Raw genomic sequence first — 122,511 nt, 5'->3', positions numbered from 1 at the left:
AAATGCTACTTGCCATGGAGATATGATTTATTTTCTAGGACCCCTCTAATCCTATTATCCAATAGCTTTGAGAAAATTTTATAAAGAACGTTGTAGAGGATAATAGGCCTAAAGTGGCCCACAGTTTATGCGAATTTCACCTTAGAGATTAAGACAGTGTTAGCATGGTTGACCTCTGGGTCTAATCCTTTCCCATAAAATGAAGAATGAATAAAATAGACTACATCATTACCAATAATTGACCAAACTTTATGGAAGAAAAAGACAAACGTACAGTCCGAGCCTAGGGCTTTAAGGGCCCCAATCTGGAAGGCAACACCACATATTCTAGTTGGAGAAGGTTGTGTAACAACATCTCATTGTCCTAAGCCGTAATGAGGTTGAGAATCGAATTTTGGATATTGGGATTCATCTTAGGATCAGAAGAAGCAAAAAGATCTATATAGAAATTAACAAACATATTTTTGATTTCCAAATCATCCTATCCAACATCCTCCATCTAATTTTAACCTATCGATCAACAACTTTTTCTTGCTTAAAAGGGATGATAAATGGAAGAACTTTGTGTTACGATCCCCATCCCGTAACCAAGATTCATGTGATCTTTGTTGCCAAAACAATTCCTCCCTTCTCAAGATTTTCCTCGACCTGGTGCATTAACTTCTTTTCTCTCTAAATTGCATCCTTAGTTTGAGGGCCTCTCTACAATGCCCCAATCTCGCCCCTTAAGCACCTGAGCATTTGAAACAAGGTTTTAAAAAACCGACCCAAAAACAAAACCGCTCTAGCCACCGTCTGGGTCAGCATTTCGACCATCTAGGTCGAACGGTTGAAGCGGTCAGATTATATTAGAAAATTAGGGCTTTATATCCTTTGTCTTTTATAAGAAAAAACTCAAAAAGAGATGTGGTTGTCGGCTGAGAAAGAAATAAAGAAAAAAAGAAAGGAGAGAAAGGAAAAAAAAAAGAAGGAATGAAGGAGGTAAGAAGAAGGAGGAAGGGGAGAAGGAGCACCTGACGTTCACTAGTGACGACCGTGATGGTGATGGCGGCGGAAATGGTGGCAACAGAAAACGTAGTGATGCCAACAAGTTCAGAACTTTATGAGATATCAAATGTGAAATCTGAGAATTGAGATCTCAAATCTCAGATCTCATATATGAGTCTCAAATCTACAATATTTATTTTCTCTTCTCTTCTCCTCTCTCTCACTCTCTCTCTAGGATCTAATCTCAAATACGAGTCTTAGTCTCTCACCGTCTCTCGATCTCTTTCATCCTATAAAAATGCGAACCGTTACCCGGGTCAAATGGGTCAATGGTTCGATCGCCCGGGCAAGCGATTCTCTGACCAAATCAACGTTTTTTGACCCAAGAACGGGCTAAGGGTGAAACAGAACCGATTGCATGGGCGGTTTCTGTGTTGAATGGTCCAACCGTCTGGATCAACAACGATTCAAAAACACTGGTTTGAAAAATATTGCCAAATTTTTGCTCATTCCACTTACTAAGAGCCTATCCAAGACGTTTAATCTTAATGCAAAAAATGGGAGCTAGCAACATCCTCGAGCACACCTACCTCTCCCCTCCAATTTTCTTTCACAACTCCTTCAAAATCTGCATGTCTTATCCACATAGATTCATATCTAAACCTTCTTGCCCAGGGGTAAGGCTCCCCCACTAAGTTCAACAATAGCAAGTTATGATATGATGAGGCAGTGATCAAGTGAGAAACTTTAGCGCGAGCAAACATACTTCTCCAATCTCTATTTGCCATGGCCCTGCCCAAGTTGTTCTTGAACGTTTGCGAGACCCGACTGTTTACTCAACCAAGTAAATTTATTACCCTTAAACCCGAGGTCGACAAACCCACAAGTGTTAACAATTCTTCTAAAAGCTCTGACACTGCTAGACCCCTTCCTCCTACCTCCACCCTTCTTTGATTCATCCATGATGGCCTTGAAATCTCCGTAGCACAACCAAGGACCCCCATGATTTTCAGTCACCCCTTTCAAACAGCTCCCATAGCTTGTGCTTCTTTTTGTGAGTTGAGCTACCATAAACTCCCGTCGGTAACCATTATTGATTAGAATGATAATTTTTTACCATCACAACAATCATGTGTTTATCCGCATGCATGTAGTATCTTCAATATCAATCTAGTCCCTCCAAGCAAGAAAAACCGAAAAAGACCTCCACTACGTTCCACCACATCCACCAAAATAAATTTTTGAAAACCAAGCCTTCTTGCCACTTTGCTACATCTTTTCTTTCCCACCTTTGTTTCTGTCAAAAATATGATATCAGCTTGACACTTCCTGGAGAGCTGTTGTAGCTCTCGAACTGTAAGGAAGCCCCCCAAACCCCTATAGTTCCAAATTAAGTGTTTCATGGCTCATTGTGGGGTTGATTTGGGTCAATACCCACCAAACCCAACAATGAAGCATTCCTAAAGACTATCCCTCCTTCAGAACTTTGCACTGCTAATTTCCTTTTTATGAATTTTTCTATCTCTGTGAAGTTTTGAATATGGGGCCCAGGTTTAACCCAATCACCCTGCTTTACTTCACTAGTTTCTGCTTCATGCTTTGAATTTTTTTTAGTCATTGGATATTCTAACAGTCCCATCCTTTATACCCTACAACCTAAGGCCAGCATTAAGCTTTGGGAACAACAACCCTTGGCCCGCTTCCATCTCTCCAATTCCAATGGCTACTTTAATTAAAGATTCCCTACAAATTCTCTTCTTAGGCTTACCAATGTGTACCATATTTGTGTTGCCTTGGGAATCGTGTAGTTTCCTTTTCTTTCCCTTCATTATCAGTGGGTCTTCAAGTTTCATATCAATCTCATTTATCGCCTCTAGGATTATTGGCTCTCGTAGAGCAATTCCGAATCCATATCCATTATGAAATTCGACACTTTCATAATTGCCCCTTTAATCAAACCTACTATTTCCATCCTCTCTTTCTCCAGCTGGATTATGGCCACCTCCTTTCTCCCGTTTGCTTGTGAGCTATGAACATTGCTATTCTCTAGACCTGGCAATTGGGTTGGGTGGGTCAGTTTTGGGTTGGGTTAAGGTACTTTGGGTTGATTCGGGTTGGGTTAAATTTTAGTTCGGGTTGTCAAATACTGGACCCTAATCTTAAATGCTCGGGTTAGGGTTGACCCATGGGTCAATTCGGGTCATCCCAAAAAATAATTGAAATTAAAAAAATAAAGAAAAATCACATGAAAAATTATCAAAATTAAAAGAATTAACCTTAAAATTCCAAATATAAAATAAAAATTTTGAACATTTAACAATTTAAAGAGAAAACAATAAAAAGTAAAGTCTAAATAGAAAAAAATTAGAATGAAAACTTCTAATAATGCATAAATAATCTCAATTAGACTTGATAATCGGGTCAACAGGTTGACCCATGACCCAACTTTTTTTTATTCGGGTCATTCTCACATTCGATTAATTAAATATGAGACCCTAACCCTATTTTTTCGGATTGGGTTGGGTCGGGTTCACGGGTTAAGTCAACTTTTTGCTAGGTCTACTATTCTCTCATGTTTGTTTCCCAACACTTTCACTCGCTCTCTCATGGTCATGACCAAACTGATCCTTATCCTTTTGTGACTTGCTTTCCTTCCCCTTCTTTATTCCTCCTGTTCAACCCTGTTGGAGCTCGAAGCCAAGCACCCCACTCAAAATCCAACTCCTACACCTGTCCTCTGTGTTTTTTGATCCACCAAATTTGCATAATGTTTATAATCGTAGCCAATACAACCACAGTAATAACAGAAAATGGGTAACCTCTCATATCTTATCTCAGCCCACATCCTCGCACCATCCCTTCCAAATACCAATACCCTTCTTTTCAATGGCTTTTTTTAGGTCAATCTCCACTCTATAAGAGAGAAAGTTCACCCAAAATTTTGTGTTGTCAACAATAGTCTTTGACTAGCAGTCCCACCTTCTTTGCTACCTTTTTGCCTATCGGATCAATTCAAACTCCATTGGAAGTTTGTGGAATTGGATTGTGAATAAAGACTTTGGAAAGTTCATCGAATCCATAGGCGTATTTGCTTCCCAACCTTTGAGAACCAAAATGAAGCCGACCACAGTCTAGGGGCCCCTTGAGAGCACTGTTCTAATATCAACTTCATGTTCAAAGAACATAAACACAAAAATTGAACATAAACAAGAATTGGATTGTTAATTTCATGTTCTTTGAAATGGTCAAAGAACCGCTAACCCGGATAATTTAATCGTTAAAATGTTCGACCGGATTAACGATTCTTGGGTTGCTTTTAAACTAATTCCAAATTTTATATTTATTTTAAAAAAGAAATTAGAAAATAAAAAATTGAAAAAAAAATTCATCTCATAATCTTGTTCGATTATTCCCAATGTCCAAAATTAGTTAGGGTTAGTTTTTTCATTTTGGTTTTGATTTTTCTCATTTATGTTATTCTTTATAATCTGTAACACAAAAAATACAACTCCAATTAAGAAATCTAAAAATCAATGCAAGAGATGAGAGATTAAACACCGATCTTATATTAAAATTCGAGGTACACCAATGAAGCAAACGATCTAGGATTTGAGAGAGATTTAAAGAGATGAGATATATGTAAGAAGATGGCAAATGGTATTGTAGCAGCGGTCATGAAGAACATAGAGATAACCGCCGCCACCAATTCCTTCTTCTTTTCAGGGCAAAACGATTTTGCAGTGATCGGTGAACATGGTGACAACAACCTTCGCCGATGCTTCCTTCTCATCATCATCTTCTTCTTCTTCTTCTTCTCTTTTCTCCCCTCACTTCTCAACTTTAACCATCCACCTCCTTCTCAAAGTCTTCACACTTCCCTCTCATAATAATGTATATATACGGTAGATTTTAACCTGATCATAATCTAATGATAAAAACAAGAAAGTTATATTATATTTTACATCTTATTGGTTTAACTCGCTCAAACTGGACAGTTGAACCGCTAACTCAAAAACCAAAAGCCAAAGTGGTTCCGTTTTTGGATAAGTTTTTAAAACCTTGATTTTAGTCAAAAGAAAGTTCCACAATCGTATTCATATTTTTAATAATAGTATAAATATAGAATTATAAATGTGTTCAGTTTTCCTATAATTTTTGTGTTTTTGTGTGTAAAAATAATTTTAATATGTCACACTTACTTTTTGTTTATATGATATTATACATGTGCCTAAATGTTTTTTTTTTTTTGCAAAATTTATGTTTTTTTTTTATTTTTATTATTTATATATAACATTAAAGATTAACACATTTAACCCAAAAGTTGATTTTATTATTAATTTTTATATTTCATTTTTGATCATTTCTAAGTTATGTATTTCATTTTCATTATCAATAAAAATAATTCTTGTTTATTACACTTATGTTTTTAATTTGATTAATAAAAATATCATAAATGTGTATATTTTTTCTACTTTTATTGTAAATTTTTATATTTATTTCTATTTTAAAAATTTTATTACCTAACTATGACTTCATAGGTTGATCAATTTGATTCAAATGGTTGATTTGCTTAGCCACCACTTGAATAAAGAATAGTTTTGTTTTTGAAATAGTTTTAAAATATATGGGTTTATATTGCTAAAAATATTGATATGGATCTAATTAATAGCACTTATTAGTGACAAATAACTTAAAAATATATGATTTAATAAGAGAAAATGAGATTTAATACCTTATGCATAAAACTTAATGAGAAGGGGATTAACTAAGGTGGAAAGTAGTAAGTGATATTACATTTTCAATCCTTTCAATTAGAGATGGATTAAATAAACAAATATGACCATTATAGTAGCCATTAAAGATAACACTAAAACTATAATGAAATGATTTTTATACCCTTTCTGAAACAAAGAAATAGAAGGCAATTTTAGTCCAAAAAACGCTTCACACTGAATTCACACTTTTATATATAGTATAGATTATCATACACATTAACCTTTTATTAGAGAGTATAGAAGCAGTGTCTTGACTTTGGATTGGACCTAAAAGAGGCGAAAAAAGGGAAAAGCAAATCCACCACTAAACTCAAACACAACCTAAGTACCTAACTATTATAATAGTCCATGACTGTTTTACCAATTATCTGAGTATGTACACATGGCCTTCCAATTACAAATTGAGTTCTTCATTCACTTTGCATTAAACAATATTCTAAGGATGGAGTTGACTGGTCTAACAAAACTGAACCCAATCCTTGGTCAAATCATCAAGATGTATATTGGGCAATGGGCACTTCATCCACTCTCGCCATGAACAATTAGACTCTGTTTTTATCAGAAAATGAAAAAAAAATCCCTTACTAGTAAACTTAAAGCAGTCTGATTGAATGATAGACACACGGGTCTGAGTGAAGTTGGGGTGAAATAACATAAACCAAAATGTTTTTATTCATAGCAATTTCACCTTAAAGAAAGAGGCATATAAATGGCTTAATATTTTGTTGAATAAGAATCTTATCTCAATACAATACCCCATTTAGTGATTTTAATTCCTTGGTACAGACAGAAATACAACCTATCTGAGATGATGTGAAGCAACGGGGCAATTTTGGAGCCAATCCCTTCAAGGATTATCCTCTAAGAAGAGATAGAAGGCAAGCATTTACAAACTCCCACCCGAACACTAAACTGTCATATACTTGACAACAGCTGAGCGGACCTTCTCCATGAATGCTGCTGCTTCTTTCTGGAGAGACAAAGGGGAAGGAGAGATCTAAATTAAACAACTAGTAGTAGCCCAAGGACCTAACAAAAACAATTCAATGGACAGAACGAAGGCATCAGCAACTTCTATCACCTGGTTGCTTTTTTGTGCGCCTGCTATATTTTCATCAAGAAGTGTCAATAAGGATCTATTCAGTTTGTTACGCTCAACCATCTCCAACAACTGTTTAACGCAACAGATGATTTTGGCTTGATTCATGAAAAATCATATTTTAAGAATTGAAGACCATAATCTGCTATCATACCGTTGCTTTTATATTCTTTGATGTCAATATTTTGGTAAGGCTTTCCCTTGCTGTGATGAGGTCAACTTGCATCTTATCATAAGCTTCTGCAGCAAAGATCAAGAAGAGATTGGATTGAATCTTAAAAGTGATGGGAGAGTAGAAATTCTTCAGCACCAACACTTTGGGCAATAACAACCTGTTGCTTCAAGCAGAACCTTTTGCATTGTTTCCAGCTCAACTAATCTGTCTTCCATAGCCTGCCAAGATATTGTGATAATTAAAAAGAACTTTCTTCTGTTTATTCCGAGTTTAATTTTCAAATTTTCAGGTGGGAAAGAACCTCTGTTCTCGTAACAGCAAATCTTAGTTGTCCCACTTCTGATTGCAGATGTGAGAAAAATTCCTCATTTAATCTGCAAAATTCTGCATATTATTCCATCTTTTAACCAGCAATAACATTTTATTATATTCAAGATAAAACCTATTTCATTGTCATCATCAATTAGAAACTAAAATCAAACTATCAAAACTAAAAATGATAAATTCTCATTTAGCCCAAAGAAGAATAGTTTAATACACAGGTCAACACATCTTTAAAACCATTTCATGCAATAGAATTAATTGAAGTTTGGACCACAGGAACAGTTCAGTCATCAGAGACATCTAAACTAATCACTAAATGGAACTAATACATTGAATGAAAGGTATTAAGTTATCAGAAAAATGATCAGTTCAGTCACTTGAGACACTGTTGCAGAGCCAGACAATGGAAGTGAGTATCTTTAAATGGTGAGTTTTACAAACACTAATGCAGGATTTCAGCAAGCAATGCTGTGTTTGATCGAACTCAACTCACCTTCTCAACCGACCATACCTTCTAACTTGAAGCAGGGTGGGTGACTTTCAAAAATTGGTTGCATTAATTTCATGGAAACCCACTTAAGAGAAAAGCGAAAAAAAAAATGACAAATATATCTTACAACACACACAAAAAAATGTAAGACAAGTATGTCCTAAGAAACAACATCTAATAGGAAAGTCGGATACCCCTTGTGATATTTGATTCAGGGCTGCAAACGGATTGAACCAGATCAGAAATGGGTAGGTCCAAATTGATTCGTTTATATTCAATTTTAAATTGGACCTCATCCATCAGATTATGCCAGATTTGAATGGGATTTGAATTGTAATTAGATATTGAATAGTTTAAATAAATCAAACAAAAAAGAATCAAAATATTATACAGTATTAATAAAATGAACTAAGACGACATATATTATATTTTATCAACAAAATTAACTGAAAATTACTTATATGAAACTTGAACCTGTGAAATTTTAGTAAAAACACATCATTCAAATCAACTTTACTAATAGATACAAACATACAATATAAATACTTATGTGTGTGTATATAATCAAAGTCGAGTTCTGACAATTGGATACCGTTTGCAACCCTAATTGTTATTGTTTGCAACACAGAAAGTTCAACCTACATGCATCACCATTAGCTAAATTCCCCATTGAACTATCACAAAAAAACTAATTTAATTTATGAGCTATCTAATAAAAGCTAGCAGTTGCAAGAACTAATACCAAACTTCATGACTACCGAGTACTGAATTGAATTATCGGCCTACTATCTTCTTAACCCACACACCGACACCAGCGGTATAATCAGTGGAGGGACTTGAAAGTGAGAAGAATCAACAGAAAGTGTGATGAAGGCACAATTGAAAATAAGAAAACCCAATTTCCATTTATAATTCTAGGAAGCATGGATCACGTCTGTAAAACAAAATATGGTCACAAATTGATTTATTGCATTATCGATCTACTAGAGTGGAAGAAACCCATTGACTAATATATCTGGTTCAAGAGACAAATATAGAACGGAGTTGGTTTTTGATCGAGCAGAAAACAACACTAATGACAGGTCAAAATGGGTATTCCAGAGAAGTGGAACAAAGAACTCACTGATGCCTCAACCTTGCAACCTCGAACTCAAGCTCCTGAGCTTCAGTATCGAGAAAGTACTCGATCAGCTCCGCAGACGTCTCCGGCGGGACTCGAGACTAAGAAAAGAACAAAATCAAACAAGTACAGAAAACGAATTAGTACAAAGTCTATATATCCCAATTGACCGAAATTAGGAACAAAAGCCAACAAAATTAGGATGAAGTAAAATAACCTGCCGAAGAGCTCGGCGACGCTCTTGTTCTTCGCGGATTTGAAGTTGAAAGGCTTCCCGGGCTTCGGCATCCCGCTCGAGACGTCTCTGGAACTCTCTTCGAGCGATGTGGCCGGTCTGTGGAGGTCCAAGTAAACCTTCCGGGTCCTTCCTTCGCAGAACAAAAAGGAAAACAAGAAAAGAAAGAGGGATGTTAATTGAACGTTCACTAAATTCGACTTTCGATTTGAGTAATCGAAGTAGGAGTAAGAAGAGTTAAGAAGAGATACCCATCCAATACAGAAAATTCTGGGTCGCGAAGTGCTTCTGCTGGTGCTGGATATAGTACGGCCAAATAAGTTCGCGGTTGAAATGCTGAGAGCGGCCATTAGTGGCCCTTACAAGCACAAGCTCTTTGCCTGTGTTTGCTCTCACTGATAAAATTATTATCCGTAAGGCAATGGTGCGGCACTGCGGCTATCCGCTTCTTGAGTCTTGACCATATCATCATGCCATGATTCTACTATGTTGTCGTGAAATTACCATTTGCTCCTCATACATCCGATATTAGAGCTGTCCATGGCTCATGGGCCCGATTTTGCACAGTTTCGTGCTCGGGCTTCGGGTCGGATCCATCCAAATTTTGGCAGAAGTAAAAAAAAAACATTTATCTTATATTGCCCCGATATTAGAAATTTAGAATATTAATTTCAACTAAGAGTTTAGATTTTATAATTAAAAAAAGTTTGAATTTTTTAGCTAAAAAATAAAAAAGGTAAGGATATCTTTCCGTACATTTTCTCTTTCAAACCAATCACATCGTAAAGGATCAATTATCTTGGGCAGCGCCAACCTTATCCAATCCAACCCGAGTTTTTGCATGGGTCGGGGTTGAATTTTCGGGCCAGAGTTTGATTTGGATTAGAAAACTTAAACTTGACCTAAACTTGAATTGGGCTTGGGTTTAAGCCTCAGATAGCCCAAGCTTGACCCAAGTCTAGTTTAATCCAATTCTAGTCCATCCAAATAAATACATGTATATATATGTAGCACACTTAAATGAAATTTATATTTATGGTGTATGTATTTATATATAACACATTTAAATAAAATTTATAATCAATTCTACTTTTAAATTGGGACATATAGCCAAATAAAAGATAATCATATTAAAATATAACAGGCCAATTGCTGAAGCCTTCTTTGGAGTTTCTTAATGTTGCCAAAACCTTCCCTAAAGTTTGCTAATTGCAATCATCTCTCTTGAACTTTTTCAAACAATTGTAAAAGACCCTCTCTATTATAATCTTCTAACAAGAGACACAAAAATGTCTAAAATATCCATATAGCTACTTTTGACTAAAATGTTTATTTTCTAAATTTTCTCTTCATTTTAATCGCTACCCCAAATACTTTCAATCCCTTTTCCAAAAGTAATTTATTTTTCAAATTTTTCCTTCATATCAATCACTTAAAGGTAAACTGCAACTTTAAACTCTCATTTTTACTGTTGTTCATAAAGTTTTTATTTTTTTTATAGAAACCAATAGTAACTACATGTGTATTTTGAACGTTTTTGTGCCTCTTGTTAGAGGATTCTAACAAAGGATGCCCACTTGCAACTGTATCAAAGAGTTATAGGAAGGTATTTGCAATTTAGGGGAGGTTTCAACAATAATAAAACACTTTAGGAGATGTTTCAGCAATGTATACAGATATATATAATAAATTCTGTCAAACCCAACAAACCCACGTAAGCCAGACAAACCCAGCCCAAACTTGAGTCCGACTAGAGTTATGTTGGGTTAAGCTCAAATAAAGCTTAGGTTGTTTGAACCAACCCTTTACATTGTATCATTAAAATATTTGCATATATTTGGCATTGTTGAGTATGGATCTACTATATGGGACTAGTTTGATCCAGTTCGTACCCCCATATTCAATTGGTCGGGTTGGGGTTGGCATACCTATCGTTCTCAAGCCCTCTTCATATGAATCTGAAACCAAAAAACAATAAAAAAGAAAAAATGGAGAATTACAAATATCCTACCTGGGTTTCTAATAATAACAAATAGCTGCCCCAGACTTCTCAAATTATTCTGTACTTGTCTCATACTGCTCGATGATCATAGATTAGATACTTCACAGTTACCATATATATATATATATATATGTATGTATTACATTGTTTTTGGACACTTGGATTGATAATCCAAGTAAGATAGACCAACTAGTTGTGGCCCAATTCAAGTAAAATAAGCCAACTAGGGCATCCAATTCAAGTAAAATAGGCCAACCAGTTGCGGCCCAATTGGTATGTTCACTGCTTTGTTGCAATATAGACTTAGGATCTATTCCGGTTGCCATCCTCATATCCTCGTATTGCATGGAATAAGAAAAAACTAAAGTAAAATGACATTAAGGACCCGCTTGGTTTATAGGTCATTTCAATTCCAATTGTTTGGTTGGGTGGAATTGAAATTCTATTTCCATTTCTGGTGGAATGACATTCTCTTATACGAGGGAATGGCTTTTCCCTTTCCCCTCAAATTATAAATGAAATTCCATTCCACCTTATTCCAACCCCTATTCTGATTCCTTTCTGAACCAAACATATTATGGGAACATATCATTCAGATTTAGATTTGGATTTGGATCCAAAAATGAGAGTTCTTTTGCTGTTTGTTTTTTTTTCGCGATCATATGCTAAACATGAGATGTATATGGTATTAAACAAAAACAAAATGGCAAAATAGAATTCATGTAATCAGCTCCATACAATTGGGATAAGGCTTGGATGATGATGATGTGTCAAACATGAAAGAGTTCACCAACTAATGGTGAGCTGGTTGCTTAGTTGGTAGGGTCTCTAGCTTGTTGCAGTAGAGACTTTAGATTTAATCCCATTGCCAATAGGGTTGGGGGATTATGGGCATTAAGAATGGCAACGGGGTGGGGCACACCATCCCCATCCCCATCCCCGCTTTGTAATTAAAATCCCCTAATCTGAACTCACCTCAACATTGGTGGGGCATGCACCCTCAAACCAATGGGCACGGGGAATCCCTAAATTTTCCCTGCCCCAAGGCAACTACCTAAACAAGCATAAAATTTTAAGGCTATTTTAGAAAAAATATTATGGGAATATGGGAGTATTTTATAAATGGGATTATGAGATCATAAGGTTTAGAAATTTGAGAGAAAATTCAATGGTATTTTAAAAATTAGCATTAAGGGTTATTTTAATAATTTACATTGGGTTTGAGGAATTATATGCAAACCCTGTCCCTGTCCCGTCCTCTATTCAGAGTAAAATTATTTTTCCTGTCCTTGTTTAAGGTTGGGGAAAACCTGCTACGAATGGGAGCGGGGCCTGGTTTTATAGGAAAAACTGCCATTCCTAATGAGTATGGTATGGGGGATGGGCTATCCCCATTCTATAGCCCATTGAAATTAAAGAAGAAGAAGGAAAAGAAGAAGAAGAAGAAAAAACATGTTTTGGTATTGGATAAAAGGGGCATGGTGTGTACATATATAAAATGTTAGATGTTAAAGGTACTTACAACATTGTACATTTATCAATGAGATTGCTTCCTCCTCTCATTTCTCATACATGTGCATATTTAGTTGTAAGTTAAATCATTAAAAATTTTACAAGTCAAAATTAAAACCCATATGGTTGTTCATTGTTTCTCAAAAAATCCATATTTATTCTCCAATAGTACAAGACTATTCTTAAACCTCTCCAATAAATACATTTTTTTTTTTTGCTTTGTAAGGCTACACAACAAAGGTAGCCCATCCCCCAACATTGGTGGTAGTAGGATCTAGGTCTCGGTTACAAATCGTCAAAGAACTTACCAATTGAGTTAAGCAGTCGATTTTTGTACAACTAACAATAGGATTTGGTTCTCATGCTAAGCAGTCGATTTTTGCACTTCTCATAATATATAAGCTAAATAAAAAGGAATAAATTTAAAGATCTATAACTAAAAAATAAAAGGAAATTATTTCTTCTACTATTTTATATGTAAAAAACTAGATAATATATATAAAAATTTTGGTAAATCATTATTACTTCATTTTTTTTTCTTGAACCTTGCAAACAATATATAGGTAGAGATAGAAATACAAATACTTGGTTGAATTGATGGTATTTGTAAGCAAATATATTTTTCTATCCTTTTTTTTTCATATATGAAGATGAAGTGTATACGGAAGATGGCTTGTTAGTTCAAATTCTATTTTTTACTTTACATAAACAGGGTAATATTGTATTTACCTGTTAGCATGTTAGTTCCCCTAATTGTAGTTGTTCACCCCTTTTCTATGGAGTCTGATCTGCTGACCGCGACACAGTGATGGCCGCATACATCCAGCTTTTTAAAGTACAACCGATGTTCCTGATGTGCGGCAAGATGCACATGGCCAGCAATGTATTGTGGTTAGAAGATCCAAACTCTTTTCTATGCATTACGTCAATTATGTAAGAGTTTTACTTGGTTGAGTCGATGGTCAGCCCAGGCTCATGCATCCCTAATATTCAAACTGGCCCAATCCATGCAAAAGCTCAAATTAGGCTGGCCGAAGTTTTCTGCCCTAGTAAAAGTTGTTATTTTTTAATTAAAAATAATACAAATTCATTATCATATTAGCAATTTGATAGTCTACTAGGTTAAATTATCAAATGAATGGTTCTATTAAGCAGGTTCATTGTCAAATTACAATTTACCAAGCTAAATTTGAGATGGCAATTTTCGGCTTGATTAATAATTTTCATGCTTTTTGGGTCTAGGTTGGGATTAGATTGCATATTTTCTTATCAGTTATTCAGTTGTAGTTGGGTCTACCATGCTCTAGACATAATCTGACCCATTGGGATTAACATCCAAAGAGTTTATATCTTGTGAGTACAAACTGATATTGAGCTCAATTTGATTATCTTAAATAGGACCGATGATCTATTTTAGGCTATGTTTGGTTTGAAGGAAAAGGTAGGGAAACTTATATAAGGTTTGTAAAGGTTTCATTTTGTTTCCCTACTTTTTCCTTCAAACCAAACACAACCTAAATATTTTTATGATATTAAATAAATATTTTTAGGGGGGAGGACCCACCACAGTTGCTTGCTACTGGGGTCCTCGCGCGTCTCCCTTGCGTTGCACTACTTCACGGGCCGGGCGCACCCCACCAAAACAATGTCGAAGATTTGTTATCGTTTGTTGTTCTAAGTGTTTCGAAATTTAAAATTTCTCGAGTGATTTAATTGTTTTGATAATCCCAGATAGCCAAACAGGTAAGAATTTCGTGCCAGATGACAGTCGTAGTTTGCTGTATATGGTGTTCCATTGATGTCCTGGGAGCCTTGGCTATGTTTTACCTGGATCTCCATTGTTTAAGGCGTTCTTCTTCTTTGCTTATAGGCTGTTAAACTTCAAGCTTTCGGATACATGAATCGAAACAGACTGACTCACTTTCTTGTGAGAGTCGAGCTTGTTTTGAGGTTGGGGGGAATTCTTTTTGTTGTTTGTGTTGAACTTTGTATGTTAGTTCTTAATCTATAAATTCATCTATAACCAAAACTAAAAGCCAAAAAGAAAAGCTAGGAAAAAGCATGACGCAAGGAATTAAATAACCAGCTGATAGGTTCTAATAGAACTTCGCCATAGGCAGACTGCAAAGCGGCCTTTGCATGGTTAAACAGTCTGAGTTAATATAGTGTCCCACATCGGCTAAAAAAGTTAACAGCGGAGGAAACAAAGCAGTATATATAAAGTGAAAGAGGGAAGTTAAAACATACTTACCTGGACGGGGCCAATGGGTGATCAAGAATGCCCATGGCCTAGGTTGGTGACCTCCATTGCACAGAGGAGGGGTGCCCGCTTAACATCTCCCCAAATGGGAGAGTGTACGTCATAATTTGTGATAGCGGGGGTACGCGTTCGCGCGGCCCCTACCCAATTCTTCAATAAAAATGTTTGTGCTTTCTTTGTCAAATTACTTTATTCTGTAGTTCTGTGGTGGTGGTGTGTGAATAACTTTGACAAAAAAACTCTTTGTTTTCTCTCATTCTCCCTCTCTTGATTAACATTTGGATTTGGCCTTTCATGGTTTGTGATAAGTGATAATGTGAAGGGCAAAAGAAAGTCGTGATTTGCTATGATCTCTCTTCACTATGGGCTTTGATGGGTGATTAGCCTGTTTAGGCCTGTATTACAGATGACGTATATTTATATAATGCCCATAGAAATCTTAGCAAAAGTATAACAGAATTTAGCTATAGTAATATTGTCCTGGTTCATAATCTGGACGAGAGAGAAACTTTGTGGCCAATTATTAAGTTAGATCTCTCTCTCACTCTACCATTCAGGAACTAAAGATGCTTCATTTTATGGTTTTACAACATTATCACCTAAGGCTCAGTTCGGAATGAGTATAATAAATACAAATGTGTATAACACAAATACATATAAAATAATACAAAATACAAGGTTTTGAGGCTAAGTTTTGAAGAAGAAAAAGTACAAATATAGAGTGCAAATACATATAAAATAATACAAAATACAAAGTTTTGCATTCTAAATATTTGTATTTGTACTCCTTCCAAACTTAGCCTAATGTTCTTCTGCATACCAAACTACAATTGCTTATACTAACTTTAATTATTTTTACTAGTTGGTGGTTTGAACTTGTATAAAATTTATACCTAGTGGATCATTTTGCTTATTGAAAACAAAGGGTAGAAAAGAAAAGGAAAAGAGATTATGCAAGTCTTGACTCTCGTGGTATCATAAATTAAAAAATAATTTGCAGTGCTATTCAGGAGTATAGATTCTGATTTGTTTTTCTTTTTGGTTTCACTTTGTCAAATTGGCTTGCAGTGCAAATATATGAAATAAAAATAAATTTTTAAGCAAGGTAAAGTGAAATATGAAGCAAAAAACCATTGACGGACTTAAAAACCTAGTGACTCGGTTAGTTAAACCTTTGAACCATTCGTCCTAGTTTGTATAAACCTAAGTTAAAAACTTACCTGAGAATTTACTTTGAAACAGCAATGCTGTGTGGATAGGTCAGACATGTCCTTCCACTGATATGATTTTGCTCTCCAGCAATTGATTAGGCTGTAACAAAAAACTTCTCATGAATTTTTGCATTTCTTTGGTCCCAAATGAGTCCAATGAAATATCATAAACAACATGAACAACACAGTTTTTTGTTTTTTGTTTTTACCTTGTTAAGTTGTTTTAATTTTGTTGTTGCCAACTTGCCATATTTGTAAAATCTCATACATCTCCTTCCCTTGTGTCTGCTCAGGGTTGATGCCTATCTGTGCACTGAGCCAAACAACTCTTGCATAAGAGCATGTAAAACACAAGCCGGAAATAGTTTGTCTTCTGCTGATTACACAAAACACAGATCTTTTCTTATAGTCAAGAAAGGGAGCTTGTCCTTTGTTTTTATCACCTCCTCCAGAGCAACTTCCATAGAAAAAGTTGGATTCTAAAGGGGATCTTTGCCTTTCAATTAAACAAATTTCCTATCAACCTTTTGTGTTGATGTGTCCGAAATTGTAGAATAGAGGTGAATGTTGAGTAGGCTGACTTAACAGTACTGTATTTACAATTTGTTATTCTGTTCCATAGAATCGCATCTGATTCAAGTAGTTTACTTGGGATTCTTTGAGTAATTATATGTGTTGTATCTGGGGTAAATAGTTGCACTGTATATTAGACTAACATTCCATACTCCTGATTGTGTCAGAAAGTCACTACTCTTCCTTGTGATAACTTTGTCTATGGTAATAAGAACTTTGGTTGGAGTTTATAATTAATCAATAGAAAAAAGTTGGTTAAATTTAGATCAGGGTAAGCCAGACTTGTATCATGAAACTCAGTCATGTCTCATGTGGGTTAGTTTTTGATCAAAGCCAATAAATTGATCGATCCATTTGCAATATAAACATGCAGGGCCTGGTTTAGTGCAGACCCGTCCTAATATTTAATGCTTGCTTTTATGCATATACAGAAAGCAGATCTGTCCCGTTTCTCTATTTCAGAAATACAAACAATGGTCCACTCTGTGGACCTCCTATTTCATGAAATTGAAGGTTCCAACTTCCAACAAGTTAAGAGACTTCAGACTCAGTGGACTTAATTTCTCATGTTTGCAGTTGAATTATTATGATCACTAATCACTATGGTTCATCCTTGAGCTAGCAAAATATCCAAAAGATCTAAACCGCATGCGTGAACATGGGTTGTTTAAAGCATAACCATGGAAGCTGAATTGGCCGCGCCGAACAGTGAATACTCGGGAGTCGGGACAGATCCCCTGGAAAGATCAGGCCAAGTCTTTTCAACAGGCAAGAGAGAGTGCCGACTGCCTAGCTACCCAGAAAAAAAAAACACAAGAGGAAAGAGGGTGGTCGATCAGGCCTCAGGGCGATTTATTCACAAATTAGTTAAGTGTTGATTGATCAAGCTCAGGCCATATTGTCTCGGCTTTAGTCCCACATTGGCTAGTGGAAAGAGTCGAAGAGGTAGCATGGACTATAAAAAGTGATCGAAGAACCAGAGCAAATCATACCTTTCTCGGCCTTTTGGCTAAGATCAAGTGTAGTATCTGTTCTTATCAGTTTAATATCTGATACGTGGGCCATCGGCTCACATGATATTAAATTAATTTTTTTAGGGGGAGAACCCACCACAGTAGCTTGCTACTGGGGTCCTCGCGCGTCGCCCATGCGTTGCACTACTGCACGGGCCTGGCGCACCCCACCAAATCAATGTAGAAGATTTGTTTCTGTGTCCTGTTCTTTATAGGTTTTTTTTTCCAAGTTGATTGGTATTCCACCGTCAGTACGAATAATAGTGTCAAGTATAAAGACTGTCTAGTGATTCAATTGATTCGATAATTCCTGTGCTTCTTGGCTTATAGTGGGTTAAGCTTCAAGCTTTCGGATACATCATACATGAATCGAAACAGACTGTGTTAAACTCAAGTCGAGCTTGTTCTGAGGTTAGGGGGGAATGGTTTTCTGTTGTCTGTGTTATGTTAGTTCTTAATCTATAAATTTATCTTTACCAAAAAACAAAAGCTAGAAAAGAAACTTAGGTAAAAAGCATGACGCAAGGGATTAAATAACCAGCTGAGAGGCTCTAAATAGAACTTTGCCATCTGCAGACTGCAAAAGCGGCCTTTACATGCTTAAACAAATAAACAGTCTAATTGGAGTTAATATAATGTCCCATATCGGCTAAAGAAGTTAACAGCGGAGGAAGCAAAGCATTATAAATAGAGTGGAAGATGGGGAAAGAAACATACTTACCTTGACGGGGTGAATGGGTGATCAAGAAGGCCCATAGCCTAGGTTGGTGACTTCCATTGCACAAAGGAGGGGTTTTCCGCCTATCATATCCCCAAGTGGGAGACTGTACGTCATAATTTGTTGCAGCGGGGGTACGCGTTCGCGCGGCCCCTACTCAGTTTGCTTATTCAAAATCTTCATTTTCTATATTTGATAACCATTCTTTCTTTTTACACTCTAATTTGGCCAGATTGTGGGATTTACTTTTACCAAAAACTTGATAAAAAATTGCCTGGTCTCTCAAGAGGTTTCTCCATCCTGTTACACTAATTCTCAATAGACGACTGAGCATCAGAATAGATGAAAATAGTCTTCACATATTGATGTCCTGTTGTTTTTAAGACATGATCATTGATCACCGTTCTGCTTTTGTCGGCGGCATTGATGTCCTGCTGCATGTATGATGTTACTCAATTCATTGAAGATTATAATTGCTGCTGCTGCTGCATTTCCAGTGTCCGGATCACTTTGGTTCATCCTTGAGCAACCAAATTTAGTGGACTTTCATTTCCTATGTTTCACTTTTATAGATGATATACAGAGCTTCCAGCAGGAATTCTGAGCTGCAGTAGAACCCAGGACACTCTCTGGTTCTTTCATATGTGGTTCTAAGTTCTAACCCTGTTGCTGCTCTTTCTCATGCTTCCCAGGAGGGCCTACAAGGAAATGGAGATTCTCTGGAGACCTTGGGGTCCAACTAATTAATGCTCTGACGTCAGATCTTTGGCACTGTCAGTGACTCAACATTGGTTTCCTTAAAATTCATACTAATGATCCATCCCTTCATACATAATCAGTATGCTGGATATGGTGTTTTTGTAGAGGATAGTAATGGTGTTTTTTTTTGGGAGCCTTAACAATCTCCCCTGTTTTCAGAGGTGGGTCTTGGTTTGCTGCTGGCTGTTATGCTTCAACAAGTGATACGTGCATCCGAACGGATTCTAGTGTTGTGGTGGATCAAGGGATTAGTAAAAATTTCCTCATGCTATCTGGTTTCTTGACTATTGTTTCGATGATACTAGAGCAGAGCTGCTTTAAGTTTAAAATAGAGTCAAGTGGCTCACTTTCTTGCGTTTCGAACTTGTTCTGAAGTTGGGGAAGGCAGGGAACGGTGTTTCTCTCCCCCCCCCCCCAATTTACGTACCATCTGCTGTCTGTGTTAAACTCTATGTATGTTTCTTCATCATCTTTACCGGAAAAAAAAAAGCTGTAGCAAAAACTAGCTAAGATCATGACTCAAGGGATCAAAAAACCAGCTGCTGAGAAGCTCTAAGCCTCTATCACATCATCGCCATCTGCAGGCTGTAATATACAGCCTTGGTGATTTACATGCTGTCATATACAGACTCTGAGTTGCTACGGAATCAATAATCCCACATCGCTTAAATAAGAAAAAGAGAAGCAAGTAGAGAAATATAAATGGAGTGAAAGAGGAAGGACAAAACATACTTACCTGGGCGGGGTCGATGGGTGTCAAGAAGGCCTATGGCCTAGGTTGACGACCTCCAGTGCACAAGGGAGGGGTGCCCGCCTAACGTCTCCCCAAGTGGGAGAGTGTACGTCATAATTTGTGGCAGCGTGGTACGCGTTCGCGCGGCCCCCACCCAAGTCTCGTTTCCAAGTGTTTTACGTGGGTGCCGGCTTGCGATTAATATATCAATGTTACGCGGCAAATTAAATTCAATGTGTAACAAATAATATGCGTGGGTGGCACGTGTCTTCTGTTAGTTTTGGCGTACTCTGCATCTGCACACCCCAGTCTGCTTGTAGATAAGAGAATCAAACAACGGGTCCGAGTTTTACTCTTAACCAACCCTTTCTTTTCGCGCCCTCTCTTGTCTTCAAATCCATTTATGCCCCAAGGAGCGTTTCTTTCCTCCTCCCTGCTTCCTTCTCTCTATCTGCATTCGCTCTGTTTTGAGCGTGTTGCGAAGAGGGAAGAGCAGAAGCGAGAGTTGGGGTTGGCACATAGGCCTCCATGGGTCTCGATAATGGAGGCCATGTGCCCGCCCAGCCTTCACCGGAGTCTCTCTCTCGCTTGTCTGAGGGGATATCCTTGCTTCTTTCCCGTTGGACTGCACTTCAAATGGCCATCGAGAACGAATGGGGCGGTAAGGATTCTCGCCAGAAATCCGAGCAACTTGCTGCTGACATCTTCTCTTGGTTCTCCCAATCGAGAGGTATAATTCGGATTTCCTGGTTAAAAAATAACCAGCATTTGGAGTCTCAAATCTAGCGACTCTAGATTTATCGCTTTAACAACAATTGCCAATGCTTTTTATTCCACTATCATCTTATTTTCCTTTTTAACTTCAGGCGAGATATCACTGAAGATAAACATATACAGATTAATGTTCTTGTCCTGAAATCTGGAATTGTTATTTGTTCGCCTTTTTACTCGGTTTTCTATTTGTTTTGTTATGTTTGGTGAGCAAGCGCATTAGTGTTTGATTAGAAGGTTATTTTGATTGTAAATAAGAAATTTGCTTCAAGGTTTTGTTCCATTGTGAACTTTGATTTGTATCAACATGCTTCTTCATTCATTTATTCATGTAGTCTCAATTTTGTGTTTTCCAGAACCACATTATATTGATGATTTAGAAAACATGCTTGATGAAAACATGGTGCTTTCTTTCAATACAGACATTGAGGATGGCAGCATTGAGAAGGTATGCTATTCTCTATGTTATTTTTGAGCATAGTTCCTCATTAACTTGGTACTCTTATGATGTCATCCTTCATATATCTTTTAGTTCTGGGATTTATCCTTTGTCATTAGTTAACATAACTTGCTAATTTTGCATTAAGGGGTTGTCGGGGGGTGATTAGTGATTATGTTTTTTTGTGACCTTCTAGGAATTAGGAATGAGGAAGTGTCTCGTCCAGCCTTTTAAGGCGTTTGGCTTGTCCTTGACTTTAAAGTGTGTGCCTGATTTTTGACTTGGTGTCCACTCAAGGTAGAATAAAGTGGCGATTAATAGCTGCTAAAATAGTAGCTAATAGCAGAATGCTGAAAGAATAACTTTAAAATGTATGAATCAACATTTCAGAAACTCAAGACCTACTTATTTTCTGAGTGGTGAAGCATAGGCATTGGGATGATTATTGTACCTCTAAAAATTATATCATATACCAATAGTATCCCTGGATTTCAGCCATTTTTAAATTTGAAATCTTTTCTGCATTCTACTTTCAGGTTTCAGCACCTATCAGCAGTAATCAAATGGTAATAATCCCTAAGAGTTTTTCGTACCTTGTTGGAATAATGGAATTCAATTCTACTTACCCCTAGAAGAAGTTAAGAGTACCTTTTACGCACTATTCTGGGTCATGCTATGGAAGGAGAACTTCCTTTTCTACCAAATAGCATGATTTATGTCTGGGGTCTGGATGCATAGCCAGATATTTTCACATTCTCCAACCGTCAGTACAATGAAGAATGTGTGGCTTTAAGTTTGTATGCATATGGAAGTTGATCTGATTGGCAAAATATTTTTTTGATGGATAATTTTTAAGTAAGATGTCTGTCCAACAACAACAAATTACACAGCCAACCTCGGGGATCTGATACTTATACCATCCCACAAACTAGGAACTTAACCTGTTGAGGAACTCTGTTACTCTTTCTATTTACATGGACAATTAATATATGATCTACTCTTCTATATGAAGCTTTGATAGAGTCCAAAATATGTCAACAATTCCTAGGCACAAAACTGAATAATTCCCATTATCATTGGAAATGACAACACTAACAAAATACATAATAATTCATTTCTTGTTCATTAGCATATGTCCCAAATGTGACCTGATCTTCTTTACAAGGTAATTCTCTAGTTTTACTTTTTTTTTTTCCCTTGTGAACATTAAGCCCAACACTGTCAAAATGAAACAAAATATCCATGTCCAAGGATCATACTGACAAATTATATCAGATAATTGATCGTGAACTAGGAGATTCCAAAAGAGGAAACTAACTAGAAGACAGAGCTTGATCCACCAAGGATGCAAATCAAACTAGAAAGAAAATAATTTAGACAATCGATTTCACAAACTGATTGTGTTAGTGGTGTCGCTGTAGGCAAAGTGATTAGTTCTTGGACACCTCCTCTGAGTTAATTTGAAGATTAACTGCAATATGGTTTTGTAATTAGAAATGACATTGATTCTTATATGCTGCTGAAGGTGGCTGTTTTAGAACTATGCAAGAGCTCTGGAGTCTGAACTAAAGGCAATTTTATTTGCATGGAATTTGCTTGTTCGATGGGTTGGAAGTCTTCAGTGATACAATCTGACTCCATAATAGCCATTCCTGTTGGATAATAAGGAAAGGGGACACACTCAATTCTATTGCTAACTCTCTTGATCACTGATCGAGAAAGGGGAAAAAGATGTCTTGTGGTCCCCTGAGAATTCTTGGTTATAGTAGCCCAATGAGTTCCAAGATTTTATTAGACAACTAGGACGCACAAACACTTATCCTTAATAATCTGAGTATTTCTTTCTTCCCATACATCATGTAGCACTACCATCAAGCTTAACATAAGGTGCACAGTGATGGTCTACTCAATCAAGAAACATATGTATGCTTTTGTTCACACAGATGTTTCACAAGTTGGATATGAAGTTAAGCTTACAATGGTGAAATAATTTAAATTTTCTCCACACATTTATATAAGGTGTTCACTCAAGATGCCATAGTCCTAACCTCTTTATCATAATGTCTCAATAACCATGGACCCTCTGCCTCTAAGCCATCCAATAACCATGTAGCCGCCTGCCACCCTCAGTTTCCATATGCTTAAGCTTTGTAATAGGGCTTTGATTTCTATTTTAAGAGCTCAAGAGTCACTATGGCCTTAGAAGACTAGTAAAATCATGCCTGTTTAATTTCTGAAAACTCCCATTCTGGATGGTCCCAGACTCCCTTAGGAGTGGCAATCAAAGTTAAGCCTTATTACTCCTTGGGGAGAGGAGAAAGATTCTGATTTGCACACTATTTTTAATGTGGATGATATGGCAACTTATAACCATGATATTTTTCTCTTGTTCTCAGATGATAAACAGTTCTTGTATTGATATCAGTCAACAAATGAAGCAGTCTTATCTTGTTGTGAAAGTTTATTTCATTTCTTTTTTCCCATATGGTCCATAATATTTCTACCCTAGCAATCATTGGACATGATTTCCTAATGGAGAGATTTGATCCAATGTACTGGAAAGTGCTGTAAAAGACTAAAAGTAAGGTTGGTCGAATTCACAATCAAAAAATAGGTAGGTTGCTGAATCCTCCACCCTTACACATAGGCAATGGCAGCAAAACACCACATTCTGTAATAGTTTCCCTCTCTAAACAAGCTGGTCGTAGTTAGGCATTTACCAAGTACAGTAGTTCAAACCATGAAAATTACTTTGGATAGTACCTGTGGCTTCTAAATCTACTTCGTTGAGAAGTCTCCTCTTATGGGTTTTTGGAACTTTCTGGAGAATAAATTTGACTGAAAGCACACCACTCAGATCCCAGGACCAGATTCTAGCATCAGTCTCCAAAGGTTCTGCAGAGTTTACATTGGAGCTTTTGTAAAATGCTTGTCAGAGAGAATTTCCTGGTCATTAAGGTTCTACCTTAAGTTTAGGTTGGAAAACAACCCATGTATTCTATTCTCATAAATCTTCGGTGGATGCATCTCTATTTGCAGAAGCATTGAATAAAGTTGGGAATAATTCTATAAATGGCTGATTGTTGCACTAAGCATCCTGCCAGAACTTTACCTGCAGTCAAGGTTCAAAATTTCGATACAATACACCCCGTATCGGGCGTATCATATTGTATCTTTTGGGTCCTGATACACCTGTTTACAGGTGTTTTGGGACCCCACTCTTTTTTAATGAAAAATACATGTATTTAACTCCCCAAAAATTAAATTTTGAAAAAAAAACCATGTTTCCGCGTGTATCAAATTACCGATACGCCTCTGCCGATACACAGAGGCGTGTCGATACTTTGATCCATGCCTGTGATCCACCTCAAGCTTTTTATCCCTTAAACAAAAGATGGATAGGATTTTCTGGTTCCCCTCTCCATGTTCTACATCTATAAAATTGTATACTAGATTTCGGTCAAACTGCAACCACCATTTTCCTAAAATCCTGGACATGAATATGGGTATCGGTGTCCCATGTAATATGCTTATATTATGCATTTATATCTAGTTTTTAAGCCAAACCATTTCCAAGATTCATGTCTTGCCAAGCCAATTAAATTTCTAACATGTCAAGATATTTTTGTAATGTGATTTTTTTGAAACAGCCTTATTAGAAGAATACATGGCCTTCTTTGTATTGTTTTTTTTGGGGGGGTGGGGTAGATAATAGGGGATTCTCTCTTTTACCATAATCATTAAAGTTCATCTGTTACCAATAAAAAAATGAAGGTAACAAATATTTAGGGAGATTCTCTCTTCTTCTTCTTCTTTGCTTCTAGCTAAGAGTCTGTAAGGTTTTTACGTTTGATATTTTGGTGCTTATTCATTTTTTGGATTCTCAATTCAGGTGGCCGAACAGTTAATTGTTATGCATGAAGACTGTCAGCAAGGAAATTATGAGTCAATTGAAAAGCTAAGGAAATCCAACTTTGGAAAAGTAGCTCTTTCTCAAAACAGACAGGTAATTATGGTTAAACATCACCCAGAAAGATTTCATGCTGCATTTATTGGTACGATATGTCTCTTTTCATTCATAGAAACGTCTCATGACTGGCCTCTTTATTTTATATATTTTAATTTAATAACCAATATTACTATCCATTTGGATTTTTTTTGTCTTTTGAAATAACAAAGGAGATAGAACAGTTATTACAATATTACCTTACTATATCGGGGGCTGGTGGTGCAGTTGGCTACCAGATAGGTCTCATGGCTTCTGATTGATTCTGAGTGTTTTGAGTTATAGACTCTCTAACTCCACGTGGAGAATTCTTTTGATGCTGGCATCAAGATAACATGAACATAGACACAGATAGTACACTCATCAACTGTTTGAGCTGTCTTAAGCTTATTAGATAATTTGAAAAATAAAAGTTCACTATTCTGTGTCAACAGAACCACATATGATACGAAAAAATTTTTTTGCTACTTTTGTAGAAATCATGAATCAGATATTATGTGCAGTCGCATCAGTTGGAATTATTCGATTGGTTATTGCACAGGAGACCTAGTGCTTTTTTGCTTGGGGATGAGAATGACTATACCTGGATTTTTTTTGGCTTTATCATTTTCTGGTTGAGAGCTGATGACCTTAAAGGCTGTTGCCTGTTGTCCTTTTCTGTAGTTCATTCAGAGGAGAGTTATGACATGTTTTGTAAATATACATAAATACTATTTCTTTTGATCTTGTACTATCTGGGAAAAGAAGTCTAGTGTTTTTTCTTGGTTTAGAATACAGATTACAATAAGTGTTCTTAGAGATTTCTTTGAGCACTTTTTTAATCAACAATGATCACAGTACTTTATGAATAAAATAGGAGGAATTCCCTCTGATAAGTTCATCAACAGCAGCATTGAATCAAAAATCATAGTCCTGCAAAACTTATAGAGGTAAAATCACATCAAAGCTTGCAAGTCTGCTGCTTCATTTTCCTGAGAGCCTTTGACTCATGGGTATTCCCCCTTCTGTGTCTTGTAAAAGCAACTTCACTATTCTTTATCAGGAACTTGGTTTTAGAAACACTGAAGTATCTCCTCTGGTTACCAAAAATCTGTTGGAACATATATGATTTGAAAAATCATTGTTTTCAGTTTAAAGTGAATTAAGATTGTTAGTTTTAGAAGAGTTAGAGTCGTTAGTTTCATGGAAGACATTTGAAGGGTCTTTAAGTTACAATGTAATGGGTTATGTGTCTTTAGTATGAGTCTTATTAGTAGAAGTTTCTATGACCCCCATGACAGTATAAATAGGCCTGCAGCTTTCTGTTTGATGAAGGAAGTAAGGAGAAAAGATAAGAAGGGAGAAAAGAGAAAGAACTTGTCAAAAAGAAGAGAAGGGGAGCTTTGTGCATACCCAGCATGGCCCATACATCTCCAAATGACTTCAATTTTTTATATAAAAATATGGTTTCTGCCCCATTTCTGTTTTCATCTATTGCATAAATCATTGCATATTTTTACTTTTATCTCTAAACCAATCATAGGCGGTGCAATCTTGCACCTACATATGGTATCAGAGCATATCACTAGTTTTATTGTGTATTTTTTTTGCAATATGTTATTTTGAGTTAAAAAAGGGAAAAAGTCAAAAAAAGGAGGAAATGAAAAAATTGCACTACCATCGTACCCCCATTTTTTGTCCCAAAATCCAATCCTTGAAAATCTTGTTTATGCACAATTTTATATTTTTGGTGGTGAGCATATTTTAAAAAGGGTAACTTGCTAAAACCTCCCCTAAAGTTTCTGGTTGTTGCTGAAACCTCCTCTGAAGTTTGACGATTGCAATCACCTCCCCCGAAGTTTCTGACATAGTTGCATGTGGATCCCCTTTGTTATAATCTTCTAAAAAGAGGCATGGAAATGTCCAAAATGCTTATGAAATTATTTTGGACCAAAATGTTTATTTTCCAATTTCTCTCTTCATATGAATTGCTAGCCCAAACCCATCCTTCCAATCTATTTTATGAAGTCGATTTATTTTTCAAATTTGCCCTTCATATCAATCACTTAAAGGCAAAACTGTAACTTTAAATTCTCTATCTTTTTCTTGTTTATAAAATTTGTATTGTTTTTTTCTGTAGAAATCATCCTCAATAGTAATTGCATGGATATTTTGGATATTTTTGTGCCTCTTTTTAGAAGATTCTAACAAAGGGGTCTACTGAGTTTCATTGATATTGATGGGTAAGATTCCAAATGGAATTCCCATTAAGTAATTACAGATAAAAGTCGATGAAGACGTGGGCAAGACGGAGGATGGAGTTTTCTCTATTTCTTAAGGATTCCATCACCAGAATACAGGACTGAAGACATTGGAAGGATATGTGTGCAGATATTCGTTCACGCTTGAAAGGACAAAATAAGTCACTATTTCACCAAGAAAGAAACTAAGCACATTGTAGCAAGAGAGGCAATTCGAAAAACAAAAAGTCATATAGGGTTTATATTGAAGATGTAAAATTTGTCAATTTCTATATGGACCTTTATCAAGAAAACTCTCAGTCTGTGTTTGGTTGGAGATAGGGTCCAGTGCTCACAAGACTGTTCACATTGTTCTCACAGCCTTTTATAGCCGTGCATTGGGAACATCTCAGTACTTGTATGCTTTATTTTCATGGGGAGCTTATTTCCAATGCAAGGCTACAAGGGACTGTGCAAACAGTGTGAGCATTGTCTTGTGAGGATCAAATCCGATTTTGTTTGATTGCTATGCAAATCTGAGCTAGATACAAATTTTGCACTTATTTTGCACTTGCCTCATTTCTATCCAATACTAATAGGCCTTAGTAGTAAAGAGTTACTTATGACCTACATTTCAGGCATGAAGGTTCACATAAAAAGGGTTTGTTCCCATTATAGAACTATATAACCTGCTAAAAAAATACTCTTAATCCCTAAAACTCTAATATGGAGGCCAAAAGAGTTACTTATGACCTACATTTCAGGCATGAAAGTTTACATAAAAAGGGTTTGTTCCCATTATAGAACTATATAACCTGCTAAAAAAATACTCTTAATCCCTAAAACTCTAATATGGAGGCCAAAAGAGTTACTTATGACCTACATTTCAGGCATGAAGGTTTACATAAAAAGGGTTTGTTCCCATTATAGAACTATATAACCTGCTAAAAAAATACTCTTTTAATCCCTAAAACTCTAATATGGTGGCCAAAATGAGAAACATAAGTAAAAAAAAATGAAAAAAAGGTGATGTTTGGTATCTTTGCTATTTCCTCCAATGAGATTTTTCATAAATCGTTGGTTTCTGAGATAATTGATTTCTTAGAAATCAGAGAAATTGTTTGTTTGGTACCATTGAGCAATTTGTCGATTTTTAAAAAATCGACCAATCAAACGGCAAATTCATCAGCGATTTTTGAATTGCTGATGTGGCTTTGAGCCTTTGACATGGACACAATTTCTGAGAAATTAACAATGTTGCTAAACATCACTTAAGTCGAACTTTGGGTTGTTTAAAGACAAGGGAATATACTTACAGATAATGTGAAAAGCATGATTTCGTTTTTCATGTACATAAAATCTTACATGTCAATAGGATTGACAATTTTATTGCTCATCATTTTGCTTTTTCGGCAAGTAAAGATGGATCTATGTCCTCACATTCCTGGTCATGGAATTCATGTAAATGGTTTTATATCTTTAATGAAAGGTAGATGTTTGTGTTTGTGTGTGTTTTCCTGGAAAAAAGACAATGAAGTACACGAAACCTTTAGAATGAAGAACCAAAAGCAGTCTGGCAACTCCAACCAAATAATGAAATGTCAAATATGGGATGATGTTGGAGTTTTGAAAAATGAGAAATAGAAATTACTTCTATTTCTATTTTATGATTTTATGGATATAAAGATTAATCGTATATAGGAAATGACTGTATCTTTTATTGTTCTTCATTTTATAACATCTATTTAGAGAAAATAAAGCATAAGTTTGCCTTTTACTTATTTACTCTATAATGCCAATATTTGCCTTGGTTGCATGTCCAAGCCATTAAAGTTTAAATCACAATACTTTAACATCATCATATAATGTCAATGCTTGCAAGTTGCAAATGGTAGTTATCCAAATAGTTTATTCTTTAAATCCAATCACTGAGTTAAGGCACTTAGAGACATGCAATAAGAAAATCTTTCAAAACCTAAATGTCTTCCTACCCTTTTAGGTTTTTGTTCATGTGATGCTGTCCGATTCGAAGTGTTTCGAATCAAGGATATAGTTAGATAGTCATGCCAATTATATGAGGCCGAGGTGGAAGGATAAAGCCACACATCGAGATCTGTAATTAGGAGAAATGTCAAAGGTTCGAGGAATTATTCCTCGGATAGGTATTCCGACGCTCAAGTCAGTAGAGTAAAGAAAGATGTAGCTAAGACTAACAAGTTGAAATAGTGTTGTTCCGAACTGAAGAGATAGTGCAAAGAAGTATTCAAAGAGTATAGTTCCAAAAGTCCTTTACTTGAGCAGGGAATACCTATTTATAATTGAGTGCCTATGTCTTAGATGGATAGGACTTTTGAGGTTATTGGGATGAAGACATCTATCGAGATCTTTGGCTTTATATAGTATAGATGCAACTATATGACCTGCATAGAAATCAAGGCCAATATTGGCTTTATATAGTATAGATGCAACTATATGATTTTGTAAGTTATGTCAAACATGTAAATATCTACATGGATCTAAATGGAAAATACATTCTAATATCTAATGATACAAAACTTTTTATAAAAACATTAATTAGGAAAATATTAACTATAAACTATTTTTCTAAAGTTTAATAAATTATAAGAGTTATTTATTTATAAAATATTAATAACAAGGGGGGCCATTGTAGTTTAGATATTTTTCCAAATTTTCTTAGATAAATCAATCACATACTTCAGAAATTAGAAAGATAATCTATCAAATTAAGGTTAAACATAGAAAAAAGTTCCATGAAATGAATTTGTATGAATAAGCATAAGTGCATTGGGCCTGCTTCAGCCACTAGGTGATCATGAATTGAGCTAAATTTAGCATAAGTGTAATTTTGGTATGGGGAAGACATTGGGTTTGGTTTAGCCACCTAGTGATCCCATCTTATTGTATATCTTCTAGTTATGTAGCATTGTACATTCAAGTAAGAAAACAGATCTATCTATACTAGATATGTGAAGCAAGGCTGTCCAAGCCATCCTTCCTCTCCTTTCTCCTTTTCCCCTTTCCCTTTCCCTCTTCCTCCTTAACTCTCTCTCTCTCTCTCTCTCTCTCTCTCTCCATTCACCCTTCCCAGACCTCCCATGTAGCCATGTCCCCTTCACTAGAGTCTCACTCCATCCATCTCCCCTTCTCTCTCTCTCTCTCTCTCACACACACACACACACTCAAACCATCTCCCCTCCTAAAATTTCTCATACTAATAAATATCTCACATTCCCAATAAACTGTCTTATTCTAATGCCTCTTTCCCCTCCTCCTATTTCTATTTCTCTCTCCATATGCATGAATTTAATTTTTCATCAATGCATTAAAATATAATGTTTAAGTCAAAACTTAAATATTGAAATAATACAACTCAAAATATCTAAAAAAGAATAGAAAAAATAAATAATACAATATGACAAATAATAAAAGTAATAAAATTTATTAATTAATTAAAAATCTTGTTATAATTATAAATTACATTTTAATTATAATCTCTCTCTCCCCCATGGGACATTTTAGGGCCCACATATCATTGTTTGTATTTTTTGTATTTACATTGAAATGCTTATGTGCATGCTGAGTAAACATTGTAACAAGAAGATGGGTTAAGAACATGACTCTAATGGATTGGATCATTCAAAAACCCAAAAGTGGTCGCCCAATTTATTTAGTTACCAATTTATATAAATCTTGATTGATCCGGTTTGTTCTACCAAATCTATTATATAAATTTCTAGAAAATATATCTTGGAAATTAATATTAGAAACACTATTAATTAATATGCTTTTCTTAAAATATTAATTAAATTTTCAATAAAATAATTTTCTGGTATATTTTTAGAAAATTTCCATTAAAAATTGACTAAAATTTTTCCTATAAATTATGTAAAAGTTTCACTTCTAATTTTCTAAGAACAATTTATGTGAACATATTGTCTCCTTTGTCTTATAGTTCCATTACTTTGTTAGATCATTTCCTTAGCTTTGTCAATTTCCCAAGAGAAGAAGAAAGCGGAAAAGCAAGGGCCTAAAAATTGCTATGCATCAATTTCTAAAACAAAAGGAGTAGGGTTGGGTAATTTGAATACCCGAAAACTGTCCACCCACTAGTTTCAATTACCATCATTCTGAATTACACCGATATGGTTTGATTGGTTCGACCTGATTATGCAATTTTGAAAACAAAAAAGAGTAAAAAAGGAAAATTTTCACTGAAAATAATATAAAATTTTAACATATTAAAGGGCTCTAGAGAGGGACTAATCGAAAAGGGTCGAAAGGATCATTTTATAGTTTTGTAGGAGGATTCATAGCTCGTGATTCTTTACTGTTCGATTTGCAGCGCTTGGTTATTTTGAGGGATTTAGGGTTTTCATATAATAAGCAACTGCTTTCGTTTTTATAGATTATAATCACAATTTAGATGCTGAATATCAAGATCAAGAATTCATTTGTTGTACTTTTTTCAGCACTTACATTTCCTTGAGAAGATAAAAAAAAATAGTAATTAGTGCTCGTGTAGACTCAATTGGCTTTAAACCATTGAGCTCAAATTGTGCAAGTGGATGACGGGTTTGGCATTAACAATCTAATCTATGATTGTGCAAGCGGATCTTTATAAGCTGATCTGAAACGTTATAATTTGAATCTCATTTGTTTATCTGATAAGTTATAATCTTTGATTGTGCAAGTTGATCTTTACAAGTTTTGTCTGAAACTCACCATGTCACTAACTTAATGTTAAACAGAACTTTTGTAGAAAAATATAAAATATATACATGTATATAATATTTATACATGAAAAAAGAAAAAATTCAAAAAATATTTTCAAATATAAAATACATAAAAACACAAAAATTACAAAAATATAAAAAAATATAGAAATTGCAAACAAAATAAAAAATTATTTTCAAACTCTAGAAACCAAGGTTCAAAATATTGATATGCCCGATACACCGGTAGGGATGTATCGGGCCATATCGGTATTTTTTTACTTGCTTTATTTTTTTTAAACCGGTTCAAGGGGGGCGGTTTAAGGCTCCTCCACCCGCTGAACCAGTCAGAACCCCGATACACCCCCTGTAGGGGCGTATCGGGGAGTTCCCGAAACAATATGTATCGGTTGATACAGGCCAATACGTGTCAATAGTTTGAACCTTGTTAGAAACTTTAGAAATTGAAAAACGAATTCAAAAAATAAAAATTGTAGAAAAAACACTAAAAATTATAGAACATAGAAATTGCAAATAAATAACAAAAAAAATTATAGATTGTAGAAAATAGAAACATATAAAAACAGAAATTATAAAAAACATTGAAAAATATAACAAAACACTAAAAATGCAAAAAGAAAATTGAAAAGTGAAAATGACCCTTTTCCTCTAACTTGCCATTCAAGGGTAATTTGGTTATAAAAATTGTTATTTATGCTGACGTTGACACCTTTGTTAAAAAGCATTAACGGTGCACTAACGGAAGGTGAGTTTTAAAAAATAAAAACTTACTAACATGATGAGTTCTAGACATTTTGAAAAGTTATAGTGAATTTAAGAGAGATACCGAAAACTTATGGTGAGTTTTAAACAATTTCTCAAGATTCATTTGTAGCACACCCAAATTCCAATTTTGCAAAATTCTTCAGATTGAATCTCGCATCATCAAATCTTGCAGCGATTCCAACATATTAGACAGAAATATTAAAAAATAAGGACATCAGCATGGTCTTTTATATATTTTTTCTTGCTTCACTTTGAAAAAGGACAAAAATGGGGTTTAAAAAAAAAAAACATCAAATGTAAGCAAATCTTAAAAGATTACTAATGCAGGGTAGGTCTTTGCCCAACGACATCACCTAGTAGGGGAGGTTTTAGCCCATTTTCTAATGAGAGGGGAGGTTTCAGTATTTATGTGAAAATTCAATGAAAGTTTAAGTCTTTTACCTTATAAAGATTATAACAAATTCAAATTATTAATAAAAAATAACATAATAAAAAGAAAAATGTTAATAAACTTAGAAAAAAACTATTTTATTAGTTAAAATTGATGCAAATTAGTAAAAACATAATTTAATAAAAACTATTTTTTATTCTAACTTAATGAAAAGTAAATCCCTCTTCTTAATCCCTTCTAAGTTTTTGGTTCTTTTTAATTTATTAAACAATATGTAACGCAAGAATATTGTTAAGATGCATAGGGTTCAACTTTGTCCACATACAAATGTCCTAAGACTCTAGTCTAAATGTCACATTTAAGAATATAATAAAACAAATAAAAATTAACATAAATTTATATAATAACACTTAACCAAAAAATAATTGGATTGGAGTTGATAGCACTTGCCACTTGGCACTCCAGCGGTGCGAGACGTAAGAGTTAGTACCAGAATACGGTGAAACAAGAAACCAACAATCGAACCATGACAATTATTTACATTAATCATCTAAGAGGACTATAATATTCGGGCTTTACTGGACTTTAAACCTCTTTAAGGCACCTGGTCGAAGCCTAGTCCGTCTCTGAACGGGCTGGACTGGAAATGTGGAAAGTTTGTGACGGAAAAGCCGAAAAGAAACCGGAAAGCTGGTAGCTACTAGCCGCTACTCTCGCCAGGTGGAATTTTCATGGATGGGGTAGAATGGTTATTTTGAAGAAGGTTGTGTCCAATTATTTACCGTCCAACAGAACGCGCCCCATAATTCACCTCATCCGTGCATTCGGAGCATCTCCTAGTACAATGTGTCAATGCACGCTTAGATGTGCACGTGGGTACACTCGAGTAGGTTTTCTTTCTTTCATTACCACTCTTTTTCTCTCTCATTTTTCTTACAAATGAAGTGCTGAAGAATGAATATTGGTTTGTTTCACTGATTTATTTATTTATTTATTTTTTTGAGTTTTCAGACTTGAGCAGAGATTTACAGAAATCCTGAACTTTCTCCCTCTCATCCGGTTAGGATACAAACGGAGCCATTTTTCCTCCAGGTGAAAAAACTTCCGCTTCCGCTTCGGCTCTGGACGACGCTATTTCTGTCTCAAGTAAGAAAATTTTGATGAATGAACTTTCCTCTTTTTCGTTTTCTTTTGCAAAACAAAATTCATATATCCATTTGATCTTCGGTAATCGGGAGCTTCAACAAAGCTTAGTTCTTTGTTTACATCAATAAAGAAAGAAAGGGAAGAAAAAAAAAGAAAACAGTTCTGTTTGAGAATGTTTTGATAACATGCGCCCGACGAGTAACTCGTTCTCCAGCTAGCTTTTTGTCACCGTCGAAGCGGAAATGCCGGCCGGAGACAAGTACCTCTCCTCTCCGAATGGCCGTAAGCAGAACAGATAATCAACCAGCAAACTAGGCGTAGGTTTGTCCAGATCGCCACCGGCGCACCTTAGTTTACATCACTGTTCTGAAACATTGCTTGCGCGCATGCCAACTTCCTGTTGGGTGCGCCATCATTTTCCTTGTCCTGCGTTAGCGCCCTCCTCGAGAGGTACAGGAGAACGTACTCTTTCGTCTTGAACCGTCGGATGTTCTCCGAGATTCCCACTACAGTATTCCCGACATAAACGCGTCCTCATGAACTCCTGAGTCCTGAAAAATGTCAACATTTCAACATTTTTCCAATTTTCTCACCCCAACCAGGGTGAAGGCGGCAATCGATCCAGTCTTCGCTACAAACCATCTGAGCCAGCTGGAACTTTAATGCCCTCCATCTGTTAAACTTGGCGAAAATCGTGCATACATCCTTCGATTTCCCGAAATGACCGTTATGCCATCACTTATCTTTTTTACGGTGCAATTTTTTCTGCATTCACCGCCTTCGTTTTTTTCTTTTCTTTTTTTTTTTTTTTTCTTTCGAATATAAACCACTCTCGATTTGCCATGATTCTTGAAGGCGGGTAACCGACCTGTAAGTCAAATTATGGTTTCAGCAGCCGGACTTTCACGCAGCAGCTTCTGGTTTTCTGGTTTTATGAGGTGTGACCCACATGGACAGCCTACAATTTGGTGAAAAACAGGAAAGCCTAAATATACTTTCGATGCTTTCCAGTTATGGTGTGAACCTTGTTTTAGTGCCATTTTTTGTAACATTGTTGTCCAAATAACTTCTTTTCACCTCACAACAATGGTAAATGACCGAGGACTATAACCAATGGTTGGACTTGGACCATAAAAATGGAATCAATAGTCAAAACAATTTTTAGGTTGCTAATTATCAAAAAAAAAACAATTATTAGGTTGCTTTGTATTTTTTTTTCTTAAAATTTTAATTCAGTTAGTTGAGCAATTCAACTAGATGGTTGGGCTGCTAGATCCATGATCCAATGACAAAAATTAAGCCTATGTTATAACGTATAATATACAATTTATCGTTTTGAGCTTATTTCTATACAAAAAAACTTTAAAAGATAATCAAAAGTTATTTGTTATTTTTTGTATTTTATTTTTTTTCTTAAATTTTTTATTTTTAATTCAAAAACGATTCAACTAGATGGGTGGACTGCTAGATCTATGACCCAATAACAAAAGTTGGTTTATGTCCAGTTAATTCTCATTTTCATTTTTTTTTGTAGTTTTAGTCAGTTATCACTTATTTTTTGTTTAATATGATGGAAAAATTGGATTGATGCCCTTTGCCACATGCCAGCTTCTCTCTCTCTCTCTCATATATATGTGTGTGTGTGTAACTTGTTATAATTGTGGTGGTAGCAAACTGGTTCTTAAGGATGCCTCTGTTAATCCTAGAAACAGCTTTTGAAACAGTATGGCTGATATATTGGTAAGACAAGAAGTAAGCAGGAATTAATTCTATTGGGGGGGGGGTCTTCCCAAGAGAGAAGTTTGTAAACAGAAAAGCAAAAAAATAGCTGTCAGGGGTTGGGTAGAAAGTCTGGTTATATAAAGCACATTATTGTACATATTTACTATTCCTTAATCAATGACTACTAAAATGTCTTGTTGCTGATAAAAACACCTGTTGAACCTTTTTATGTTGTAAACATTTCTTTTCATACAAAGGGATCCTTTCAGTGTGTGTCCTTTGACTCTTCAATTTTCAACCTATCTGAATGCATGATATCTTCTCTCTTTCTGACCTTTGTCAGGTTTTTTGGCTATCTACTCAAAACAAAGTTATAGAATCAGGGGGGGGGGGCAGTGGAAGATGAAGAATGAAAAGTACTAGGTGAAAAATTACCCACTTCAGGTTCTCCATAAAAGTGTTGTTTTCATAAATTACCCACAACTCTAGGTGCTGGAACTACAACAATGAAAAGAGGAAATTTAATTTAAATGGCTGACCAAGGACATTGAAATTCAATGCACATGGGTAAAGAGAAGTGCAAATTCATTTGCAGATGGCTTAGCTAGGCAAGGGGTGAATAGGAGTTCTGTTTTCTGGGCTCAGTTGTAACTGCTCTTGTATTTTGGGTGTACTTTGACAGTTGTGGGGAGTTAAGTTATTTTAGTTTCCCTCTCTTGTTTTATTTTTCTTAATCAATTAATGAATCTTCTGTTATTAATAAAAAAATAAAAGGGTTACCTTCTAACAAGAAAATCTTGGAAAGTGCAATACAAATTGCATTGCTGATGTGGAAACAGAAGAAATGCTAGAGGAATATTGAAAGAAAAGATAATACATAATAATATGACCTCATATATTTTCAATGTTAATCGAAACAATTAATAAGAAGACTTCTTAGTGATTATGCCTGTGAGGTTTATGCCTTTGAGTGCATCTTGTGCCTCTTGCTTAAAGACACACCACCACCTTGCGGCATTATTGATGATGCTAGAAGATGTGAGGATATGATCTGTGCATTTCCCTTATCCTGTAGAATTATTTTGAAACTATCATAGCCACTCTGCTTTAAGTTGTTCAGAAACTAATGTGAAATAATCTATCCATCTCTGTTATTGATCATATTTCAAGAGATAATGTTGGTTCTGTGGGTAATATCAATCTAAGGTTTGCAAGTAATGTTTCATAGTTGTGAATGATTTTTCTGCTCTCAGTTTTTAATGTTAGAATGACATTCTGTATTGAACATTAGAATCTTCTTGAATGGGTAATCTTATTAAAGTCTTACAATGATAAAAAAAAAATTAGGGTCCATTTGGTTTGTAGTTGGAATGGAATCAGAATGGGAATGGTCTATTCCTCCCGCCTGTTTGGTCCAGATGGGAATCAAAATCCTGGAATGGATTCTCATTTCTAAGGGAGGGGGAGGGAATGATGATCCCCTCAAATGGGGAATGCCATTCCACCAGGAATGGGAATGGTATTCTAATTCTTCCCAACCAAACGGTTGGAACCGGAATGGACCATTCCAATTTCGATTCCAGACCCTTATTACCATAAGGTCTTAAATGATGGGCGCTACCTTTTCTGTTATCTAACACTAGGGGAGAGACTGTAGTGCATGTTCACCATGAACTAATAGTTCAATTCATAATCAGCATGATTTTATCTTGTACTTGTTTTTCTTTTCTTTTTTTATCCTTTCTTGGTAACTTAAAGCTTTATTGAATTGAATAGAAAAGAATTATGGTTACAAAGCAAGTTCAGGTCAGAAGCCAGCCTGACCCATAGACATGATTGGAATAGATACATCAACAAGACCCCACTATCCCCCAAAACAAGTGCCCTATACTAATCCCCTGTTTAGATTGTACTAGTTATTCTTACATTTCCCTCTCAAGGTATTTATCCATCTTATCTCTAGGCATTTTATACACCAGAGGACACAATAAAAGCTCTTGCTTACTTGATATTAGTGATTTAGACATGTATGCATATTTATAATATCCCCTAGAAGGATTGAGTTAAAAGCATGATAAGGTAGAAGCTTAAAAGTATATATTTTCAGAAGTTGAATTTCACAAACTGGAGACCCTACCCATATGCTATGAACATGACCACCAACTGATGAACCCAGACTCTTTTTCTTTGTGTGTTTGCTCTCATGGTTCTTAATTTTGTTTTCCAGCTAAGTCACCTTTTCATTTTCTAAACAATATGCCAGATAATATGTTCATGTTATTAGGGAGATTTAGTTTCAACGAAAATCTAGTAATATCTCTCTGTCATGTGTGTGTAGACCAGCCAATCTATGTGTATCATTTTCTAACAATCTTCCAGATGAAATATTCATGTTATTAGGGAGATTGAATTCCTTTTTAGTGAACTTCTAATAATATCTCTCTGTTCTCCATTGCATATAAAGATGCACCAATATAGTGAATGACTATTTCACTCAATTACCAATTGTTCCCTTTGGTACAGTTTACCAGCCTCAGCCAACTATCAGTAAAAGAGAATCTATGGAGCTCGATATTCCTGGTGAAGATAATGGTTTCACAGCTGGTTCAAAGGAAAATGAGCTACATCTCAGGCCAGTTAAAGCAGGTGAATCAGGTGAGGGTTTGCCGTATGCTCCTGTAGATTGGCCTAATCGTGGTGATAACTGGACTTGGAAGGTGGGGAAGAGGAAAACTTCTTCTGGTTTCTGGATAGATAGGTACCTGTATCCTCCAAGAAGTCTTCGGAAAACTATGACTTTGTGTAGGAAATATCGTTTTGCAAGCAGATACTCAGTTGAACAGTATATCCGGAAGGAATTTCCTAATGCAGATGTGAATGCCTTCTTTGCTTCTTTTAGTTGGAAGGTCCCTTCAGAAGATTCCACATGGACAAAAGGTATGGCTTTGATTTAACGGCCCTATTTTATGTTTTAGTGTAATTATATTGCTTCTTTTTTGTTTCAATAATTCTATATATCAGCTGGTTTTGTGCTCTTTTATTGGGATCTTTTCCTTTTTCTCATTTCATCAGTTCATGAATGATGAAACTCATTGCACTTTTGGTCCCCCAACCCCAAGGTTGTGTTGTCTTTGTATCATTAGGAAGTTACTTTGTCCTGGTAGTTCGTAATTAAATAATTTAGTATTGATAGTCCTGGAAAGTCCAACCACTTCTAATAAATCATCAATTATTGGTTATTTGATGATGAAGACTGATCTTTTGAGCTTGTTGAATTCAGTTTTCTTGTGCAAAGGTGGCTCCGATTCTAGAATATACGGGGTCCTAATTCTGTGGGGGATTTCTCTTGCAAGTCCTTTCGTTCTCTGGTTGCCACCTCTTCTTCCTATTCTTTCCCAGTTAAGTCTGGTGTTCTCCCATTCCCCCTAAAATTAGCGCCTTCTGTGGGAAGTGTTTCATTGAAGCATTAATACCTTTGATTTACTTCAAAGGAAGAGACCAAACTGGTGTGTTCTTTGCAAGTTGAATGGTGAGACTGCGATTCATCTTCTTATCTCTTGCCTGTTTATTATCTTTCTTTGGGATTGGTTTACTTTTGGATGCAGGTGGTCTTCTCCTGATAGGTTGGGGGGTTTGTTTAGCCCTACTAGCATTGGCTGTACAAAAAAGAGGGGTAGGACCTTGTGGAGATGCACTAGAGCAGCGTTAATTTGGACTGTGTGGGGGGAAAGAAATGCAAGAATATTTGAAGAGAAGGAGTGAAGCAAGGAAGCTTTGGTTGAAACTATAACATTGAGGGTAGCTCATTGGGCAAAAAGTTTGAAGCTGTTTTCAGATTTCAAGATTGAAGATTTCTTCAGAGCTTGGGGTACAATCGCTGCATCCTCAACTACAAGACAAAGATCTGTTGAGGTTTAGTCTCCTCCAATGAATGGTTGGAAGAAACTGAATTTTGATGGGAGCTGTTTGGGTAACCCATGGCCCTTAGGTATTGGAGGAGTCATTAGGGATGAAGAGGAGAACATAATTGCTTTATACTCTGGCCCCGTGGAGCAGGGTGATGCGGCAAGATCAGAGTTTTTGGCTGCAGTTTTTGGGGTTGAGAAGGCGGGGTATTAGAAGGCTGATTATTGAGGGAGATTCTAAAACTATGATTCCGTGGCTGGTTAAAGGGGAAGGGGTGGCATGGCATTTGAGGAATGAATTCAGAAAACTCAAATGGCTGTCACAGGACATGTTAATCCAAGTGAAATGGGTGAGGACTGCTAATAGCTTGGCAGGTAGCTTACCCAAACAAGGGTTCCCCTTTTCGATGCAGCCCAATTTGTTTTTTTGAGTTAGGGGGGTCTTGCTTCGCTCACTTGCCTCCGCTTCGATGGGACCCCCCCTTTCAACTAATGTTATGCATCTTTATTCTTCTTAATATATAAGTTTTTTATTAAAAACAAAGAAAAAATGAGATCCCCCCTTCCTCCTCTTAAGGAGGCTTATGCCTTCTTGTGTTCGGGAGACTTACACCTCATGCTTCTAGGTAGTGGAACACCTTGCGTCATGCCTCCGCATTTTAAAACATTGATGTGATTATATGTATACAACATCTCATTGTACAAGACAACTAATATTTTGATACTAACACAATATACTATACTGCTAGTTTTTTATTTTTTAATTTTTATTTTTAGAAAAAGAGTAGCTTTATATTAAAGACAGAGAAGAGTACATGAGATGATGTACAAAGATGAGAATCAGTCCTCTAATATCAGGTTTAAAATCAGTGATTAACAGTACAAATCAGATCTGAATGATAGTGCAAGAGTTGTGTATGTCGAAGAGAAGAGGTAAGAGAAGAAGTCGAATTAGTCTTCCTTCTCCTCTAACCCTATTTTTATTAATTTCTAAAACAAATTGATGATGACAAGTATACCCTTAAGTGGGCGGCCAGCTTGGCAGTTACATAAAGAAAATAAAATAAGAACAAATAACAGGCCCATTAAGTGAGGCCCATCAACATAAAATAAAGGATATCACATAAGAGGTTGTTAGGGCCCATTCGGCCCAGTCTCTTTACATACAAAGAACGCTAGCCTCACACAGGTTACAAGGGCATAATGCTATCACTATAAAGGCTTCCCTTTGAGCACTTGATTTAGCTAAACTATCTGCTACAGAGTTTAAGGCCCCAGGGATCCAGATTAGATTTACATTCAAGGAATACAACAAATCTTTAGCCTCATCCAAGTAGTTCACCAATCTCCAAGGCCTACCTTCCTTCTCCCCAAGCCACTTTACCGTGTTGCCAGAGTCACCCTTGACTGCCATGTTGGTCAAGCCTAGACTTCTTGTGATACAGAGGCCATTTAGCACTACTAAAATTTCAGCCATTGTGGAATCTGCAATCCCAATTGGTCCACTAAAAAACCACAAGGGGCTACCATCCTTCCTCTTGAACAGACCACCAATTCCAGCTAATCCCGGGTTCCCTAGTGCACTTCCATCAAAATACGGAGTCACCTCCTCTTCTCTTAACTGGGGAAGGCTATTAGCTCTTAAAGAACTAGGTGAAGAGAACAACCATTCCACTACATTCTGCTGAAGCATATTCGGAGTGAACCTTTGTACATCTCTGAATTCAGCACCCACAGATTGCACAAGTGAAAAATATGAGAAATATTCCTCTTCCATGAGTCTAGCTTTGTTATTAAAAATGTGATTGTTTTGTTCTTCCCAAATGCCCCACAATACTACTTGAGCCACCATGTTCTAGTAGATTCTTCCCCTTTGACGGTTTGGCCTAACCCCCTCCTTTACCATTGCCTTAGAAAATCTTCAAATACATTCAGGAAACACCCAGTTGTAGCCGACAATGTTTAAAAAATGGCACCAGATCTTCCTTGTTTCCTTTGTTATTAAAAATGGTTTTAAGCAAGAAAATAATGTTCTTAGTCTTGGGAGAACTGACCTCTCCAAATCAATTTGCTTTGTGAAAGGAAGACAAATTGTGGATAGCATTCTAATTACAAATGAATGCGATGTAATTTCAGTTATGTGCCGCAGGGGCATTTTTGTCTTTTTAACCTTTTATTTTTTATTTAGTCGGCCTAACTTATAAATACAAATCCTGGGCACCGCCAGTTTACGTTTTTTGGTCTAAATATTTCGCCTCTTTCTTCTCTCCTCTCATCTCTTGATCGAGATCTTTCTTCTTGCCAAAATCATGGTATCAGAGCAGGTTGGTGCTCTGTAAATTTTTTTGGTCGATGACATCCTCTGTGTTCACTTGACTGAGAATGACGAAACGAAGTCATCTCTGGACCTGAGAACTCATCGGCTGAATCCCCCTCTCCAGTTCTGGGCAGAAACTCAACGGAAGTGATTGCAGAAGATTATTCTGGACCTGAGAACTCATCGGCTGGATCTCCCTCTCCTGTTCTGGGCGGAAATCAACTGAAGTGATTGCAGAAAATTCTTGATGACTGGTTGAGTCCTTCCAAGAGGTTGGTGGCTGCTTTTTTTTCTATTCTCTTTTATTATTCTTGGACTGAAAAATCCAGAAACCACCTGAACTGAACTTGGACAGGTTTTTTTTTAACTTTTTTTCTTTGGTTCTTGGTGCTGGTACCAAGAACAGGTTGAGGGTTGCCTTGACCGAATGGTATAAGGGAGGTTTAACCCTTTCTTTGTGGGTCGGATGATCCAGAAACCTGTGAACTTGTGGAATTAGTTGTAGGTCATGAGTGACCTGGTTTGGTTGACTGTTACAGCAACCGTGTACTGATGCTTGTGGCTTATATTAGCCTTGGAGAGGCCTGTTAGATCAGTGAGAGTGTGTTGCAGCAAGGGCTGTGATTGTGTTCTAACTGTCAGAAAACTTAAAGTAAGGGCTGTGTAGTACATTTGTGTGTATTGACTGAAGTGAAGGGACTGTTGTTGTCTTAGTGAGCGTCAGTCATGAATTCTGAAGATTCAGCAACCTCTGGAGCCTCTTTTAACCAAGGAGGAATGAACAACAGTATTGACTCCATGAGCTTTCCAACGACCATTACTCCCTTAGATGGCAGAAATTATTTGACATGGTCTAAGGAGATGCGGCTGTACATCACAGCCCGGGGTAAAGCATGGTATATCAATGGAAAAGTGAAAGGACCTAGGACTGGTACGGCTGAATATGATAAGTGGGACCAGGAAAACTGCATGATTATGTCATGGCTCTTGACTACTATGCTACCATCAGTGAAGCAGAACTTTATGTCGGCTGAAACAGCCAAGGAAATATGGGAACAAGCAAGGTCAACTTACTCCGAACAGAGGCACTATGCTAGAATCTATCAATTGCAAGTCGAGTCCGCAACGTGTAAACAAGGGGAAAGAAGCTTATCCACCTACTATTCTGCCCTCACATTTATCTGGAAAGAGTTAGATTACTATCAGAAGATTGACTGGGAGATTGAAAATGATGCCAAAGCCTACAAACAGTTAGTGTCACAGCAGCGGGTGTTTGCTTTTCTGTTGGGACTTAATCCCATATATGAACCCATTCGAGTTCAAATTTTGGGCAGCAAGGATCTTCCCTCTGTCCAAGAAGTGTATGCGTTGGTTCAATCCGAGGAAAGTAGGAAATCTTCCATGAATCCTCCCGAGGGGGAGACCATTGCCTTAGCCGCAAGAGGTAATATCAATTCAGCAAAAAAGGGAGGATGGTCAGAAAAGGGTTGATGATAAGGATAAACCGTGGTGCTCTCATTGTCAGAAATCCCAACACACATGGGAGACATGCTGGGAATTGCATGGCAAGCCGAAGTGGGCACAAGACCTAAATAAGAAATCAGCACAAGAACAGAACAAGAAACCAAATCAGAAAAGGTTCACCTCGGCTAACTTGGCCTCTCATGAGTATCAGAGTGGAGGAACTACTATGAACTCTCAAGATTGTCCCCCTAGGTCCGATCTTAAGGAAAATATTATCACTGCCTTTCGTGACCATTTGGAGCAATATGGTAGGGCCCTCACACAAATTGATTATGGACCCACTCCTTCAACCTCTTTTGCCTCTTCCTCAAGTAACTTAGCTTCTGCATTCCATGTGTCTACTGATACCTCTGAATCCCCATGGATTATTTATTCTGGTGCTTCCAATCACATGACAGGTAAGTCAACCTTTTTCCAATCATACACCCTTTTTTTTGGCAAAGATAAAGTGAGGTTAACTAATGGATCCTTCTCCTCTATTGCTGGTCGAGGATCTATATCTTTGCCATTTGGCTTACCCCTATCAGATGTTTTACATGTTCCAAAACTGCCTATTAATTTACTATCTATTAGCAGCATTACACACTCTTTGAACTGCTCAATAACCTTTTTTCCTCAATCTTGTCTCTTTCAGGATTTGGCCTCCGGGAGGACGATTGGTAAAGGGAACATGGTGAGTGGCCTCTATGTGCTAGAGAATAGAGTTGGTCTTGCAGCCTCAGAGTCTTTGAGTCAGTTATATTTAAGTCAGGTTACTTTGTGGCTCAATCGTTTGGGTCATCTATCTTTTGAGTCCTTAAAGTATTTGTTTCCAAAATTGTTTAAGTTTGTGTCTATTAATGATTTTTAGTGTTAAGTGTGCCAGCTAAGCAAGCATTGTAGAACTTCATTTTCTTTACGTAATAAAAAATCAGATGTTTCCTTCTCCATTGTGTATTCTGATGTTTGAGGACTTATAAATATTCCAACAAAGCATGGCTACAGATACTTCATATCTTTCATTGATGACTTCTCTCGATATATGTGGGTGTACCCTATGCACTCTTGAGACGAAGTTCCTAAATTTATGAAAGCCTTCCAACGTATGGTATACACACAATTTCAAATGTAGATTTGAACTTTCCAATCAGACAATGACAAAAAGTACTTTCATGGTGACCTCAGAATTTTTTGAAACTTGTGGCTCTACTCATCGTAGCTCTTGTGCTCAAACCCCTCAACAGAATGGGGTTGCAGAGAGAAAGAATCGTCATCTCTTAGAGGTTGCTTGAGGGTTGTTGATACACATGAATGTTCCAAAAAGGTTCTGGGTGAATGTTGTTATGACTGCGGCTTATCTTATCAATCGAATGTCATATCGTCTCTTGGAATTCAAGTCCCCTCATTAGCTCATCTTTCCTACAGCTCCATTGTTTCCTATCCCTTTGCGTGTCTTTGGGTGTAAGTGTTTTGTCCATGATCTATCACCTACTCGTGGTAAGTTAGATCCCAAAGCCATTGTTTATGTATTCCTTGGCTATCCCCTTTCCCAAAAAGGTTATCGTTGCTTTGACCCTATTTCCAAAAAGTACTTTGTATCTATGGATGTTTCTTTCTTTGAAGATGTGCCTTTCTTTCTTGCTTCTCCTCAAGGGGAGAGTCCAAGTGAGGAGAAACAGAGATAGGTTTTGTTGCCTTCTCCTCCTGACCCCCCTCCATTTCGAGTCTTTCATAGACAACGATACAAAAGTCAAGGCCGTGATCAATGAAGTTTAATAGACACAGAGCATCCTGAAGCTGTGCAACCTGTGCCATCGAACTCTCAGGGGTTAAATCAATCACCGCATCCAGGTACTATTGTTCTAGTTGACATTCCTGAGCCCATTGATATTGATACTTCTAATTGTGATCTGGATCTTCCTATTGCTAAGAGGAAAGGTGTTAGATCATGCACCATACACCACCCGATGGCCCTTTCCTTATCCTATGAGCATGTTTCACCCTCTTTCCGTGCTTTCCTCTCTGCTATTGACAGTATTTCCCTTCCTAAGAGTGTTGCAGAAGCTTTACTTACTCTTGAATGGACAGATGCAATGAAGGGGGAGATTAATGACCTTCACAAAAATGGCACGTGGGAGCTGGTAGATCTTCCTGAAGGAAAGGAACCTGTGGGGTGCAAATGGGTATTCTCTGTGAAACATAAGGCAGATGGCATAGTGGAGAGGTACAAGGCCTGGCTAGTTGGAAAAGGTTTTTCACAGGTGTATGGAGTTGATTATGCGGAAACCTTTGCACCTATAGCAAAAATGAATTCTATTCGAGTCCTCATTTCTTTAGCAGCAAATCTAGATTAGGAACTTCATCAGTTGGACATTAAAAATGCTTTTTTGAATGGTGACTTAGAAGAAGAAGTGTATATGATCTAACCTCCAGGTTTTCGTGCTAAAGGAGATGAGCAGAAAGTATGTAGACTGAAGAAATCTTTGTATGGTTTAAAACAGTCTCCAAGGGCCTGGTTCAGTAGGTTCCACAATGCAGTTCAACAGATGGGTTTCAAGTAGTGCCAGTCTAATCACACACTCTTTGTGAAGAGAGAGCAAGGAAGAATGGTAGCTTTAATTGTGTATGTTGGTGACATTATTATCACCGGTGATTGGAACTCAGAGATACAAAGATTGAAGAGATTCTTGGCCACTCAACTTGAAGTGAAGGATTTGGGGCCTTTACGTTATTTCCTTGGAATTGAAGTGGCCCGCTCTAATCAGGGTATCTTCATCTCCCAAAGGAAATATGTTCTTGATCTCTTGAAAGATACAGAGAAGATTGGAGCAAAACCTGCTGACACTCCTATAGATGTAAACCACAGGCTTGGGGATTGTAGTGATGAGCCCATAGCAGATATGAAGTAATATCAAAGATTTGTGGGCAGACTTCTCTACCTATCTATGACAAGACCTGACATTGCATATGCAGTGGGAGTCCTTAGTTAATTTATGCATGTTCCCAAGGCCACACACTTGGAGGTAGCACACAGAGTTCTTAGATATTTGAAGAAATTCCCTGGGACGGGACTCCTGTTTGGAAAACATGGGCATATGAGAGTTGAGGTTTACACTAATGCAGATTGGACTGGTTATGTGGATGATAGAAAATCTACCAGTGGCTATTGTGCTTTTGTTGGGGGAAACTTGGTTACTTAGAGGAGTAAGAAAGAGTAAGAAACAAAGTGTGGTGGCCAGATCAAGTGCAAAAGCTGAATATAGAGCCATGTCTCATGGTGTGGCAGAACTTCTATGGATAAAGAATCTCTTGGGTGAATTGGGCTTTCCTCTCAGTGATCCTATGTCATTATACTGTGACAATAAGGCTGCTATTAACATTTCAACCAACTCTGTTCTCCATGTAGAACTAAACATATAGAGGTTGACGAACACTTCATCAGGGAAAATTTGGAAAAATGAGAAGTTTGCACTCCCTACATCAGCTCTGAGGAACAACTGGCAGACATCCTTACTAAAGGATTAAATTCCATGCAGCACTATAATCTTTGTGACAAGTTGGGGATGATTGATATCTACGCCCCAACTTGAGGGGGAGTGATGTAATCTCAGTTATGTGGCACCGGGGCGTTTTTGTCTTTTTAACCTTTTACTTTTTATGTAGTCGCCTTAACTTATAAATACAAATCCTGGGTACCGCTAGTTTACGTTTTTGGGTCTAAATATTTCACCTCTTTCTTCTCTCCTCTCTTCTTCTTCTTTCTTCTTCGTTCTTCTTCTTCTCTCCTCCTCCTCTCATCTCTTGATCGAGATCTTTCTTCTTGCAGAAATCAGAATGTTTTGAAGATAGAAGACTAAATGGTGAGCTGGGGGTTTTTGTCAAATTTGACCTTGAAAAAGCTTATGATAAAGTTGATTGGAATTGCATACTACACATCCTAAAGGCAAGAGGCTTTGGTAGTAGATGGGTATGGTGGATCAGAGGCTGCATTAGTTCTTCTTGGTTCTTAGTGTTGATAGATGGAGAACCCAAAGGCTATTTGAAGGCAAGTCAAGAGCTAAGACAGGGTTGCCCCCTCTCCCCCCTTTCTCTTCACCTTGGTGATGGATATCTTTAGCCAACTTTTTGACAAAGCCAAGAGTTTAAGTCAGGTGAAAGGTTTTGAAGTGGGAAGAGATGCTGTATGTATTGCTTATTTATAGTTTGCTGATGACATTAGCTTGTTCTTGGAAGCATCTTTGAAAAACATCTTACATACCAAAAGGGTAATCAACTACTTTGAGATGGTAACTGGAATGAGGGTTAATTGCTTCAAAAGTAGTATTGTGGCCATAAACTCAGTTCTAGAGAGCTTTAAAGCCATTTTGGAGTGTAAAGTGGAGACTCCCTATTTCCTATCTAGGGATGCCTCTTGGTGGGAACCTAAAAACTTTAAGCTTCTTAGGACCAATGGTGGAGAAATGCAAGAAGAAATTAGGCACTTGGAAGATGTGCTATTTATCAAAAGGAGGAAGCCTCACTGACGCAAGAGCTAAAGAGTCAAAATTGGAATTTTATGAAATTTTATGTATTTTTGTATTTTTGGATAGTAGGGGTATTTTTGTCATTTTGCAATTTTCTGTGGGGGTCCAATGATAGGGTTTAATTTGTCTAGTTATAGTTTTTTATGTTTAAAATTTTAGAGTCATTGCATAAATAGGATTAGAGTTATTGAGTCTTCTTTGAATTGAAATAGGGTATGACAGCTTAGTTTGAGTCCTACTAGGATTATTGAGTCTAACATTTTGACTCCTAGGATTATTATGAGTTTAGAGTCTATAAATATGTATGGACATTTTACACAAAGGGAATGAAATATATTGCGTTTTCTTCAGCTTATGCTACTAACTATGGTGAGTGATTCCCATGCCCTAGAGTGATTCTAGGCACTCTGAGTGATTCCAGGTATTTTCTCTCCCTATTTTCTCTCTTATTCCTTTAAGAAGCCATTACAGCCATCAACAACCATAAAATTCTGATCAAGAAAACCATTCAACATTCTCTAAGGACTAGAACTGAGCTGGTCCTACATCACTCACTCTTTTAAAGGCCTCATTAACAAACTTGCCAATTTATTTTCTTTCAATCTTTCAGATCCCGACCAAAGTCAGAAATTTAATTGAGAAACTTCAAAGAAATTTTCTTTGGGAAGGTGGAAGGAGAAAGGAAATCACTTAATGAGCTGGGAACAAATGTGCAAGCCTAAGGAGGTAGGAGGTCTGGGAATTGGACATCTAATAAAAAAGAATGCTTCTCTTTTGGGAAAATGGCTTTGGAGATTCCCCATTGGGTCCAATGCTCTTTGGGCAGCTGTCATCACCAGCAAGTATGGTTCAAGCACAAATGGTTGGGATAGCAATCTCCATTTGAACTGGATTTTTTGATTAGTAAAGTATCAATTCATTAAAAAACCAAACCATGTACAACTAGTGGCTGTACAACGGAGAATACAAAAATCATTCATACCACTATCCCATTGGGAATTACAAAGACTTCCAAAATCAAAAGAGAACTAGCTGACCAAAAATAAATAAAAAAGAGAACTACAGAAGAACTGTCAACATTTAACTGTGCTGAAGACCAAGAATACAGTTTCCCCACAATTTTCTGCCACACTACATCCTCTTGACAGCCTTTGTTTTAAAACATCCTTGAGTTTCTTTCTTGTCATATCAACCAGAAAAAAAAAGGGTAAAGTCAATAAATCCTTGGAAAGGTATCGTTTCTATCCACAGTAACTTCTTTCCTTTCATCAGGTATAAGGTGGACAATGGGATCAGAATTAAGTTTTGGTAGGTAAGACTTTTGGTGGGGTATACTCTAGCTGCCTCCTTCCCTAGACTTTTTATCTATCGTTAAGACCAAGAAGCAACTATTTCCTCCTGCCTTCCTCACCCCTCTTCTGAGAACACCTTGAATTTAAGCCTTAGAAGACCCTTAAGAGACTTAGAGATAATCGATCTAGTTGATTTTCTCCAAACTCTTAAAGAAGTTACATCTCACCCCAAATGGTGAGTTCTCTTCTAAGTCTTTTTCAAGGCTTTGATTGCAGGTGAGCGGATTTCCTCATTCCCTAGCCACATCATACCCAGCACCCTTTGTAGAAGAAGATAGACGATGGCTATTGTCTATAAGCGCAGGCCCCTTTCCCTGATCTAGGCAATCACTTAAAATATCACATGGGTCGGTTTTTCTTTTACCTGTCCCAGAAGCTAAACCGCTCTACCTCCCGGTTGGGTTAAAGACAGCAGTTCACATCAGTTTTGTAGTCGAGCCACACCCTCCCCTAGCCACATCAGCAAAAGATAACCGACCCTCTTCTTTTTCTTTTAATTGAAAAACTTGTGAATTTCTTTCTTTAAATAGATTGCTTGCTGTTTGGTTTTCCTCCACTGACGTTCCAACTTCCCATTTGGACTTCCCCTGCACACCCTTTCTCACCAATGTTCATGTGCCATGTATATAACAGCCTGCCACATCAGGATCATCTTCAACCTTGGCTCTTCGTCCTCAAAGAGATGCTTCCACTTCTGATAGCAGCCAGATATGATACCAGGCACCATAAAAAAACTTCAACTGATCTAGGTAGGAGTTCTGGTTTTACCCCTGCAATTCTAATCTCTGCAGCGTGTAAATCTTGAAAATTAACCTCCTCCAAAACTCCTCTCAATAGCCTTACTATGTTCCCAAGATTCGTTTACTCCAAAGATGGAATCAAAATCCTAACAGATTTATCAGGAAGCTTCCAAATGTGTGCTCCATCTTGTTGTACAGTGGCGTCCAGTTCTGAACCTGGACCAAGCCCTCTTTTGATTCAATCATTGTAAAGCTCCTTTCTTCATCACCAATGTCAAGGACCACCTTTCTGTCTGTTAACAGCATTAACACTGCATCAGCTTCTGTTTCTAATTTTTTCACCACCGTATCCAATATTTTCCTCCTCAATCCTTTACTTTTTCTTCAGCTGTCATTACCATTCTCCATTCCCAGTTACCTCTCCCAGCCTCAAGCAGCATCCTTTGCAAACCTGTCTAACTTGCAGCCACTACTCCACGAGGGGAGGAGCTCTGTTTTCCATTTACCTTTTCCAGATTGGTTTTATCTTATACCAACTGGCTAGGATGATTCTGCACAATACGCTCATCTGTATTCAATACTTTTTCCTTGGCTGTACTCCTGTCAAAAGATAGGAGATACTGTTGTAGTTTGTCCGCAGAGTTTAACCACCTCTGTTCCTCCCCTTACCATTCCTTCTCAACTCAACTTCAAACCTCTTCCCTATTATCTCCATGGAATTTTTCCAGCCTACTATCCTGATAGAGTTGATTACTCCAATACCCCTTTCAACCACAACACAGCTTCCTCAGGCAAGAGAATTGTCGCCCTCCTATCTTCTCTGATTTTCAGCAGGTTCCTACCTCTAACCCTTCCCTATTCAAGCAGTATTTTCTTTGCTTCGATAAACAGTTCAGATATCCACCTGATTGCTGCTTGGAAATCTCCGTCACTTCGAACCCTCTCCATCCTTCTCAACTTCTTGCTCACTCTGAGACCAACCTAAGAAGTTGTCCTCTGTTGTCCCAATTCCAACAACCAATTTCTTCTTCAAATTGGTTGTTAGATCTGATGCCACTGCACAATTGTAACTTCTTAAAATTGTTTTTCATTAATTATCAAAAAAGCAATTGTTAGTCATTTCCTCTATTGCTTGACAAATGGGGCTACAAAAATTATGGTGTCAGCAAACCATATATGGGTGATTGGAGGATCTTTACTTCCCACATGAAATGCATTGATTTTTCCACCACATCATGCTTGTAGTGTTCTTTCATCATGCTATGCTTCTTCCTCTAGAATTGCTAAAACTTAAAAACAATTTATACTGTTGATTTCCTGTATGCACCTCCTGGGTTATGTTTTTTTTTTTTTTCCTTTTTCCTTCTATACATGTGTTAAATTGCTCCTCTGTTGATTCTACATACATTACATCATATTTAAGTTTTAGCATAGAGTTATTGCATAAGAAACTTTTTATTCTGTGGTGAAATGCAGATGAAAGCAATTCACTTGGCATGCTTCCTGATGAAGAGATGGCTGAACATTCTGGATATGACTCAAATCATGAGAGTATGGATTGCAAGGCTAGAAACAGGATCTGCAATCTCCAATTACAAGCAAGGACCTACTCTCTAGCATCTATGGATTGTGATATATGCTGCAGTGAACCTGGTTTTTGTCGTAATTGCTGTTGTATTCTTTGTTGTAAGACTATTAATTGGGCTTACGGGGGTTATAGCTTCGTTAAGTGTGAAGCAAGAGTGGGTGACAATTATATTTGTGGACATGTTGCACACATGGACTGTGCTCTCCGTTCATATATGGCTGGGACTGTTGGAGGAAGCATTGGTTTAGATGTGGAGTACTACTGTAGACGTTGTGATAAGAGGACAAGTCTCATTCCATATGTTACACGGCTTGTAATGACCTGTGAGTCTCTTGATTCCCGAGATGACATTGAGAAGATATTAAACCTGGGTTTGTGCATTGTGTATGGCTCACAACAAACAGATGCAAAGAAGTTGTTGCATCGCATTGGATTAGCAATGACAAAGGTGAGGTTAATCTATGATGGATATAATTTAACTCAATGAAATTCTTCCTTGCAAGAGTCATATTGTCTCATTATACAATTTCTCAACCAGCAGTATGACCATCTGATATGTACATCAGCTTAAATGCGGAGCTGATCTTAAGGACATCTGGAAAGAGGAAAATGCTTCGCCTGTATCAACTGGTTAGTTTGCTTCTAAACTCCATTCCTTATTATTTCCATAATGCTGCATCAATGTTGTGAAGATATGTTAAACCAACATATGACAACATATTAATAATTTAAAAATGACATGGAGAAGCTGAAATTCCCCTTTGCTTCTAAGCAACATGCTATTTAGGAGCTAGGATACATGTAATATAGACAATGTATATATAATAGAAAAAATGTGGTGAAAAAAGGTTTTGCTTAAGGCACATTGTTTACCATGGACTTTCTTGATCATGCACTCATCTACTGCTCAGACATCATCATCTGGTCGGAAAAAGCATTCGTTCAACATATTCAGCAACTTTTTGGTTTTTCTGAACATAATGAATGCAAAGAGAAAGGAATGGAAAAGCACATGAAGTGGCAAATATGTCTAGAATTAGAAAAGGAAATATTTGGTACTGTTTAATACTGTCATAGTGGATAAGTGAGGAATGGACTGAGAGGGTGATCAGTTGTACAATTTCTTTATATTTTTTATATTTTTAAGTATTAAAAATAGAAGCTATTATTTACCTAAAAAATATTACTAATTCTCTACTTTCTACCACTGCACTCTGCTAGTCACCTGACGTTTCACTCTACATTTTTCCCCCTTCTTAAAAACTGCAACTTTGCTAGGGAGTCCAGAAGATGCAAATGATGAAGATATTCCTGATTTCAGAACAGACTTGGAGCTTCCTCTGGATCTTGAACTACAGAAGCAATCTCAGCCACCTATGTTCATTACTTCAGACCATCGTATTGCATCTGTAAAACTACAGGACAAGATCGATCAGGTTCTCCAATCCTTGAAGAGATCACAGGAATTTGAGTATAGAATTGCAGAGGAAAGACTGTATGCTCAGAAAGATTTTCTTCTGGGTTTATATCAACAACTTGACACATCGAGGGCTCATCTGGCGAAATGCACTGGAACAGCAACCAACAGTGACTCTGATGCCCTACTCGGCAATGTCATAAACAGAGTAGGTCAGATAAAGCTTGAACTCGAAAAACTCACAACCATGAAGGAGGTAGCCAAAGGATTTGGAAGGGCTTCTAAAACTATTCTGAGAGAGCACTTTGGCTTAGACATACAAGATTGAAATTTGCTGCCCTACTCGGCAATGTCATAAACAGAGTAGGTCAGATAAAGCTTGAACTCGAAAAACTCACAACCATGAAGGAGGTAGCCAAAGGATTTGGAAGGGCTTCTAAAACTATTCTGAGAGAGCACTTTGGCTTAGACATACAAGATTGAAATTTGCATTATTATGTGGTTGTGATGAGCTTACATTTGTTGGCAATCAGCCAATTATTGTTTCTTGAGTTCTTCAATCTTCATTCCACGCATCATTGCATATGCATTAATATATCGTAGATTATGTACTTTGAATTCTTCATGCATGATGAAAATCTGATGGGAATCGACTTGATGATGTCTGGGAGCAATACATGACCTTATATTATAAAAGGTGGGCAGAGTATTTTGATTTCTGCTACTTCACCACTGCGTAACTTAAAAGAATGTAGCTTAATCTTTCTGGTCAATGGGTATTAAATCATTCTTTCTTCATTCAGTTTTATTACTGACCCAGTCAATTAGTTAATATAATGGCCAAGATTCAAAGCTTCGGTATGACAAAGAGGATTGGGACTTGGAAGAGTTAGTTAACATCTTCTGTGACCGTGGTCACAGGCTCGCAGCACACCCATGCGACCCCCAGTGAAACAAAGGAAGATGAGTGATGGAAATTAAAAGCGGTTCACGGGATAATTTTGGATTTAATTCCATTGCTTTACAAGTGTCTGTAGTTCGCCTTCAAAAAAAGTCTTGTTCATTGGGAAGTAAGAAGTTACAATGAGTGTGCAGGCACTGAATTCGTGTTGGCTCCCCACTGGCCACAGCATATCCCAACAAGCCGTGCATTGGAAACATCTACTTGTTATGGGGAGATGTCCCCTACAGAGGAAATCGATAGATATACCTGAAACTCTGGAATTACTAGGATTACGTAGGTAAACTCAGTAAATCTCACAATTTCAACAATACTAATTTTAAGGCCCAAACGGATTCAGATACAATATTTACGTTGGTGGAAAATTGAAAGATACATATTGCGATGCACTTTTGGATTGGAATGACTAGGATATGCATAAATTCCAAAACTGAATCAATCTTAAAAAGATTGTAAATTAAGTATAAGCATAAAACGAATACGTATTTTAATATTTGTATAGTTTATTTGAGATGTAAACTATACACTTTGGAAAACTAAAAAAATGGTGAAGTAAAATATGTATTTAGATGCTTGGAAAACCAATGTGAAGTTCACTACCATACATAAAATATTGATACTAATGATCTATTTTTCTTTATTTTTTAACTTTTCTGATTGAATATTCATATATTACATTATTTATTTGAATAAATGTGGTATACGGGTTAGATAATGTAAAACCTATATTATTTTAACAAATACTGCACCATGATAAAATGATTTAATGGTGAGTTCTCACATCTTTAATATGAAAGACCAGGTTTAAATCTTACTCGAGGATTAAAATATCAATGCACCCAATGCCCTTGAGTGGGTATCAGTGCATATCGATATGACTGGTGCTCTTTTTTTTTACTTTTTTAATATTAGGTCTCAACCATCAATTTAAAGTTTTAAATATTTACAAAAAGATCTTTATATTGATGTATCCAATGCGGATGCAATATGAACATAATTTAAACCTTAATCTAATGACATAAAATTTTTTGAAATATAATTCACAGGGCCTTTGAGGAATGAATGCATATTGACATAACCTTTACATTTCTTTTTACACAGTGGCTGCTTTCAGATTCAAACTTCACATTCTTATGCTTGTCAGCCCAAGATTTTACCTTTACCCCCCCCCTCCCCCCCAAATCACCATCCAGAATAGTTATTTATACTAATGCTGATATTTTATTAATTAATTGATCTGCTAATATAAGACCTATCAGATCATATATTTTGATATTGAGAAGAATAACCATGTAGGGTGATCATCATATCTTTCATATATTGCTCCTAATCTAAGAAAGACTTCCTAATGTTATGCTTTCTTCTTGGGTTGGAATTCTGGGAACAACATAGATGGTGAACCATTGGCATTCCCACATGCCCATATGCTCAAAAGAAAAAATGAATCGGCCCTTATCAACCGATTGTGATTTTGCGAGATTCTTTCAAGTGTATCTTTTTTTACCCTTTTTTCTGTCTTTTGATAGAAAGGAAGATAAAGGAACTACAAAGGCCGAAATTATTCATAAACTCAGATTCATTACATAGGCCGAAATTAAAACACACAACTCTCTCAATTGACCCGTCCAGCAATCCATTCTGCAGCTTGGTTGAACTTCCCTGTGCACGTGCTGATAGGAGGATACAAACCCCTCATGGCAGCGGTAGGCTGGTAGTAGGATGAAGGCTAATCCAGTGGAAAGTTCGTCGTCAAGTTAGCTAGTTACATGGCTCAATGACGATGCTAGCACTTTATATAAGTGCTAGTGTGCTACAAAAAACCTAAAGGCAATAAAAGCTGAATTGCGTAGAAAGAATATGTCCCCACCACTGGTAGTAGTTGAATTGTGTCGAGACTACGACCATTAGATCCTTGGTTTAGTTTTTCAGTTTTCCTCCAATAGAAACCAAATCAAGACAAAACAAGCCAAATGCCAAAAATATGTCCCCACCACAAGCTTATTTACAAGTTCCAAGCTGAGCTGTGTGATGTTCAGGAAGTTGACATCTGAAGGACTAAAACCTCTAAGAGAAAATATAATTCAACACTGGTGATCTATTCCAAAAGAAGAGACTCAATACTCGTTTGTCACCTCATTGGTGTGTTCTTTGTAAAGCAGATGGGGAGACTGATTTTCACATACTGGTGTCTTGCTATCTTGCAAGGTCAATTTGGGATTGGGCTTTCTCCCTATTTGGATGTAACTGGAATCCTCCATCAGACTTGCAGGGCCTTTTTTCCCCTTCTTTTTTCAGTTAGCGGATAAAAAGGAGAAGGACTATGTGAAGAGGACTAAGGGCTACAGTATGTTGGACACTTTGGAAAGAAAGAAATTCCAGGATATTCTCAGAAGTTGAGAGAGGAACAGCAAATATGAGGGCTATCATACATATTAGGGTTGTGGCTGAAACCTTTGGAGCTATTCACAAATTACACTGTGGATGACATGTTGATGAAGTGGGGTGAAATTGCAAATTGCACACAGACCAAGTCAATAATGAGTGTGTCTTGGACCCCTCCACATGTTGGATTTTGAAATTAAACTTTGATGGATGTAGTAGGGGAAATCCGGGACAATAGGGGATTGGGAGTGTTTTTAGGGATGAGAATGGGGTCATCTCTGACATATTCTCAAGCCCAATTGGAGTGGGTGACTCCCTTAGAGTTGAGATCTTTACAATTATGAAAAGAATCCAAAAAGCTAAGGAGTTGAACATCAGGAAACTCATAATTGAAGGGGATTCAGAGGTGGTAATAGGGTGGCAGAATAAAGATAACAATGGCTTATGGAAGTACAACAATGAAAAGAGGAAATTTAAGTGGCTGGTGCAGGTGGTGGTCCCTAACTGATAGTTTAGCTAAACAAGGGGCAGAAAGGGATTCACTGTTTTGGGCTAAACTCTAACTTTAATGCTTTTTCCTTTTTCTTGAGATCCTTTGTTGCTCTTGGAAGATAAGTGTGTTTGTCTTCCTCTTGTAAATCTTCTATTGATGATTTAATGAAAGTGTTATTGATCAAAAAAAATAAGAAGTATAATTCATATGCTTTAAGATAAAAAGGAGAAACCCCCCCTTCATTCCATGTTCAATGTTCATGACTTCATGTTGCCTTAGCTCTATCCCCCAACTTCAGAATTATCCCTTCTAGTATGTTTCCCTTTTCATAAAGGCTAATATGCATTTCCTGTTAGGCTGCAAACTAGTACATGGCTGAGTAGATTCAAACTTATATCAGTATACATCAGTTGAAATGATGCATTGGACTCTCCTGAATGTTGAGAAAGACCATCAATCATCAATGTACAACATGGCTTTTCTTTCTCAACCTCCTGATTTATTCATGCACATGCAAGGCCCCTCCAGCTTGTTTAGTGGAAATCCCAATCTGATAACAAATACAACCATGCAGATACCCTGATATCAAAACTCTCACAGTCCTACAGTAGGAATGTTATATTCAATAATCACTAACGATTTTTAACCTAAAAGGCTCTTTGAGACACATCAAACAGTGACCCCTGAGTCCATGACAACCCAGGCAAAGCCGATGGTTTCTTTCAATTCCAACTGTGATAAGGTAAAATAATCAATAAAAGAGAAAGAGCAAGAAATTTACTTGCATTTAAAAGGCAAAAATAAATTCCAATGTGTTCTTAATTTTTATTTTAAACATGAAAAGCAATTACTATAAAAAGAGAAGACATTAGGTAAGCATCACAGAAGACAGTGTCTACGATTAAAAAATAAAAAATAAAAATAATAAAACTTGAGCACTTATTTAACTGCACATATAGAAGCAAAATAATTCAGATTTGGCAGAGTCGTTGAAAACTTGAAATGCAATCTCTGCACCCAGAATTTAAACACACTGGTGAACACCAGCAGCAACAAGCAGTGCTTGGAGAAGCAACAAAGTAGGAGGGAGCTTTTTTGTAAACCATCCTCAGACACAAAATGTCTACGAATCAAAAACTTACAATGTATGGTTGAACCTCAAGTGACTGATCTGTGCAATGCAATAGAAATAATAAGGCTAAATAGACGCAAACAGCTACCAGGTACCAGTAGGATTCTTTGGATGAGACAGATAAAATCTGATGGGAAGCATAATATCTGTGTAGGTAAATCATATAAACTACTGAAATAAGCGACTTTCAGTAGGATTTTTTTAGCAAAAATTGGTCCTCGTGGAAAACATTTTCTTATGTTCCTATGTATTTGATTCAGCAGAAAGTAAATTAAGGTGGACAAATATCTTGCAAAATTCACCCAAACAGGGAACATCATTTCGAGATTCCAAAGCTGGAAACATTTCCCTTATTTCATATGGAAAAGTTATCTAGGAATGACAAATTTTTTCATTGATTCTAGAAGTACAATGTTAAGAAAAATATGAAAAAATATAACTCCCAGATGAAAATCTCCATCTCAAAAAACTTTCCAGCAAGCTAAAGAAAAACCAGTGACAAATGAGTATGTACTGTGGGGGAATATAAATCCCTAAACGAAAAATTAGGGCTGCAAACAGATTGGATCGGATATAGATAGATCCAAATTTGATTCGTTTATATTCAAATTCTGATTGGATTTATGCCGGATTCAAATCAAATTCAGATTGCAAACAAATATTGAATAAAATAAATAAATTAAACTAAAAATGATCAAAATATCATATTAGTATTAATAAAATGAGCTGAAAATGACTTTGATATTATATTTTATGAATAAAAATAATTGAAAATTACTTTTTTTATGAATTGAAAATTACACATATGAAACATAAACCTATATATAGATTGATTGATTGATTGAATAGAATGAGATTCTGATAGGGGTGGATCCATATTTGATCCAATTATAAACTGATCAAATTCAGATCACCCTCCATAGAATCAATTTGAATTCAAATTCGGACAATCAGATACTGTTTGCAGCCCTAAAAAAGGATATGATTGCCAGATCTGTCAAAGCATAAGAAATGCACAAGCCAGTGATCAACTACTTGAAACTTTGCATATGTGAATGGCTCAAAGGAGAATAACATAATTGGGTTATCGAATTTAGAGGATGACATCCCCCACTAACTCAACCAGGAGAATATATGCCTGTGTCAGTTAACCATGAAACAAGTAAACTTCACCTTGGTATAGAACACCAAATTAACACTCTGATACAGCTTCTGAAAAGAGCTTTGCTTGGTGGTGCAAACACCGGCACATGGCAAAACCAGATTTTCAAAAACTAAAATACCAAAAAAAAAAAAAAAACTCATGAATAATCAGCAAGCAAAGCACAAGAGATGTCATTATCTTCTAAGAAAAGTAAGAGGATTAAAGTCCAAAACAAAATGATTCCCGAGTGATGTCAACTGTGAAGATCAAATTAATTAAAAAGCATTAAAACTAGACGTCATTCGAACAGCTTACCAGAGGCAGAACTAAAACCATCCACAAAGAATTCAAGAAAAATAAATGGAGCCAACCATCCCAAGTAATTAAAGGCAATTTCTAAATTTAACCAGAAAGCATACAGAATGAGTTCCATGAACAAGCTTAAATGAAATTGCATTTTGAAGCCACAGGAATGGAAGAAAGGCGTTACTGTACAAGGACAAGGCGACCAACTCCTCCCCTGAGGTCCCCATTTTCTTCCCCCCAAACTTCCCCTTCCTCATTGGTACCACCTGGGTTGTCAGCATTCGCACCTTTTGGGACTGTCACAATTAGTTCCCCATCGACGTAAACGGCGGTAGCGAGCTCCGGCCTGGTCGTAGGTGGAAGCCTAAACCTCCATAGATCGAGCTCAAGTTCGTCCAAAGACAGTTCAAGAACGTTCGTCCCCCTGATCACAATCTTGGTGACTCCAGGGTATATCTCGATCGTGTGTGCTCTAACATCGTCGCCTACATCATCGGTGGTTACGATAAAACGGAAACAATCCGAATTCTCTTCAACCGAGACATCAGCATCGGAACGAAAGGGGAGCTCCAGGACCCGATTGAATATGTGAGGAAGTCGACGCAGCTTCTTCTGCCTGTTCATGATCCTGTTGGCTTCAGAGAGGCTTGAATTGTGGTCGTATCGAAACGTGATGTTTCGCTTCTTGGGAGCGGGATGGACCTTCATGGTTTCGAGTCTCTCGACGGATTCAACGAACAAACACAAAGAAAGAATTAACCAGATCAATATCAAAGATGCCCTAACAGACAAAGCCGTCCAGCTTTGAATACGAATTGCAACCCTAATCGAATTGTTGAAAGGAAGCGATAGAAGCATCAACAGAGAGAGAAACCAGTGGATGAATGGATCAGTCAATTTCGTCCAAATTCTTCCCTAAAACAGACAACCAGCTTAAGGATGGATTATTGGTCGAATTGCAGAAGAAGAAAAAAACGCCAATAAATCTCTAGTGATATTAAACCATTAAAAGGGCAAAATCACTTAAAACTGCAAATACAATGAAAAAAAAAAGGAAAGGAAGAAGGTCTTCTTCTTTCCTCTAGTTCAATTATACAAAAACCCCACTTCAGAAAAGACCCAGAGAGAAACCCTAATCAAAATTCTAAGAAATCCGCACTGAAATTCTTATTAAAAAGACTGAACTTTGGTAGGATAGAAACCCCAAAACCTTATCTATCCCTGAAAAAGGAGTAAACAAACAAAGAATGATGTTCTATTGTTTGTCTGTCAAGTGTCAATTATATTTGTGGATTGATTGAAACGAGGAAAATATTTGCGGGGCTCCCATTTTGCCCAAAAAAAAAAAAAAGAATTATTATAAAAAGGAGTTGCTGCAGAGCAGAGCAGAGATAACTGATAAGAAATCTCTTCTACGTTGATTGGCTCCTTTTATAATGGTCAGAATCCCTGCGGTGTAAAATATATGAATTTCCGATTGCCCCTTAATTCCATCAAATTATCAGATTTGCCATCGTGTCTTTCTTTGTAGTTTGTCTTTGTCCACGGCGTTACGTACGTAACAAATCTAAAGTTGCACTCCTGCTCCAGAATTTGCTGGATTTTTATTTCTGTTTTAATTGGACCCGGTTTAATCGAACCTAGTTTTCCTTTTTGATAAACCGGCCTCCATATCCCAATTAAAAGACCACATATTCCCATGCTTCACTAGATCAAAAGGTTGTAATTTCCAAAAGCTGCACTCATGAGTCATGACATTATATATCGCTAGTCTTGGCATTAATTTCTCCCATTGTTTGTTAGTTATTGTTTGAAAGTATACAAATTTATTAAATGGGGTAAAGTGAGATTGGCCCAAAAAAGAAAAACCTGATACACATTTATATTTCCGTTCGTTCTGACATGGCCAAGAATGTTTGGAACCGATGCCATTTTTTTGAAGAAAATGTCCTTTTTTACTGCTGTTGGTAATAAAATGTTGATGCATCATTATGTGACAGTAATGGTCCCAAACAAAAGAATCCATTTTCTGAGAAAATGGCATCTTTTGCAGCAATCGTTTTCTTAGAAAATGGAAAATGGTGTTAGAGAAGAAACAGCAAGTACCGCCATTAGTTGTTCCGCTTTGAATTCTAAAAATAAATGAAAACCATTTTGGTTTGAAAATGAATTGATTCGTAAAATTTAAAAAAAAAAGCATGGAAAATAAATTCCTTCTTGAACTTTTAGTTTGAAAAACATGTATTCATTGAATGATTTGATATCATTTTTTTATAAATTGTATCTTGTTTTTGTATTAAAACCCATAAGTCTAATGTTACAAAAGAAATTGAACTATTTTTGAAATAAAATCAACTTACTTTTTATTCTCAAAAACAAAAAATATAATTATTGGAGAACATTATAATTTTGAAAGAATGATCTCCTACATCGTAGTGAGCCCTTCTGACTTGATCCGGATCACATGGTGAATAACTAATCCAACTCGCTTAATTAAACCCAAGGCTGTATTTGGTTAGGTAGGGAAAATAAGGAAAAAATAAATAAACAGAAAAGTTGAGAGGAAGTTCTTAAGGAATGTCACAAACTTTCCCATAAAAGTTTTCCTTGATTTTCTGTTTTTTTCTTACTTCCTATCAAACCAAACACAGCCCAAAAGGGCTTCACAACCAAATAATTTAACCGAATAAATCCACTTATTTTTTTCCACTGTGTCTTCTCTTTCCATTTACACGTGCATTTGCTCGTGCCACTCAACTGATAATATCAATCATAGTGTTTACACGTCAGAGCCGTGGTGTCGGTTCAGAACAGGTCCACACGTTCTAACAAGACTAAAATCTGCCCAATTGCCAACTTTGTCGTACGCCCATACGTGGCAAAAAAGAAGGCACTGTTTCGAGGAAGCTACGACTGCGAGTGCTATAAAAAAGTACAACCACTCGGAGAACGACGCTATCGCAAAGCCATAGTGTGATGTGTGATTTGACTAATCCAAATGGGCCTTATTGGATGGTTGGTCTGATTTCCACTATCATCGTAGCAAGTCTTTCGTGGGCTTTTGCTTGAGAAAACCCACAACCATTCTTCGGTTGGTATGCATTATGCAATCGCCCAAAATGATAGATTATAAATTCATAAGATTAGAATACAATGGTATATACGCAATTAAGGGTCCGTTTGGTTCATAAGAATAGTGCCTAGAATAGAATTGAAATGGTTCATTTTCATCCCAATCGTTTGGTTGGATGGAGTCAGCATTTGATTCATATTCCTAGTTGGATGGCATTCTTCCAGTTGAAGGGAATGTCTCTCCCTCTCCTTTGAGAATAGGAATCCATTATAGTCAATTCTAATTCCAATTCCGATTCCAACTGCAAATCAAAAAGATCCTAAATGTTCTATGCCAAATAGAAAGCACAGGAATCCAAGAGACAATGCAACAAACTTTCAAATGAGTATTTCCTAAACTGAAGCAGAGATGAGTAAAAGGATGTTTAAAATATTTTATATCCATGGGTGCTTTTGTAATGAATAAGAAGATACATACAAGACCATTTCTTCATGCAGAGCAACTAAAAGAAGGAAGTAGGAGCTTTCTAAGAAAGGACAGGAATTTTTGTCTGTGAGAAGCTTCTCTAAACTGCTCCTTTGGCTTTTAGCTTGAGTTTTATAGCGTCCTTTTTATCAGCCATACTTACTTACCGCGCGTTGATACCATTAGGTTGTGTTAGAAATTACAAGGGAAGAATTTCCTTCAACCTTCTGATTCACTCTTGTTTTAGCAAAACAAACACAGCCGTAGGGAGGGATTAGACCACTGTATTAAAAAATTATGAAAAATATTCTTCATCTTTCTGTTTTCTTCACAAATATCCTCATTATCTAAATGCGAGTAGCAGTAGAAATAATACTGCAACTTGGCCGGGCTAGCAGTTAGGGTTGGATTGAAGTTAGGGTTTAGTATGAACCCAATTTAACTTCAGGTTGGATTAGGGTTGAGGCCTTTGCCAATAATTCAATCTGAGCCCAATTTAATTTTATATTTTTACGTATAAATATCATATAAACATTTTATTTATGTATATAAGTATATATATATATATATATATAATATTTTTGCATGTAGTATATATGTATATGTGCACTTCGTTAATGTATGTATATATGTATGATCTATTCATATATCTATATGCATGCATGTGTATATGCATGTCAACAATTTTAAGTTTGAAGATAGAATCTTCTAAAAGCATAATAACCATGTATTTTTATATATACTAACGGAGTCTGGACCTGCTCCTCAAAGAGCATTCCTCACATCGATCTTGCAGCATATTCCAGTCACACATCATCAAGAACATTTCCTATACTTGTAAGTTATTATTCATGGGAGATGTTCTCAATACACGATAGGATGTGGCTGTTAGGTCGGTGTGAGAAGCAGATCCCATCACATAATAATGTTGAACTGAATTGACCTCAACCTTTGAGCCTAGAAAACAAAAAACATTTGGTAGAAAATAGAGAAGTTAGGCCGACCTGAACCCAACCCAAGCCCATTGAATTAGTATTACAATTGAGGGTTCCACAGCTAGGATAGGGTTAAGGTTAACCTCGACCCAACCCAACCTGACTAGCACCCTCTAATTAGAAGGTATTCTTGTAGTGGGCCGACCTGAACCCAACCCAAGCCTATTGAATTAGTGTTACGATTGAGGGTTCCACAGTTAGGATAGGGTTAGGGTTAACCTCGACCCAACCCAACTTGACTTGCACCTTCTAATTAGAAGGTATTCTCTAATGGTTCATGTCCCAAGGTGTTGCATGGCCATTTTGAGCTTTAATATTGTATGTCATGGAACCCACAAAGTTCTCATACAAGTCCACAAGTGTTTGGCCCTACCTCTACAAGAGGTTAGGCCGAATTCACTACTTTGATTAGTGAACCCTTGACCTAATCAGCTTGGGCTTAGTTTGTGCCCAACATTTACACATAAATGATCCATGGATTTAGCCACCCTATGAAGACTCAAGGATAATGGATTTATATAAGATAAAGCCCATCAGGTAATTAGTCCTGTAATGGTCTTTACACCTAACCTAATCTCTCGGCCCATAATCATCAAAACACTACCCACAGGGAATGACATCTTCCCTGGTTGTAAAATATAGTCACACTCTCTGCTTGGATGGATCCTGGGATTAAGACCTTTTGCAAACCTTTTTCATAAAATTGTAATATAGCATATAAATACAATTTGCAAATCAGATTTCAAATACAATCAAAATCTACTACTATAAGTTTAGGTTTCCATCAAAGAGTGTGTAAACCCTGATATTCACTTTGTCGGACAAAATGGCTAGTCCTATCACTATGATCGCCCACTCAGGTAATTTTCCAAATTGACCAAATATGCCCATGTATTTGTTCCTAGATGGATCTCACTAGTTAGCACATAAAATACAACTCAGTCCAAGTGCAGTATCATAATCAAGTATGGGGCTAAGTGCAACTTTCCAGTTTTGTCCATCTATCTCCAAGGCCTAAGGCATAACTAAAAATTGGTTCGGATTTAGTATTTCCTCTAAACACCCACTAGTTGTACTTGGGGTCTAACCCTAGCAACTAAGACAAGTTGCTCCACTAGTTCAACAGTATAGCGGTGTTAGTCTTGTCAAGATAAACTTCCTAAGTCTATCCAATGACTGAAAACATTTTAAACCAACACAAGCCTCATAAGTGTCCAATTTAAGGAGTAATTCACATAAAATACGCTGATAAGAACATGAAACAATAATGTACTTTATTCATTTACTAATAAATATTTATGTACATCAATCTTATTAGAGCTAAAGGCATACACTGCCTAACAGAAGGAGTTAATGTTTTTAATCATGGACATAAGACATTTTTGTGATGGTTTATCCATTTAGTTTAGTCATGTTAGTAGGTTTTGTAATGAAGCGGTCCATCTATGCAGTAGGGGCCTTTTAGTTCTAATGGTTAATCATTGTTGGTTGTTCTTGATGGTTTATCCATTCTCCTCCTAATTGGTTGTTTGTAGTTCTTAAGAGTCTGAGTCTAGTCCTATTAGTTCCGATGGTTAATCTTTGTTGTCTTATCTTTGTTTTCTAGCTTTAATGAATATTTTCCTTACCAATAAAATTATTTATTTATAGCCATCTCTTCATATATGTATATACATATTGTATATAATGTTGGTTTTTTATCTCTTCATTAAGGACCCGTAGGTTCAATTGCTTTCATTGAGTTGCTTTGGAAAAGCCTCAAGAAAAAGCCATATTTTTTGCTTTTAGGAAGTCATTTTTTGTCTTCTTTAAGTTTTCACCAAATATGGCTTGTAGGCTATTGGGGGTGGGGCTCAACTCCAAAGCTAGAAGTTGCTGCATGAAATCCTTTTCAAGCAAGGTTTTTAAAACTATACTGAACAGGAAACCATTTTGAGGACTGGTTCGCAAGTCGAACGGTTCGACCGTTCGGTTCAAACAAATAACTTGTTTTGACTTAAAAAAAATAAATAAGCGACCAAAAAATGTTATCTGAGTCACCAGTTTGACTGCTTGAGTCAACAAATCACTGACCAAATCAACGGTTTTGGCCAGAAAGCGATTTTAAGGTGAAATGGAACCAATTACCTAACCAATTCTCGAGTTTTCAGGTCCTATACGGTTTTGAAAACCATGTTTTCAAGCATTGAGATTTTCACAATATCATTCAAGTATCTAGATGGCAAATTGAGTTGTAGCTTGTAGGTGTGTATCTCCTACCCAAATCCCATGTGTTTGTAATTTTTACTATTGGATCAAAACTGTTATATTCTATTTGTACAAGCATAGACATTTGAATCATAATCGAGTTAACTCGTCCTAGCAATTAATCTAGGTCACCAAGCAATAATTAAAAGTAAATTATAATAGTTGACAATTGGCACCTTGGATGATGTGGCATTGACTCTTAGACCCTTTGTTTACGAGATCACATCTCTGCCCCACAATGCCCCACAACACATCTCCGTTATGTATTGGGAACATCTCTCGATGATAATACCAGTCCCGATGATGTCATCATTGGAAGATGTTCTCAATACATGGCAAGGATGTGTTGTGGGGCGTTGTGGGGCGGCTCCTTGTGGGGCAGAGATGTGAACTCTTTGTTTACCACCCCCTGTCTCTCTCCTCTTCTCTTATCTTCTCTTCAGATTGCTGATTTATAGGGAACTACTACAAGCTCAAATCTATGGGTTATTCTCACATCCCTACCCTCCATACATTATGAGCAAGAAATAGATGAATGCGATGGCTGTTCCACGGGCTGTGGAACCTGATAATGTTTCACATGGAAAATCTATGATGCAAGAAAGATATGGTATGGAAAGAGTTTTGGAGATCAAATCAGCCCTCACAGCACATCCCCGCCATGTATTGGGAACATCTCCCAATGGTAATATCAGAAATGATGATGTCATATCTTTTGATAAATTGCACCTGATTGGCTATCACGTCTATGATTCCAGTTGACTGATCAGAAGTTTTTCAGATATCATATCTTTTCCATATCATAGTTGAACCCTAAAGTACATGAAACCACACCTTTTAAAGTGGGGTCTATGAATTTATTATTGGCATGGAACATTTTTATTGATTCTACAACATGTTGAACAGTCATCCTATTCAACTAATACGAATTCATTATTCATGGGGAGATGTTCCTAATACACGACAGTGATCTCATGGTGTTTTATGGGTAAGGATGTGAGAACAATTTATGAATAGCAGATCCCAATGAATTACAACCGTCTTGATCCCTTTTCGGAAGATATGTAGTACAACCCAATGTTTTTGAACCATTGTTGACCCAGACAGTCGGACCATTCGGCCCGAAAACCATCAAAGCAACTGGTTCTTTTTCACCCCTAACCCATTCTTAGGTCAAAAACCATTGACTTCGTTAGAAAATCGCTAACCCTGGTGGTTGAACCGTCGACTCGTTTGACCCGGCTAGCGGTTCGCAATATAAAGTTGCAGAGAAGAGAATTCGGATCTGAGATCTAGTCTGAAACACGAACTCAAATCTGGGATCTAGCATAAAGAGAAGAAGAAGAAGACTACAGGTGTTTTAGAGAACTCAGATCTCAGATCTGCATCTGTTGCCGCCGCCGTCGGCGGTGAACATCGAATCATCCTCCTCCTCTTCCTTCTTCGTCCCTCCTTCTCTCCTTCCTTCTTCTTCTTTCTTTTTTTTTCTTTCTCAGCCGACAACAGTTCTCCTTTCTGGCTTTCTCAGTCGACATCTCTTGTTTCTTATATGAGATTTGCATATTAGGACAAATCTCATATAAACATTTGCTCTAATATACAAACCGTCCAAACTGTTCATCCCAAACGGTTGAACCACTTACCCAAAAACTGGTAGTTAGAACGATTCCATTTCTGAATCAGTTTTTAAAACCTAGGTACAGCCCCTCCAAGGGCCCGACCACTTTTCAGTTTTCCAAACCTATTTTCCCCTGAAATTTCATAATCAACCACCGCTGCCATGTACATGGAGCTAATTACATAATCAAGTTGCCAAGTGGATCTACTTTCTCTTTTAATCTCATTAGAAATAGAATATACGCATACATGAAGCTTCCAGGAGTATGGTTATACCGATCATGAACATGTAAACGGTTGAATCTATGAACCCCGAACTCATTTTGTGATATGATTCGATTGCCCACCAACCTCTTCTAGTCCTCATCATCATCAATTATATCTAATCAATCACATGTGGATAAGAAGACTTACTGATTTTTTTCTTTTTAAAAACCTATATTTCCTCTAGATGACTTACCTACCGGATCCATCCCCCAACATCTTATACCAGTTCTTTTCTAGGCCATCTGTTTTTTCTTTTTTTTTTTTTTTGAGTCAAAAGTAAAGTGGTAACAGTATCTGTTTGTTTAATAGGTTGGCTGATCTCAAGTCTGACATTTGCCAAGTTATTTACTTTAAAAAATTAAAAAAGAAAAAACATTTGCAAAGTAATTGAATACTTAGGCCGTGTGGACCCACTTTGGTCATCGGCGTAACTGCATAAAGCAATTTACAACTGTATCTTTCATCAATAAATACTATCATACAGAGTTATATAGACTTTTACAGTTATAAGTAAATATCACATTTTCATACTTCTATGCGTAAATAATCTCTGGTTAAAACTAATGGAAATAACAATTAAACAATAATTTGTGCCTAATCTTAGAAAAAAAAATGTTTATCCATCAATTAATTTAAACCCTATTTTGAGTTGTAATGCTAGCACTTTCTTTGATGGGCTAAGGTGATGATAGTGCAAAAGGGGTCCAGATATTAATTCCAACAACCCCTCTCGCCTGCCCAACTCTAATGGCCCAATGGACTTAGAAATTAAGTCTCTTTTCTAATATTTCAAAAAATTCAATACGTTCACATGGGAATAGGAAAAAAAAGTATGCTACCTGGGAGCATAAAGATAAGACTTCGAGTGGTTGGAGGATACAAATGCTGTTATATTTTCCTTTTTATTTTTAATTTTGAGGGCAAAATTTAGAACCTAGCTACTTTAGCCAATAAAGATATGTGAAAGAAATAATGATGAAGTCAGTGTTATTAAATTCGGACTGGACTAGATGGTCGGACCATCAGAACCGGAAATCAGTGACCAAGGTTTTTATGCTGTGCATTCTTATAAATGTTGACTTTGTCAAACTTGCATCAGATAAATGTGTTCTATAATACAAAACTTATTTATCAAAAGCTTATTTTGATATAAACTAACTAAGATAATTTGAATTATTGGATACTTTTTAAATTTTTTATTTTTTATTTTTATTTTGAGTGAGGCCAGCAATCGAACTGTTTGACCTGTGACCCACTGAGGCTCAGTTTTGTTACACATAAGATAGCAAACAAAGACTTTGCAAAAATTGAGCCTCAATTACAGAAAAAAAAAATGACATTCCTTGAAAATTTTGGTAAGTCATTTTCCATATAGATGTTAGTGTTCTCAATTCATTAATTTGCCACCTCACATATTTTCCTAAATGTTTAAATTTTAAATTTGTTTTGAAAGTCAAGTTAAAACTAAGAAAATTGGGAATTTGTTTTATTTTCCTACTGAAATTGTTGACATTCATTGACTTATAATTACATACATACATACTACAACTTGGGCAATTTGGGGTTGAGGATCTGTTAAAATTTATATAGGGGTTGTATATAGAGCTGCAACTTGGGCTGGGTTGGCCTGAACCTAACCCTAATTCAACCTAAAAAAGTTGGGTTGATGCTCGGGTTAGGGTTAGGGTTGAAATTCATGAACCCAACTTCATTTCGGGTTGGGTTAGCATTGACCCATTGGACAACCTGACCCAACCCGAACCCAACTCTATAGTATATGTCATATATAAATATGAGTTGTATATATTATATATCATACATTGATTTGTTTTTAGATGTATGATAGTTGTATAGCCCTCACTACATACTATCATGTCTTTCTTTTAAGATAACCACTTCACTTAATCCTAAATGAAAAGATTAAAACCTTAATAACATATTTTATGTTTTTTGAATATTTTATTCTTCATCTCCTTTCTAATGTTTGTTGCACATAAAAGAGCTATCATAAGTCATAATTCATAATAAATTATAGTCATTTCAAACACTTATTTTTTTGAATTTTGTACTAAAAGAACCAATAAAAATATCAACAAACAAATACTACTAAAATATATGATTAATATATATAGTGAAAATTGAGTTAAGATTTGAGATTAAATAGTTTTATGAGATTTTAAGGGATGGGAAGAAGGTTGTGTTAGGCCCAACCTGAAGTTAACTTTGGATTGGGTCGAGTTAGGGTTGAAGGAATTTAGTTAGAGTTAAGGTTAGAATTGGGTAAATCGGGTTGAAGGTTAGGTTGAGCTAGGGTTAGAATTGGGGGGTTTAGAACTTAGGATTGGACTAGGGTTGGCCTCAACCCGACCTAACACGGCCCAACTTGCAGCCCTAGTTGTATATTCTACAAAGTGGATGCCACTCGAACAGTCTATAAACAATGTTTGGTGGAAACCCTAAAAAGCCCAAATTTATTATATTTCAGCCAAAAAAAAAAAGAACACCTTTGTATTAGTTTCTTTAATAGCTTATTCAAAGCAACTTAATGAAATTAACTCAACGAAAGCTTCATCCATCTCAAGTTAAGTCTTTTTGGTTTATTATGGCAAAACCCAAAGTTAAGTCAACTTACATATTTTCCAAACATAACCCTACCTCAACCTGAACCTCAATCTGATCTTACTCAACCCAACTTTTTCCAAGTGAGGCTAAGTACTCGGCCCAAAGATGCTGCCTTAAACGAGATATTACAATTTTTTTGGTAGATCCTGTTTATGACTGAGTGACCATTTCTACTACCACGTAATCGCCTACACAAAAAGGAGAAAATATATACCAAACACATAAGAGACAAAAGCTACCAAATAATCGGCTGCAGTGATGATAACATATTGTAGCCTTACGATTTTAAACAAAAGTTGTCGGTGATGATAATACTAAACAAAATAACAAATAACGACCTTATTCGTTCATCATTTCTGCTGATTTCATTTTCAGATGTCACTGGAGCCTCTTATGGTACCAATTTTATATGTGAGAGAGTAATAGTGGGAAGGTTGTAAAAATTAAATTTTGCATCAGATAAGAATGTAAATCTTAACTAATTAAATATATGCAAATTTTAATTAAATGTAAAATTAGTACCTAATTCAGATTTGCACCGCAAACAAATGAACATACCTTAGATGGTATTCAGTTCATGATTATAAAAAATGGGGTTATGAATCACAAAGGCAAAAGAAGCTGTTATGTTAATGGGTAATTTTTTGAACCATGATATGTGAGCACATTGTATGATTTATGTGTTTATGTGCTTCGTGTGTGCAACCAGGGGCGGAGCCAGGGGACCCATGGGAGTCATAGCCCTTCTATGATTCAAAAAATCTCCACTAAAAAATAGTTTTTTATGTAAATTTTCTCTTTTCCACACTCTCCATTTTAGTGGTTACGCTCCTTATGGGCCTATTCATACTTCATTTATGTTTTTGACCTCCCTTACAACAATTTCCTGACGTATGCAATACACCGTATAAATGCCAATTTATGTTTACATTAGCACACCGTGATTCTTGGTCGAGAAAGCTATAAAAAAGTTGGGTTAAAAGAAAAGGTCATTTTGCTGGTTCTGAAACCATTAATATATCATACAAAATGCTGGCTCACTGGCTGTGTTTATGAATCATATGAAAATTAAAAATAAATGTGAACAGATCCAACACCCTTATGTATGTATATACACACGTGTGTTATACTGTTATATACAAAAGTGGTCCAACCTAATAACTTGGCTTTTGAGTTGTAAGTGGTCTCTATTTATTTATTGTATATAAGTCCCATGCACAATTAAGTGTAGGTGAGCTCCCTGGGTTTTGGCGACTTCAATTTGCATTAACATTGTTACACATGGAATTTTTATCACATAGCTATTGGAGCAGCCCTCCCTCTTCTATTAAACATCTTGTTCCTGTTTGTTAGTGTTTTAATTCGTTTATCTATCAAAATAAAAAGAAAAAAAAAACATAATTTAGAATGAATAGTAATGTGCATTTCTAGGTATACATAATATATATATGTCAATTTATATAGATTAACCTAAAATATTTCAAGTAAAAATAACAATAGTAACAAACACAACCCTAATAGTGCCCAGCTGTGGCACGTACATAATGAACAATCAACATCAATGATTAAAGCTTCCAACAGGCCAATTTTCACCATCCTTTTCAATAATGAAAAACTACAATCAATTTTCACCACTGTTTTCAAAATCAGATCAGATTGGACGGTCAGACTAAAAAAACCGGGAACCGGTTATTTGATTGGTTCCGTTTTTCTCCAAAACCGTTTTTTCCTCCAAAAACCGTTGATTTTGATCAACAAACTGTTGAACCGGCCGGTTATTGTTTGAACCGTTCGAATAATTTTAATCATTTTCCAATTTTTTAAATCTTTTTATTTTTTTGTCAGAATGAGCTGGTCGTTTGGATCGAACAAACAGACCGTTTGAACCTATAACTGGACCCCTGACCAATTCGTTTTTAAAAACCATGATTTTCACCATCCCTTTCAATAATGAACAACTAGTAATCAGGTCTCCCAAATAGTACATATAGGATTAACAAGTAACAAGCGTTCAGGTCTCTCAAATGGTGTCTGTCTCAGCTGATATTTTTGTGACAAACTGGTTTATGTACTTGCCTGATGGCCCCCATGGTACTCTCCCCATGTTGTGACTACCGTCTCATATCTGGTACAAAAGAAAAGGAAAAAAATAATAAAAAAATAAAGCCCTTCTTTTGTTGCTTGCCACCATTGAGATGGCTTACTCGTTTGTTATTTTTGTTGCAACAAAACAAAGGAAAACAAGTGATTTGTTGTTACAAATAAGGGTGTCAATGGACCGGGTTTTGTATTGGACAGGACGGGACAGATTGTATTGGATCAATCTGGTAGGAAATATTTATTAGATTGGATTGGACATGGTCTCTCCATAATAAATTTATATTGGATTGGGTTGGATTACCATTAATATAAGATAAGAATATAGATGTCAATGGATTTGATTGGGTTGAAATCAATCTAAATTAAAACTAATTTAAACAAATTGGATAATCCAAACATTAAACTGGACCGGTCCAAAATATTTATTGGATTCGATTGGAATGGTCCGTCCATAATAAATTTATATTGGATAGGGTTGGATTAAGCCGATATCTAGTCTATTGATATAAGATAAGAATATAGGTGTCAAGGGACCGAATTTGGGTTGAAACCAATCTAAAGTAAAACGGATTTGAACAAATTAAATGGTCCATATATTGAATTGAACTGGTCCAAAATGATCCAAAATATTCATTGGATTGGATTGGACCTGATCCATTTGTAATGGATTCACATTGGACTAGATCAGATTAGACCAAATCCAGTCCAATTGACACCCCCTAAGTACAAGTGGTCATTTTATTTTTCATTTTTTTAAACACAAATATGCATTGCAAGGGGACTCTTGAGGTGGGGTAGAGCACGTGAGGTCCATTAACCTTAACGCGAAGAGCATGTGGTTACACAAATTTGATCCTCCACGTCCTCTTTTCCGAGGATACCAAGTGACATCCGAACAACTGGGGCAACTGTCACCATTTGATGTTTATTTCCACATTCAACGGTTGTAAAAATAATGATTTTTTTTTCTTACAAACAAGTACTAATTATATAAAAATTATATTCCTTCCAATTTTGCATGAGTCGTTCTTCAGACAAAGTTGGTCCTCTCAATTTATTTATATATCATTCGTGTATACTTTGATTTTTGGTTTATTTTTCAATTTAATAGAAACACAAAAAAAAGGAACATGGTTCTTTTTTTAGCTATTAAATTTGTTTTGCATAGAACCTTTTATTTCATTCACATTTACATCCAACCAAATGCAGGTAGACTTTGCGTATATCACATAAAAACAAAAAAAGAATGAAGTACGTACTACACATAGAAGGTCTTTATCAGTAAATATTCACATCCATATATATGTTGTTGTGGTGATGATGTCATGATAAGAGCTACGATTTATCAACGCATATTAATGTTAAAAACCATATAACATTTAGTAGGTGTTCTCTCATATTAATTGTTTTTCTTGTTGCAAGTTTCAAAAGCAAACAAAATTGGTTGGTTTGAAAATAAATTGGTTGTTGACATAATAGCATGTTCATGGTTATATATGCCCGTTTTTTTTTCAAAATTGAAACAAAAAAACAAATACATGTTGTTAAATTATAGTTTAAAGAAAAAAAAATCATTCGGTTAATATCATGTTGCATAAATTATATAATTTCTATGCTATATTTTTTTTATTTTAAAAATCATTAAGATGATAGCTTAAAAACATAAAACATGGACTATTTATTTGAAACAAAACCAACTTATTTTTCCTTTTCAAAACAAAAACAGGTTGAAGAACATGTTTAATGTTTTTTGTTTTTATGATGGAAGAGAAGCTAACATTTGTAGGCTGTACCCCCCTGATATGTCACTATTATGAGACAAGATTTCCTAAAAGCAAAAATCGTGTGAACAGTGAACACTCTAAAAGCACGTCATCTATCCATGCACTGGGAATATCTCGCCATATTTAACGTACATGTATATATATGGAAGTTCCTCTATGCGGCTAGATGCCATTCCCTTAGAGTTTTGCATGGTTTTCACTTTAGTAGATCTCGACTTTGAAATTATAAGCCAAAACATTGCTAAAACTAGGGATGCAAATAAATCATATATTTTAATCTGATCTGATACTGTTTATATCGGATCAAAAGATCTGATCGTATCTGATAGGACTCGATTTGAATTTAAATCCTATCGATAAATCGGATATGATCCGATCCAATTTGTTTTCTTTAAAAATTAATAAATTATTAAAAAGTAAAATATACTAATCTAAATAAAGTAAAAACAAAAAATACAAGTATTTGAAAATCCCATCCAATGAGAACCAAAATTCCATTGACCAACTTTCCCCCTCTCGAGATAAATTTTGTAGTTTAAAATAATTTGAAAATCCCCATTATATCCTCCATGATAATTATAAGTCACCCTACACTTGTTTGTGTCGATTCATTTTTATAAATTGTACAGAGCTGAGTATAGGTTTTATAATATTATTTTTGTTGTTGTTTGGTAGGAAGAAAGTTCCAAGGTGTTACTTGTGGATATAGGCAATTTGATCAAACCATGTAAATTTGGTGTTTTCTCTCTTCTTTGATTTCTTTGACTATTTTTGCATTTTTTGTTTTATTTTTCTTTTTGGTACATAGAAATCATGTCACATGTTGTGCCAACCAAGTCAAGATCAGGTACACTTGTCCCTTAATATACCTCCAGCCTACATTTGAAAAAGATCAAAAACCACTATTGACAATTGTCAGAATATTTATCATGTGCTCATTGAACATGCTTACTATATTATGCCTACTAGATTCGGTCCCGTGCCAATCCCAGAATATCTTATGAACATTGCATTGTCATTGGCCTCATTCATCATTTCAAGGAGCTCTTAGACTATATTTGGGTTCATAAAAAAATAAGAGAGAAACAATAAAGTTGAGAAAGTTTTTGAGGAATAATTTAACCTTACAAAAAAAAAGGACAATATGATCAGGGTTTTTATGAAAATAGGGGATTTTAAGGTTATTTTTTTTCCTAAATACTAGGTGTTCATTCATGAGGTTTTATATAACAAAAGATACTAGCTATTAGTATATCTCATTAATGTGAGGTTGCTTGTAAGCTTTGGCATTACATAATAAAAATTGTATGACCTTTTTTTTTATTTTTATCTTTTTATTCTTAATGTACAAGAGAATTAAATTCTCTTGTACATATGTGTGTGAATGCAAATATGTAGTGTAAAATAGTTCATATAAAATGCAAAGTTGGGTTAGTTTTGCATTGACAATTTTACCTTCTTACAAAATAAACTTTTAGTTGTAATGGATGCAAATAGGAATTCCAATAAAGCATATGCTTTTTTTATCAAAAGCACACTTAAATGCAAATTTATTTATTTTTTTATTGATGTACTTTTACATCTTATTATCAATGTAAATATGTAATGGTTTGTCATTTGTCAATGCAAAAATGTAATGTTGCCAAACATAGGCAAAAGTGAACCAGAGTGTAAATTTAACCTGAACCGGGATTTACACTCCATTTGCATCGTTTCCAAACACAGCCTTAGGAGATATTTGCTAATATGCATGATTTTGTTTTTCAAAATGAAAATGACTACAGATGTAACCATTTCTGGTTATGTATCATTTTTTTTTGGGCTAAGTACCTTGTCATCCCGTCTGCTCCCAGGTGGTCGATGACTCAGAGACTGAAGTAGAGCTCCCTAGTGTAGTGCAACCTAACTGCTCCCTGCAGGAGATGATATGCTCATCTTTGTAGACGGCGGGAACTGGTTGCCTGCACGAACTGAATCAGAGAACCCGGGGGGGTGAGGTTTTTATATACTGGAGAACCCGGGGGGGGTGAGGTTTTTATATATTGGAGAATGAGAGAGCTAGAGAGCAAAGATTACTCTTCATTTTTCTCCTCATTGCCTTGTACCTTCGCCCCTGGGGGGTGAGGTTTTTATATACTGGAGTCCTTGTGGGTTTGGTGGAGCAGTTCCTGGATTCCCGCTGTGATGGGACCTGTTTTCGTGTTAGGTGGGGATAATGCCACCAACCAGTAAGGTTGCCCATTCCCGCCTGAATCGGGGAGTGGGTGAGCAAATATAGTCATTACAAGTCATAATCCCGTAAAATGCGAGGTACGGTGGTGAACTCCTCGGGGTTGTCATGCGGTGGTCAGTCTGACTAGGAAGCGAGCTGTCTATAAGGTGCCAGGTTGCATGGTGGCGAGTTGCCTAGTGGCGAGCTACCTATAAGTGTTGCACGGTGGCGAGCTGCCTAATGGCGAACTACTTGTAAGTGCTGAGCTGTTTGGGTGGCGAGCTGCCTGTGAGGTGGGGAGTTGTCTAAGTTGTCAGGCTACATGATGGTGAGCTGCCTGTGGCGAGCTGCCTGTAAGTGGCGAGCCGCTTGTGGCAAGCTGTCTAGTTGTCACGAGGTGCCAGGTGTCATAATGTCATTGGAGGGCCAAATCCGCCCTCATCATTTGCCCCCCACTCCTGAGCTGAAAGTAACTTGGCAAAGGGAGTAGATTTCTCCTTTTGGCCCGTAATTCGATGAGCTCGTAAGCGCTGATTTAGTTCCTTAGGCTCTGGGAGCTGCTTGGAAGCGAGCTGCCCGTAAGGTGCCGAGGTCTCTGACAGTTCGGTACTGTAACCCTTAGGCTCTGGGAGCGACTTGTAGTCCACTCTCCTTGACTTTGCCCATGCCGACGAGGCGACTGGATCTTGTGCAGTATTGTAGTCCTTAGACTTTGTGAGCGACTCGTAGTCCACTCCTGGACTTTGCCCATGCCGAAGAGGCGACTGGGTCTTATGCAGTAGTGTAGCCCTTAGGTTTTGGGAGTGACTCGTAGTCCACTCCTGAACTTTGCCAATGCCGAAGAGGCGACTAGGTCTTATGCAGTATTGTACCCCTTAGGCTTTGGGAGCGACTCGTAGTCCACTCCTGAACTTTGCCCATGCCGAAGAGGCGACTGGGTCTTAGGTGCCCATGCCAAAGAGGCAACTGGGACTTGTGAAGTGCCGAGCTGCCTGTGAGGCACCGGGCTGACCAGGTGCCGAGCTGCATGTGAGGTGTCGGACTGACCAGGTGCCGAACTACCTGTGAGGTGCCGGGATGACCAGGTGTCAGGCTGCCTGTGAGGTGCCGGGCTGACCAGGTGTCGAGCTACTTGTGAGGTGTCGGACTGACCAGGCGTCGGGCTGCCTGTGAGGTGTCGGACTGACCAAGCGCCGGGCTGCCTGTGAGGTGTCGAACTGACCAGGTGTCGAGCCGACCAGGTGTCGGGCTGCCTGTGAAGTGTCAAGATGACCAAGTGCCGAACTGCTTGTGAGGTGCTGGGCTAACTAGGTGCCGAGCTACCTGTGAGGTGTCAGACTGACCAGGCGTCGGGCTTTCTGTGAGGTGTCGAGCTGACCAGGTGTCAGGCTGCCTGTGAGGTATCGAGTTGACCAGGTGCCGAACTGCCTATGAGGTGTCGGGCTGCCTGTGAGGTGTTGAGCTAACCAAGTGCCGAATTGCCTGTGAGGTGCCGGGCTGACCAGGTGTCAAGTTGCCGGTTCGGTACTTTAGCCCTTAGGCTCTGGGAGCGACTTGTAGTCCACTCCTAGACTTTGCCCATACCGAATAGGCAACTGGGTCTTATGCGATGAGGAAGTCTTTTATCAATTCGTCAGTTCGCGCCTGGGCCAGGTCGCCAGGTCGGCGCCCGCACCAGGTCGTCGGGCCCTAGGCCCAACACAGACCAATTGAAAGCAAAGTTGGTAGAGCTGCTTAGTCTGTTAGCTCCCTGCATAGTCTTTGAGTTCATACAAAATTGAAACTATAAAGCGAGAGCTTCAGTTTCTAAAAAGTGAGGACTTAGCTTTCTGGGAGAAGAGGACTTAGCTTTTTGTAGGATGAGAACTTAGCTTTTTGTAGTGTTTCCCATAGACGGCGCCAATTGATGTAACTGTTTCTGGTCACGTATTATTTTTTTTTGGGCTAAGTACCTCGTCATCCCTTCTGCTCCCAGGTGGTCGATGACTCAGGGGCTAAAGTGGAGCTCCCTAGTGTAGTGCAATCCAACTGCTCCCTGTAGGAGATGATCTAGTCATCTTTGTAGACGGCGGGAACTGGTTGCCTGCACGAACTGAATCAGAGAACCCGGCGGGGATACTCTGATGGCTAAGTCAACACTTAATGGTGAGCTGAAAATGATATTGGAGAATGAGAGAGCTAGAGAGCAAAGATTACCCTTCATTTTTCTCCTCATTGCCTCGTACCTTCACCCCTGGGGGGTGAGGTCTTTATATATTGGAGTCCTTGTGGGTTTGGTGGAGCAATTCCTGGATTCCCGCTATGATGGAACCTATTTTCGTGTTAGGTGGGGATAATGCCACCAACCGGTAAGGTTGCCCATTCCCGCCTAAATCGGGGAGTGGGTGAACAAATATAGCCGTTACAAGTCATAATCCCGTAAAATGCGGGGTACGGTGGTGAGCTCCTCGGGGTTGTCATGCAGTGGTCAGTCTGAATAGGAAGCGAGCTGTCTGTAAGGTGCCAGGCTGCATGGTGGCGAGCTGCCTGTGAAGTGCTACATGGTGGCGAGCTACCTGTAAGTGTTGCATGGTGGCGAGCTACCTATAAGTGCTAAGCTGTTTGGGTGGCGAGCTGCTTGTGAGGTGGCGAGTTGTCTAAGTTGCCAGGCTACATGATGGTGAACTGCCCGTAAGTGGCGAGCTACCTGTGGCAAGTCGTCTAGTTGTCACGAGGTGTCAGGTATCAGGTGTCATAATGTCATTGGAGGGCCAAATCCACCCTCATCAACTACCACATTAGAAATACTAATAAACACAGGTTTGTTTTATAGATGTAGCAATTGTTTTGCTTGAAACAATAAATCATACATGCTGGTGAAAAAAATACAGAAACATTTTAATCAGGGGTGCAATTTTATGGATCGGCTGCATTTAGTTATACACTATGCAAAATTATGGTAGCACAAATGAATTAGGTGCAAATTCTGATTTATTTTGTTTCAAATTTTACCTTTGTTTTGTTCCATTGTAATACAAAATGACACTGCAACCAAACACAGAGAAGATGAATGATTTGCCCATCCAATGAATATTGCCTTAAATACCCATTTCTCTTAGGCTATAACAAATTTTATAAAATTCCTTATGAACTCAACTTTCCTTTTATCTTGTTTTTCTACCAAACCAAACACAGCCTTATTAAAACGAAACGTGAACAAGGAGGGCAACAATGCAATTTCAACTAAATTTAAGACCCTTTTTTGGTTTTCTTTATCATACACCACTCACCTATTTCTCATCTCCCTAATATTAGTTTTGGTATTTATTTTCTCTTTACCTTTCGCTTTCCAGCTTCTCCGAGACGTAACGCGCTTGAAAACTCTTTTTCAAGAAAACAATTAAACAAGATAAGATACAAAACCTCAAAAAAAGGGTCGCCTTCTGCATGCTAATTGGATCGGGCTGTTGGTTATGGGTGCTTTCTACCCGATCCACACACTAACTCATTCTTGATTCCGGTTGATGTATCAAACTGAATAATGAACGGGTCAGGCCGGGTTTGATGTTTTTCAATATAACCTTGTACCCGGGCAAGCCATGAACCGGCTCGCTCAGCGCTTTCAGTAAAATTGATACCCATCGGCTTCGGGTCTAAAGTTTCCCGATTTAACAAATCCCCATTTTCATTTCCATCCAATCGCAGGGTCTTATATTAATTTCAATCCACGCGGTTGTTTACGCTTGGCGTGGGGCCCTCACTTTAACTGTTGACTGGTTGTCGGATGGATTTCATGCTAAATAGAGGTGGATATATCGGTATATGTTCTACTGGATTTCAATCTGAGGTAAACAAGGAGCCCTCACTTGTGGGACCCTTGGTTGCAACAATTTGATCACGACGAATAAGGAAAGCGCAACCAAATTCACCGGGAGAATCAACTATCCAATGCTTGATTATAGAATAATGGGTAAATTACAAATAACCCCCTCTACTATGGGATTAGTGACAATTAATCCTCTGAATTTTTATTTGTGATAACAATCCCCTAAACCATCTCTTTGTAATAAATACCCCGTTGGAAATTTGTCTCTTAATTAAAAAAAAGATTTTTATTTAGCTATTTATTTTTTTAAAATTCCCAAATTGCCCTTTTTTATTTACTTTAAAGATTTATGATTCAATTGGTTTTCTAAATATAATATTTGAACTCCTCTTGGTTGCTAGATCATTGCAAATTTATTATTAGATTCAATACTCAAATGGAATGGTGGAGGTTTTTCAATAGGTATAAATTTAGTGTTTGTTTGGCATTGATGTCATTGCTCTAGAAAACGATGACACATCAGTGCCACATCGAAAAAAAACGGTGCTCCAGGAAACGCCTGTTTGCTTAGAACCGTTTTTCCATAAAAAATAGTGCTCCAAGCCACACCTTGGAAATCGAAAAAGTGTGGTTTGGAGCAATGTTGAGTTTGACGTCTTCTTAGATTGGAGCTCATTACTGCCAACGAGGACATGACGTGGTAGTGATATGGACTTCTTATAATGGGTACTAGTGCTAAAAATAGATATGGAGCACTGGTACCAAACAAAAAGTGTTGTTGCTCCAGAAGACGTCCTATCTAGCAATAACTTTTCCAAGCAAAAAAAAAAAAAAAACATCATTTTCTCAGAAAATGGTGCTTCCAACCCACACATTAGAAAATAGTATTATATCTGCAGCATCGATGCCAAACATATACTTGAGGTTTTGTTTGGTTTTTCTTGATTTATTGGAAAAAAGGAATGGATAATTTTTATATTTTAAGGTGAATAGAGACATTTAGGCTTCGTTTGGTTTGTGGGAAGATTTGGATGGGATGGGATGAGAATGTGTAAAAATTTAACTTTCCATTGTTTGGTTTTATATGGGAAAATAGTAGGATAAGTACCGCCACGACTTGATTCTTCGCCAGAATAAGAGAAAGATGGGAGTAATGAGAAAGCAAATCGTCACTACCGAGAGTTGCAACAGCGATCATATAAAGAAGGAAATTCAAAGAGGGAGGAAGATGGAAATAATAGGAAGAAGAAAAAGGTGAGGGAGAAGAGAGAAGAGGAAGATGGAGAGAGAGATAGACAAAGAATAGATTAGGAGAGGAGATCGTCGTTCCTCTGCCACCCCTATTCGAAGAGAGGGAGACAATGAACAGTGGAACTTAGAATTCAAAACGAAGGAAGGGGAGAAGAAAATGAGAAAGAGGGAGAAGAGAGAGAGAGGGGAGAGAGAGAGAGAGAGAGAGGGATGGAAGAAAATGGTGAGAGATGAGGGAGGTGGAAGGATTGTCGCTACCGCACTAGTTCTCTTGCCACCGCTGCCTCCTTTGTTCGAATAGGGAAGGTAATGAACAATATCTGGTTCAATGGTAACATGGGAGCAAAATCGAAAACAAAGGAGAAGAAGAGAGAAAGAGAGGGAGAGAGGGAGAGAGGGAGAGAGGGAGAGAGAGAGAGAGAGAGACCAAGGGGAAGGGACCATTGATGGTTTGTTGTCGCTGTTAAAAGGAAGGGGAACTGTGTTTGGTTCGACCGTGGTAAGGATACTCCTTATCGCTGGTTCATCGCCTTACTATAGTTGAAGAAGAAGAAGGCCCATCCCCCTTCCTAAAGCAAATGAAGAAAACTCGAGTTTTCTCGAGTTTTTTCCACCGGGGTCACACTATTTTGGTATGACCCTGATTACACGATTTTGGGGGCCCACATCCTACGTTTTTCTCATCCCATCCTCTATTTCCCTCAAAACAAATAAGAAAAAAATGAATATTTTTGAAATATTTCTTTTTTTCATTCCCACCCCACAAACCAAACAGAGCCTTATGTTAGTGAAATGAAAATGAATGTAAAGAAACTTGTGTGTTCTATATTAGTGAAATGATTTTTATTATTAGTTGGTTTTATTTTGAAAAACGTGGAAGAATTTTTGAGTCAATTAAGGTTTAGCCTATATTTGATTTGGGTGGAAAATTCATTGATATAAAACTCAATTGATGGGTTTAAAATTTTAGTGGATCATTTGAGCTTTTTGATGTATTTATTGATAGAAAAGTCAATCGATGAGAATGTAGATGCGAACCAAACGGTGGAGTTTTATGTCAATTCCCATTTATACCGAAAACAAACACAACATGAAGAAAAAATGAAAAAAAGAAAATACAGATAGTTATCTAACTTAACGGCAAAGGCCTTGACGGCAAGGAGTATTTGTAGTAAAGTTAAAGATAAGGGGGTCTTAGTCGGGAGTTTGTAATTTACCGTAGAATAATTAAATTTTTTGGTCAAATAATTAAAAAAAATTTACGATAATACGTGAAAACGAAAATGAAAACGAGATAATATTGGATATAAATTGATTAAATTCGAAATTTCCACGAAACCCACAACCATAAAATAGTCCCATAAAATGCACCACCTGAAGTTTTTCCCTCCGCTCTCTCACACTTTCTGACTCTGAAGAAGAGAACAGAGTTGAGGAGAGAAGACAACACAGAGAATAGAAAAGTAGAAGGACAACCACTACGGGAACGATGAAACACATTTTCAAGAAACTGCACTTCGGAAGCAATCACGACCCCAATCGGTCGAACGAAGTACCTCCCTCTTTATCATCTTCGTGTGCGTCCGATCATCGTACAAGTTCATCCAGCCAACCTCCGCCGAGTCCTTCCTCCTCCGCTTCGTCACCTACTCCGGCCACGGCCGCCGTCGCTCCTTCAGTTATCGTCGCCGATCGGCCTGATTATTTTTCGTCCGAGGAGGAATTTCAAGTTCAGTTGGCCCTAGCGATCAGCGCTTCCAACTCCGAGTTCCGAGAGGATCCTGATAAAGATCAGATCCGTGCTGCGACACTATTGAGCTTGGGGCGTCTTCAGATTGACTCTGGGAGAGATGAGAGTCAAGCTACCGAGTCTTTGTCGCGTCGATATTGGGTATGTTGCTTAAATTGGTCCTGGTTATTTTAGGTTTACGGTTATTTTGCTTTATTTCCGTGCTTTTTATTCATTTGATTTTCTCGAGCCTTGCATGTTACGAGTAATACTGCATGATCATGAATTCCTGGTTTCTTAGTTTATGATTGCATGTTTGGAAGTTATACTATTTGGTTTGAAATGGAAAATTCAGCGTTCCATGGTACTGATAATTAGGGTAAACCTACCAATACTGTGCGATGCTTGGGATGATCTTGTCGACTTGCGTGACATATTAAATTAGATGTCAAAGAAAGGAAGCCTGAATATGAAATGATGTACGAAATTCAGGCTATGTGGCAATACAAGAATGAAATGAAGAAATTTAGTTGGTTGACAAGGAATATGTTAGCTAGGTAAATAAGGAAGAATTATTTTGGGCTCAATTGTGATTCTTGTTTTTCTTTCCTAGTTTATTTGTAAGTTTCACGGAGGGGCTGCAGCTCGCGCTTCTCACTGGGATGATGTATGAACTCACTCTAATTTGCTTCTGAATCAATAAACTTACTATTATTCATAAAAAAAAATGATGTACGCAATTGAAAAAAAATTGATTGACTAACAAAGTAAATGCAGAACAGCATAACCTACTAAAAGAGGTCATTATGGTCATTATAGAAATCAAATCAAATTCCATCGTTTGTTTCAAAGTAAATGATTGCAAGTGCTGGATGTACAATTCATTCGTGTGAATGCTCTAACTGAAGCATTTTAATTTGCCATTTGAAGCTCAAATGCTCAATAAATAATATGTGATACTAACAGATGTCCTAGCTATTGCATGCCATTGGTCGTACCACTACCACATGGCTTAAGAAATAATATCTGCTACTAACAGATGTCCTAGATATAGTATACCTAGTAATTGTTAGCTGCGTTGTGTCATCTGATAAGTGGTCAGAAACAACAATATTATTCCCAATAATAGATTTTTTTTTTCAAAATAAATGAGAAAAAAACCAATTGCACGAACCTGCCTAGCGAACAATAGAAGCAATAAGGAATTGAAGCAAAATAAGGAAAAGGAAACATTGTTCAAGAAATAGAAGGAAAGATAAGTCATTTCCAGAAGAATATAAAATGAAAAGCGTAGAAGAATAACACATACAAATCTTTCAGATTTTCCAACAGAATTGATTCTTCCCTCTACATCTTTCTCTGCAATAAAAGGTGATAAAAATGACAAAAGCACCATTAAAATTCAGAAACACCTATAAATAAATGCAGATGGAGATGTGGGATAAAGAGATATAAATGTTTGATAGAGATTTTCCCCTTATTTTGGAAGGGTTGCTTGTTTGATATCTCTTTGTTGGGTGTATAGATTTTAGAGAGGAGGACAAAAATTCAAAACCTGGATCAGAGGAGCAATGAATATAATGGTGTCAGATGCATAAGAATGGAATAAAATCAGAAAGCAGGAAAAATCAGAGACTTAGTGGTTTATCAGGCAGGGGACTTGAATTTGTCAGACAAGCAAGAAACTTGTAAACTCATAAAATTATGACAGATGGTTGAATGTAATGATACTGTATAGCTGCCTTTTTAAGTATCCCCATATTCTCCTGCATCATTTAAGAAGTTTATTTTTCACATCATATTAACAGGCACTGTGTGCTCATCTTTATGATCCCTCTTTCTCTCTCTTGCTTGCTCTCTACACACAGACCTATCTCTTTCTGTCTCTGTCTTTCTATCTACAGGCAAACTTAAACACAGTATGATCTATGAAGCTTTTTGCATCAAGTTGTTCTTTCTAAAAAACAAAAATAAAAAAGGTTCAGTTTTCTAGAGAGCTGGTTCAGCTGTTCCAAATTTGAAAATTACAAGGCCAAAGTAGTCAGTATCTAGATGTATTGAAAAAGTTGCAGTTGGCACATGTTGGATGATAGTTCTAAGTCAATTTGGGCTTCATTCAACATCCTGTATGTTGTATATAGATACTTTGTATTTTTTAAATGGGGAAAAATACTTGATGTTCCAACTGTTCTTATTCTTATACTGGAATGGCTATTTCAACAGGATTACAATGTACTTGACTATGAGGAAAAGGTAGTGGATGGTTTCTATGACGTGTATGGGCTCTCCACTGAGCCTGCAAGCCAAGGAAAGATTCCTTCACTCACAGATCTTCAGAGAAACATTGGGGATCCTTCTTTTGAAGTTGTTATAGTCAACCGTGCAATTGATCCTGCCTTGGAGGAGTTGGAGCAAGTTGTCCAGTGCATTGCATCAGATTACTCTCCTTCTGAGGTTGGTCTTTTGGTGCAAAAGCTTGCCGACCTTGTTACAGACCACATGGGTGGGCCGGTAAGGGATGCTAATATCATGCTGGCAAGGTGGATGGAAAGAAATACAGAATTACGGGCTTCTCTTCATACAAATGTGTTGCCTATTGGGTCCTTGAATATTGGTCTATCACGACACAGGGCTCTGCTTTTCAAGGTGATGTATTGCACAAACTTATTTTACCTTGATCTCCCAAAACTAGTGTCAGGGCTAGGGCCTTTTGTTGTCAATTTAGGCCTGCTAACTCAATTGGTGAGGGTATTTTCTTTTGTAAGACTTTTTTCCCTCCAAATGGAGTGTGTACAAGCTTTCATATTGGATGGCCTGCTATTTAAAACATTATAGATCTCTCATATGGTGTTTGGAGATGTTCATTTGAATCACATTGACTTCAATGACAGTGTTGGATCCCATAGTCCATGCTAAGAGGTTATTTTTTTTAATAAATTCTCCTCACTCACTTAAGTTTAGGCTCATCATTTGGCCTTTTGTTTATGCTTATAAAGAGCTTAGTTTCACAGTGGAAGGTACTTTTTGACACTTGAATATAAAGCCCATACACACACACACCAATGGAAGGCTTTGCCTGAACATATAAATCTATTTTTTTAATATTTCCAGGATTGCAGGTTTTTTTTTTTGATAAATGAATGCAATTTTATTAATCAAATAAAGAGTGTACAGTCAGCCTAAGAGGAGGCATGAGGTGTTACATCCCCCTGGAACTGAACAATATGCAAATAAACATACAAGCCTGAATTATTAAGGTAGCCCAAAACAGGTCTCCCCTTGATACCCCTTGTTTGGCCAGAGAATCAGCCATTGTATTTGCCGATCATTTCCAGGATTGCAGTTGAAGTTAACCAATGTAACTTTTCATTGATCTATAACTGATATCATCTGGTTTTTAGGGTTGCAACTTGGGTTGACAATTTGAATGGGCAATGCTTTGTAAATTCTTCAAAGTGGTTACCTGATTTGCACCCTTATTGGTATTTACTAAAACAAAGCTGGAATATTTTCTTGAGAGGAGTTTTCATTGACCAGACCAAGGCTTTTGAGGGCACTTTCTTTCGATAACAAAGGGAAAAATAACTCAGCCAAACAAGCTTTAAACATTAAAACGACAAACGCAATACAGAACAAGTCTGTTTATCAAAAGAAAAAAACGTTTTTCATTTTGATACTTTGACTCAGGTACTTCAAGAGATGACCATACATCCAACCCAAATGATTCTCTAGACATATCTTTAAACTCATTATGAGCCACTGACCAACCAAAATCATTGAACCAGTATCAGCAACAATTCTCCTCTTGTCGCTGCTCTTATTTTCAGAAACTCTTTTATTCTGCTTTCTCTCCAAATGCACCAGCATATGGCAAAAGCAATCATGCTCCAGAAAAAAAATGTTTTCTTATTTCTGGAAATATTTGACTATTTTGAAAAGATCTTGCTTGGTAAGGCTGGATCATATCTTGCTTTACCAAGTAACCTTGCAAAAAAATCTCCATAACAAGTCAGGAACACCTCATGTACTAAAGAGATATAATACATTTTCTTCTTGACACATGCACATTCAGCATTCATATGCCAAACAAAAATCCCTGCACTTTACATGTTCCAAAGTGAGGCTGTTTGAAAATAAAAATCAAGAAGTAGAAACTTTTGTTGATCTAATAAAAGTTAGAACTGCACATTTCATTCTGACATGAAAAGAGTTTCAAGATGTGAAGATGGATGATTTGTTAAGGGGATGGCACATTATTGCTAGTGTGGCAATTTGAAGACACAGAAAGTGATCAACTGGCAACCTCCTGAGACTGGTATATTGAAATTTAACTTTGATGGATACTTCTTGGGCAACCCAGGTGACTCTGGTATGGGTGCGGACGTGGGGTAGCAAGGGATGAAAGAAGCAGCATTTCTGAGCTTCTCAGGGGTGTGGGATTTGGCAATTCTCTGAGAGCAGAAATGATGGCTGTAATTCAAGGTCTCAAGCTGATTGCACAACACACTTGGGAGAAATATATTAGTAGAAGGGGACTTTCAAGCTGTTATCTCTTGGCTTACTTCAGATGAAGAATCTACTTGGAGATTTAGAGCTTTGCTTAGGGAAGCCAAATTGATCAGAGGCAGACTGAACTGCTTGTTCAGGTAGATCCCTAGATCGGCTAATACCTTAGCTGAGCAGGAGTGTCTGTACAAAGTTGTATTTGTGGATTACCAGGGCCTGGGGAACGTTTGTTATGTTAAATCTGTGATATTATGAGTTATGTGTATGGTTATGGTCAGCTTTATGCTGTTTGTACTTCCCCCTGCTGTCTGGCCTGGACATGCTTGTGAGTTTCTTTTTATACAAATGTTTCAATAAACTATAAAAAAGGAGAGAAGCCAAGCAAATGCCTTCTCCCTTGGGGAAGAATGGGTTTCCCCATGCCCCTTTGCGGGTGAGGTGTGCATCCAAATCTATTTAGGACCAAATTTTGGAGAGGGGTGATAAAAGGCTGGCATCATGGAAGACAAATTACCTTTTAAAGGAGATTAACTTAAAGTTATTATTTCTTAAAAGTGTCTTATTATCACTCACAACCTATTGTTTATTTCTCTTCCCAATTCCTTCAAGTGTAGCTGGGCTACTTGCAAAGACAACAAGAAATTTCTTATGGAAAGGCTGGAAGGAAGAACCAAAGATTTATTTAGTGAATTGGATTATTGGAACAAGGTGTGGATATTGACAGAGGATGGAGCTTTGGGTACAAGGAAGCTGAAGGCAGTGAACACAGCCCTCCTAGGCAAGTGGTTCTGGAGGTTTAATAACCAAGATAGCAGCTTATGGAAGCAGGTGGTTGCAACAAAGTATGGGAGAAGAAATTTGGGCTGAAACTCTAGTGAGGTCAACTCCTTATATGCTGTGCACTATGGAAGGGAATTGGAAAATCATACCAAGAATTTATCAAAAGAATCAAATACAAAGTTGGGAATGGATCCAAAGTACACTTCTGGGCTGATATTTGATGTGATGGGAGACCTTTTATGTTCCCTCAACTTTATGCCATATCTCGGGAAACACATTGGTTTTGGAAAATTATGAAATCCTCAATGGTATGGTTATGTGGAACCCAACCTTCAGAAGACATCTTAATGATTGGGAAATGGCTTCCATGTTTAAATTGTTGCAGAAATTGCAGTTTATAATACCCTGTTCAAACCTTGAGGATAAGGGTGGATGCTGGAAGGGTTGGTGATTTTACAGCAAGGTCATTTTATAAGCAATTGATGGACACAACACCTACTAACTTTCTAGCCTCCAAAATATGGCACTTAGAAGTACCTTCTAAGATGGTCTTTCTAGTGTGGCTAGCTACTTTGAATAGATGCTTGACTAAAGACAATCTGTAAAGAAGGGGAATGAAGCTGGACAGCAGAAACTGTGTTGTGTGATACCGGTAGTGAATCAGTCAATCGCTTGTTCTTTCATACCAATTGTTTTGGGAAACTATGGTCTGGGGTGATGAATATTTTTGGTGTTGTGGGATGTTTCCTGAAGTCGGTTGAAGTCTTTCTTCATAGTTGGTAGCTTTAAGGGTTTGAGCAAAGAAGGTGCGGCAGTTTAGAAGGTAGCCCCTCTTGCTGTTTTTTGGGCATATGAACCAAAAGGAATGCTGAGTTATTTGATAATAAATGCTGAGTTACTATACTCTTTTTTTTTGAAGATAAAGGAGATACATCAAACAAGGAGGGTGATAAGATATCACCACACAACAGCCACAAGAATAAGGCTACCTAACTTCAAATATCCAAATTACAGACTTGAAAACCATCCCCTCCCAGGACTTTTACCAGAAACAACAGAAAAACTTAAAACATACAAACAAAAACCAGAAAATGCCAACAGCTTTAACCCTCTATCAAACCTTGCACTACCAAAAGGACTTTCTTCTTTTCCAACCAGGATAAAGACAGGCTTGAAACATAACCTTGAAGGCAAAATAGAATTCTGCTGCAACTCTTAACCTTCCCCCTCATCAGCGGCCACTTCGCACCACCCCCATCATTCTTTGTCCACAATTCCTTCCTCTTCCCCTTTGCCTTCCTCCCAAGCCTCACCCCTTTCCCTAACTCTTGATTTGTTAAACTCTTCCCTTCTATTTTTTTTTTTTTTTTTCAAATTGTTCAATTGCTTTTCTCACCACTGCTTCCCCCCTCTCCAATAAAAAAAAGAAAGAATAAGCCAAGGGACTTTCGATTTCCATTTGTCTATCCACTAGTCTATCAATACCCACTCTCCCCTTCTCAGAGTTACCTTCCTTAGAGAACTCTTCAACTCCATTCCCCCCTCTCTCTTTTCCTCTTCTTCCTTAAACTGAGATTCTGTGACTACAATATTTTCCAACACTCCTGTTCTTTCACTCTTCCCCCCTCCCTCCACTGCCACCTTTTCTATGACCTCCTTCCTAGCTATATTCTCTTCACCTTCCTTCTCTTCTGTAAGCTTTAACCCATTCCTTTTCCCCTTCTCCCTTGGTGAGTCCTCAACTTTTTAATTGGATGGAACAGAACCTGAAATCTTGTTGGCCAAACCTAACTCCAGAGAGGTTGCCTTATCTCTATCTTTCAAAAAGGTTTGATCTCTGTAGAGATAGTTGTTAGTTGTTAGTGTGTGTGTTGTCCCACTAATATTTTTTTTTATATATTTATTCCATGGTAGTTATGGTAATTTAGGCTAGACATATTGCTTTATATTTATTTCTGTTTCAGCAGGGGTATTTATGTAACTCCACTACAGTTAAGATGCAAACTATAAATACTAATCTGATGGGGTGGCAGAATCATTGAACCACACCCTTTCTTTCTCTCTTTCTTCTTCTCTTCTCTCTTTTCTTCTGTTTGCGAACTTCTTTTCTCTTCTTTTTCTACTGAATCTATGTCAGAAAACAATCAATTTCTGGTCTAATTTATCCAAGTCCCTCTAGCCTTGATTTTCGATCCCTTCCTTTTGTAAATTCTCTTGAATTTACAGCAAGGGCCGTCCACAACAAGCCCTTCCTTAAGCTGATGAAAAACTTTGGTCACATGAACAAGCTGCCTGTTTCCCGAACCTTTTGATTTTCTCAACTCCCTTGTTTAAAGTGTGTCGTTAACAGGATTATCCGAGATTCCTTCGATCCTTCTCCTACCTAAATCCATCCCCAAATATTCCTGCTAAAACCGATTTTCTCAAAACTTCCTCCTCGCACACCTGATCGAATCCCACTACACTCATTTCTCCCCTGGAAATCAGGTCCAACTCCCTGCTGTCAATCCCTCTTGAACTTACCTTACTCTTCGATGCATTGCCTAGAGCACTTATTCCATCCCCCTCAACCTTGGCTGGTTTGAAGGAAATAACTGTCGTTGAGACCCAAGAACTCTCCTCTACCGCAGCCCTACCTTGTGTAACACCATCCTCTGATTCCAACAAAAGCACATGAGATTTATACGGGATTATATCTGGGCCTATTTCAACCTTTGAATCTCTTAGACAATTTGACGAGCTTAGCTCTTGAGTATGAACAAACCTTGTGGTCACCCACTCCCAAACCTCTTTCTTCAGGGATTACTATACTCATGGCTAGGGATTTGTAATCTGTTCATAGGAAAACCATATAATTCCTAGTTTGCAAAGGAAAGTAAGTTCATATAAAGTGGGGAGAAACAGTTATGAATCTTTTATGTATATTTCCATCATAAAGTCCCTTTTTTGATGAATAACCATTGTACAGTCTCTTGGTGCAATGTGCCGATATATCTTTATTTTGATTCTGCAAATATATTTTCTATACCTTCTTAAAAAAAACTTGACAGTAAATGACCGATTAAACGTTCTTTCAACCTTCAAGCATCCCTTTGGGTTAGTGCTATATCCACTTCTTCCAGCAGCTTAAAAGGCTTAATTCATTCTTCCATTTCTCTATCAGCTTGTGATAGGTATCCATTCCCCAGAAAATGGCAAAGGGGAATTAAACCTTTCTCTATCAGTTTGATACTTCCACAAGTATCAGCTTGGGATAGGTATCCATTAAGATAACCTTTTCATGCTTTTTGCACCCATATCAGATGCAACCAGTGTTTTAAAAGCAAAAGGTGCAAGGGCCATTTTGTGCCTGAGGCGCAAGGCGAGGCGCGGGCCTTTTTGAGGCAAGGCGCACAATTTAAAAAAAGCCTAAAAAATAAAAAAAGTCAAAAAATTAAAGAAAATGCCAAAAAATAAAAAATTATAAAACATAATATTAATAAAAATATAAACTTAAAATTTAAAATAAATGTTTTAAAAAAATCTATTATCTAAAATTAAAATACATAAACATAATATGTAAAGCATATTCAAATGAGAATTTAAAAATGAAATCAAACATATAAAACCCACAATCTCTTTTTCTCAATTAAATCAAGTAGCTAATGTGACATATTACATTCCTAATTCTACGAGCCGCCTTTGTGCCACGCCCCTCGAGGCAAGCCCAAACAAGTCCATGTTAGGGTCTTAAATTCTGAGTTTTCACACAAAAAAGAATGATTTTATAGTTTTAATTGCTTTTAAGACCCTATATTGTTTTTTTGTGTGAAAACTCCGTGGCATGGGGGTCCGGGGGCGGAGCCCCTGGCCCAGCCGCTAGACTCAGAAAAAGCATCAAATTTTCAAAAGGCGCACGCCTGGGCTAAGGCGCAAGGTGCACCAGGTGCACGCCTAGGCGCACCAGGCGCATGCCTTTTGAATGGGCTGCGTCTAGGACCTGGGCGAGGCGCTTACCCTAAAATGCGCCTCGCCTAGGTGCGCCTTTTAAATCACTGGATACAACACTGCTCAATGTTAGCTGGGCGGTGGGATTCTTTGCTGTTATGGGTGCTATTCCTAACAACTTCTTGTTGTACTTTTATCTTTTTAAGATTTAATAAAATTCTTTGAGTTGCTGATCGAAAAAATATCAGATACAACACTGATACACATGAACATTTTTAGAGTAAACCTTATGGCATGCATGCTTTAAAAACATGTGAATTTTATATTTTACAAGCACATTATCACTTACATTTGGAAAGTTTGTAGATTTTGTAACTTGTAAGTTAATCACTTTTTAGAAGAGATAATTATCGGGATTTGAATAGCAGTAAGGGAATGGCTCTATGTGTAATTATATAACCATATAGTACTTGTAGCTTATCAAAGTGCTTGTTTATTCCTATGTACAATTTTTATTATCATTGATAATATTTAACAGTTACTGAAAAGGTCATTACCTAATGTTGACCCTAGCTACCTGGGGTCTTGGGAGGGGTGGACTGGATAGACCTAACCTTTGGCATTTTTATTTTCACAAAGTGGCCGCTCTTAGGCTTGAACCTATGTTCTCATGCTTGTCAGCCTGAGATTTTGCCATAACACCAGTAAATGGGACATCTGCAGCATTGAGATTTTAGAAATGATATTTATCTTAAAAAACTAAATACATGGTAATGTTGTATTAAATGGATATATCTGTTTCATGGATGCCAAGAAATGGAGAGTTGCATCCTTATTTCCCATACTTGTGTCCCTATCCATATCCATATCTGGGCATCTTAAGTTATGCATATATCTTAAAATATTCTTTTTTATCTTTTCATTATTTTCAGATTTAAATAATGTTTTCTTATTTTTTAATCATCAAGGTAAATTTTATCGATACCATTAGAAATATACAATATAAATTTACAGAGAAGTACATTCAGGTGTTTCGATTGGAGCCGGCCAATGCTGCTCCCCTCACTGCATAAAGAAAAAAAACACATAGATCAGCCAGATTTAACCTTTACCCCAATGGTTATTCATCCCTTACCAGAAACTGCATACTAGCTCTCTCATGAGCTAGTGAAGAATTAGGAAACCGAGGTATCGAGGAGAGCTTAGTGTTTTAAAAGCGCAAGGCGCAGGGGCCAATTTGTGCCTGAGGCGGCGAGGTGTGCCCCTTTTTGAAGCAAGGCGCAAAAATACAAAAAAAGCTAAAAAAATACCAAAAAATTCAAAAAAATATTAAACATAATATTAATAAAAAACATAAACTTAAACTTTAAAATAAATGTTTTAAAAAACCTACTATCTAAAATTAAAATACATAAACATAACATGTAAAACATATTCGAATTAAATCTTAAAAATAAAATCAAACATATAAAACATTTTCAAGCATGTAAAACCCACAATCTCTTTTTCTCCTCAATTGCATTACTTAAAGTAGCTAATGTGATGTAAAACATATTACATTCCTGATTCTATGAGCCGCCTTTGTGCCACGCTCCTTGAGGCAAGCCCAACCAAGTCCATGTTAGGGTCTTAAATTCTTAATTTTCACACAAAAAAATAATAGTTTTATAATTTTAATTTCCTTTTAAGAAGATATTTTATTAAGATGAATGAATGAGAAACATTAGCAAATAGGGGGTTCGGGGGTGGAGCCCCTAGCCCAGCCACTAGGTTCAAAAAAGAAAAAAAGCGTAAAATTTTCAAAAGGTGCATGCTTAGGCTAAGGTGCAACGCACATCATGCACACACCTAGGCGCACCGGGCATGTGCCTTTTGAAAGTGCTGCGCCTAGGACCTAGGCGAGGCACCTACTCTAAAATGTGCCTTGCCTGTGCGCCTAGGCGCGCCTCAGGTGCACCTTTTAAATCACTGGGAGAACTCTGCTTCTAATATGTCACCCGAGTACTTGCTTCTCTGATTTGATTTCTAAGGTTCCACAGCCCCAGCCATTCCTCTTTCAACTAGCAAATTAAAGTCTTGAAATCTCCTACAATCAAACATGGAAAGCTAGATGATCTAGCCAAACTTAGCCCCTGAAGTACAGCTTGTAATTTTACTCATATAGAATTTCCTTCTCCAATTGACCCTGGAAAGGCCAAACTTATACCCCCATCATAGCCTCTAAAAGCACTGCCTATTGGTTGAAATAATGTTTGCATATTCAGAAGGGCAGATAACTTAGCATCAAATAAAGCTGCAATTGGGCTTCAATTTATAGAAATAAGGTGGTTCTCAAAATAGTGGTGGGTAGTTGTATGTTTTCCAAATTGACCTTGTGATTCTACTTCCTTCTTTCTCTGATGCAAGCTTTTGTAAGCATCATTCATAAAAAACACCAAAGAAATTGTCCTAGATATTCCATTAAATCATGGAGTATGGAAATTTCCCTCCAAGTATTTAATATGAGTATTCTTTTGCTTCTTTAGCTTCCACTGAAGATTTCCTCAAGTTTCTGTTGAACATTGTATTATTCATTAGATTTTTTATAAGGTTTTGTTAGCATTTTAATTAAGTCCTTGCTGCTTGCAAAATTTGACTACTTGACTACTTGTTCTCTCATGTACCTTTTCTCTAATTGCAGGTATTAGCAGACAATGTTGGCATACCCTGTAGATTGGTTAAAGGAAGTCATTACACTGGCATTGATGATGATGCTGTAAACATTATAAAGTTGGAGAATGAAAGGTTACAACTTATAGTTTCCTTTCTTATCCTTTTTAGCTTGTGGATTCTTGGTCTGGTTTGCATCTTTATTTATTTTCTATTTTTCTGATGGAAAGTGTTCCTGGAGAAACAGTCATTCTTTTGTTTCAAAAACATTTAGTTTTATAAGTTCTTATTGTTGGATGTATATAAGTATGATTTCTTTTTACATTTAAATTGTAGTCAAGTTGACTTGAATTACAGATTTAGAGTTGTAATTGACTGGTTTTTATATGGAGCCATATGGGAATTGAGTGATCCTTTCTTCCATAGGTGATACAATTTCAGGGCCAAGTCAAGAGATTGAATGACAAGAATTGAATAGTGTGTATGTTGGTTTACCTCATTAAATATGTCCACTATTTTTGACCGTTTTAGTTGATAAAGCATCTCAAGCAAGGAAAAAGAAAGGCTAGTCTTGTCTTATTGGTAAAATTTTTTCAGTGAAATTACTGGTGGAAAAGACTCTTCTGTGAAATTACTCTGGATTCATCATGTCCAGAACTTCCAAACAAGATGGTTAGTTGTGCATTAGACTAGTGGGTCATTTAGTGAAGTAAGCTTGGGTTTATAGATGAGAAATTGTATTGAAATACTAGATTCCATAAACTCCTCTCTCTCTCTCTCCTCTCCCTCTCCCCAACCGGGTTTGCTAGTTGGTCATTCAGTGAACTTCCCTAAATGACCCAAGAATCTTCCGTGTGGCAACTTAGTTTAGGGCTTGAAAGGAATCCCTATACTTCTGGCCCCATCCTTTATTAATGGAAAAATTTTTGGCCCAAAGTTCTTTGCCAAGTGCTCAAAATAAAAAATTTTCTTAACTTTTATATGAAAAATGAAAACTTGGATGGAAATTACAGTCACTTACATCAGTTACATCACTCCCTCAAATAGTTCCCTTCTATTTACCTCTCGCTTAGCTAGTGCATTTGCTAAGCTATTTTCTTAATCATCATCATCTAAGCCTGGTCTTAACTAAATGGGGTTGGCTGCATTGAATCCTGTTTTTCCATTCTGTTCTGTTTGGTGCGATATCTGTTGTTAAATTATGGCGCTTAAATAATTTCTTTCACTTCCACCCAAGTCCTTTTCAATCTGCCCCTAGTTTTCTAGCTCCTTCAACTTGTAACAGATCATGTTTTCTAACAGGATTTTGAACATGCTATCACCCTAGTTATTTTTTTCCAACCTCTTTGCTACCACAATAGAGATTTTGAACATGCTATCTCCCTAGTAATGGGTCATACTATTGGCACATATAGTCCATTTATTGATTTCAACCAAGATGAACCCAAATGTATGGTAATTTTGTGCTTTGATACTTGTTGCTTTCCGGTGTAAGGTAAACTACAGATCCATAACAAATTGTATTATTTTACATTCACAGGGATTATATATTTATATGTTACTAGTGATTATTGTGTGCGTTAATATGGTCATTCAAATGTAGGCTTTACAGCATAACATAAAAGTGAACATTTTCATGAAATATTATCTTTGTTATTATTGTGTGTTAATATGGACTACTAATGGTCTAGCAAATGGGCTGGCTAAGCAAGGGGTAACATGGAATTCTATGTACTTGGGAGTTGGGAGTTATAGAACAGGAGGGGTGTTGTACTCGATAATTATTCTGCATGGTTGGTTAGTTGAGGTTGACCACCCTATGCCTTTATGTACACTCTTTTTAATTTATAACATTCGTCATTGTTATTGTTACTGATCAAAAAAAAAAAAAGTCCTACTCATAATGATCGATATTCAGTATTTGGTTTCCTTCGTCAAAAGGCCATAAGATAATGAATTGTGACTGAATACCCATTTATTGTTCACTAGTTCAGTGGCATGTACAAAATGCATGTGCATGTGGAGAGAGGAAAATAAATGGACTAAAGTTTTTGATAGTCATCTTTATTTGAGGCTGAGGCGAGTTTTGGCATTGTATAGTAAAGATTATAGTGTAGTATATTTCTCTTCAAGGATACAATTGTGGTGCTATTAATCTCTATGGTTATCAATCTGGTTCCTTTGGTAATGAATCATTTTCTTCACGAGGCAAGATTCCTTGCAAGAGAAAATTCTTGTCCTCGTTCAATGTATTTGCTAAGAACTGTGCCCTGTACATACATTTTAGTTCTTGTTTGCTTGAGCTCATTCTTGTGGAGTATTTAGCCTTGTTTCCTTTTCTGCTATTGTTTTTAAATCATTGAGCTCATTCTTGTGGAGTATTTAGCCTTGTTTCCCTTTTCAGTTAACAAAAGAAAAAGGAACCTCGTAATTTTTTATTACTTTTAAGTTTCTCTTAGTTATTGTTAGCCCTTAAATTAGTGGATCTAATATTTATTCTTCTGTATCCAGGGAGTTTTTAGTTGACCTCATGGGAGCCCCTGGAACACTTATTCCAGCTGATATTCTGAGTGTGAAGGATGCTTCCTTTAACTCATATACTCCAAGACCAAGTGAAACCCCAACTTTTCGTCCAGTTAATGAATTGGGAGTTGAGTACTCAAGACCAGAGCCATCACGTGGTGACTATAAAGATGGTAATAGGAAATCTGTTGCTGAGAATAATATAACAGTAGGTAGTAAACCAAGTCTGCAAGAAACAGTGGCAATACCTTCTTTCTCAGGTGCAAGTAGTGGAGTTCTGCCTACCAAAATTGGGAACAATTCTGCTGGAACATCCAAGAGTGTGATTCCTGATAGACAATCACATTATGCTTCATCTTCTACAGGTGTAACTTCTTCCCAGAACAAAGGAGCTCGTGGTGGCCTTGTTCTTGGTGATAATATGAAGGATCATCTTAATGTAATGCCATATTCTCAAGATACCATTGAAGACTCAAGAAATCTGTTTGCAGATCTTAATCCATTTCAAATAATTGGATCTCACAAGATTTCTGCTCAGAACAAACCTGCAGAAAATAAAGTTAATGACTACCAGAAAAGGAGAGAAAACTTTGCCTCAGGTCCTGGAAGACCACCTTTGCCGTTGATGTGGAAGAATCGTTCTGCATGCAATGAGGTACCCAGGGCAAAGCAGTATGAGTTTGTGGAAGGATTATTTCCAAGGAAAAATCAAGAAGCTAAAGATTATAGTGCATCGTCATTAGCTTCATCCAGCTCTGCTACTTTGGAAAAGGTCCGACCTAATATCCCTAAAATGAATGTTTCTGGGGTCTCTGGAGTTTCTTGTTCTGCCAGTACAAGCAATATTGGTGAGGCTTCTTCCAGCAATGATAATTCCCAGTTGGCATTAAGCTCAAATAAATACAATAGGCTACCCTCTGAAGAAGGTGGCAATCAAGCAGATAGGCCATTGACATCAATTCAATCTCCAGAGAAAAATAATAAGAAAGAGTATGATCACAGAGATGGGGAGGCTTTGCAAACTCAGGTAAATGGGACAGATGAAGACAGAAAAGATGGTATTGGCAAGCATGATCCTAGAAAGTGTATTCATGATCGATTTTTGGGTAGCACTAATCTAAAATTGAAGGATCAAGATAGTTCAAGCTCACTGTTTGATGCCCACCCAAGTAGGTTGGATCCAATGCTAGATGATGTAGCAGAGTGGGAAATTCCATGGGAAGATCTTGTCATTGGTGAAAGGATTGGACTAGGTAAGAATGAGGAAAAAAAAAGTTGGATGACCTGTTTTGGGTCTGGATATGAACATATGGCAAAATTTCTCTTTATCTTCTATCCCTTTAAGTTTTTTACTTTCATAATTTTCTCTATGAAGAAATAGTATTCTCTTCTGCCAGAGATGAAATCATGGATTCATCTTTCTCTATGTTTGTAAATGCATATGTTCATGTGCATGCACTTTTTTGGTGTGTGATTAATTGTTCTTGTCTTGTGAATAGGTTCATACGGGGAAGTGTATCATGCTGATTGGAATGGCACAGTAAGTTCCCCCGTCCCTCCCCTGATAATAAGAACAATCTATTACATTTTTTTTTAGATGTTCCTATTGATGTTCTTCCCCTTCCCTACCCCCACCCAATAACTTATTCTTGATTTTCTGATGAGGGAATACAGACTAGGTAATATAGGAGATAAAAGGCCCACATTTTTTTTCCTTTTTTGTAAAACAATAGTTTTGCTTAAATTTCTTCTCTTTTTTGTTTGAAATTGGTTCTCTTTACAAACATCTATTTAGGAGCTGCATCACATTCTATGCAAAGCAGAAATGTGGGGCAAAAAGTCATGGTTTATTTATTTGTAGGAGTTCTATCTACCTTCAAAGGCATAAGAAGCAGCTACTCTAAGTTGCATCAAAACTAGGACTGTCTAGTGAATATTATTAATGGAGTGAGGTAATGACTAGTTTCTTTGCCTCCCTAGTCCCTATATGATGCATCAACTAGTCGTTGTCTAGGATTTCATTAGTTGAACACAAAAAAAGATGTGCTCCGTTGAAGATTATGATGGAATTTCATATAATCTATGTATTAAATAAGATCGTGTGATGGAAAAGATATGAGAAAGAACTTTTAGCATAGGCATCCCTGTTTTGCAATCATAAAGACAAGGCCTGATAGGCTGAGAGAGATGACATTTGATCTGCAGAAAGAGGAGGTGGGGGTGGGGCAAGGGACTAGGGTTGCAATTATTTATGAAGAAAAAGGGACTAGGGGTGCAATTGAACTAAGGCAAGCCGAACTTCAGCATGTCTTGGCTTGGTTCTACTAAAATACTCTATAATTCAAATCCCAGTTCAAGTTCGTTTTGAATTCTATTTCCTGTTTGAGTTTGGTTCGATTAAATATTCGACAAGATCAAGTTCAGTTAAAAAATTTGAAAAGCAAATTAAGCTTGAATTCAAGCCTAAATTTGACATATCAACCCTGCTTTTTCACATTTCAAATAAAGGAGATATCAATAAAAATATCAATTATTCTAACACAAAACCTGCATGAATTGAACTAGAACTGAACATCAAGTTGGTAATATGTGTACTTGAACTAGAAAATAACGATAACTTTAAACACAAAATCTGTATGATGTCAGTCCTGCCTTCAAGTGCAACATGTTTTGCTTTTTAATTTTTGATAAAAATGACACTGTATATTCTAATATTATATGTTATATAAATTGTTTAATATATGTTATATAATATGTGTAATTGCATAGTGTAAAAATATCTATATATATAATAAATGTTTTTAGAATATTTTATTGGTCGAATTCTAGTTTGAAGAACTAATAGAACTTACCCTGAGGTTTGAACTTGATTAGCATCAATCTTGAATCGATTCTAATCAAATGCGAGCTCGAACTGTTTGATTAAAGCTCGATTCGATTTTACCCCTACTAGGGACTGTCTAAAGTGGTCCCTTGTTTATGCTAGCTTCTCTGCAACAACATACCAAAAACCTGAAAGAATTTCCGCAACCCTCAACCATGTACCAAAGAGATTCTGGTGCAGGACAGGACCTTTGACTTTGAGGTGATGAGGTTTCTTGCATTTTGTACTTAGAAGAATTGGTTCAACTAGAATTACTCTACAAGTGTTATTGGCATTGTACTTAGGAGTGGAAAAATAACCTATCCTTGCTTTAGGGTTTCTGTGAATCATTGCTATATAAAAAGTATCCTACCTTCTAAGAGGGTTGAAGAAATCTTGCTCAGTAAGCAAGCATTTTTTTCTCCATTACCTTGTGGAAATGATTGTGGTGCATAGTATTTAAATTGAGTTGTTAGTTGTTACTTCATGAGCAAATCTAGAAGAGTAGGTGGACAATTCCAGCCTAGAAAGAGGAGATGCTTGGCATCATATTTGATAAATTAATGAAAGATGTGAATCAGTCCTCTAAAACTGATGTAAACTTGGAAAAATTAGAGAGAAAAAAAGGAAGAAAAGAAGAGAACAGCAGTACAAGAGAAAGAAGATGGAGAAAAGAGGAGGAAGAAGAAGAAGAGTTCGAATATCTCTTCCCTCCCTTCTCTAATCCTTTTACTAAACTTCAATATTGACATAATTATAAGTATACCCTTGAGTGGGTGGCAGCCAGCTAGGCAGTAACATAACATAAGAAGAACTAGCAAAAAGAAATAACAGGCCCATTAAGATAGGCCCATTAGCTAACAGATAAATAAAAACATACTACAAGAAAAGATATTAGGGCCCATTCGGCTCAGTCTCTTTACAATGAAATATCTCAGTTACCAATAAAAAGGGTAAAAGACTTAAGCATACCCTGAGTTTTCATAAATTGACTTAAACATACCCCAAGGTTCTAAAATAGACTTAAATATACCTTGTTGACTGACCCCACTGGGCTTAAAGATACCCTTTATCAGTGAAACGTGACATGCAAATTCATTTAAAATTTTTAAAATCCTATTTTTCCCTTACCCTCCATTCTTGGATTATATGGATGCCAGAAAATCCTATGTTGCTGATCAGAAAGAAAAGAGACATTTTCCTAATTAACCACGTTTTTTTTATCTCACGATTCACTTATTTGTCAAGCAGCATGATTGGAAACGTTATTCCTTTTTCTCAGAAAAAAATAAAGTATAATCTCTGAGTGCAACTCAAAAAACCTTATCCCAACTCTCAGGGTACATAGGTTTCATGAATGCTCAAATTATCTCTTACTTAGTACTATGACGACCTGTTTTCTTTTTTATAAAAAAGGAACAAATGGTTTTGTTTCTTCTAATAATAAGACAAAATCTGCTGCTCAAATAATAAGATGAAATCTTCCTGCAGTCACAAAATCCAAGAATGAGGCGATGAGTTTAGACTTTAGACACTGAAAGGAAGAAGCGAGAGCCAGGATGAGAGAGAGAGAAGGGGGGTCCAAGTGTGATCATGATGAGGCAGTGTAGATAGTGTCTTCCATTTGGTTCTTTTTTGAAAATGTGAAAGAAAACAAAGGGTAAAAGAGTTACAAGGTATGTTTAAGTCCATTTTAAAAACTCAGGGTATGTTTAAGTCTTTTACCAAAAAAAGTATTTGCAAACTCAGGGTATGTTTAAGTTCATTAATTATTGTGATAATTAATGAATTAATGAATTGTGTTATTGATAAAAAAAAATCCTCTTTAGCAAGGAGATCACAGTCACTTTGCTGTTGTTTCATTTACTGATGAGACGATGAAAAATGATCTTGTCATCTTTTTAGAGATTTACATCACAGGCAACTCATTTTCTTACAACCAAACAAACAACAATAAAATTAGAATTTGACATGAGAAGAGAAGATCTGCTTTTCTACACAAACAACTATATAATAAAAGGTCAAAATAACTAAAATACCTTCATGGGCAGTGTTTTTGCTGTTTTAGTAGTATGTATTTTCCAAGATGGACTGGGTTATTCTCCATAGACTGACATATAGTGGAGACATTGGCTAAGTTGGGATTTATGTGCTGCAGAGGGACATATTCCTGTAAATGAGAAGGGATTATCCCTATATGAGATATAAATCTGTCTCTATTCTATTCAATTGTGTTGCAGAGGGGCATACTCCTGATGTATTGACATCTTTCCTTGACACTGACAGGCAATTAACTGTGGACCTTGTCTTGGAATTGTAGAAGTAGATCAATTAATGAAGTTGTTTGATTTTCTTTGACAGAATATTGGATATCCTCCTTTGAACTATTGCATTAGTGTTTCCATCTAGGGATGCCAATGGCACAGGTTGATCAGGGACACCTCACCCCTCCCCTGTTGAGAGAGGTTTAGTACGCTCCTAATTGGACTAGACTCTGGTTTCGGTTGGAGTGTCAAGTCATAACGGGTTTAGGTTATGATATATCTTTGCCCTTGTTTTACTTTGTCATATATATTTCAAGCACTTTTACTTTCTTTCCTATTACTTCTTTTTATATATATTATCATGTCTCATCTCTTGTCTTGCCCCACCTTGCCCTGTCTTTATAAATCATAACATGTTGGCCCAGTCAATTCATATGATGGGTGGGTTTGGGTTGGGTATAGTCTCGTTAAATTGCGTCCAGTTTAGGCTAACTCCTTGACATATCCCCATTTCCTTCTTCTCTGGTTTCTCAGATGTAAATCCCTTTATTTTCCCTTTGTTGGCACCAGTGTCTGTGGTTATTCTTTTTTGTATGGTGCTGCTTTGGTTGGCTTTCTGTATACAGTCTTGCAAATAGAGGTTTTGCCTCTTTTCTTTTTCAACAGAATCTTCACTTATCAGGAGAAGAAGGAATCAAGAAGTTTTCTATTTGCCACATGTTTTGTTTTTATTCAGAAATCCAATCTTTCTATGGGATTGGTTGTGGTGATGCTAATGGCATGTCTTCCTTTGACATGGCAATAATTCAAGAGATTTTCTAGTGATCTCTAGGGATCTTCTATTATGGTTCACTTGAATTATACCAATAAATGAAGAATTTTCAAATTATACGACATGGAAATGTTTAGAACAATATAGAGTATTATGAAATGAAGCAGTTCATTTTTTCTATGGTTTACTTCTCATTTTCCAAGTTCAATAGTGAATGTTTCTGTTTGTCTAATAACTCTGGGAGATATTTTAGTGATTAACTCTTTAAAACTGTTCTAAACCAATCAAAGTAATATACTATATGGTTCTGATTATCTATTGTTTAACCACAGGAGGTAGCTGTGAAGAAGTTTTTAGACCAGGATTTCTCAGGCGATGCTTTGGATGAATTCAGAAGTGAAGTAAGTGTCAAGTTATCCTTTCATGTCTGCATTCTTTTGGTGATCAAAATGGAACCTATTGCTGGAGCTCTTTCCTTGATCAACAATTATTAACCAAGCAATCTGGTGTTTTGCTTTTAAATGTCAGGTACGAATCATGCGCAGGTTACGCCATCCAAATGTTGTTCTTTTCATGGGTGCTGTGACTCGCCCACCTAATCTCTCTATTGTCACCGAGTTTCTTCCTAGGTATGTTTTGATGCTTCCTTTTTCCCTCTGGTTACTTACCTTCAAATTTGGACCACTGTCTTGCAGAAGAAAAAAAGAAAGCATTGTTGTGATTGTCTGTAGCTTGAACTAGGCTGATTGTACTCTTCCTTACTCTTTTTTAAAATTATTTGTTACTACTTCAATGCATGTCCTATTTGGTCATGGGTTATAATTGTTGGCTTTTAGGCAATATTGTTATACATTTTCTTTAGTTTTTCAGAAGTTTGTGAGGTGTTCTCTTTTAAACTATTCTGATTTTCCAGGGGAAGCTTATACCGTATTCTTCATCGTCCTAATTGTCAAATTGACGAGAAGCGCAGAATAAAAATGGCTCTTGATGTGGTATGAAATAATCAAACATGTATACCCTACCTTTGACCAATTTTTTTCTTTGTAATTTTTAATTGTTTATGGCTTTATTTGCTATTAATTTGTTCTTTAATTCTTCTAACTTAAGGAACTTTCAATGTTGTGCAGGCTAAGGGTATGAATTGCTTGCACACTAGCACACCAACAATTGTCCACCGTGATCTGAAGTCACCAAATTTATTGGTTGATAAGAATTGGAATGTAAAGGTAGGAAGTTTTTGTAGTATTCTGTGTATTCTTTTATTTTTAGTGTTTACTAGCTTATGCAAAGGTCCATATGATGAGTAGCAACACATTTAATTTGGAAGGAACAGTGGTTATTCCAATGTTGAACTCTATTCAGTTTGTCCAGTGAGGTCAACTTGGATTTGCTAAAACGCTGTCTAGGTTGTTAAAATTGTGAACATATAATGTTCTAATAAATCTATTTCCCTAGATATAATGCAAAGTGCTTTTTCATTTTTGTTTTTCACCTTCTAAAGATATTTTGGCTTATGGTACATTCATCAATTTTTCTGTAATTTAGACCTTATCTATTATATATTAATTCTTATTGTTTCTTTTTTGATCAGCAACAAGAAAGAAGATTTCATTTGTTAATTTACTATCTATTGTGCATTAATTCTTATTTTATGGTTCTGCAAACCGTATCATGCATATTTTGTCCTTATGCATGAATTATTTGTAACTACATTAGTAATTTAGTTTTAAAAAGTGCAAAAGTTGCTATTTTAGAAAAATTGCATATGGAAATTCAAATCCTTTATGTGATACATGCATTTCATAGTTCAAATAGGTTGTTTCTTGACTTATTCTCTTATTTTTTGACTAGACAACCACTTTTCGTATGCATCCCTGGTCAACTATGTTGTGGGCTGGCCTTTGTGCATCATCTTCCGAGGAATAGGATGGTGATGCATTTAATGCGAATCTACTGGATTCTTTAGGATCCAACGCAATTATTAATGAAGTGCTTCTGCTTTGTTAGTTTGGCTTTGTATTGTGTTCTGGCTATATTTTTCATCATAAACAATTTTTTCTTCTTGATTAAAAAAGTACTTACTGTATCATGTCAAAATTATATACCAAGAAACAAGAGTTGAACCCTTGTCATTCATTTCAAAGGTAGCACCTTAACCATCTAGCCGCCACTAATATTTGAGTTATGAATTGCACAATTTATTATCTATATTTGTTTTGCAACTCATGGTCGAACTGTTTGACCCGTGACCTGGCAAGAATTTTCCAGTTTTGTGTCTGGCCTGAGTCTTAAAACACTGTGTACTATAGTTGGGATAATGCTTGGATGATGATGATGCAGGTTATACTTTGACATATGCATGCATAATTGATAAGAAAAATATGGGTTTATTTTATGGATAAATAAGAAAAGATGGTTTTATGTGCATACATATCTACATATGCATTTATGCAGTGTTTATGCCTATCTGTCTGCACATATGTATCTCATTGGGAAAATAAAACATTGTATGTTATCATAATCTGTGCAAGGTGATTAGGTGACTCCTGGAACTGACTAGGCAATCTGGTATGAGAAACTTAAAAAAAAAAGTTGCAGTTTTGATAATAGATACATATGCTTGTCAAAAAATTTTAATGATAACCTAGAATCTACATTTAGGTGAAAATAAAAGCCTGGCAGTAAGGTGCCAACCAGCTGGTTGGTAAGGTCTCCTGCTGGTTGTAGCGGAGACTTGGGATCGAATCCTGCCTGCACCTGGGTTGGGGGATGGGCTACCCCCCCGTTGTGTAGCCCTTCAAAAGAAATAAAAGAATCCTGGCACATTTAATGAGACATGTGTAAGAGGTGTCAAGAATTTTTCAATGTTATATATGGTCTGTAATCACCTTTATACCTCTCCCTCTTCTAGTCCCTTCTTTTTTTATTACTTTTCTGTTGGCTATAATCCCATTCTAAATCTCTTACTATTGTTCTTACAAAACAGTTCGATAATAATGAGTAATTTAGTTTACGGGGAAGCCAAGTTAAACAAGAAAATGAAATAGGAAGTAGAAGAGGTAGGGTTTCAAGAGAAATGGGGTGGGAAATATATATATATATATATATATATATATATATTAATTTTGAGAGTTGGAGTATTAGAGTGACCCTTAACAGTTCTGTTCAAGTTTTTTTTTTGGGGGGGGGGGACCAAGGACCCAATTTACTACATTTCTAACCCAGCCTCCATTTACTAGTTATATAAATGACAGTTTTAACATAAGTTGGGGGGGGGCAAGGTAGTCTAGAAAATTTGCATAGTCCTGAGGATAAATGAATGGAACCAATATTGGATGCACCAGGGTCCTGTCCTCCTGTTGAGTATTTTTCTTGTTGAACTTTCTTTGATATATATTTTTTTTCAAAACTATTATTAGCAAGAAAAACTACTACTTGAAAAAGGAGAAGAGATGGGGGTTAGGAACTCCATAGTAATCACCCCCAGAGGCTTCATTTCATCTCATGTTGTCTCCATTTTCCTCATTTTCAAATGCATTAATAAAAGATAATAAGGGATTTTTCGTAGTATTCAAAATTTTCCTTATATCGTTCATTTGTCATAATAGTGCATCATCCTTTTTATCCCTTTTTAGAAATCTTAGTAAATGAAACTAAACTGTGGTTGCAACCTTGCAGGCAGTGCCTAGGTAGCCTAGTAAACCCCTGGCTTTTATCACTAAATTCTGTGGGTCTCTGTTATTGCCTCTTTTCTGCTTTATCTGACCCGAAGTTGCAAACAATGCAGGTAAGTGATTTTGGGCTGTCACGCTTGAAGCATAATACATTTTTGTCATCCAAATCCACTGCTGGAACGGTGAGAACAAAGATATCCTTCTATAACTCTTTGTGTATAATAGTGTTAAAATATAAGATATTTTTGTCATCCAAATTCACTGCTATATCTTCAAGAATCATAAACCAATTTGCAGAGATGGCTATCATTTTCATTACACAGATGTGCTCACTTATGAGTGACAAGATATTTCCCAGTCATCTTGGCATTTCTCCTTCTGATAAGTGTTTTTTTTAATACTTTAGCCAGAATGGATGGCACCAGAAGTACTCCGCAATGAACCATCCAATGAGAAGTGAGTTAATTTACTGAAACTCTTCTGTTTTTCTTTTTTTTTTTTTTCTGTAGTGTAACACAACTCTGGTGTAATATATTTCTTTGACTGCTAGTTGTTTCTCTTTTTCTTTTTATCTTTCTTTGCTTAGCTTTGCCTGCTTGTTACCTCTGTTTCATACTTCTCAACCATACCACATACCAATTGCACTTGACCCGGTCAAGATAGAGTTCTGAGGTGGCAGGATACCTTGTGTGTGAAGGGGAAAGGGGGGAGGGGGGGAGTCACTAGAGCACAAAAATACATGTACAAAATACAAAATCAGCAGAGCACAAAAATACAATCAATCTTTCAATTGGCAGCCCAAACTGCTTATTCATTATGGTGTCCTTTATGTTTACCTGTGCAGGTGTGATGTCTATAGCTTTGGAGTCATTTTGTGGGAGCTTGCAACATTGAGAATGCCTTGGAGTGGGATGAATCCAATGCAGGTGGTGGGTGCAGTTGGGTTCCAGAACCGCCGGCTTGACATCCCAAAAGAAGTTGATCCCTTGGTTGCTAGAATAATTTGGGAATGTTGGCAGACGTAAGATTGAAAATCCCTCTCACTCTACACGCACACTCGCACACACAAAAAAAATGCACAACTATACACGAGCTTACAAAAAAAAGGCTGCTTAGCACAGAATCTAACTTTCTGCATTTAAAAGAATGAATTTTCTATCTTGAATTTGGTGCTAAGGATTCTATTCTTTTCCAGTGAGCCAAACTTGCGCCCCTCATTTGCACAGCTCACATCAGCTCTCAAGTCCTTGCAGCAGCTTGTCGTCCCTTCCCCTCCAGACCAGCAAAGTGCTCCTTTGCCCCAGGAGATTTCAGTAAATTCAACATCATTAAGTAGCGTTTCAGCTTCTCAAATGTGAATATAAATGAAAATAAGCTGTTGCTTTTTTGTATGGTGAGGGTAAATAACTGGAAAAAATTATTTTGGCTTTGGATTGGTGTTGGGTCAATTATATCATTGTATGTATTTGCTGCTGCTGCATCTAAAGACCGCAGCAGCAATTTTTGTACAGGGAATCGGGAATGCCCATTGTTCCATTCCGGGAAGACAAACTGTGGTCTATATGTCTATATGCTTTGTAGAGGGGAAAAGTCATCAAACATTCATACTTATAATCCCATGGTGTAATTTCAATACAAAGTTCCGTTTGCAGTTTCATGTAAGTAATGTGGTTTTGACATTTTTTTTAGCCAAACTGGAGAAAATATTGTAGTTATTAGTTTATTACTAGAATTCAGGCATACGGTCCTGTCATAATCATTCAATATGGGCTACCTCTACCTGAACTGCAAATGGGATGGCGTTGATCCATATGCTATTTACATCATTTATAGGGCCATTAAGCTTAAACATTCGCCATACAATTGACCTCTCTAAAGTCTAAACTGGTGAGTGGTTACCATGTTAGATTCTTTTTATAGGAAAATGGTAATTTTTCATCAAGGAAGATAAAAAGTATACAGGCACTATCCCTAGGAATGAGAAAACTGACCCCTCAAGGGAATACAAGATTACAATTCAGTCCAAAGGAATCCACCCCTAGTTGTCCCTTGTTTGGTTAGTGTATCAGCTAAGCCATTTGGTTGTTCCTCATGACCTGTCTGAGTGTCCAAATCCCCAAACCATCTGTTTATATCCACTTTATTACCCATTTGAGTCCCCTTCCACTTCAATTTGCTGAAAGTCTGATAATCATCCTCTCCTATAGTCCCTGGATATAATGCCCCAACTTTCCCTTCACCAGCCCTTGTAACTCCACCTATGCTTGAAGGACCTGAATTACCAAAGGAGTTTTTGTCAAAGTTTAATTTAAATCATTGACAAGATGATGGGGACTAGACTTCCTGAATAGTAACCCTTGAAGTTGAGAAAGCCACTGCAGCATCCCAGCTCCTTATAATATTATTAAAGGTAAACTCCCAGAACAAATCCAAGGTTCTTAGCCAATGTTGCCCGAACTATTGTAGCTCGTGGCTCTGCACATGGTTCTGCTCCTTTTCTTTGATTGTTTGAAGTAACTTGCATTAAGGAGGCCCACAACATAAGAGAGGAGGTGTCCACTTGCAATCAAATAGAGGAAAACTAATTCCAAGTACAAAATGCAAATAAACTGGAGATTAATAAGTGGATTTCCGTCTTATAACAGCCATGACAAAGATACAAATATTAGGTTTAAGACACTAACTTGACCTTTTTGCAGCAAGTCACAAGTGTTTAGTGTGGCTTTAACATGTGGCTAAAAAGAATAGTAGGCTTTTAATTTTACCTTCCTTGAAGTGCAATATCACTTGATTTTCAATGAATGCAATGTTGTCAACAGTTTGATTAAAAAGTTAGCATATGCCTAATATTATTGTTGGCCTGGAAATTTCCTCTATTAATGAAAACAAAACATTAAAGGCCATGAAGCTATAGCATTACTCTTAATGAACATTTGTACATTAAATTGTAACCATCGACTATCAGAGGTGAAATATTAGACCTTTAGAATCTGAAGAGACAACAGACAAGTGATAGGAAGAGTTTATAAAATAGCATTCATTTTGATATTCACTGAGGTCGAAATTATAACACATTTATAAGGACTGAGGACCATTTATTACACCAATACAAAGAATTCAGTATTTAATGTGCCAATGCCTGGGAAAGGCAAGAAACCGGAACATTATTGATTCGAAGGGCAAATTTGTTTTTCCCGAGAAATCAGGATGAAGTAATTACCTGATTGATGTCGTTTTTGTGCAAGGTAATTAAACATGCAAAGATGCTGGACGAGAGCAAATGAATCTGTTACATTAGAAATCAAAAAACAAAATCTGTTACATTAAAAGAGAAACACCTCATAAAACAATGGTCCATCCAAATCTATTGCCCTTTGCCAGTGCCAGAAAAGGGACCATCTGAAATTCTGAAATAGTCATATGCTCATTCTTCAGATCAAATCTTTTTTTTTTTTTTTTTAATGAAATTATGATACACCCGAAACCCCTATAGGGGCCGTTAAGTAGTGCAACACCACACAAATAACCCCTTTCCAAAGTCAGGTGGTATCGAGTCTGCATCTCTGCTTGCTGGAACAAATTCTTTTTATACAAAACTTGCATCGATGTGCAAACACCACATCGATTTTTTCATTTTAAAAAATGGCAAATATGTCATTCTCACATTTTCATTTACTCTCACTACAGTAGAAATAGGAAAAGAAACGGTTGTATCTCCCACGATCCAGCAATTTTATCTCCCACAAACTATTTCATGCAATTGAATTCCCACCCTGATTGAAACTATCCACCAACGGTTTGTCTCCCGCAAAGTGAACGTTTCATCTCCCACAAATTGTTCCCTGGAACATCTGAGTACCCTGCAACATAATTCGTTTTCTTTACATCTGAGTACCCTGCAACATTAAGATTGCCGAGTTGTCTATCTGAGGAAGAGACGAAGAGACTGAAGGTTTGGAGAAGAAAGAAAAGAAGAATCATCTGTTGTTTTTTAAACTGTCTTGCTCAATGAACCGCCCAAATCGATTAGTAACGTAAAAGATGAAGTCCAGGAAGACAGATGTATGCTGCTTCAGTGGCGTAAAAGATGTCTAGGAAGACAGAAGTATGTTGCTTAATTTCTATTCTTTCGAACGTATCGGCATGTTGCTTAATTTTCAGGGAGCTTGGCCGATTTGGATCGCTCCTCTGACGATACCTCTGTGGATTCTCGGGGTACCTATTTCAAATTTACTCATTTCTTTCCTTCATCTCGTTCTAAACCATCCACTCTTTTTCATTGGTCATTTGCTATGACAACCGGGTTTTATTTCCCTGGCTGTTTCCTGCATTGACCACACTAGATGTCTATAGAATGTTTGTTGTCATTTAGTACTGTACTCATTAAGCGTTTCTTCTTCAGCTTGGTTTCTTTTATTATGCGTTCCTGGCTTTTAATTTTATTATTATACACTTGTTGATTTGGTTTTCTCGAGGTGTTTGTTTCATACAATGGCTTCACTACCTCTTTCTTCTCTACTCGTGACATGAGACCCTGTTTGTATTCCTTGAATGTGTACTCTATTTTAACTTGATTTTTTCTTTTCTAGGTTATATTTTATGTTTGTATTAGAGGAGACCAGCCAAGGCTCTAAGCTGGAATTTACAGAGGACGAGGAAACGCTTATTTACAATCTGCTTGGAGACAGGTCGGTCTGATGCCTTTTCCCCATTTCATTAGTTCCTTCGTCCTTTTAATCTTCTGGGTTTTCGCTCTTCCAAAGCCTTTTTTTAATCTAAGATTTCAATATCATTTGATCAGGTGGTCTCTAATCGCTGGGAGAATACCAGGAAGAACAGCGGTAGAGATCGAGAAGTACTGGACTTCTAGGTACTCAACAAGTGAATGAGAGAATCTTTATGGTGTTTTCTCTATGAAAACAAGCAATTTTGGGGCGTATTGATGCAGAGTATGCTGCAAGACAGAGGTATGTTGCTTAATTTTCAGGGAACTTGGATCTTTGGACCTGATAACTGCCACCCATCAAGTATCGGCAAAGGTTGGAATCAACATGCAATTGAAAATTGAAGATTCCATCCTGATCAATTGCTAAAATGTGATCCTGTCGGACTCAAACTTCATGGAACTATTTCCTGAACAACCGCATAACTATGATCCATTTTTGGAGTCAAGTTCTGACAGTTGTTCCATAAGAGATGACGTTCTTAAAGATATACAATTGAAAGTTGAGAATATTGTTACTGATCAATCTGAGATTACATTCCTATTGATGCTGTCCAAAGGCAGAGAAAGAGAAGTATTGGCCAGCTTCGGATACAGTGGCTGAGGAGTCTACTGCTATTATTGATGAGATTTCAGCAACCAAGGAATGCATCCCATGTTTGGTTGGGGCTCCAACGTCCCTTGAGATTTCTGCTACTGATCAAACTCTCGCCAATGTTCTACCAGGCTTAAGCCTTGGAGCACCTGGATCAGATTCCAGGCATCATTTACCACTTCAGATTCAAATGACATCGAGAAAGTCATCGAACAAGAAGCAAACACCAATTCGAAAGGCAATCAAGATTTTGAAGGATGACAAGAAGAACATTGACAGATAACAACACCACCAAGAAGCTGGAGTCGGGTAGTGGACTGAAAAATGCCAAGTTATTAACTATCATTGCAGAAGAGAAGGAGAACAATGCCAAGTTATTAACTGCATAGAAGGGATTCAGTAGCACAGGGTTAGGAAAGCTGAGGAAGACTCATAAAGAGAAATTGCAGAACAGCAATGGTAAGGTCAGAAGACATCTATTAGTGGTCGGGGAGTGGTTCACATTGGCCTTGTTTTTTTGTTTTGGTTTTAATCTTGATATGCATAATTGGCTCACATATTTGTTTGGTAATTGCAGGGACAAGAGTGGCAATAGCAACAGTTTCAAAAGACAAGAACAGCTCTGCAAACTCTAATAGAGAACCGGTTGATGTTGGGAGATACAAAAAACTAAGTCAAGATACTTGCTATTGGCGTTGGTGTGGTTGTCATGGCAGTGGGGTTAAAACTTTGCTTTGCCCCTTATTTTTTTTTTGGTAGTAACATTTTCATGGGACCGTTAAGTGGTTAAGAGTTGGATGTTTTTATTTCCTTGCTCTTTTTTAGTGTTATTAATGTTTAGAAACAACGAAAGGGGATATTTCTGAAATGAGATAGAGAGAGAAGATGCTTTTCTACAGGATAGTAAATTGAATTGGATGATTTGAATACAATCTCAAATCAGAAAAATTCTAAGTAGTAAGCACTTTTCTTCTTTTTATGGCTTGTAAATCAATCAAGAATACCAAGTGTGGAGGACCTACCTGTTCTGTCAGCAAGGAAAGTAACCCCACTGAATTCTATAGGTTTAGTTTTGCTTTAAAATAGTATAAATGTTGGACTGTTCTTCTCATAATCTATTATCAAATTTACAGTTGCCTCGAATTTAACACCATTTGGGTGATTTTGGCACTATATCAACTCTGACTGAGAGTAGCCTCACTCAGCTTTCTTTGGGGTAACCTCAATTTCATTGTAACTAACCACTAACCAATAAACTATTTAATATTAGCTTATCCTAAATTTTTTTCATCATTTTATGAGTTGAAAACAAAAGGTTACTATCTATACTAAAAGGAAATGTTGTACAGTCAAGGCCTGAGTGTGCGATAACTGGAATCACTCAGTAACCTCTCTTTTCAATTGTTGTTAAAATGCCCATTATTTGCAAACATGCTGCCACTAAATAACCTCTATTTACAAATTTTGAAGTTGATACTATAGAAATATTAAGGGGTCACTAAATTTTGAATCCGACCTTACTGTAGGGATTGATGTGTCCAAATTATTCAATCTCAACTGCTTGTGCATCAAGCAACTTTTGTATACTTAATGCTACAAACCATATTATCAGAGGTGAAGCTATAAGTGGCCGGCCCATTTCATTTCGCAAACTTTATTCACTGGAGGTCTTATGCTGGAAATGCCTTTTTATTTTGTTCATTTAAAGTAATCATGGTAATAAAATTCTGATGGTTACAGTTTGGGCAACTGATGTTAGTTATTGAGGGAATAATTAGAGATGAGAGGGGAAACATTGTTCTGAGCTTTTCAGGACCATTGGGGTTAGAAATTCTTTAAGAGAGAAATTTTAGCAATTCTATAAGGGCTAAAATTTGACTGCTATCTATATAGGAATACAAGTTGAGGGAGAATGTTAAGTTGTCGTTAACTGGTTGAAAATTGGGGATGATGTGCCATGGATACTGCACTTTTCTGATTAGACATGCTAGATCTTTGGGATCTAACCTAAACTGCTCATTCATTTGGGTTCCTAGATCAACAAATAGTATGGATGACTCATTAGCTAGGGCTGGTGTGTCTTGGAAATATTTTTGTTGGGGTGAGCCTGGAGCAGGGGGATCACCATACAGATTGAGCATTGTTCTTATTATTAATAAAATTCTATTTTCAGTTGCATCTAAAAAGAGTTTACCTTGAATCATTATTTTCTTTATGGTGGTTGCCATTGCAGGCTTGGGGGGCTTTGTTGCATGCAGAGCACTTTCACAGAGACATAGTGACCCAACTAAAGGTTTAAGTGAAAACTTATAGTAAACTTTAAGTTATGTTTGAAACTCACGAATGTGATATAACTGGGCCGGCCTATCCAAAAAGAAAATAAATAAAGAAATTTTTGGTACATAAAAAAATATTTTAAGAATAAATTAATATCCAAGAAGAATCTTATCTACTTATTCCATCAAATTTTTTCCATAGTTTTTGGCATTTTTAATGTGAGAAATGATTTATGGATAGGATGGTGATGGATTTGTTATGGGAGAGGGAGCTGGTGTCCTGCTTTTAGAAGAACTAAAACATGCTAAGATACACTTTACCAAGTGTTGTTTTTATGAATAATTTCATTAGACTGGGTTCCTTGGAGAAGCTAGAGAAGAGATGTCAATTATGTAATTGCACATGCTACATCAACACAGGCTGATGATCTCAAACAGTACCAACCGCTTATTCGTTGCTTAGGTTAGAATCCTGAGGTAACGTGAATGCATTTTATTTCTGTTTTCATTTCTTTCAATTATATAATGAGTTTTCACAATCACCATATGGCATGCTTGGTTATACCTTGATTATTGGAGCCAAGAGTGAACTCCACAAAATCAATGATTAATCACCTACTAGGAGCCGCACGTGTTGTTGAAGCTGTTGCAACAGTACAAGTGAGCAGTTATATGGTTTTTGATATTTCATTCTTAAAAGTAAGGAAAGTGCCCTTGTAGTTTACATCACACCAAATACTTTAATTTATATGATGGGCTTAATGAATATTCAATCATGGATATATTTAATTTACATCACACCAACTACTTTTTGATTCCTCCATTACTTCCCCAAAGGGACAAATTACTAATACCAAACCTTTGAGGAAAACCAAGATGAAACTCCTTAGGAAGCACAAGGATTTCTATTTGTTTATTATGTGATCAATAAGACAAATTTTAGTGATAAAGAACAAATTTGGGAGGATAGAACAGAAGGAAAAAGTAACAAATAAAATATTATATATCAAGTATTATTAATATAAAAAACAGTCAGATATTACAATTGTAATATAAAATGAAACCATTGAAACAAGATGCAGAAGTATATTGTTTACTGAAGTCTAAATGACCAGGAATCTTTCAAATAGTAAATTAGTTTGAAACCAAAAGGAATTCCCATGTTCTTCCAAACCTGATTGGTAAATTAAAGAAGAAACTAAGGACAGACCAACACGATTAGACTAAAGAAAAAACCAACGACCAACTATCTCTTCCAACCATATATTCATGAAACAATTTTTGGCACACAAGATCTTGACACATGTTCAAAATAAGCCTTCTAATGGGTTGAAACTAAAAGATTATAAGATTGATGTTTTATTACTAATCAGGCAAAACTGCAAAAAAAAAAGGTGGGATTCAGGGCTGATGTGGACTGTGGGAGTGCACATAGGGTCAGTCCAGGGGATCCCTATCTTATAATAGGCCAGAAGATTGTAAATTACAGAATTGGGTGGTCATCTAGGGAGTTTCCTTAGTTGACCCAGAATCTGTTCAAAGACACAGGCGCACACACACTCTTATCCTCAATTGACATATGGAGCATTTTATGCTAATTTTCTACAAGATAAGCTAGTTGGTTAGGTAAGCTTGCCCATACTTTCAATTTTGAAATATCAAAATACTTGCAATAACTTTGGCACAAAATCAATTTTCTCACTGTGTTTCTTGCTGTTATGTGCCCTCTGATCATTATCAACATTATCACCAAAGAAATTTCGACGCTGCCACCTCGATATCAGCTTAGTAGAAATGCTTGTTGATAAGCTGCATTCTCCAAGGAGCAAGGATTAATTATCCCAATGCTTTCTCAATATTCTGCCATATGAAAACCACAACAACAAATTTCAATAAACAAAAAGACATATGTACACTATGCTATAGACGCCTAAAAACACAGAAACATAAATGTTTATGATGAAACAGAGTAAGGAAAGTGTGCTAGTGTCTCTAACACGAGGTTTCCTGTTGTAGTACATCTAATTCTTGGCCATAAAAATAGCCCAACGAAAATTGATGATTTCTAAGGACTTATTATTAGATGAGAATCAGTCCTCTAATATCAGGTTTAAAAACAGTGATTAACAGTACAAATCAGATCTGAATGATACTGCAAGAGTTGTGTATGTCGAAGAGAAGAGGTGAGAGAAGAAGAAGTCGAATTAGTCTTCCTTCTCCTTTAACCCTATTTTTTATTAATCTCTAAAGCAAATTGATGATGACAAGTATACTCTTAAGTGAGCGGCCAGCTTGGCAGTTACATAAAAAAAATAAAATAAGAACAAATAACATGCCCATTAAGTGAGGCCCATCAACATAAAATAAAAGATAAAATAAAGGATATCACATAAGAGGCTGTTAGGGCCCACTCAGCCCAGTCTCTTTACACTCCCCCTCAAGCTGAGCATAAATGTCAATCATGCCCAACTTGTTTACATAGTGTGTCAATTTCCCATTGGGAACCCCCTTGGTCAAGATATCAGCCAATTGTTCTTCTAATGTGATAAATGGTAAATAGACTTCTCCTGAAGAGACTCTTTCCCTTATGAAATGCCTATCAACCTCAATGTGCTTAGTTCTGTCATGTTGGACCGGATTATGTGCAATGTTGATAGTAGCTTGGTTGTCACAATAGAGCATCATTGGTTGCTTGTAGTCCACCCCCAATTCCTCTAGAAGGGATCGTAGCCATAGTAATTCTGACACACCATGAGACATTGCCCTGTATTCTGCTTCAGCTGAGGATCTAGCAACTATTGATTGTTTCACACTCCTCCAAAACACAATATTCCCAGCAACCAGAGCACAATAACCAGAGGTGGATCTTCTGTCATCAATACATCATGTCCAATTTGCATCAGTAAAGGCTTCCAGCTTCATGTGACCATGCTTAGCAAATAGAATACCTTTCCTTGGAGTACCTTTCAAGTAACATAGAACCCTTTCTGCAGCAGCTAGATGAGTATCTCTGGGAGAATGCATAAACTGATTGAGAACACTTACTGCATAGGAAATATCCGGCCGAGTCATGCAAAGGTATAACAACTTCCCAAGTAGTCTCTGAAACACTCCCTTATCAGACAACGATGCACCATCTGTGGCAGAAAGCTTATGATTAGGATCAATGGGAGTGGTGATGGGTTCAACTCCAAGTTTACCAGTGTCAGCAAGAAGATCAAGGACATATTTGCGTTAAGATATGAATATACCATCCTTAAATCGAGCAACTTCAATGCCCAATAAATATCGAAGATCTCCTAAATCTTTAATTTCAAATTCAGAATGGAGAAATGCTATTAGTTTACTGGCCTTAGGGTGTTCACGGGTCGGGGTGGGTCGGTTTCTTGGGATTTTCCCAACTGAACCAACCTAGTCGGGTTAGCTAAGATGGGAACCGAAACCGACCAACTGACAGGCCAAACCGACCTGGTCGGTTTGAGTCGGGTTGGGTCTGCTTGGTCGGTTTTGCTCCTGTATAAAGCCAAGCCAAATAAAATCTGATTTAGTTGATAATTTGAATATTTGATATTCAAGAGTCCAAAATAAATCTAAATTTAATTCAGGTAAGGAATAAAATCAATAAATTCTTTATGTAAAAACAAGTGTCAAGTAAGAAATAAAAACAATAATAAATTGAACATCATTTCAGCTATCTCCTATGATAAAATTTAAATGAAAAGTTAATCACAAAAGTTGTTCATTAATCACTAATCCAAAGTTGCTTGCAAGTTGGAACTTCATGTTTGAAGAAGAAATGTGGCCATGCTAATGACTCAACTGTCAAAAAACAAACAAGAAAAATTTGTTTTAGATTGCCACATTACTTGGAAAATAAAATTGTAAATTGTAAAAAAAATAATTACATTTGTAATGATTATTAAGTCTTACCAAAACAGTGAAAACACCATCACCACTTAATTACACTTGTTCCTAACAATTCTAAAACAAAGAAACAAATATTAGTATGTAACCCAAAAAATTATATAAGTTATAAATAATATAATGAAATAAAGTTTATTCACAAGATAGAAAATATTACCTAATGCAATTTCTTCATATTTTTCCACTTCATCTATAGTTTCTCGAACATCAATTGGGATTGGTTTGGACCGTAACCAATCTTGGCCACATATAAGAGCCTCAGCATTTTTGGAGATAGTGAACTCCTAAATGGATCAAGTAAATGCCCACTTGTGCTGAATGCCGATTCAGAAGCAACTGTAGAAATTGGCATGGCTAAGACATCTCTTGCTATTTGAGAAAGTATAGGATACTTTTGACAATTCATTTTCCACCAAATCAAAATGTCAAATGAATCACTTGGCTTTTCACAACTCTCTAACAAATACCTTGCAACATCAGATTTACTTTCTACACTTTCTTCACTTTCTAAGTGTTTTGCAAATTGAGATGCTAAGAATTTCAATGTATCATCTTCATTATCATCGAAATCCATCTCATTAGAAGCTTTACTTGAACTTGATGCTTCATGTCCAGCATTAAAATTTGAATTGAATTTATGATCATGATAATGGTAATATAAACGATTAAGAGTTTCCTCTACTCTCTCAGTCATTTCTCTAGCCCTCAAACTATCATATATTTGACCAAAACAAAATTTTACATATTTTAATTTGTAACAAGGATCTAAAACACTGGCAACATATAACAAGAAATTCAGATTTTCAAGGTTCTCCCAATATTTATCAAACTTCCATTTCATGCGCTCTGCCATAGAACTCAAGAGACTGTCTCCACTTCTACATAAACGAACCAACTTAGTTTGCAATGCCACAAGTTCATGAAAAAATGCATTCGATGTGACATAAAGAGATCCTGAAAACTACAATGTTACATTATAGAAAAGCTTTAGAAACTTCACAAAACATCTGACATTGTCCCAATCATCATAATTAAGAGGCCCGACATGCTTATTCCCTCTCTCTTTTCCTCTCTTATTCCCGCCTCCACTCTCCTCATTTTCATCATCATCATTGCCTTCAAAGTATAAGAAATATATTGGGTCATCCTCACCTAGCTGGTTAAAAGCTCTTTTAAAATTTTCAGCAACCTCCAACATCAAATAGGTAGAATTCCACCTAGTCTCAACATCAAGGCATACAAGATTCTTATTTTCTATTTTTTCCTTCTCAACACACATTTTGAAAGTTTGAAACCTAGATGGAGATGATTTCACATAGCTTACAGCATTTCAGATTTTGAGAATAAACTCATGTAAATCTTCCAATCCTTCTTTCACTATCAAATTCACAATATGAGCAGAACATCTTAAATGCATGAATTCATGTTCTAAGATGGTGCCTTTTCCAATCCTTAGTTCTTCTTTTTAAATATCTAATTGCACCATCATTAGAACTTGCATTATCAACAGTAATTGTAAAAATTCCATCAATGCCCTATTCTAGCAAGCAATCCTCAATAGTCTTGCCGATTGTTTCTCCCTTGTGATTAGGAACTTGACAAAAGTTTAAATTTTTTTTGTTCAAATTCCATTCACTATCAATCCAATGTGTTGTCAAGCACATATAATTTAAATTTTGGATTGATGACCAAGTATCAGTGGTAAGACATATACGTTGATATTTTTATCACTTTTTGCAGTTTCATCTTCTCCTCAAGAAAAATTTTCATGTAATCTCTAGAAACTGTGATACAGGGTGGGATTGTAAATTTAGGTTGCAAAGCTTGAGACTATTTCTTAAATCCTTCCCCCTCCACAATCCTAAAAGACAATTTCTTAAGTATAACCATTTTGGCAAGCTCCTTTCTAACTTCCTCAACACTAAAAGTCACTGCTTTTAGCTTACTAGTAGTGAAACCATCTTCTCCTCCTTCATTTTTAGGCTCAAAAGATAATATCTTTTGCCTTTTATCAACCCTATAGGGATATTTCATGCACTGCTGTTGCAAATGACTCCACATGTTACTAGTGCCATGATTTTTTGTGTTACATGCATAGTCTTTACCACAATAATTACATGCAGCCCAAGGTTCATCATTATCCTCCATTTTAGTGAAATGGTCCCAAATTTCTGATTTTAATCTAGAACCCTGCCTTTTGTTTTGCTTAATGGGTTGTGTCATAATAATTTTACGAGGAGCATGAGGATTTTTTACCGAATTTGTAGCCTCAGAATCTTGTTGCTTTGAGCCCATTGCTACAGAATCTTCAACTGAATCAACTCCATCAATCCCATGCACATTTTCATTTATTTTAGGATCCATCTGAAAACAAAATATCATTATAAATTTATAATTATTATTGAGTTTCTCAAGTGACATTCCTAATGTAACAACTAACAAATTAAGAAAAAAGCAACTGATTGGTTATAATAAAAAACTATATATGTTATTTTTTTATCTAACATCAATAAAACTGAAATATATAAAATAATAAAAACATGTTTCATAATATATAATATATTTTTGAAAATATATATATCTGATATATTTCAGTAAAAATATATAGTTTTTGTGCAAATTATGAAATTACTATAAAATCTATTACTATATTTCAAATATATATATGAAAAATATATATTTCGAAATATATCAGATATATTAAATATATATACTATATTTAAATACTATATATATATATATATATATATACTATATTTCAGATATATATTACTATATTTCAGTTTTAACTTTTAAATTTTTAATATTTCTATATTTTAGTTTCAGAATATATTTTCTGGAATATATTTAACAATTAAAGCTGAAATATAATAATATAAAAATACATAGTATATATATATATATAT

At 36.7% G+C, this 122,511-nt stretch overlaps 5 protein-coding genes, 1 long non-coding RNA gene, 4 other non-coding genes and 1 pseudogene across 20 annotated transcripts; 9 read left to right on the top strand and 2 right to left on the bottom strand.

Moving 5' to 3' along the window:
* Nucleotides 1–6,400: 6,400 nt before the first annotated feature.
* On the bottom strand, nucleotides 6,401–9,657 carry LOC104598603 (dimethylallyl, adenosine tRNA methylthiotransferase). The gene is made up of 8 exons (XM_088889356.1): nucleotides 9,457–9,657; nucleotides 9,188–9,334; nucleotides 8,974–9,071; nucleotides 7,338–7,410; nucleotides 7,194–7,254; nucleotides 7,016–7,101; nucleotides 6,844–6,933; nucleotides 6,401–6,732 (listed from the first exon to the last, which is right to left on the bottom strand). Exons 1-8 carry the CDS (start codon nucleotides 9,553–9,555, stop codon nucleotides 6,670–6,672), a joined length of 717 nt encoding a protein of 238 aa, XP_088745482.1. The 5' UTR covers nucleotides 9,556–9,657; the 3' UTR covers nucleotides 6,401–6,669.
* A 4,580-nt stretch (nucleotides 9,658–14,237) lies between these two features.
* On the top strand, nucleotides 14,238–14,357 carry LOC148790702 (U2 spliceosomal RNA; annotated as a pseudogene).
* A 605-nt stretch (nucleotides 14,358–14,962) lies between these two features.
* On the top strand, nucleotides 14,963–15,122 carry LOC148790701 (U1 spliceosomal RNA). Its single transcript, XR_016078012.1, has one exon. It is a non-coding gene; the product is annotated as a U1 spliceosomal RNA (small nuclear RNA).
* Nucleotides 15,123–17,751: 2,629 nt separating this feature from the next.
* Nucleotides 17,752–17,947, top strand: LOC148790700 (U2 spliceosomal RNA). The gene has a single exon (XR_016078015.1). It is a non-coding gene; the product is annotated as a U2 spliceosomal RNA (small nuclear RNA).
* A 542-nt stretch (nucleotides 17,948–18,489) lies between these two features.
* On the top strand, nucleotides 18,490–18,650 carry LOC148790699 (U1 spliceosomal RNA). Its single transcript, XR_016078030.1, has one exon. It is a non-coding gene; the product is annotated as a U1 spliceosomal RNA (small nuclear RNA).
* Nucleotides 18,651–19,978: 1,328 nt separating this feature from the next.
* On the top strand, nucleotides 19,979–27,946 carry LOC104598604 (pre-rRNA-processing protein TSR2-like). 5 transcript variants are annotated; one of them, XM_088889168.1, is made up of 4 exons: nucleotides 19,979–20,716; nucleotides 21,114–21,205; nucleotides 25,089–25,202; nucleotides 27,322–27,420. In XM_088889168.1, exons 1-4 carry the CDS (start codon nucleotides 20,515–20,517, stop codon nucleotides 27,403–27,405), a joined length of 492 nt encoding a protein of 163 aa, XP_088745294.1. In that variant the 5' UTR covers nucleotides 19,979–20,514; the 3' UTR covers nucleotides 27,406–27,420. The 5 variants fall into 5 exon arrangements, with proteins under 5 accessions (XP_088745294.1, XP_088745296.1, XP_010259057.1 ...); XM_088889170.1 differs by lacking the exon at nucleotides 27,322–27,420 and adding an exon at nucleotides 25,744–25,976 and having other exon boundaries at nucleotides 19,981–20,716; XM_010260755.3 differs by lacking the exon at nucleotides 27,322–27,420 and adding an exon at nucleotides 25,679–25,976 and having other exon boundaries at nucleotides 19,981–20,716.
* LOC148790698 (U1 spliceosomal RNA) lies at nucleotides 19,982–20,139 on the top strand. The gene has a single exon (XR_016078041.1). It is a non-coding gene; the product is annotated as a U1 spliceosomal RNA (small nuclear RNA).
* A 6,125-nt stretch (nucleotides 27,947–34,071) lies between the features above and the next one.
* Nucleotides 34,072–54,202, top strand: LOC104598606 (uncharacterized). Of its 5 annotated transcripts, none has more exons than XM_010260758.3 (6): nucleotides 34,072–34,217; nucleotides 34,343–34,477; nucleotides 38,723–39,136; nucleotides 52,016–52,575; nucleotides 52,694–52,757; nucleotides 53,406–54,202. In XM_010260758.3, the coding sequence occupies exons 3-6, from the start codon at nucleotides 38,761–38,763 to the stop codon at nucleotides 53,870–53,872; spliced, it is 1,467 nt and encodes a 488-aa protein (XP_010259060.1). In that variant the 5' UTR covers nucleotides 34,072–34,217; nucleotides 34,343–34,477; nucleotides 38,723–38,760; the 3' UTR covers nucleotides 53,873–54,202. The 5 variants fall into 5 exon arrangements, with proteins under 5 accessions (XP_010259060.1, XP_010259061.1, XP_010259066.1 ...); XM_010260759.3 differs by lacking the exon at nucleotides 34,072–34,217 and adding an exon at nucleotides 34,240–34,295 and having other exon boundaries at nucleotides 34,396–34,477; XM_010260764.3 differs by lacking the exon at nucleotides 34,072–34,217 and having other exon boundaries at nucleotides 34,302–34,477; nucleotides 53,415–54,202.
* Nucleotides 54,203–60,036: 5,834 nt separating this feature from the next.
* On the bottom strand, nucleotides 60,037–61,359 carry LOC104598607 (uncharacterized). The gene has a single exon (XM_010260765.3). It carries the CDS (start codon nucleotides 60,818–60,820, stop codon nucleotides 60,143–60,145), a length of 678 nt encoding a protein of 225 aa, XP_010259067.1. The 5' UTR covers nucleotides 60,821–61,359; the 3' UTR covers nucleotides 60,037–60,142.
* A 22,386-nt stretch (nucleotides 61,360–83,745) lies between these two features.
* Nucleotides 83,746–109,749, top strand: EDR1 (Protein kinase superfamily protein). Of its 3 annotated transcripts, none has more exons than XR_016077281.1 (13): nucleotides 83,747–84,291; nucleotides 86,353–86,775; nucleotides 96,023–96,126; nucleotides 98,503–99,767; nucleotides 100,014–100,054; nucleotides 104,746–104,814; nucleotides 104,942–105,042; nucleotides 105,327–105,405; nucleotides 105,541–105,639; nucleotides 108,201–108,269; nucleotides 108,498–108,543; nucleotides 108,932–109,108; nucleotides 109,283–109,749. XR_016077281.1 is itself a non-coding variant. In XM_010260766.3 (13 exons), the coding sequence occupies exons 1-13, from the start codon at nucleotides 83,890–83,892 to the stop codon at nucleotides 109,443–109,445; spliced, it is 3,042 nt and encodes a 1,013-aa protein (XP_010259068.1). In that variant the 5' UTR covers nucleotides 83,749–83,889; the 3' UTR covers nucleotides 109,446–109,749. The 3 variants fall into 3 exon arrangements, 1 of the variants encoding a protein (XP_010259068.1); XM_010260766.3 differs by having other exon boundaries at nucleotides 83,749–84,291; nucleotides 108,494–108,543; XR_016077282.1 differs by lacking the exons at nucleotides 108,498–108,543; nucleotides 108,932–109,108; nucleotides 109,283–109,749 and having other exon boundaries at nucleotides 83,746–84,291; nucleotides 105,327–105,424; nucleotides 108,201–108,217.
* Nucleotides 109,750–112,314: 2,565 nt separating this feature from the next.
* On the top strand, nucleotides 112,315–114,644 carry LOC104598609 (uncharacterized). The gene is made up of 3 exons (XR_735402.3): nucleotides 112,315–112,775; nucleotides 112,889–113,864; nucleotides 113,983–114,644. It is a non-coding gene; the product is annotated as an uncharacterized LOC104598609 (long non-coding RNA).
* Nucleotides 114,645–122,511: the final 7,867 nt, after the last annotated feature.

The sequence above is a fragment of the Nelumbo nucifera genome, chromosome 6 (genome assembly GCF_055504915.1).
Source record: "Nelumbo nucifera cultivar China Antique chromosome 6, China Antique-T2T, whole genome shotgun sequence".
Lineage (NCBI taxonomy): Eukaryota > Viridiplantae > Streptophyta > Magnoliopsida > Proteales > Nelumbonaceae > Nelumbo > Nelumbo nucifera.
The sequence above is the reverse complement of the archived record's forward strand: the minus strand, read 5'-3'. Positions and strand labels throughout refer to the sequence as shown.

Bases quoted from the DNA above. Each gene is read 5' to 3' on its own strand.
- LOC104598604 (XM_088889168.1), top strand. From the start codon at position 20,515: ATGGGTCTCGATAATGGAGGCCATGTGCCCGCCCAGCCTTCACCGGAG. The intron at 20,717-21,113 runs GTATAATTCGGA...TGTGTTTTCCAG, and splicing joins TTGGTTCTCCCAATCGAGAG to AACCACATTATATTGATGAT. The intron at 25,203-27,321 runs GTAATTATGGTT...TTTTTTCTGTAG, and splicing joins CTCTTTCTCAAAACAGACAG to AAATCATCCTCAATAGTAAT.
- EDR1 (XM_010260766.3), top strand. From the start codon at position 83,890: ATGAAACACATTTTCAAGAAACTGCACTTCGGAAGCAATCACGACCCC. The intron at 108,270-108,493 runs GTGAGAACAAAG...TTAATACTTTAG, and splicing joins CCAAATCCACTGCTGGAACG to CCAGAATGGATGGCACCAGA. The intron at 109,109-109,282 runs GTAAGATTGAAA...ATTCTTTTCCAG, and splicing joins ATTTGGGAATGTTGGCAGAC to TGAGCCAAACTTGCGCCCCT.
- LOC104598606 (XM_010260758.3), top strand. From the start codon at position 38,761: ATGGAGCTCGATATTCCTGGTGAAGATAATGGTTTCACAGCTGGTTCA. The intron at 39,137-52,015 runs GTATGGCTTTGA...GGTGAAATGCAG, and splicing joins AGATTCCACATGGACAAAAG to ATGAAAGCAATTCACTTGGC. The intron at 52,758-53,405 runs GTTAGTTTGCTT...CAACTTTGCTAG, and splicing joins TGCTTCGCCTGTATCAACTG to GGAGTCCAGAAGATGCAAAT.
- LOC104598603 (XM_088889356.1), bottom strand. From the start codon at position 9,555: ATGGCCGCTCTCAGCATTTCAACCGCGAACTTATTTGGCCGTACTATA. The intron at 9,072-9,187 runs GTTATTTTACTT...TTCTTTTCTTAG, and splicing joins GTCGCCGAGCTCTTCGGCAG to TCTCGAGTCCCGCCGGAGAC. The intron at 7,102-7,193 runs GTTGTTATTGCC...TCTTTGCTGCAG, and splicing joins GGTTCTGCTTGAAGCAACAG to AAGCTTATGATAAGATGCAA.
- LOC104598607 (XM_010260765.3), bottom strand. From the start codon at position 60,820: ATGCTTCTATCGCTTCCTTTCAACAATTCGATTAGGGTTGCAATTCGT.